A 121,896-nucleotide genomic window follows, 5' to 3' on the forward strand; every position below is an offset into this window, starting at 1 on the left:
AGAGGAAATTTCTTTAGGAAAGACAATGGGAAATGTGTTCTGGTTCAAGTCACTTGCTTTACTCTGTTGAGAGGTCTCTATTGTTTTGGGAGTTTTTAGCTCTTTTTTTCCTAATGGATGATTCATCTGAAATGTGAATTTTTCACCCTTTCATTCCCAAAATTTTTGTGACTATGACTAGCTCCCAAAGATACTAGTGTGGTAAGGGCTGTATGCATCTCAGCCACCATACAAAGCAACGGGAGCAAACAGGCTTTGGTTTCCTTGTCTGTGTGAGCTCTTTCTGTCCTGCTCCTCTTTTGAGTTTGTCTGCTTTCCTGGCACCAGAAACAATTGAGAACAGAGCTTGGCACATCTTCTGGCCTCCTTTTTTGGGACAGAGAATGAGTGGTGGGAGAACACAGAGAAGATCCACCTAGTGAGCATCCAGGTCAGTGACCATCCAGCTGCTGAGAGCTGGACTTGGAGGGATGAAAATCTGAATCCTGCCTCTGAATCTGGATTAGTATGTTGCTGAAGGGAATATATTAGATATGGACACTGAGTAACACCCGCAGGAAATGTATTAGATATGGACGTAACACCAAAGGAAGACTGGAAAAGTAGTCTCTTACTAGCCAGGCTGATTAATCACCACATAAACACTGTTAAAAGTGTGACTGAAATCTTCAAGTTGTCCTTGGTACTCTTTCTTCATGGCACTGCTCACTGTAAAACAAGTTCTTTGCCCACACCCAAGTTTTCTGGTCTGCCTGTGAAAATCTGTGGAAACGTTTTTGGTTTTAGAAATAATGCTGATGTCCACCAGATGTTCTCTAGCAGATGTCTGATCTAGACTGCTCAGTTTCTCAGATTTATCAGCTGGTGCAATGTTCAGGTGAATAGCAGCCCAGGGTCAGATCAAATGTTGGTGCAATGTGCAGCTCTGCACATGGGGTGGGAGGAGTTGCAAAGCTTTTGTTTGTAGATTTATATGGATTTACTGTATATTTACCTTTAGAAAACCTCAGTTATATTTTAGGCTGTGGAATCATCTAGATCCCCTTGACATACTTATGTGTCCAATCCCTCTAACTCTCTATTCTGCACTCCTAGGCTTGCCTTCTGGGCTATAGCATGGGGGTATACCATCACCTCAAGTGTAACCAGACACCATATAACAATCAGACTTTAATAGCCCCTTGGTCTTGGGTGAAGCAACAACCTACTCATGATCACCTGTGTAATTCCAGACAGAGGCAGTGCCAAAATGTTGACAGGAGTACCTTGCTATTTGTCCCACCTGCACATGAGACTCTTCTACCCCATTTGTCTTCCTGTACCTACATCCTTCATTTCCCTTGACCCTGAATAAAACAGGCTTTCAGAACCCTTTACACTGAATTGTTTCAGTGGCATGTGGATGAAGCAGTTTATACAGATGCAGCTCTTATGCCTTCTCACAGTTTTAAGTGGGATGCCATGCTTGTCTGAGCACTAGTACTGTGATAAAACAGCATCTATACTGGAAATTTTTGCCAGCATAGTTATGCAAGGCAAAAGGACCTCTCTGGTGCATGCTATAAATAAGACCCATATTATAAACAGATTGAGATCCACCACAGACTTCTCCCCTCCTGTGGATTTATTCATTGTTTCTCCATTACAATTGCCAAACCACTGACTGTAAAACTTCCTCCAGGGCCTGCTTTATTTTCATGGTGGGCCTCACAGCCTTATCAACATGTGTAATATGCACAATGGAAGTCAACACTGCTTTTTTTGCCATTCCCTCCTCTTCTGCTACTGAAATCCAACAGTATTTCCCTCTGTACAGGACCAGATCTGTATTTTTTTTCCAATCAGTGAAAAGCAAGGATTTTTAACAAGAAAAATCTGTGTGAGAAGGGAAGGGATGTGACACCTTATTAAGAAAAGAACTTGAGGTGAGGACGAAGGTCTCAAATTTCCATTATTCCTTAAATACATCCAGACTGTTGGCACTAGCTTTGTCAGCAGTGAAGCATCACTCATTATATTGGACTCCTCTGCAACAAATATGTTTTCTTTTTCCTTTAAAATGTTAATGTAACTGATGCTTTATTTTACAAGAGATAGAGTGGCATTGCTCTTTTGGAGCAACAAGCTGGGAAGTGCAATGTTGTGAAGCAGCAGTCAATCCCTCTGCTGTGGGGGCGGCTTGGATGGGGGTGTGATCACATCTGGTCTGCAGCTCCTCTCTGGGAACAGTTCTAGTCACACTTTTTACGCTTGGCCTGTGCTGACTTTGAAGCTCATTTGACATGCACATTTGAAAGGCAACACTGATGAAAAGGGTGGGGCACACTTTAAATTTAAAAAAAAAAACCAACCAAAAAACAGAAGGGAGTTTTTTTGCCTATTTTTTTCCAATACATTGTGAAAGAACATGTATGTTGGCTGATCAGTTTGAAATACAAGCATTAAGAAAGCTAATGCAGTTTAAATCAGTGAAGGCAATAGTGGAAGATCATACTCATGACTTTCCAAAATCAGCAAGGATGGGTGATACACTGTCAGAAAACAGGTCTATGATGTTCACAGCTCATTTTCCATATTTTCTTCCTTTGTCTTCTATAATTTCTGGCATTCTAGTTTTGACACCTCTTTAATTTCTTCCTACACACATCTGCTGCTTTCTATGCTTTTTTTGTAGCAAGTTTCCTACATGTATAGTTCTCATAAAATGAAAGTTTACTCTTTGGCATAGAGGAGCAGGCTTCCCTCAGTTATGAATTGCAATGTCCTCACTTCAATTGGTACTGAGAAAGTGTTTAAAGTTCCTGGTCTGTAATGTTAGAGACCGGCAAACCTATGTTCATCCAAATAACACCAGTGAAGGTGCAAGACTCTAATTTTACATATAAGCTTTATTTGATTCTCTCTGGCTTTTCTTTTTTTTAAATTATTATATTTTGGTTTGGTTTGGGTTTTTTGTTTTGTTTTGTTTTTTGCCTGGGGAAGAGTGATTTTTTAAAAAAATAAGTAGATTGGATGAGTAAGTTTGGGGAAAATTAATTACACAAAGTGCTGTTCTATTCCTCTCTCAAAAAGGAGGGAAACCTATTCCTTTCTCTCAAAGAAGAGGGACACAGACAAAATTCTAGGTGTTACAGTATGCGTGGTTATTGAGAAGCTGAATTTAAAAGCAAATACTGGGTTTGCACTGCCAAGTTCACTGTCAGCCTTTATTCACTGCAGCAAGTCCTAAGTCCTATACACCAAATAATCTTTCTGGCCTTGCTGACTGCTCACTCTGGACAGAGGCTACTTGCTACAGAGCCAGTGAATTACTACCATTTGTTTTACAAAGTATGTAAGAAGTGCTGAGTTCACACATGGCATTATTTTAGAGGACAGCACCTTTTCATGCGGTTAATTTTGCCCATACATCTGGTGGGGCATTGCAGCAAAGACTGCATAATGGAACTCTGAGGGTGGTTTCTGGCTTCTGACACTTTGAAGCTTCTTGGTCTCTCCCAAGAAATAATTCACTGTGATGGCCTGTCTTAGGTAAAAAGGAGGAAAGAATCTGCTGTACAAGTGCAGCTTTTTTTACTCCTTATACTATTCTTAGTATTTCCAGTGGTCTCTTTGGCATATTTCCCCGTGAACACTTGTGCTGAATACTGAGAGGATGAAAACAAGCTCTGAGTTTTGTCTGCTGGTTTAATTTTTGTCAAAATTCCTCTCTCCACCCCATTTGCCTTGTTCAGCTTCCAATGTCACGTCCAGTTCTTTATCCTCTCCTACACATGGGAGCTATTGTTGCAGCTTGTTTATTCTTTCTCTAGGGTGTGTGTGGGTGAGTGTGTGTATGTATGTGACGTGTTTCCTTTCAAGCCCACCTTCACTCTTTAAAACATAGATATTTGGTCTCCTCCCTCTTATCAGCAGCCATCCTTCCAAAACTTCATTTTTCCCACCCTAACACAAGAATGGTGAATTAGACTTTGCAGATAGATAGCCATTTGAATCCCACTTCACATGCCTCTGTTTGACCTTTGGCTTTGAATGTCGTGTGGTGGCCAACAATGCACTTTGCCTGGTCTGGCACTCTCCTGGCCAGCCCTTGCTCCTTTGTGACTCTGCTTCTGTAAAGTTCAGTTCTGTCTCCTTCTCATGTTGTCCATTTTTATTGGATTTGCATGGCAAAGTCTTGATAGCAGCGGGGTACAAGGGTAGCTTCTCTGGGAAACTGCCAGAAACTTCCCCCATGTCCAACAGACGCAATGCCTGAGGGCTCCAAGACAGACTTTCCAAGGCCAAGGCTGAGCCCATCAGTGATGGTAGTAGTGCCTCTGGGATAATATATTTAAGAAGGGGGAAAATGTTATTGTGCAGAAGGAATTGCGCCGGGGGAAGCAACTCTGCAGACACCAAGGTCAGTGCAGAAGGAGGGGCAGGAGGTGTTCCAGGTGCTAGAGCTGAGATTCCCCTGCAGACCATGGTGCAGACCATGGGGAGGGATCTGTGTCCCTGCAACACATAGAGGTCCATGGTAGAGTAGAGATTTGTCTGAAGACCCTGGAGGACCCCTACACCAGAGCAGGTGGATGCCCTGTGTAGACTGTGACTCTGTGGGAAGCCTGAGCTGGATCACCTTTGCTGGTAGGACTTGTGACACCATGGAGGGCCCGCATTGGTGCAGTCTGCTCCTGAAAGACTGCAGTCCATGGGAGGGCCCATGCCTGAGCAGTTCATGAAGAACTGTAGCCTGTGGGAAGGACCTACCACAACATCAAGTTCAGTCCTGTTCTCCCATGGACTTTGGGACACCTCTTCTCCTATCTCCATTTTTGGCTCTCTTCCATTTCCCCCAGAACTGCCTTTGCTCTTACTCACATGTGATCCTTTGCTTTGCCCAAACTGAGAATCATCCCATCTTCCACACAGTCCCAAATCTTCACAAAGTGGCTTCTGTCCTAGGAAGCCCATCCCCCTTTTGCTGCATATTATTCTCAACATATACTTTGTCCTGGCAGGTGCAGTATCATTAATTACTGTAAATATGTAGTTTGGGCATATGCTGAACCTGAGTCTGATTTTTAGTGGATTTGAATTTCGTCGTCGATTGTGATTTCAGTGGGATTATGCTAAGTCTGTAGCAGGAGCACACATCAGCACACTCCTATGGATCAAGACTTGAGGAACACTGCAACATGTTGAGAAAACTTCAGTCTGACTGAACAGAGACATCAGAAAACCCATAACGGTGAGAAATTGAAAGAGCTGGTTTCTCTGCTGATTTATAAGAATGATTCTCTAGCATTTTATAAAATGTAAACCCTGACTGAAGATGTTAGGAGTTAGACTGGTTGTAACAATTTTCTTGTTTTGAGATGCTCAGGTTATGTTGGAGGGTCATCCTTACACCATTCATTTTTCTCTCTGTGAGAGGTCAGAGAAGAATTTCATCTTATCATTGGCTTCCACCTCCAAAGAGCTACCAAAAACATAATTCTTGTACTGGCTAACAAGGTCAAATCTATTGGTATAAGGTAAGGTGGAAGGGTCATCTCATAGAAACAGACAGATAAATGAACAGAACAGGATTCCTTAGGAAACTAGGCTGAAAAAATAAGAATGACTTGGAATGACAATAAAGTGATCTATCTCCAGCACTTCGATTTGTGTACAACTATTTTGAGTGTTGCCTTCTTAGTATAAACTTCTTGGAACAGAAATGTCCACTTATAATTCCAAAGAGCATAGCAGAATCTTTGCGTTCATTAAACAAATGGAAATATAACAAAGTTAAATATTGGTCATTTTCAAGTATGAGGATTTCCAGTTAAATGAGAGACATCAAATATTTTAAGGTCAAAGCCACTATAAAATCTCTTTTTTCTTTAAGATTTGAAAATTCTTAAAACAATTATTGGTAGTTTAGAATTACATTTGTGTTGGATGTCAGTTTCTAATTCTGTGCCCCAGATCTTGGACTTGGAGCAACTCGCTTTGATCAGTCACCGATGTTATTTTGAAACATATTTTGTTGACTTTCTTCTCTGTCAATGTTATCAAGTCTTTGCATCTCATAAGTGCTGGGCTTGAGATCTTCAAATCAAAAATATTTTAAATACCTGGTATAGTAGCAAGAAACGCACAGCTATTCACCAGGTATGGTGAATATCGAATATTCAGAAAGTCTAACTTTCAATATTTGATAGCCTAAAAATATCTGCTTTGTTGAAATGATTGATGGCTCTAGCCTGAGAAGTGTATCATGTCTCACACCCACTGAGTTCAAAATATTACAGCCAGCTACCTCCCAGCTGGACAGGGCCTTGAGCAATAGTGGAATAAATCATGGGAAAAGCCCCGCTTTTCTGGAGGATTTTTTAAAGGTATTTTTCCTTGTGCAGCATTAAGAAGCAGGTTGTGGGGCCAGGATGTACTTGATCTCGTGGCAGGATTGCATCATCGGAAAAGAGAACTCCTTGTTAGAGCTTGGTTCTGTATGGGTTTCAAATGCACAATATAGCTGGTGGCAGAGGTTCCATCTGTAAAATATTTCTTTCTAAGGAACATTGGGAAAATAGGGGAAACAGTTTCCTAATGACTGTGTTAAGTCAAAGTAGAGCCTGGGTCCTGATGGAACAAAATCACAATTTAGGCATCAAAACTAATGGTCATTTTAGGAATTTACTGAAAAGAAAAGCCTTAAAAGTTTATGTCATAATGGTCATAATATATACTAACATTTCAGATGCTATTTTATATGATGGACAGAAACCTAGTCAAATTTTGCTTGCTTTGCAAGCAGTTTATACCTCTGGGATATAACCCAAGAGAAGCACAGGGGAAAACTGCCTTGCACCATAATTCATGTCTTAAAATTTTATTTGGGGGACTTTGCTTTTGACAGAAAGGAACAAAATTGTTTACTTTCACTTAAGAGGAGTTCTATACATAAATTACATAGATGGAGAATTGCAGTATATTTCTGCTTCCAAATTCTGATATAATCAGGGAGTAGCTGAACTTTTTTCAGGCTTGCACCAAGGTAAATGAGAATAGCATAATATCACTCTCCTGGTTGGTCATTGTTAGACATACAGTCATCTTTTTGTATTGATTTGTAATACATCCTTATATGCAACACTACTGCTGGCCTGAATCTAAGGGTTTGGATTCTTATTTCAGGTTTAAAGTATTGTTGTGTTAATCTAAGTTTACTACATTTATTGCCTGGGCTTTAAGCCTAAGGTTACTACAACTCTTTAAGGATCATGTAATTTTGAGAAAATCCATTAATAAAACAAGAGCTATTGATTAGACAATTGCAAATTAAAATGGTGAAATGAAAAGTCGTAATTACAACCTGAATCCTGTATCATTTGCAGATGCAAATGGTCCCCTTTTATTTTCACTCATTATCTTACCAAAACTACAGATGAAAATATATAAAACTTAAATAATAAAACTGTGAACCTTATACAACTAAGTCTACTTGGCATTATTACAATGCATCAAATTGCCTAAGTAAAACTACCAATAAAAAATCTGTGCCACTATAAACTACCACTATGGATATGTGCAAGCCTTCCCTTGCTTATAACAATCCAGGGGAAAAAGTATATGGGAGGTCAGACAGGTACACAAATGAGATTGCCTCTGAATTAGGCGATTAGTACTTATGTGAATAACTTTGCCTGCCCCAAAAAATCTGCCTGTCAGATCTTGTCTTTGAATTCTGTTCTGCAGGCACGAAATGGATACTTCCTCTCCAAATAAATCCTTTTATATTCAAACAAACCAGAGCCTGAATGAGGAGATACAATCAGGGCTCTTTTAACAATAAAACCATTAGTCCTGCCATATTTCTGCTGGCTCAACAAACAGCTGAGTGGGATTTATTTGCTGGCAGATGGAGGTGACTAATGATATAAGCAGAACTTTTTTGCATGGGCAAGTTCCAAATGTTTAGCTATATGGTGCCTAGCAGGAAAGGCAAGAAGAATCAGATCCACAGGTTAAAAAAGTACCATTGTTTCTAATTTAGTGCTTTGCTCAGTGGTTTGTTATTTTTCTTTACATTTTGTTTTAGTCTTTTTTTGTTATTGATTTTTTTGAGGGGGTTGGGTTTCTTTGTTTGGTTTTGTGTTGTTGTTTTGGGGGTTTTTTGTTTGTTTGTTTTAAATTTGTTTTGGGGTTTTTTGTTTGTTTGGGGTTTTTTTTTGGGGGGGGAGGGTAGGTTGACTGGGACCTAGACACATCCCTTTAGGCAGTGCCTGTTTAATACAAATTCAGGGACATGTATCCATCCCCAGTAAAGCTGCATGCAGTTACTCTGAGAACAAAAGAGAGAGTGTTCTGATGAAATAGCTCTTACTTGGTTTGGCTAAAAGATCCAGAATACATTACAGAGACCACCAACTTTTATTGACTATACTAATCCTGCTCAATTCAACCCCTCGCATAAGAGTGGCACCACAAAATTTGTGAATGTGTCAATTAAAACAGAACACAATGAGATTTCCTGTGGTGATCAGACATGTCCACACAGAACTTGAAACCTCTAAAATGAGTCAATCTCCATGAACTGTGCTGTTTGAACCCATTTTGAAGCCCCCACAGCCTTCTTATCTGGTATTTGATTCTGAGGCTTGAACTGACTCTGCTTACAATTATTTTTGGAGACTCCGGAAGCTTTTAGTCTTTTATCCAGAACCTTTATTCTTTCTGTCAGCAGATGCCAAGCACTTTCCTCAGGGATGTCCTATTTTCTCACATGATCAAACCACCCTTTCAATGTTCCCCAGGAGAAACCCATTCTCCTGAGATACTGCCCAGATCCTCTGGAAGAGTGTCTTGCTGCTCTTCAAAGGTGCAGTTGATTTGGGACTCTTCAAAGACCATGTCACTGAAATCATTCCCAGGGCATGCAGGGCTCCTCCGTGCTGGGGAGGCCGCCCCATCCCTGTCTGTGGGAATCCACAGCACTGGAACAGTGGGAATGAGAGAACCTGGAATCCAGCCCTGTGGTAGGATTGTGGCTCATCATTTTCTGGTAGGGAGCAGCCACCCTGCTCTGCACACTGACCAGTGTAATAATCCATAAACATTTACGGATTTTGGAAACAGAAAAATTGTTTCGAATCTGAGATGTAACTGTGTACCGTGGACTTGCTTACCATGGTGATTATAAGAACTGCAACTAATTTCACTAGGACTGAGGTTAATGGTGCACATGTACTTTATTTCTGCCCTCTTGAATGTGAGCATAATGTCTATTGCTGATGCTTCACAGACAGTTCAAACCATTGTTTTTCTTGGTTCTGACCTTCTTTAGTTCCCGCATTTTTGAGGTCTTGTTTCATGTGGTTTAAGACAACTGTAATCAGTTTGATTAACATGTTGGAAGCACTTACATTGCAATGAGTTTTGCTTTGTGGCTCAACTCCTGTGTGTCCTGAACTCACTTTTGTGCATTGCTGATATAACAGCTGCTCTGTGGGATGATCCCTGTATTTTCAGCACCTATGTGTGCAGCTGAAACTGTGCTTTGATATTCTTGAATATTGTGCTTTCAGTGTTTTCTTGATTAGGAGATTAGGGAACATAAATCTACAGGCATATTTGTATTTTCATCACATCTTTATGAAGGAAATAAATCCTCCTTGCACAAACTGATGATAGATTTTAAAAATATCCCTCTGTTCTTCCTCCTCCCACCATTTATCAGGGTGCCTGTCATCATAAAGTCTGTCATCATTAGACATTTTATTCTATCAATGTTAATTTATGATTTGGATTTTCTTTGAAGGATTATTTGGCAGATTATTTTTAACTGTTTCTTGTTCATTTTGAACTGGGATCCATATCAGCCTAATTTTTTGTGCCTAAATTGCACTTAAGTTTACCCAAATACCTTCCCTTCCTCTATTCTCCTTGGCAAATCATTTGTAGTGTCCCCTAATCATTGGCTAAAGAGTCTTACTTGAGATGAAACAGCATAAGATGTTTTATTTGGGGTTTTTTTGCTATATACTTTTCTGTTCTCAAGCTGTCTCTCAAGTTCTGCAGAAATTCTATCCTTAAGTGATGGAAGAACTTTGTTTGATTATACAAATTTACATTCCTATCTAGAGAAAAAATATACCAGTCTATATTGAAGCTTATTGAATTTTATAAGTATTTTTCCATTTCCATTGCATTTTTGATCCAGCTGTGAGATACAGATGGGAATTTTCAATTTCCCCATGTATCTGCACTTTCTTTTTAGGGTTATAAACCTATAGTCTTCCTGAGGAAAATAAGGTCTTATCTTGTGTATTTTTTAATTTGAGGAAATAATTGAAAACCTTTGACTTTTTTATAGCTTTTCCTCATAAACTGACTCTGTCATGTGTCATCTGAAAGTGAACCCTTCCTAAAGCAAATGACCCAAGTGACGACTTTGGAGAAATAAGCATATGGCAGCACAATGAGAATTCTGCAAATTTTATTTACCCTGGAAAGCAAGTCCTTAACGAGTCAGAGTCCTCCTTCCCAATTTATTTGTTTAGACATTTGTGGTATTCCTAGAATGACACTAATTGATAAACCCTTTAATTTCTTCCTCGAAGTCAGATCAATGGACTTAAATTAGAACAAAATCCAGGCTCTTTTAAGTGAGCACAGCCCAGCCAGCAGATACGACACACACCAGCCTTTTAGGGTAGCCCTGGGCTGTTACCTCTCTAGCTCTGGCTGTTATGAGATGAGAGCCCCTCAGTCTCCCATAGTAATGCTGTCTCAGGGAAGATTTCTTATTCACAAGGTAGAGGATGGCTCTGTGGCCTGTTCCAGGGAACACTGCAAATGGTGCTGTGCTCAGTGTCACTGATTAGGCAGTCAGGGCACTACACAAGGAGATAAAATACCCCATGAAATTTGTTGGAAGCATCATTTTACTGCACTACTAGACTTGTTGCCCTTTCTGTCTGATGTGAGTGCAGTATTTTCTTCTTTTGTTTCAAGGAAAGTGGAAAAGCTCCACTAGGCCAGTGCATGGTACTCTAATAATAGTAGAATTTCATTTTTATGTGAAATCTTCAGCTGATACTATTGTCTCCAGCCCTAAATTTCTGGTAAAAATTAAATGCAAAGAGAACAGTTCAAGCAGCCTCTCTTCCAGTGCAGAGCATCAAGTATCCTGAAGGTCCTGAGAGCATCAGGAATAACTCAGTGAGTAAGGCTGGAAGTACCATGGCAGACCTGATGTGTCTGGGGAAGAGCTCCATGGCTCCAGCACCTCTGAAACACAAAAATGCACATTTTGCTCTGTGTGGTGTTTTGGGGTAGAGAGATGGACCTGAATCTCTCGTGTGCCCCATGCTCTGGTTAATCTGCTTTGTCTCAGTCCTGTTTCAAATAAGTAACCCTGAAGGTACAGAAATACTTAAGGGCAGTTGGAATCTGTGTCTGCTGCTTGTTTGCAAATGCACAAAGGAAGGGCAGGGCTGCAACGAGGCCGACCAGAGCAGGAAGGGCAGGGGCCCTTTACAGCCCTGAAACTATTTTGTTAAGAGAGAAGAGTGACTCAGAGCCAAGTCCTCAGCTGGAGAAAGACTGTGAGATCCATGTTGTTGCAGGGAAGTGGAATGACCCTTGATGCCAACAAGGCTGCCTGTCCCAAATGGCATGTGTCCAGTTCTGCTGGTGTCTCTAGCCACAAGGCACACCTTTGATGAATGCCATGGGCCCCAGAATAATTTGCTTTGGTTCCGTATCGCTTAGAATCAGCCGTTTCTCATGCTCACTTGATTCTACAGAAAGGAGGTAAAAACAGTGAGTAGAATATATGGCTGAATGAAATAAGGATAAAATCTGCCTGACTTCGAGCCTCAGGTTTAAGACCCAAGAGCCCAACAAACAAACAAACAAACAGAGTTTCAGATATAGGTTTGCATGAGGCTTTAGAATCTTCAGAGTTAAAGTAGAAGACATCTGTGACAACAAAAAAGACTATCAACCCTTATCAGTGGATACCATATATACACATAAGGAATGATTCCTCAGCTTGTACTGATTGTACCTCTTTCCCATTGCAGATTGCAGATACAGGTCTACATGCCTTTGCTCTATCAGATATGCTCAACGTTCAGTTGTGCTGGGTTCTTGTGGTTGCTGCCCCAGTCACTGTATTGTCAGGTATTTCTAGATTTATTTGGCATGTTTTGCAGTTTGAGGAGCTTATACACACATGTGGGATTTAAGGGCTTTGTTTAAAACTTTCAATGTAATTTAAACAAAGGACTTATACACTAAAAAGTATAAACAGCATACTTTTTGGGCTCCAGGTGTTTCCTGAGGGAGGTAGTGAGAACCTAGCAATGTGAGATTGCACACAACCACACAACCCAGTATTGCACCTGGGCCTGGCTCCTACATGATGGTAGGTATATTTCAAATCTGTTTTAAAATCCATCCTTCACAGAGGCTTCTTATTCTGTACACATGCCTAGCCTTACAATTGAAAAGCAGTGCGGGGGTGATGCATAATAAACACACTAATTGTTGAAGTGAGGGTTCAATAACAGCGTTACAGAAATAGAGGTAGAGCTGATACAGATATAAGAAAAAAACCCCAACAATTATAGATCTCATCACAGAGTGTGTTAGAAGTCCCGAACCATCTTCATTTGGAACATTCATGCTATCAAAGACAATTAACAAAACTAAACCATCAAAAATAAAATTACTGAATTCACTGATTAAACCATATAAACCATAATATTGCAGTGTGTCTGCCTCATAAAATTGTTACAGATTCCTGCACAGGAGCTAGCTATTGGAAATCTTTGAACTTAGAGAAATGGTCGTCATTGTTTTCCTGCTGACTGTAGGCCCTTGCTCAATTTTCATGACTAAACTAAAGCTTTAGGGCAGAAATCTCAACGTGTCATGCCCAAAATCAGTATTTCCCCTTCTCAGCTGTGGGAAGTAGGACTGTGGAGGAGTTAGGTCACTTGGCCAAGATCTCAGAGGTCTCAATAGCATTGCTAGGAACAGAAATGAGATCTGATTCTACTCATTTTTATACGTTTCTATGTGACTGTTTTAGAAGAGGTTTAGAGACGTCTTCACTGTTTTTATAGCAGTGGAATGTGCTGCGAGAGCAGCCAAGGCAACTTCATCCCACAGCAGCTCTTAGCTTTGGTGCACCTGTGTTTAAGCCCATATAAACCTGAAAATAATAAAACCTAAATTTTGAGTGCTTGATCTGAGACATGTCAGTACTTTGCTATCTTTATGAGCCTCAAAGTGTCCCAGCTTGTGCACCCGAAGGGATAACTGAAAAGAGTTGGGGAAATGGTGCAGAATGAAGTCCTATCACCTGCAGCAAGAGCATTTACAAGCCAAATTTCATGACTGCTTTTTCACATTCAATGAATTGTAGCAATGTTGAATAGGATAACATAAGCTAATTGTAAGATACTAAGCTAGGAAAACTCCAGTGTGGCATGGAGTTGAAAATAATGGTATATATCAGCATTAAAGAATAAGGTTTATTAAAACCAATTTTTTATGCTAATCAGAGTTAAGTAGTGGATCTGCCACGTTTACTTATGTGTGACAAGCTGTAGCTGAGCTAAAGACTCTTGAGCACTGTACAAAAAAAAATTGATATTTTTGTTTAAAGAAAAATAGTCCAAACCTGAACTCTTTAGGAATCCAACATCTGTTTCAAAAAGGGGTTGAAGAGGTTGCCCCCCAACCTTGTCCCCCGCAGGCTGGGAGAGGAGAGGAAAACAGGAAGTTTTATTCATCTTACTTTCTCAGTTTTCCAAGTTATAGTCTCCAGCTGTTTCCATCAACTTTGTTTTCTGGAAAAAAAAAAAGAAGTAAGAGAGAGAAAAAATAGATCTATAGAGTTCTTTAGCTATCTTTAAGTGACTCTTTGTTGAAACTTGCATTGCATTTTTCAATAATTCCAGAGTAGTTTTCTTTCTTCTTTTCCCAAAACAAACGTCTCTTAGCCAGCTTCTCCTCAGCCTGAAAAAAAAAGAAATAAAAGCAGCAGGCTATGGGTGAAGGGAGAGGAATGGTGTCTAACAGCAAGAAACATGGCCACGCAATGTCAGACCTCGAGTGTGTCGCAAGTGGCAAGTGAAAGCCTACCTTGAGGCAAACAGCAAGGCTGCCTTCCACTTTGCCTCAAATCAACAACATTTTACATAACATTTCCAGATAAAGGTTGACCATAGCACTTAGCAGTTAGGGGCTGATGGGCTGGTGTTTTAAGTGGCACTCATCAGTACTCTGCAGGGCAAGTTCTCCCAAGTATCTCCATTCCCAGAAATGCATTAGCCCACATGGACTGTAACATGTAGAAAACTCTACATGTTTTCAAGCCATCCTTGATGAGGCGGTTGAAACAAATCACTGCTGTTCCTTTCCCTCTTTCTTTGCAGCTCAGGGAAGTGAAACTATTGGGTGTTTTTCAAACGGTGTCTGAAAGTAACTTTCTGAACTAGAGGGGTATACTCTGCAGAGGTGCCTTTCTGTTTTGCAAGTCCAGCACAGGTATTGGGGACATGTGGCAGGAGGTAAAGCAGCAAATCATATTTATAGGCAACTGATATTCCAGTGTTAAGATCAAATTATGAATAGCCTTGGATAAAGATTTTAATACAGTATTTAATGCTTTGTCTTGTGTTTTGTTGTTTTCTGTTTGTTTTTTAATGCTTTGTATTAGTGTGACTATCATCCATACAGGGTGTTTACACAGTTGGAGATACAATGCCAGGTTTTATACAACCAACTTTTATTCATATTGGAGATAGACCTATTCTTCTCGCCTGAAATATTTGCTGGCTTTCAGTCACTTAAAAATTTTTGAAACATTTACCATTTCAATGGTAAGCATTGCTTTAGACTGATTTCTCCTGGAAAATTTCTGTAAAATTTTTAGATGTTGCTGGGAATTAAATAATGGGAAAATAGTCTTTTGATGATTAAAGATTTTCTAAAGGAAAAGTGATGAGTTTCAAGTCAAGGTCCAGAACAGGGGCCTGATGGGAGAAACTATGTACAACTGAATGAGCAGCTATAGGTCTGCAAAGGGAACTATACCTGTATGAGAAGAAATGGGACTGGCCAAAGGAAAAGATAAGGAGTTAACAAGGCTGAGAGAATAAGGGGCTGGTGGAGAAATGAGCCAGGCTTCAACATGTGTGTTCCAGCTCCCTGGTAGCGGTATCTGACACCTATCATCATTTTCTGCCATGCCATTAGCCAAACTGCAGAGATCGGTGCAGTACCTTTTAAAGGCTCCATCTACCTCCTGGTAGCCCTTGTGAGTGGCAGGACAATGTCAAATATGGGGATTTGCTCCTGTTTTTGAAAAACAAGCAAAACACATGCCAATTGATTAAAGCATAATCAAGGATGAAAACTTTGGTACTTCTCATGTTTATGCAAGTTTTCTTTCATGACAAGGCTCATTCTGTAATCAGGACAGAGAGTTCCAGGAACTGAACATGGTTAAAAACACCATAAGACCTGTTCCCACTTCACTGGTCCCAGAAATGGGAAAGAGTATAGAGAATGAGACAGAATTTAGCAAGATAACATATGGCAAGGGGGTGATGTTCTACCCTGGAGAATTGGATACTCTCCCTTTTTCTGTCAAACAGCTCCCATGTGGTGATAGCTGAGTCACTCGAGCCAATCTTTTCAGAAGCTGTCAATAACTTTACATTGCTTTTATTCTTAGTGCAGGACTTGTAGGCATGCTGAACTTTCTCAGCTGCAGCTGAAGTCAGGGAAGCCATGCTCCAAACACAAAATAGTATACAAAAAAAATCTGGTTTGGGGAATTTAAAATCGTGTCCAACATGGTTATGCTTGGCCTTACTCTTCCTGGGACTCACCAGTTTTCAATATGAAGGGATACTGGCAAGCCCATCACTTTGAAGTGATACTGTGCAGGAAGTTCACTGTGAAGCTCTGTTATGGCAACCAGGGGTACTGTCTTCAGAGCAGGTTTTGAACATTGTGCAGGAAACAAGGCAAGCATGAGTTATGTTGAGCTGCAAGAAGAAAACAACCTGCTCATCTCACTAGCATGCCATCTTTTCTGCACAGTGTAGGTACACCAAAGACATGTCTGTATATAGGATTTGCTGAGTCCTGCACATGAGTCATAACACCCCCTGTCACACTACAGTCTTGGGGGAGTGTCTGGAAAGCTGCGCAGCAGAAAAAAACCTGAGGGTGCTGGTGACAGTGGCTGAACATGAGCCAGTGTGTGCCCAGGTGACCAAAAAGGCCAATGCTATCCTGGCCTGTACGAGCAATACCACGGCCAGCAGCGCCAGGGCCCCCTGTACTTGGCACTGGTGAGACCACACCTCAAGTTCTGTGTTCAGTTCTGGGCTCCTCACTGCAAGAAAGACATTGAGGTGCTGGAGTGAGTCTAGAGAAGGGCAATGAAAATGTGAGTAGTCTGGAGCAAAAGTTCTGTGAGGAATGGCTGAGGTAGCTGGGGTTGTTTAGCCTGGAGAAAAGAAGGCTCAGAGAAGACCTTACCATTTTCTACAACTGCCTGCAAGGAGGTTGCAGCCAGGTGGGAGTTGGCCTCTTCTCCTGGTTAACAAGTGACAGGATGAGAGGAAACCTTACGCCAGATTTGGATTGGATATTAGGAAAAATTTCTTCACCAAAAGGTTGTCAAGCATTGGAACAGGCTGTCCATCCAGGCAAGTGGTGGAGTCATCACCCCGGAGGTATTTAAATGATGTGCAGATATGGCACTTGAGCACATGGTTTAATGGTGAACATAATGGTGGTGATGGGTTGACGGTTGGAATTAATGATTTTAAAGGGCTTTTCCAATCTTACCAATTCAGTTGTTCTAAGATTGTCTGTCTGCCATCTACAAATTACCCCAAATTCTTATCTCACTAACTGTATTCCATGAACATCTAGTAGATCAGAAGGAGTATAAATGAGGAAATAGACAGTTTTCCCAGTTTAGTCAATTTCCTCAATGGGAAGACAGAACCTTTTTCACTTGCATTTCGAAAAATCAGACTGTCAGTATCAGGGCAAGTGGTCTCTGTCCCTTTCCGGGTCTGACAGTTCCAGCATTTTCTCAGGACCCATTTTGACAAAAAACAAGGGAAGTACAAGATGAGAAAGATGCCACTGAAAAACACACTCACCAGCACTCTGCCCTGCACTACCGACTCCAGTCCCATTACATGACCACTTCACCAGCTTGTCTGAAACCCTCTTGAACTGCAGCTCTTTCAGTGTAACAGCAATGGGCTTGTTAGAAACATAATTGACTGACTGCTGAGCTGGGTGTGCTCTTTTAGGGGTAAATAGAGCAATAATATTGCTTTTCAAGGTGACTGTGTGTAAACTTACGGGAGCTGGGTAAAAATTTAAATAAAACCCCTGGGTCATAGGGAGTTCCAGCCAGGAGAAATTTATGTTTTCTGAAATGAGGTTCCTCTGATGCAATCCCATTTAATTGCAAAGAAAGTACAAAGGCCTCTTTTTCTTCACACCGCAAGAATTGCAGAAAAGTCATGGCCTCTGTTTACAGCTCAAGTCTATTTTCCATTAAACACTCTAAAAGCTGTTTTTCCCTTTTTTTCTTAGCTTTTCTCAGAGGCACAGTCCTGGCCCTTGTTATGTCTGTGTTGTTGGCTTTTTCCTTGCCACCATCTGTCTCTTCTTTTGATCTCTTTGTCTCTCTCTCATAGACACCCAACTGATCACAAAACAATGGCCAGTAAAACCCTTCCACCCATGTGCCTTGCAGGTGCTCTTTTTTTGGACAGGGACGCGTGCTGGTGGTTGGAAGGAAAGCTATGGTACTTCCAGATATCTGCTCTCATAATAAACTTAAGTGTTTCTTACAACTGACCATTATATAGGTAACTTTCACCCTGATTTAGAGAGATTTTACCCTAAGGGATAATGAAACTGTTGAAGAGAAATCAGATTGTTTCTCAGCAGCATTGAGAAACATTGAAAGCGCAGCACTTAAGGCTGTACCAGAGAGAACAAAGGTTCTCTCATCTTCCTCTGGTTACAGTCTCTGTGCTTCATCTACTTATAAACTTGATGCTTTTTGTCAAAGCTGTTCTGACTTTGAAGAAATGCACTTTATGCATGTAAGCATTACCATACTTCTTTTACATTCATTGCAAAGTTAAATGTCACTTGTCTTTATTTGCCTGTGAGTTTTCTGAGAAAATAATATCTAGGTGTAATATATTGTTTCTCATCAGCACTACTTTTCCTAGTTGACTCCTGAACTTTCTCCAGTGAATTATGGAATCACAGAATTGCTGGCTAGAACTCCTTGTGGAGTTCTCTGGTTCAACCTCATACTCACAGCAGATGTATTGCTGAAGTGAAAGCAGATCAGCCACTGATTTGTCTACCGAGCTTTAAAAACTGTCAAGTATAGAGAATCCTTCGCTTCACTGGGCAGCCTTTTCCAGGCCTGCTCTGCCTTCCTTCTGGCAAAGCTTCTCCTAAGTTCCTGCCCGGTGCAGCAGGCCCCACGTTCCCAGGTGCCCTTGCACAGTAGGTGTGAGGCTCTGCAAGTGGGACTGAGCAATGACAAGGACAACGGTTCATACAGCATGGAGGTGTTGCTGAGGTTAAGGAGGTGTATGCCCTTCATCAAAACCACTTCCATAAAGAAAAAGACAGTCATTGTCAGAGGAGGTTCTCTTAAGGGAAACAGAAGGCAAAATATGCAGACCTGACCGACTTAATGAAGTCTGCTGCCCCTCTGGGGCCTGGGTTGAGGATGTGAAGAGAAAGCTTCCTACACTGGTATGGCCCTCAGATTACCCAAGTATGGCCCTCAGAAATTATTGATTTTTCAGGTAGGCAGCGCTGAAGCTGCAACAAGAAATCTGAGGGCAAACAAGAGAATCTTGAGAGCCCTGGGATGTCTAGAAGTATGTGACTGTTGTGTATAGGTAATGTTTGCAAAGTTTCTTGCTGGGCTCAGCAGGGAGTAACCAGCACGTGGCACTGTTTTAACTTTGACAACACAGACATGAAATGGTCAGCTCATTCTAGCAATGGTCATGAGTGAGGGCAAGTAAAGAATGAAGAGAAGTCTCGTCTAAATCTCACTACAGTATTTTGCTGAAACATTCTAGAGTTTTAAAAATTTTCTAAAATAAAAAAAAACATAGTGTTAGATCCTTTCAAAGATGAGATAGATAAAACTATTCTGTTGGGGCACCAGGACAAATTACTAACCTGAAAAGAAAGTCTCTACTCTCTGTTTGACGAGCATACAGCAATAACCCAAATTAAGACCTCTTCACCTCCTCAAAATAGAAAAGTCAGACTGTTAATAATCAGATTTTTCTTTGGACTAGCCTAGTATCCAATACTTTTATCTGAGTAGATTTAGCAGATTCTTTCTTTCCATTTAAGTTTGAAAGTTTCAGCAGGCTTAGGTTTTTTATTTGAGACAAAAGCACTCCTGGCATTCATTTGCTTATATAAGAATCTCATATTTGATTGAAAAGAGCAAAACAAAACATAGATGTGATGACAATTTCAAGACATCTCTTTCAAATAAGGGCTTTAATCCCACCAAGAGCCGATTCTTCGTGTACAAATAGAGTGAGAGTTCTCCAGTACCCTTCTGCAAACTCAGGGCTTAGGGTTCTGCTGGGTATTGGGCTTTTAGGCCAAACTCAGGATGTTTTAGGGCACAACTGGTTTTATCATTTTTCTAGTTTAGAAAATTCGACTTCTTCTGAAGTCTACACTTTTCAAAATGAACATTGTCAAACTGGAAGTTTCTTGGAAGAAAAATGCAATAATGATCCAGTCTGTAAAGTTTTCCTTACACTGAGGGATTGAAGAAAAAGTTAACAGATTTCCATCTTGGTCTCAAAATACTTACGTAAGTAAATTATTTGTTTCTGGGAATAGATGAAAAGTTATACAACAGCAGAAGGAGATTTCAGCTCTGGAATCTAATCCCAGAGAAGATTATGCTGGAAAAATGGTGCTCGTTTTTAATAGCAACATTCACATGCTGAATCCCTATTACTGGTGTCTTAGACATCAAGAGTTAATGTCTTTTCAATCACTGCACATTAGCAGCCATGGGTAGGGCCAGATGTAGGAATGACTAGTAGAGACTTTAGCCAGAAAATCAAAATAATAAGGTAGTTGCTTACAGCTTTTGCAGACTGACTTTCCTGCTGCTGCCTTGTCTTGTCCTTCTACTTACTTTCTACTGTCTCTTTTCTCTCCTGCCAGCTCCAGTTACTGCCTCTTGCACTGCTTCCTTGGCAACACCATCCTTCACTTCTGTTCTGGCTTTGCCTCCTCATTTCCCACACTCCCAGTAGCCCCATGGCTGCCTTTAAGTATTAGTTTGTGTGCTACTCTGTAATGCTCCTCGAGCTGCAGCACGAGATCTCCCTCCAGGCAGGCGCACACATTGCTGGCAGGAACAGGCAGCCCAGAGGACCTCAAACAAGCTCTTCCCTGTCCATCTGAAGGCACAGAACAGTCCTAATGGCAGGATTTAAACTACATCAGCACTTCCTGTAGCTCTCTTCTACCATCAGTTTCAGACTACATCTGAACAGTGTGCAGAAAAAACTCTTATTTGGTTCTGAGTTAGGTATGAACAGTTTATGGGCATGTGGATTTGATGGACAGATAGCAACAGCATCTGTGGCTGAAGATCAATGGAGGTGGCTTAAGGTTATGGCTATATTTTCCAGCTGTCCATTTAGAAAACACCACAAAATTACCCTTCAGAAATTTGTTTGTGGAAAATAGGAGGGGTATCCAGGCACAGAAGCATAAGATGTTCTGCGATACCTAGTTCAAAGTAAGATTTTCTTCCGCCTTTATTTTAAACAACGAAACACTGAAAACAAATGGATACATGAGATGAAAAAGTACCCTCTGTGAGGTTTCAGCTTTGATAAACCACATTACAGAATCCAGGTCTTTCACCATATGGTGAGACCCGATACACCTTCAACATTTTGACTGTTTGTTTAGACAAAAAAATCAAGAATTTAGGCCTTGACAATATAAATACAGGACTGAAAATGTGTCACGAGAGTGCATTTGGCAAGTCTGTTGTTAGTATGCCTGCTCTGGTATTTTATTGGCTCTCTGCTGCTGTGAACAAATCTGAAAAGGGAAAAAGATTTGGAAGCTAACTAATGAGCGTGAACGCTACAGAAAGGAAGTGAAGACAAAGGGCTATTGACCCTGTTCTCCCCTATTAGACAGCAATTAATTTTTCAGTTAATAAAACTGCTTCATCCTGTCTGATCCCTGTGGTGGAATTAGGCAGTCAATACTTGAGGGACCATGTTTCCAAATAACACCCATAGGGCAAGCCTTTTCTAGCCATCCTTGAGCCTTGTCTGGCTTTCCCCATCGTGGATTCCTTCATTCTGGTTTTAGGATTAGCCTTTGCCTAAATTGCCCATCTGGGTGACACTGAAGGATGTTGGCATTGTTGTAGGCTCTGTGCAATGCTGAGATAAAGTGGAAGGCTGTGTCTTGGAGCCAAAACTGTATGATGTGGATTTTCACCCCCAGAACAGCATTGCAACTGATTTCCACTATATAATGTAGTGTAATCACAATGTCGTGTATGCTTTGTCTGGAGTTGATTGTCCAGCTGTTGAAACAGTATCTTTTTTCACTAAATTAAACCAGACTGTAGCCAGCATCAACATCAACCTCCAAAAATGTAATGCTTAAGTCTTTTCGGCCAGATGCTGATCTCTGAAACACTGGTGTGAGTCTAGCGGAATTACAGTTTTACACTAATGTGAGATCAACAAGCTTATTTTGGGCCAGTGATCTGCTTTCACAGGTGTGCCTTATTTTAAGATGCCACCAAACTAGCTTCTCCCCATCATTCCAAAGCTGTTGAAGATTAAAGATAAGCTTTACTGGTAAACAGAGAAACAAAGAAAAAGATGTGGAACAAAGGTTTGCTTTCTGTCTCAGTTAAATGCTAGTTAAGGAAAAAACCATTTCTGGAACATTTCCTTTTTATCAATCATAGCAAAATAAAAATAAGCTGGCAGAGTACAACTAAAAATGCTGTTTCTTAAACAGAAAAACATTCACACAAGTTTAATGATAAAAACTTAAAGAACTGTGTTTTTTCAGTCTTTTTTTTTTTTTTGCCATTGTGTGCAAATCTTCAGGTTTTATTAAAGAGAATTGATATAAGATTTATTCCATTGCACTCCCTGTTATCTTAGCTTGACTTTGCCATGAGAAGTCCTTGGGGGACTTGGTGAGAAACTTTAGTTCTGATGGGTTTTTTTGTCACAGACACTCAGCAACTGACGGGAGACAAATGGAAATAAACTGAAAAAAAGTGCATATCTGCATGGGAGGAGTGAAGGGCTCTGTTTTACACTGCTGTACCTCAAAAATAGCTGAAGGGAGTTTTCCAACAATTTCCACATACCATGCACAGTTCATCCCTGGACTGGGACCAAACATATAAAGGATCATTCCCCAAAGGAGAATTGGGGAGGAGGGGGTGCCTTTAAATGAAACGTGAAAAAGGATAATGGAAATCTGCCCATAAACAGAACTTTTGCATCCTGTGTTGAAGGAAATCCTGCCTTAAGGAAGCCTTTTCTAGTATGCAATAGCATTTAAAGCAAAGTCACCAGGCAGCACTGTGCCTGCCTCACATCCTCTGTGTTTGCACTGAGCCCAAAGCTCCCACAGGCATGGGCTTGGCACATTTGAAACTGCACCAACCCAGTTGTGATTCCCAGGCATGTACTGGCTGCTGGAACCATCCTGGGGAGACACATCTGAAGCATGAAACAGCACCATGAAAAATATGTGTTACAGCCTTGGCTTGCATTCACCACCCAAGCTGGAGATCACTGGTCAAGAGTTTCACCTCTTCCTTGCTGTCCAAGATCATGCTCAGGCACTGCATGTGGGAACACTGATGCTCCCAGTGATCATCACCTTTTGCAACAGGCATTTCAAGCTTTATTGCCAGTTTACCAAAGCTTGAAGAAAATAGCATGAATCCCATGCACAAATTTTCTTAGCCAAGTACTGGGCTGAGAAAAGTATATTTGTGTGTCCGCAGTCTGAAAATAAATCGATTCACTTCAGTTGGGGGGGCTTGGGAAAAAAGAAAAATACCTTTCTATGTTCCTTATAGAAGAAAATCCCCCATTTTCCTACTAGATTTTTATCAATACAGTTACATAATATGATTATGTATTTATGCATCAGCTTTTCCATTTTCTGTCATTTCAATAAAAACAAGCAAACAATGGAATCACTTAAGCTGTTAGTATTTGTAATTTAGTAACTCTTCCAGACAGGTCCCAGCATATTGCAAGGCAACTTCATGTTTTGACTTGATGATTTCTTTTACTTCTAAAATGGTGTGAATTTTATCTGTTTCAGAACATGAGAAAAGGAGGAACTCATGTGCCTCCTCATTTCTGCCCACCCCAAAATCTTTTCTTACCTTTTAATTTAGCAACATGATATGAAATAAATTAGTCTTGAATCCAAAAGCACAGTCTCATTGCTTTTAGCATGAATTATGCATTGCAGGTTCATATGTATAAATAGCAACACTAAAACCAAATTGCTTTCTGAGCCAAAACCCTTTAAGCAACAGAATGGATATGGTAGTCATGAAACAGTCCAGAATAACATGATATTCGAAATTCAAGCTGAAATTCCCTTCCACGTACATTAAAATTTTTACTTGTTAAAGTAAATGACTCCCTGTGTCATCTTTATTCTGTTTTATTACCTTTCTAGTAATGCTGTAAATAGATACCTTGGCTAACCTCATTCCTGTTTCCTAGAGAGGCACATGCCAAGAAGACCTGGCTGACAGTAAATGCTGCGCAGCAACTTACCGTCATTGATGGGAATAGCTGGCCAGCTAGTGATCTCAATGATTCATGTGCAAATGTCAATGGCTCTGCCCAGGCCTAGTTTGCAGTATTCTTTTGTTGCATATTTTCATATAGAGTCCCTCTTGCCTGGGATAAACAAACAGAGCAGCACACTCCAAAAGCAATAGGGAACCCAGCCTAAAGAATGAGACTGCACATAAAACAAACTCTAATGAAAAGTAACATGTCAAGGTAGTATTTTTAATTCAAATATTTATTATGTATTTGTGTTGTAGCTTTGCTTAAAGGCCAGGGCTACTTTGTTCTAACCATTATTCAGGCTTAAAAAAAAGCCTAAGCTTCAAAGGCAGGCCTGTCTGTCTCTACATTTACATTTGCTGGTTTTATATCGCTCATTTGACTTCAGAATATCAAGTCTCATCCACCTCCCTTCCCTTCAGACCTAAAACGTCAAGAGCTCCAATTCAAATCTTCTCCTGGATATTTATAGCTTACTAAATGAGATGCAGGAAAGGATTATAACTCAGGCTGCAAAATTCTGCCTTCAAAAGTGAGGAAATGCCAGATTAAATACGTAATAACAATTCCGTTCTCTTAGGTATTATAAACATTATGATATAAGGTATAATTTTTCCTTTCCCCTGACAACCTTGCCTCATTCACTGCTGGCAAACGAAGCAATGAGCCATGGCTCAATATTGCCTTTGATTAAGGTGGCTGAGTGTATGTCATGTGCCTCCTTCACTGCATGCTAGTCAATGTCCTGGGTGAAAACTGGACATTTTTCTCAGTTTTCTGAGGTGCTTCTTGAACATTCCAAAGTTGTTCACGTTTTTGTTTTGTTTTGTTTTCAGAAAATCCCTTTTTACATTACAGGCAAATATGATATGTGGGCTGGAACACTTCTCTTGCCAGATGTGTAAATAGTGGTTACTTTCATCAGAGAAATAGAAATATCAGGGAAACTGAGGTAGCTTTCCAGAATCTGAAGGCAAGTATGCCCTCAGAGCACATGCTTCTTTCTCTTCCATGAAACTTCTGCACCAGTCTTCTTGAATTTCAGCTTTAACCCACCTTCCTCTATTTGTTTCCCTCATCTTCCTTCATCAGGCATTTCATGATGGTTCAAGCACCTTTGGTTTTTAAGTTTTCTTCTCTGAGCTCTCAGTCCAGGTGACAAATCATACTCCTCACCACCCAATCTCTCCCTCTGCCATTGTCATGGCTACAATTGACATCTGCAGGAAAAAAAATGTGAGTGGAATTTTGACAGGAGGGCTCCAGCGCCTTGAGGGCTGCACCCGATTTCCTGTGGTGCCCTTAAAACCAAGGTCTGGGATTGAAAGTGTAGTTTATTGGCATCCAACTAACACTCCAGTACAGGAGTGGCCTTCTTGCAGGTATTCTTTCCTCCTTGTAAAACTCCCACCTTTTCTGAGGAATACTTGACAACAAATTGTCAAAGAACAAGCTGTCAACACTCTCCAGTGTTGTAAAATAAGTATTTCCTTGCCCTAAACCACTTCACAGAATTATCAGGGCCTATTCCAAGATTTGAGAAAAAAAAAGACAGTTTTCTAGATTATTGCATAAGAGTTGGAGACTCGTCATCTGTGTTTGAGAGCATTTTACCATGTGGTGATCTGCAGGTGCTGCTGTAAGATACACTTATTTGCCAATGCTATTTTTACAGTAAAAAAACCCAATGAAGTAGCATATATAATAGAAGAACAGCAGTGGGAAGTCTTCCAGGGAGACTGTCCGCCTGGGCATGCCGCAGCTCTGCTTACAATCCACCACCACCATTTTTTAATCTAGAAAAACCTTGACACAATCAAGTTACAGATGAAAATAATGCTGCATTTAGAGCTGCAATTGCACCAAGACTTTCAGTGCTACCTGTATCTTCTGTAGGACAGGCTGGAAAAACAGTGCTTTGTAATACATGTAACAGAGCAGGTATCAAAGTGAGCATTTAAAGAAACAGAAATCTTGTGGAGTAACCCAGATCTCATGCAAGTCCTTGTTAAAGACGCATGAAGAAGAAGTGGCACCTGAAGCAAACGTGGGGGAATGAACCACCAGTGTGCTCTGGTTGTGATAGCCCTGAGGTGGTCTCTTCTGCATCTCAGTGTCTGCTGGGTGCACCTTGGTGATGTGACTCTAAGCAACATCATGGGCTGGCCAGAGGAGCAAGACAGCTCTCATTGGGTCCATAGGTGCTCAAACAGATAGTCTCTCAGTACATTCACACATTTGGAAAAGTGTTTGAGAAATATCACTGAAGTGTCACCTCTGCTCTAGCTAGTGGTTTGTTACTGCAGAAAGAGTGCATTTTTAGAAAGAGGCGGCTGACCCGAGAGGCACAGCACACTGAGTTAATGTAATAGTCAGATTGCCTTTGATTACTATTGCTAAAGATAAAAGTATTGTGAACTGAACTTATATTTGCTACGCTAAAAACATTTGAAACCATTGCAATTGTGACGTAGGTTTTTATATGAAAAGCCAAGACACGACAGGTCCCTTGGCTGCTGTGTGTTCTCCCTTTCCAGATCACTGCACAGGACCAAGCCAATGCACTGCACGTCACCCTGTTGCCCCTACCAAGCATGAGTAGATTCCCACACAGGAGAAACTTCCGAGTGGTTTCACAGCGATCAGGTTTACAAACTCTCTGGACGGTTTCCCCTACCTGCGTGGCTGCGCTTCAGCTGTCGGGCTGTTTCGCCCTGGCAGATCTTGGTGCTCCGCAGTGACCAGCCTTGCTGGGACTCCGCAGCCCTCTCCGAGCCACCCCGGCGTGTGACGGCAGAGGGCAGCAAGAGGCAAAGAAGATCCTTTCACAAATTGGGTCAAATTCCATTCTCTGATATTTGCTCTTTGAATGCAGCGCCTGCGCAGGCTGCCCGCGGTTCCTCGGCTGGATCCCCAGCTGGCGGGCGGCAGCGGGCTCGGGGCTCGGCTGCGCGGCCGTCCCGGGCGGGGCGATGTGCTCCACGGGGCCATCGCAAGCCCGGACGTGGCCTTGCACGTGTGCACCTCACCAGGTGGGTTAGAAAGGGAATCATGCTGGTTTTGGACACTTTGCCGAGTTACAAGAGTGCCATATGGCATTTTGTCATGCTCGTGTTGAAAAGCTATAAAAATCCGAAATTAGTTATGCTTAGCTTTCACCACACAGCAAAATGTAGCACTTACTTTAACTATGAATAAATAATTTCTTATATAATGATGAGGGCTGCTGGGCTGCATTCCTTTCCCCTGTACTCTGCAAATCTCTAAAGAGAGGTGTATGTTTGGAAAATGTTTTGTACTGAAGGCCAAAGCAAAAGGCTCATTGCTACTATGTGATTTTTAAGAAATGCTATTTTTTTCACTACAGGCTCATAGAAATGCACTTTTTTTTGCTTTCTCAGATAGTGTTTAGATGAAAAAACTCTGTAGTAATGCAGCTTTCCCTTCACTCTTCTGCCAGTATGTACCCAAACCAGGTGGTTTCCGTACAGGGTGGGAACCCAGCTGCAGGTGTCCTCTCAGGTGACAGCATGAGCAAATGTTGCAGCCAACTTCCCAGGAGATGAGAGTAGCTGCCCACAAATGTAGGAACTGAAACTGCTGCCACAGTTGGTCTTTGTGCCTACCTGTAAATCACCAGGTTGGTAACATGTAATCATAGTGTATATGACTTTAAGCAGGTACAAATGAGCTCTGTGATCTGGAATGAGCAAGGGCAGCAGGATGGTTCCTCTGCTTGCTTGCCCCTAGCACAACAGCAAGAATATCCAGCTTCTCAGAGTCACAGAATCACAGAATAAGGCAGAGTTGGAAGCGACCCTCAAAGATCATTGAGCCCAACTCCTGGCCCTGCACAGCACCACCCCCAGCTTGTATATTGTCTTCAGTAATGGTCTCATTAACTGAGAAGTGAGCGGCCTTAAGCTCTTCACATCATTAAGCTTCTCTGAACAGATGATTTATTTCCATGATGGACAAACATTTACAAAATTCAGCACAATCTGCTTGTTAGATAAACTTCTTACATGAACAGAATAATTGTGGAGGTTTCCTCCTACACAGTGAAAAGAGCAGTTGAGCTCACAGCCTTCAAAATTCTCTGTTTCTCCTATGTAGGGACAGAGATGTTAAAGAAACATGGCAAGTGGTTTGGGTGGATTTGAGAACTGTGCATGCGGGGTAATAGGAGACAGGATATAAAAAACAATCTGAAGGCAGCCTCACTTTTATTTAAAAATATGTTTCAGAATAAGCTAGCATTTTGATGTGGTTGTGGTTTTAATTTATTTTCAATATTATAAACTGAGACAGAGCACTGTCATGTAAGCATGTGACAGAGTGAAGCTGTCTGTTTTAGTTTCACTGAAACATCAAAAAGTTCATCCTAGCTGAGCTTCTCATTAATCTACTTCACTTTGTTCCCACTGAGTAATCATAAGTGTGCTATAGTACCCGTTTTACTTTTTACAGCTGCTGTCAGGAAGGGTGCACCTCTGCAAGCACGGGGCCAAACCCTGACAATTCCTCCTTGTTGTCACTGGCTGGCAAAGTGATAAGAGAGTACTCAGCATGGCAGAGCACATTTTGATATTGTATAGCAAATGAGACAGACCTCCAGATTCATGCAGTGAAACTATTCTTATCTTCTTATGTAATGTACTCCTCACACTTTTGTTTTGTTTTGTTTAAGCATCTTCTGTTTGGACCATTTTACATATTAATTCCAAAATCCAATGTTAAATTAAATTGTCTGATAAAATGAATTGTATTCAGTATTCAGCTGAATACCTGAGAGCAATATAAAAGAGGGGCAATTTCTGCCTAAAATAATACCTTTTTTTTTTTTTTTCATTCAGAAGGAGCAAGATTTGGGCCTAAAATTCAGGGCAGTCTCCATGTTGAAGTCAAAGCAGCCACAATCTTTTCATAAACAAGCCGTGGTTGCTTGTATTCCACAGTAAAGAACACTGTACAAAAATCACAGAGGGACACAACTTCAGGAGGCAAAAGTAATGAAATTCTATGTGACAAACATCACTCTGCTGTGCAGAGCAGCCCATTATTCCTCTCCAGGGGCTCTTCTTAACAAATTTTTACATAATGGTCTAAGAAATGCAATGTATGCTGATTTTTTTTGAGTTCAATGATGCTGTCAGCTGAGAACTTTTCAAGTGGATTTTAGAAGCACTCCATCATCTAAGAGAAAAAAACCCAATGTAGTGTTTTCTGACCAAAACCCCACATTGTGGAAGCACATTCCACTTTACATTATTCCATTTAGTTGTGATTTTTCAAAGACTTTTAGGATCTAAAATATACAGTTGAAATTGAATGTAGTTTTAAATTAGCAGGGAATTTCTAAATTTAAATGTTCTAACATAAAACAGGTAATAGTGGAAGTTGTATTCCTTTCTTTTTTGAAGTGGAAAGTGAATGCTTCTCATAAATTTGGAAAAAAGTTTGTGGGTTAAATTACATATCTGGTGAACAAAACACATTATAGAGTCTAAAGATGAAAATTTCATTCTTTGTCCCTGTCCTGCTATAGATTAGAAATCTGGCATTAAATGAATTTTCACATAATTTAAGCCACTCTAATATTTTGTAGAAATCCATGAAAAATACTGCAGAATATATTTTGCCAAAGTGACATATTTCTCTGTTGATATTTTCCTTGACTGTTTGCATCCCTGTTTCCTCCCTGGAGTACTGCTGCATAGTGAAGGCTCCTACATGCTTGGTAGTGAGCTGGAAGAAGTGCCGAGTACCTTTGCCTTTAGGCAAACACTGTAACGTCATCCCATAAAATTAACTGCTTATAAAATGTTTCTTTCTTTCACTGTTCACGGCACATATTATGGATTACTTGCTGAAATTTGTCTTCTCACCTAGGGCAGGAATCTGCTGCATGGCAAATTTCCAGAACGTGTCACCCAGGCATCCAGATAGACTTACGCTTCTTAGCATGAAAAATCCTTCTCCCCACCTGGAATTTCACAGTGTTTGATTTCCTGCAAAGCACCTCGCTCCAAAGTGGATTAAGGATTGGACTCACCTCCTTCCTGCTTCAGGAACCAGGAGCATTTCAATAGCCAAATTCTTGTGCTAAGCTAATTTCTCCCAGAAGTCTCGGGCTGAGTCCACTGGACATGGTGGCACTGGGAGGTGTGGCCATGAGTTCTAGTTTTAATCCTTTGCTCACTCTCACATTATGTGGGCTTGATCAAATAATTTAGGGCAACACTTTAAAACTTTCATTTGTTTTGACATTTCCCACAAATGACATTTACTTAGTAAACATTTTCTTCTTTGCTCCTGCTGCTCTGTACAGGGCTGTTTTCAGAAGTACTCAGTGAATCTTGTAGGTATTGACAAACAACTCTGTAAATGAGGTTGTAATTCACTGCTAATCCCCCATTCTAAGCAAGGCTGAAAGTCTCTTCCAATTTTCTAGCCTCACTGGCCCAATCAGTGGGTTTTTTTCCAGAGCAATAATCTGTCTCCCAGCAAGTTAAGTTGATTTCTACAACAAAACTGCCCAAATATTGGTTTTTTTCTGCAGTCTGTTAACATCATGAGAAGAAACACATCCAAACATTTGTTAGAGAAGCAAATTCTTCTTATAACTATTTAGCTAAGAAAAATGAATTGCCTCTCCTAGATTTATTTTGTTAATGATGCCTAGTTACAGAGCTGTTGGATACATTGGAAATTATCCTCAATAGAACTGGCCTGGAGAATTCATTTGGAAAAAACCTGAAATCTACTAAATGTTTTAGAGATGAAGGTGTCATCACAAACTCTTCTTATTTCAAGTATAAAGCATTTTACATCTGGCTTAATAGCTTTGTGTTGCATTTCAATCTGATTTTGTTAAAAAGCAAACAGAAAATGCTTGAATAAAACTTTACAGAGGAAATTATTTAATGCATTTATTTATTTTAGCAGGTAAAGGGGATTGGATGCCTAAGAACACACATGTAAATGGCATAGGAGGGGCAATTAATGTGACAGCACATGGGATAGGCATACAGTGTTTGAAAAGCATTCCCATCACTTCAGTATTATATTTTTTTTTTTTGACCCAAGTGCCTAACCAATAATACAAGTCCCATAAGATGTTCTTCTTGGCAGAGGAGAAGACAATGTGCGATCTAGACACTTTCTCTGATGCAGAATTTATGAACTGATCATGGGACAGATCAAATAGGGAAATACTTCTTTACAGAGAAAAGTTCCTGGCAAAAGAGTTCAAAGAGTGATAGAAACTCACCTGGTCAGCTGTGTCTGGGGCCTGAACTGTGGACCTATCCTTTACTATGCTACTTTTCTTTGTCCCAGCAGACACCAGTATGGGCTTCTTGCACCTTTCCGGTGGTCTCCCTGGTCATTCCTGTGTGGCCACTTTTGTCTACGCACTTGTCTATGATTTATAGCTTTTCTGACACAAATATTCCTAAATCAGGTTTTTATTTCAACAGCCTGAGGACAGTAAGAATCTAGACAAAATGTTTACCTGCAGGTCCCGCCCAATTTTTCTCAAAACAAGAGATTAAAGCTGTCCCCCTTAACCGTGGAAATCAGCTTCAGTAAAGGCCTTGTCTGGGTGATCTGGCAGACAGTCACCACCTTAGTAGGGCACAATTTTTTTCTTTCTGTCCTCCCTCTTTATTTCTTCCATGGGAACAGGAAATTGTCAGAATTTCTGTGTGTCTACAGTACTGATTCAGTACTGGGTTGTGTAATTTTTCTTCACATTTCTTTGGTGCTACAGAACAGCCTGGAGCTATTTCACAATCAGCATCTTTTAAAAAAACCTGACTGTAGAAATACATTGACATTCACAAATCAATCACAGCGAGCCCTTAATCCTAAAGCTTTCTGTCAGCATTTATACCTGATGACACACTACATCTGTTTGTATCTGGTGTGTTTTTTCTGCCTTCCTTCTCTGGTATTTCTGACTCTTATCATGCACACCTGAAACTGTTTAGAAGTAGAGCCATGAGTTTTCTTGGAAGACCTATGCCTGCTCTGTGCTTTTTGGGGAATGCTGATACATGTCTGGTTTTGGCAAAGTCCTATTGTTTCAGCTGCCTGGTTTTGAAATGGAGTTTCATGACACTCAGAAATTCTTGCATTTATTATTGTTATTATAGCACTAGTGCCTCCTATAATGAGACCTCTTTCCCTCTTGCCATATCCCATCTCCTCTTACATGAGCAGATTTGAGTCGAGGGGCTCATTGCTGAGGGTTACAAACATTGCTTTGTCTGTTTTACAGTCAGCAGCACACAGCTCAGCGTTGAGGCCGTCGTTTTTGGATATCTCCTCAACTGTATTGTTTAATCACTGCAGTGTGCCCTAAATTCCAGTGACACAAAATGGGACTGCAAGGTTTGCCATCTGTTGTTCTGTTAGCATCTCAAAGAAGCCAGAAACTAGAAAGAGAAAAGTAGTAAGACAACATACTTTCCCTGCATTAAAGCATAGGCAATTCCCATTGCATGTTGCATTAAAGAGCACTTTTTAATAAATATTTTGAAAAATCTAAAGATTAAGTATTGAATTATATATTGAATTTTCTCTTTCTTCCCTACCTCTGGGAATACGTATTGCATTCTACTTCATTCTACCAAAAAGTTCACAGAGCTGAGGATCAGTGTGCTCTTTGGGATGCAAGACCGTGTTTCGGGGAAATAAAACACTGGGGCAATTCACAAAGCATTTAAATGAAGCTCTTTGGCTCCTACATGGCATTCCAGTGCAGGCAGTGAGCTGTGGAGAACATACCAGGTAATTCATGCCCAAAAGGATTCAAAAGGGAGGCATAAAAATCTATTTTTCTGAAGAGCAGAAGTTTTAATCCTAAAATAAAAGAAGGAAATTATGCAAACAGGATTTGGCCATAAGAAAATCACATGCCTTGGGTGTGCTGAGGGGTTTGTCTCATGGCCCATCTGCATTACAAGGCTGTGTAATGCCCAGATTGTGGCATGCATTCACAGGCCTTTTCAAACCAAGTGTTCTTGATTCTGTAAAAATGAGACAATTGCACAGATATACCTCTCACTGTTCCATGCCTTTTAGGTGAAGCTAATCCTTTAACAGTCAGGACTGTAAATAGCTTCCAACCAAAAGCCTAATTTAGGTATCAACATTTCATTCTGTGTTTATATAGAGCCTGGTGCAACGAGATCTTAATTCATGACTGGGCTTCTTTAGCAATACTGCAATAAGATTAACAGATAATAAATACTGTGCCAAGAGTGCTATGAGGCCAAAAGAAAATGTCAGAATACAGGAAACAAAATGCCTACAGGGAAAAAAGAGGAATCCAGAGTATGCCTAGTCTTTGTGGTCTAGGGATTAGATTTCTACTGGTATCAGTGGTATTGAATTAAGCAGCTGGTGGTCAGTGGTCAACATAAAAAAGCACAGAGACATGGAAATAATTATTGTAAAATCCCAGATGGTCATGCTGCAAGGTGATTTCTCCGTATTTATGCATTTCTTAATACATGAAGGAAAGTTCTCCTTTCAGATATGAACTTCAAAAGCTTGGCACTTGGGCTGATGAAGCCTTGACTTCACATCTGCAGGTAAGTCCAACTGCACTGAGTGGATTCCCTTTTGAGTGTGGAGATAAATTGCGCTGGACTGTGTGAAAATATCTATTCTTAGTAAGTAGTGCTCCAGATTAACAATTGTTAATCTGTCCTTTTCACATCCAGGGTCATCTCTGCTGAAAATTCAGAAGTATTTATTAACTTGCTTTGAATCCTGAGTGCACACAAGGCTGATATTCTCTTTGTAGTTTTAGACTTCCAATTTCATTTTGCCTCTCCTGCCTTTCTTCAATCTCAATTCTCTTATGCTCCATAGAAATTACTTACTGATTCCATAGAGATTAAAGTGAAGAAGAAACAGTAGTTTAACAGTTTACTGTTCCCTTTATATAAGGAACTTCAAATTTTCACCTATTTGTTTTCATTTTAATCCAAAGACTTTGGACTGAAGATTTTAGACTGAATCTTTTAAGCTGTTATAGATGAAATCATATGCCCCAAGGTGAAAGCAGATGACATCTCTGATCCTTGTCAGTATAAGCTGAAGAAAATTAATTTTTGATCTCAAATCTAACACAACTGCACTCCGAGCAGATAAGTAAGACATACAGCAGGTTTTATCAACCAGTGGTGCTTTATCACAGCCATTGGAGTGAGGGGAGAAAGTCTGACACACTGAGCCATGTCCATGGCATTTTCAGTCCATGCTGTACCAAGTCCATTTTGGTGAGACCCTGGTCCACATCTGGGTCTCTTTATCAAGTGGCTTCAACATTGTGCACTACAAAATCACCTTTCTGAGCCCCACAGGAGGCCAGCAAGGCCCTGAACTTCGAGGTCCTGTTAGAGTATAGCGCTGGATATGACAGGAATACTGTGGGTATGTCCAAGATGGGTACAGGGAGGGGATCTGTAACAGCGAGAGTCCTGGCCACATGGAAGAGAGGTTGGACGAGTGCACTGACTGTCCAGCATTCAGCTCTGTCCACCGGCGTTTTCTCCTCAGAGCAGATTATCCTACTCCTCCAGAGCAGTGTCTGATCTCACGCTGTTTAGGTGAGGACCCATAGGAAGTGCCCTTGGGGATCTGGGACAGGCAGAGTCTTGGCTGATCTCTGATTGCTGTGGCTGCAGGGCATCTGAGTAGTCCATGCCATCTGGACACCTGGCTGAATGCCCTGGGGCATCTCAAGGTACTACTTGTTACCTGTGTTTGTGAATCTGATTTGTGCATTTGGTAATAAGTTCCTTCTTTCCCTTATAGGCTGTTTCCAAGTATAAATAGTCACATATATCTAAGCTTAACTCTCAAACCTTGTCTTTTCCAGCATGAATAAACCTGTACTCTGTTTCTCCCCAGACTATCATAAATCTTTTTTATTGTGTGTCATGTCTCTTTGAGAAGCTGGATAAGTTAAAAACACTTTCCGTGCTCCCTCTTGTATTCCCACATCCTCCTCAATGTATAAGCTCAGCAAAATAATGAATTTTAGCATAGCAGTTTTACCCAGGCTGTGGACAGGGCCAGGTTCCCTTTGCTACCTCTCTTTGTTATTTCTCTTCGTGTTTATTGAAGGCTTATGACAATCCTTAGTGGTAGTATTTACAGTTATTTTCAACAGTTGTGGCTGTTATCACAAGTCTGTGGCCATCACCTCTGTCCCTGACTCCCAGGTGCAGGTTGGATGGTGACCGACTTACCTTGTAATTCAGATAACTTAGCCTCTGCAGTCTTCCATGCAATTATTTTTATTTTGATCTACAGTGAATGCCACCATCAAATACTTCGTGTTCCTAAATGATTGAAAAACTGTCAGTGTTGGCTCAGGGACTGGTCCGTATGGACCAGGCTGGAATGACCTTGGTAACAGATACGTCTCCATTAAGACAGGAAGAGATTCACCAATGAGGCAGTTCTTAGTTATTTAAATATGTACTTTGTTATTCTCCTTAAAATATTTTTAAACCAAATATCACCTGCTCCTCAATCAAATCCCCTGCAGACATCAATATAGACCATATCAATACACATGACCTTGTCAACTGTGCCTGAGATTCCCTTGAAAAAAGGTATATTTAATGCCTTGATTTTCTGGTACATGGGACAGCATGAGTGCCATTTCATCAAGCATATGAAGTACAGCCTGAGGCACTCAGTTAATGGTGTGTGAAGCACTGCTCTTAAAACTTCTCTCTAACCCTTACTAAAGAGTAATATTAGTGCTTTGATGAATGACTAGAAGTAGCTGAATTTCTGAAATTATTTTTACATTTTGGAAGGCTGATATATGAAAAGAGGCCATTCATTTACAAATAATCTGGATTTTAAATCAAAAAACGCTAATCTTGTCACAAGACTAACATGTTTGTTCTGGCCAGCTTTGCTCAGACACTGTCAATCATTTGGTTTTAGGACCGGTTGTCATTTGTTCCCATTTTAAGTGATGGTGATCCAACAGTCAGAGAAAATAGAATTATTCTTCACTGTAATTTGTTTCTTCTACCTGATTTCTACTTTTATTGCTGTTACCTAAGAAAGCATCAGCTTGGAGGCAACTGGGCTGATGTTGGAGTTCTTTGGGTATAAATGCCCATATACGTCAATAAAGTATACAGAAGGTTTCAGTATAGATCAGTGAGCCAAATTCCACTTATATAACATTGTCTCCCGGAGACTTGCAGTCTGGACCATTACTCAACTGACAAATAAAATTCCAGTGAGGCAGTGGACCCTATTCTTAGGACTTTTCCTGTAATATATTATTGTGTATCTTCTTGAAGGCGATCTTTGAAATTAGAAGAAGCTTTATCCTAAGTAGATCTGAAGATTTTAGCCCAGGAGATATAAAACAGATGATGATATGTCTTGGTTTTTCTAATTCAATTACCATCTATTTTTATCTCAGACAGAATTTGCATAGAAACGATGTAAGTGAAGAAAAATGGTATAAAAGAATCAAATGGAAGGTGATCTAATTGGTGAGACCTCAAACCTATTTATCAACAGTTTGCACATTAAGCTAGAAATCTCTATCTCTAGATAGATTTACCTCTAAATAATATAACATTATAATAAAACCAAAATTACATTATCTCTAGAAAGCTTTTTGTTTCTTTCTTATACCTATTTCTGTAGGGTGGCATTTAATCAAGCACAGCAAAACATTTGGGTAGGCTTGATCCCATTTCTCTTCATCTCAGAGCTGGAGAAGCTCAGCCAAAAGAGCTAAAAATTGATACATCTCTCTCTTTTCAGATTGTGAATCTTTGCAATTTGTATTCCACAGAGAATCCTCCTCTCTGCTCATATTTCAGGGTCTTAAGAACACGGATATGTTGTGGCTGCAGGGAGTGACCACTGCAGATCCCTACGAGACAGGCTCTCGCCGTGGGGCACAGCAGCCGCCCAGGCTACGGAGTGCGGTGTCAGGGGAGCTGCCGAAGGACATCATGGGCACAGCTGCCCCGTAGTGCCTCTGCAGAGCTGGGGAGAGCTTGGTCTGACCACCTGTGCAGCACCATCGTGGTTATACTGTGGGGTAACAAGGAAGAGTTCTGCTGCCTAAGTGAAACTTCACTGGTCAGTGAGACCCAAGAGCCTGGGTTACAGCTGACGGTGCGACTTGGGAAATTGTGTCACCTGGCAGAAAAGCAGCCCACCCACCCCAGGGTACTCTACTCCAACCATCAAACACCGAGGAACTATTGTAAAGTTAGAGACTGAAATATAAGACTGAGAGGGGTTTTTTGCCTTTGTACACAATGCTATTAAAATAAATTGGCAGGTTAAGTTATTCTTGCAAAGAACAGTTAACAAAGACTTCAGACTCTGCAGAAAGCATTTATCAACACCTTTACTAAGTGGTTGTTTCCCCAATCTTTTGCTACATTTTGTTGCTGCATTATTTGCAGTCACTCAGTAGTGTCATAGCAATAAGCCACTGAATTGCTGCCTGTGAAGGCTAAGGCAGCACAAGGAATTTAGTGACAACTCTGTGCCTACAGACTGCACAGGGAATTTGGTTTTCTAAAGCTCCTATGAGGTCTGTGGAAAATCCCACATTCAGTATGCCAGCTTTTAAGTTTCGTGCTCTGATAGCTCTAAAGAGATTCCACTGCTTCCTCACCCATGGGACTTTTCATAATGCCAGCAGTGGCATCCCAGAGACATTTACTTGCCTAACTGGTAGTGGAACCATATGGGACTTAGAAATCAGAACAATTATGCTGCTTCCCCATCTGGAACAAAAAGGATTAACCAGAGAAATGCAGCAGACAGAATATTGAGCGAATGCAAAGAGCTCCTCTTGGCATTCTGGCTTGACCAGATCCAGTCTTGGCTAGCAGAAACAGTGTGTCAGATGACAAATGTGGCAAAACACAGTGCTGTTTGCTCTGGGATGTGTGTTTCTGCGATGTGATTACATGTCTGTGGGAAGCAGGTTCCTTCAGCCTTCCTGGCCAATTATGGCAGAACATGGGATATTGAATGTTATTTGTACTGTGAGGTTGCTGGTTCAAATATTGTCCCAAATGGCTTATAACTAAATATCATTACGATTTGATTAAAGCTCTGTCTTTAATATCAATTAGCCAGTGAAAAAGTAACTTATGGTTTTACCTTGATTCTTAGTAGGCAGATCCTCTCATATCAACTGAACCCCGTGCTGTTCACCTGGAGTGGAAAAGTGAGGCATTTGGGAAAGCAGCTGCCATAATCCTGGAGAAAGCCTTACATGATTATGGAGTGTTGCTGTACCCTCTGCGGTAGAATACTTGACTTTACAGTTCTTTTTGCTTTCACGTCTCCTAATCAAGTAATTAGGATCACGTCTCTTTAATTATTTCCTTCTAATTAAGAATGGAAAGAGAACACAGTTGTAGTTAGAGATTCATCCATCACACAGTTAAGGACAAATCCTTCTCCAGGATAAATTGACATTGCTCTGATGACTTAAGGGGAGCTTCAGTCAACTGAAAGTCTTCCCCATTAACTTGGACAAGTTAAGCCCATAAGCCTGTTGTGGTCCTCAGTAATGATTAGCATGCAAAAAATAATTGGCATTGGCCTCTTGGCAATGATGTTTGATTTAATTATTTGAAGACAAAAGTTCAGGGAATGAAGGTCAGTCATAAATGAGAACAAATGCAAATTCTGTTCTGAGTGTTTTCTTACATCTGTACCACAGCCTCCTACTGAGGAAAAAATATCACACCTCAACTTGGGTGATGAGATAATAATGTGAAGACTAATTCCTGAGAAGATTTTATCTTCTTTGCCTTGCCCCATATAATCCTCAAGTCCATAGCAGGAATGCAAGAATGCTGTGATTAGAGATCTACTGCCTGGAACCAAGTGCTATATAAATTGAGTTTAAAAGGAATACAAGGAAAATGGGAGCCTTCCCCCAAAATGTTAATCCATTATTTTCCCTTGCAAGTGGAGGGTGTTTCTTACCCTCACCTTGGGTATGAGACCACCTCCAAGCTGCTGAGTTGAAAAGTTGAACACAGCTCACTTCTTGAGCTGCAAACATCAAAGAACACAGTGGAAGTTTTTGAGTATTTACTCATATGTTTCAGATTCATGATGTAGACTAGAAGCTGACGGAAGGAAAAAAACCCCACAGAACCCAAACCACTTAGTAACTGGTTGCAGCAAAACCCATCAAGGTTTATTTTTATCCAGTCCCAAAATTTTCTTTAGTCAGAGTCCCTAAAGTCACTTTATATGCTGGAGAGAAATATGATTGTACAAACATGGGAAGAAATCTTTCTCTTCATAAGTAGAAAAATATGGCCTTTTATAAATGTTGGCTTTTCTTTAGGTAGTTGATAGTATTTTAGTGTTGATGACAAAAGTAACTGAAATCCAGTACAAATAGCAAGTGGGTGGTCTGGAAATAAAAGAAAAGCAATATGGATTGATTTACTTTTTTTGTGGAGTCTGTGATAGAGTGAGACTGTGAGACATTTTAGCTACAAAACAGTTTGACTTTTTTACCTCTCTGATTATTCAGTATGAGATAGTAATAATGGTTGCAATGTCTTTGAAAGCTTTGCTGCCTAGAAAGCTCTGAGACATCCCAATAAACTCAGTTTTCCCATGTTTATAAGGACACTAAACATATTTATGGAACTGGGCCAATTATAATACAGGAAAAGAATGTAGGAGGTTTTTGAAGACACGCTGAAGATTTTGCAGATAAAGTCTTACTATGGATTTCCATTTTGCGTATTTGTTAGTTGAAAACTCAGAAGAGCTTTCTTTAGTACTACTGTACTAATAGAAAAAGTGAAGTGTGAGTAAAACAAGATAGAAGTTAAAAGTAATTGCTTTGAATTGTTGATCTTGGTTAACAAAACTGGAGAAAGAAGGAAGGGAAAAATACCTTATCTGTGACTAGGTAATTCCAAGGGGTTAATCTTGCCAGAGGTGATAATGCTGCTGCTGGGAAAAGGACACTGGACAGCCTCACAGGGCCCCCTGAAGGGACTTGAGCAGCTTCTGTATCTCGGACCCTTCCCCGTGGCCCTGGTGGATGTTCATTAAAGAAAAAAGCAGCACTTGTTTGGGGTTTTTTTACCCCAGAGAAATGCTCAGGGAATTGCAGTGCATTCATAAGAGAAATAAAAAGGTAACTCTCACCCAACCTAGGAATATTCAAATAACAAAGGTTACATAATCTAGGTTTTCTTTCTTACAGCTCATTGAGGAACTGCCTGAACTTTTGGCTGCTGAACTTTACAGTGTAGGGAGTGGGAAGGAACAAAAAGTAGTGATATCTAGCTACTGCCTGTCCTATTAAAAAAGCATGTGCCAAAATACTCTCTGATAAACAAAACTGTTGATTGATTATTAAATATTAGACTGTTCAATAAAATGTTTGATATATAATTCAACGAAAGCCATAAAAAATCAAACCTCCTTTCCCTCTTCATTATTTATGCCCATTATAAGTGTTATTCGAATATGATAAAGCAATTTGATGAGTGATAGGTTTAGTGTTGACATTTCTTTGTTGGAGCTGGATCCACAAAGATAAACTCAACTAAGCATTAGTCAGAGTTTGCTGACATTAATGAACAGGGATGATCTAGACATGAATAAACTTGCGGACGCCTGCCTGATTAGTGACATGAGCCAAATTCATATGGAATCAGTCTGTGTGTTGTAAGGAACCTTGAAGCAGAAGATACATGTTCTTGGCCTACTGTGTATTATGGACATGGACTGAGCCTTACTAAATCTGAAGACTCCTGAGGAAAATGTTTTACTGTTTGAACACAGGCCTTCATGTAAATGTCATAGTTGGCCATGACACCTTGGTTACAGCTGGGACCAAAATCTTAATCCATCAGACTTCCCCAGAGGTGAAGAAGAAATTAAATTCCAGCTTGGCTTGTAAAGGTCAGGTTCATCTGAAAAATAAACACCAAGTATAACTTCAAAATGACAGCAGATCATGAAATCGCTGAGCAAACAAACGAGGTAGCACATCTAATGTTTAAAAGTCACTGTTTATTGACAGGTGTTGAAGACCACTGCAAAGCCAGGGTTATACCTGCAGGGGAGCACCTTACAACTCACCCCATTAATCACCTTCCCCCGATATTCAGATGCCAACAGACTAAACACGTTCTACAGACACATGAATGGCTGGAGATTACTCCATTTCTGATGTTCGGGTTTTTTTCTCTGTCCCAGCTCTTGCTAAACGACCCACATTTCCATACAGTTGTAAAGCAGTGATCAGGACATTCCCAGTTATATAGGTCCTCTTGATAAAATCTGCCATGACAAGAAAATGTGTGCATGGAGGCATGAGAGGCAGCACCTTTTTCCAAGTGGATGAGGAGGGAAGATTGACGTGGTAAGTGAATAATGGTGCCAAGTCCCCTCAAAACATGTGGGCACTGCGTGTCTCAGGGGCAGCTTTTATTGTAAGAAAATCTTCAGGGTTGGTGCACTGAATGTCCCTTGCACCACCCTCATATTTTCCAAAGGTGAACCAAGTTTTCAATATTTACTGTGATTCAACACCACCATTTAGTGAGAAGAAGAGACTCATCTATTCAACCCAAAATCTTCAGGCTTTAGTTCAGGAAGAAAATGTGAGGATTATCCAATAGCCCTTAATATTGTCCATGGTATAATAAAAAACTCCAGTAGAACCATGGGCATCAAAACTTAGTGCTCATTTTCACTTAATTTTATAGGGACACTGGGACGTGAGTTAGCTGGACAAAAATATAGACCTTGGAAAAAAGCAGGACAGTTACATAAATCCCCAGAATTTCAGTAATAAAATGAAGTTAGAGTGTTAGGCAGATACCATCAGCTCCCTTTTAAGGAAGCTTAACAGACCACATAGGTTTTTTTAACCCCTTTATGTTTTATTTGAGTGCTGAGTAAACACCTGAGCTCTACAACGAATGTAGGCTGTGTGAAAGATCGATGTGCAAAAAATAAGCCATGTTCAGTACATCTGGAAATAATTATTGCACAGTTAGCACAGGGTATAAATATTGTCATAATTCCAACCAGGAAGGCACAGGAGACATGGGAGCTCATCAGCTTTTCCTCTTTTTAGAGACAGGTTCAAAATTTGTTTTCTAGTAGGAATACAAAGAGGTCTGTTATTGTTTATGTAACATGTGCTTGAGTAGTCTCATAACCATGGGACCCAAGAGCATCTTATTCTGGTATTTTGGGAGATACATCCTGCCTCCTTTCCTGCAGTTTTCCCATCCACTCTTGCAGCCCTTCCATCCATCAGACCATTGTGCTGGCACCCTGCAGTCTGCAAGGGCAGAGTGTGCAGGCTGACTGACTGGCTGCACTTAGCTCAAAGCCACTGCAGGAGGCTTCTCTTAGAACTGGGACAATGTTCAGTGTCTGAAACAGTGGCCTGAGTGCTGTAATTCAGGCTTTCTGAGCAAAGCCTGCATCCACTGCCCTGCTGCCATCTGCCCCTGGGGAGCTGGCAGGGCAATGGTGGGAGGGATGTGCCACACCTTGGGGTGTGCCGTGGGGGCTGGCACTGACCTCAAGGTTTGCACGACAGCACTCAGAGAAGAGATCTGCGCAAGAGTCTAAACTGGGTTATCACAGAATCATAGAATGGTTGGATTGGAAGGGACCTTGAAGATCACCTAATTCCAACCCCCCTGCCACAGGCAGGGACACCTTTCACTAGACCAGGTTGCTCAAAGCCCCTTGAGTGTTTCCAGGGATGGGGCATCCACAACTTCTCTGTGCAACCTGTCCCAGTGCTTCACCACCCTCACAATAGAGATATTCTTCCTAATCTTATCTTAGCCTACCCTTTCATCATGCAAGTAGCAGGGGTAAAAAGAGCGGCTGCATTTTGAACAAGAGAGATTGACCACTCCATGGTATGCTCTTTTTGCATCCCACTAGTGATGAAGTAAGTGGACATGGGAACATCTGTAACGTTTCCAGTATTTTAGGACAGTGAAAGATAGTGCTGGCAGCAGATTTCAAAAACTGGTAAGAAAAGCACTGTTGACATAGTTAGAGCAGCACATGGTCTCCTTGTTATCCAGTCATTCCACCCCAAGTACACCCTTACGCACAAACAGTGCTGTAAATGAACACTTTGTAATGGTTACAGAGTAGGTGGCTTAGGACAAGTTGGTTCAAAGGGTGTGTTCTGTATTTAAGCTGCACTTGACATGACAAATCTTCCTCTTGTTTTCAAATGCAACACTAGCAAGGCCTCATTTATTTCCCTCAAGAAGCAAAAGCAAAATGTGGAAATTTCTTGATCCTGCTGCAATCCATCAAAAACAACAATTATGCCCATAGTCTTCCAGGAGGAGACATGAATGTTTTCCCCTTGAGGCATCTGAAATTGAAAATGAGAAGAATGTTACCTCACGAAATAAAATAAAACACCAGGAAAGACGCATGAAGGGGTTAAGTGGCAGGGTCAGAAGTAAAATGAGAGCAAATGTATTGATTTCATGACAATAAAATGATGGGTTTCACAGCAAGGATTTATTACTCTGCACTTCACAGTCTTGAACAATAAAGGCTTGGCTTTAATCACAGTTACAACATTAAGATATTAATTCATAGTTTCCCTCCCCTCTGCCACCAGAATTGTTTACTTTAGCCTGGATTTTGGTTTATCCTGTAAAGGAAATGGAATCTAACATTGAAATTTGGAACTTGACCCAAATGTACTACAGAACTGGGCCATATCGAAAAAAGATGAGATTGTGATACTCTGGCCTCATATTCTGGGGTCAGGTTTTCAATTACACATAAAAAGTGGGAACAGACCTTTCTGTATGCTGCTTTGTAATACCTCACAAGAGAAGAGAGTGGTCATTTGATCATGTACAGACAATCTCAAATGTCTAAACTGCAAAATCCCCACTCTGGCCTCACAGCCTACTGTACTTCATTACATTAAAGTTCACCTGGCCATATGTACAGAAAACTGCATGTACCAATAGGTCTAGTTTCTCATTTAGGAATGCTCATTATGCATATCTTCTGTGTTGTCATTTCCCCATTTTGTTCTTTCAGTTGTTTAAAACTGGAAAAAGGAAATGCCCTGGTCAAAAGAGAGCTCTGTCTGCATCGTAGAGTAACTTGACCCTGTCATGAGCCTAAACTGTATGTCCCACTCCTTCCCTTGCTGTGATGTGTACCAAACCAACCCCCCATCCTTCCCTTCCCTTCCCTTCCCTTCCCTTCCCTTCCCTTCCCTTCCCTTCCCTTCCCTTCCCTTCCCTTCCCTTCCCTTCCCTTCCCTTCCCTTCCCTTCCCTTCCCTTCCCTTCCCTTCCCTTCCCTTCCCTTCCCTTCCCTTCCCTTCCCTTCCCTTCCCTTCCCTTCCCTTCCCTTCCCTTCCCTTCCCTTCCCTTCCCTTCCCTTCCCTTCCCTTCCCTTCCCTTCCCTTCCCTTCCCTTCCCTTCCCTTCCCTTCCCTTCCCTTCCCTTCCCTTCCCTTCCCTTCCCTTCCCTTCCCTTCCCTTCCCTTCCCTTCCCTTCCCTTCCCTTCCCTTCCCTCTTTACCTCTTTTATTATTAAATTAAATTAAAAAAAAAAACAAACCTAATTTTTTTGGCACCAACATCTAACCTTGTTCGTTTTTAAACAAGTTTTGGGATGTATTTCAAACCTTTCTGGGTTCGATCCATGTTATCCATAGAGACTCAAGTTTTCTTTGCTCTTCTATGTTTAGACTGGATTGTAACAGTGACCGGTGACAGGACTGGAGGGAACAGCATGAAGCTGTGTCACGGTAGGTTTAGGTTGGATGTCAGGAAAAGGTTTTTCACCCAGAGGGTGGCTGAGCACTGGAAGAGGCTCCCCAGGGCAGTGGTCACAGCACCAACCTGACAGAGTTCAAGAAGCATTTGGACAACACTGTCAGGCACATGGTGTGACTCTTGGGGAGTCTTGCCTAGGGGCAGAAGTTGGACTTGATGATCCTGATGGGTCCTTTCCAACTCAACATATTGTATGATTCTATGTGTCTGTGATAGCTCCAGCTACTTCCCTCTTCGAATACACTCCTACTGGGCAAAGTTGTTTGCTAATGTAGATTTACAACCGAGGCCTGAGAAATGCAATTATTTGTAATTTCAGGGGTTGCCCAGGCAAGAAATCTGCTACAAAATCATATAATGGAACTGGGTGGTCTGATTACTCTTGCCCAAATACAGTGCATGGCAAATATTTTTCTTCATGTGTCTGTTCTTCTCTGGCCAAACTCTTGAGTACAGGGAGGACATGGTGGAGATACTAAAACGGGAGAAGAAAATATTTTTTTTGCAAAGGTGAGCACAGAGAGTGATCTGCATCTGTCTGCAAGGCAAAGAGATTAAATGCTCTGCAGGAGGCAGAGTGATGCAAAAGCAGACAGGTCACAAATAAAACTGTAGGATTTTTGGCTGGGTATTTCCTGAAACTGGTCTCTGTAAATTAAATTACGTTCTGAGGAGGAAGGTTACTGGCAAGGAAGGTGTTCTCACATCCAACAGGTTAGCAGAGGTTGGGATCCTCTGCTGCACTTGGCTCAAAATATGGCTACATGTATTTTCAGCAAGGACAAAAGCATGACATGAACATGCACATTTCAGGTATGTGAATAGACAAAGTTTAAGGCATCTTTTCCTTTTAGGGACTGAATAGATTTTCCAGCCTCCTCCTGTGGGGCTATACTTCACCACATCCCTGAAGTTACTCTGAGTGCTGTAATGATGCACACGCAACACAGAACAGCAAATAACCCGAAGCTTGATTTCAAGCTGTATCTGTCCTTAGCATGCAGGTTTCCAGTTCCTGGGATAAACATACCTTCAGAATTTTTATTATTTTTTTTTCAGTGCTTGGTGGATAAGACCATAAATGATAATTACAAGAGTAATTTGAAGCTTTTTCTTGTGATCAAAGAATGTACTAGGACTACAGTTTGCCTGTATAAAGAACATCCTTGATGGTCATTTAACAGAGGCAATTCATGTTAACTGTGTGGTTGTTTCTCTAGAAGGGAAATATTTTGCATTAAATATTTCTTCATAAATAACTATTTGTTCATAAAATGTATGTGTGTATGCACAAAGATGGTGTTTATTCATCTTCTTCAGCTATTTCAACTATTGCATATGGTGAAGAAATATCGCTTGAATTTTTCTTTGCTGAAATCTCAATTTTTCTCCTTTAATTTTTAGATTGAGAAGAGCTGGTAGCTGTGCCCTTGCCAATAAAAATAACTCCTGGTAACAACATGTATGAGGTGAATTATTTGTTAATCTTCTGAAAGAGCAAGGAGAACAAAGAGGGGATGAGATGGAGCTACAGAAAAAAGTGACATGAGGGCCAGGATTTCACCACTAGAGAGTGTAATTCTACTACATAATTTGACCTTTACTTGTCCTAGAGAGAAACTGATTCAAAGCAATTAACTTAGAAATACGTGATATGTTGACTAGGATTGCCTGAAGTACTTTCTTTAGGTCTTTTATCAAAATGAAAATCAAATGCTTGGAAGAAAAATGCATTACTTCCTCTGTGCATTACTTAGCATGAGTTTCAGGTGGCATTTTGCAAAGTAAGATGTATGTAAATTGGAATAAGAGCTTATATCAAACTTGTCCTTGAGGCAGATGGTTATGCATTCAAATTTAAATTTCAAGCATTTTAATAAATGAAGTCACCCGTAATGCATTTATATGTATTTTTAAATTTTGTTTTCAACTCTGTGTGTTCTATCACTATGCATTCCCCTTGGGCTGATATTGCAATTTTTACCTCAAAGACAGTTTTTAGAAAATTCTGCCTTTGCTTCTGCTGTGGAGAAGCAAAGCTGCACTGTGAAACTCACTGCTGTTCCATGGCTTAAGGAGAAGTAAACCAGGCATGTAATGGTTAGAGAAATAGTGGAAATGAACCTCTTACTTACACGTGATGCCACTTCCGTTTATGGATGTATAACTCTGTCATGAGGCTCACATGGAGATTCTTCACTTGACTGCTGCAGTCTGCCTGTGGCGGCACCCACACGCAGCTTCAGGTCTTTTTCAGTGGTCACACAGTCAGGCCTCAGGTCATATCTCACTTGATAATGACTGGGATTTCTCTGCCTTGCTGCAGCCTCATTCCTTCTCACTGAACTGAGAGATGAAGCCAGAAGCAAGAATTGGCACCTGCAGGACCTGCTGGAGGGCATGAGCTCTGAGGGAGCTCTGGAAGCCTGTGGTGTGGATCTAGTCACAGACTGGTGCTGGCAGAGAAAATGAGGGTTCCCAGGTCATCTCCTATGGCCACTGTTAGATGATGTGAGAAGCCTGTGAAATGCAGAGTCACAGATGTCCGGGCTATGGATGAGGAAAATGTGCAGCTTGGCATCAGGCCTATGGACAGCCTTAGTAGCCCTTGTTCAAACCAACCTCCAGCTTAGCTAGAATGACCACAGGATCACAGAACCTGAGCAAGAATAAGGCTACTGAGTGTACCCCAGCAATCCATGTTAAGGGATGATTAATGGCTCCTCTGGGTGTGCACAAGTGTGCATACAAAAGATACAGCACTTGTACCTGGAATCTGGCAGGTCTAAGAACAGTCTGACTGAGTTGTGCATCCATAGTATCTGTTCCTTACCACTCCTCTCCCAAGGAGTATATTGGGAAAGAGTTTATATGACAGGTTCCAGTAAGCACATAAATGCTGTGCTCGGGAACCTGGGAAGGGGTCATCATATACGCTGAGATCTGTGAATGTGGTTACACCTCTAACAACATCCTTGAAAATATGTCTTAGCCCTGAAGCTAGTGAAACCATTATTTTTGAGTGCAACTGCATTTATTTTAGCTGAGTTTGCTATAGGTTTGAATCTTACTAGGTTTTTCTCTGCTGGAATTTTTAAACTTTGCAGTGAATTGAGGTATATGTAACCTAGAATATCTATTAGTGTTTTAAAAGTTTTGCTCCATTCTCTTTTCAAAACAAAGCTGGTATAAACTTACATCTCACATACACTAAATCCAGCAATTAACTCAGTCATAGCATGTTCCAAAGGACATGCTGTTCTGTGACTGACCACTGAAATACCAAACCAATTATGTTCAATTCATGTATCATTTAGGCAACACAATGCATTTAAGAAAGAATGAGTATTTTAAGTGAGTTTTATATGGTTTCCATGGTGATTGTACTAAAATTAATAACAATAGTCTTAAATATGTTTTCATTTAGAATATCTTGAAAAGAATTTGTTTGGTTCCAACATGCTGTGTTTACACTATTATTTGTTCCAAATCACCGATTATTATAAAATGTAGATAAATTGGCGTGGCAGTATTGTTCAAACACTTTAACAGAGCACCAAAATAGTTCAAAGCTTGTTGCTCAATATTTTTATCCCAGCTGACATGCACATTAAATTGGGGAAATGTTCCAAAAAGGCAGTAACCGTATGATTTAAATTCGATGCCATAGTTTTGCATTAGGCCATCTTCCAGAGTACATTTTGCTCTTGCTGTTTTATTATAGAATTCAGGAGCTTATCAAGAGACAGCTAAACTTTGTTGGCAGCTTCTCAGGAACACACAGCAGTTAAAAACTGAGAGTATTTGCATAGCAGTGAGGGGTAGGGGCAACAATTGTTACACAGATTACACTGATAGCTCTTACTTTGGCTGTAACCACCACCCCTCCATCCACATATGCTTCAAACCCTATCCAGAGCTAAGTCTCTGGGCTTTAGATGAAGACGGGAACAGGATACCTCTGAAAAATGGATTGGGGTGAGTATTGAACAACCTAGTCTTGGCCTCTCAGCTGAGGAATGAGGTGGGTTTAGGCTTTTTGAAGCTTTGGCTTTCACTAACTAGTGTAAGGTGGCAGCATGCACGTAAAACCCTTGTAATACTTTTAAAAAGTCAGTCAAGACTAAGTTATGCTGTTCTTCTGTGAATTATAAATACTGCAGCCACAGTTAGCTTCCAAGACACGGGTCAAGCTGAATGACATCTGGACTCTGAGGTAACCCTAGATGAAAATGCTCCTCCTGTGTTCAACTCAGTCTTCTTGGAAGCTGCTCCTCTATAAATGTTTAATAATGCACAATAACTGCAGATACTGGCCAGCTGGGATATGGATGCTTTTGTTCATATGCAACTACTTTGAAAAACTGAGATAATGCTAGGAAGAAAACAGTGCTTGAACCGGGAAATATTCCTGGTTATTTCTTCTCAACTTCCCCTTCTATATTTGAATTTTGTCTGTCTTTCCTCAAGTCTGCATGGAAATCTGCACTTTCCAAAAGAGCTGAGTACAATCGTGTATAATCATGTGCAAATGCACAAGGATGATGGTTCAAGAAAATGTGTGCCTGAGTTCTGAGACAGCAGGAGAGGAAGCAGAAGCATCGCTGTTATTGCAGTACCAACTTCTTGCTGGAAGGAAGTTTATGTTTAGGGAAGGTAGGAATACAATACTGCTGTTACAAAGCTGTCTCTTCTTTAAAACACATTTGCTCAGGGTCATCCAGAGAGAAACATAAATTTACTTTTACAGGAGATGTTGGATTTTGGCTGATGTGCTTCAGCTGATCTTGATGGTGTTTTGTAAGCAAAGACTTCAGCTCATATAGGAGGCTTGCAACTTGCTGCAGAGAATGCACTGCTGTTACTGGGTGAAATTCTCCATCCAGCCTCGTAGAGGTCAAACAGCCATATCTGATGATTTTTGCCAAAATTTCCTTTCTTTTTTCTTTTTTTTTAAACTTGGAAAAAGGGAGCAATGATCACAGTGATTTCAGGCCCTTTCTAGTTTTCTCTAGCTCCCTGGCCTTGGCCACAGGCTCTGTGTAAAATACGGACATCTTGGCTCAGGTTTTCCAGGCAGTATGTTCTGCCTTTAGACAAGGTCCACCACTCTTTTTGCACCTAGGTCAAAGTAAGAATTTTAGCAAAATTACTGGAGGGAGCTGTTGAGGAAAAAAAACAGACTAGATTTTGTCTCTCTTAGAAGCATCTTATGTTTCCCTTTATCAGCCTGTGCATCAGGGAAAATGGCCACAGTTTGGGATAGATTTGACTCAGATCAACATTTATCTGCAGCTCTAGCAGTTAAACCTATGAGCAAAGCACAAATATCATCAAGAAAACAGTCTACTAAGTGTCAGAGGGTTGCAGTGATCCAAGTGAGAGCCCATACTACTAATAACTGGCTTAGCTGAGAAGTATCTGAGGACATAGCCTTTGTTTCTTTTATAGCAGGAGAAGAAAGGAAACCTGTTATTCTTCAAGGGCTGCTCTCTGTGTGTGGTCTTTTCCTCACACAAGCTTACCTGAAAAGTCAGCGTTATGTTCATAAGCATCCTGCAGTTATTTTAACTTCTTTTTCTTGGCTGTGGTTCTAATACAACTTCTGCTCAAGTATCAAAATGTGCCACACACAAGTAACTACTCAGACAGCAAAGTGGGTTATCTCAGACAACATAGCCAGCAACACACACGCTGTTTTGCACTCCTGTCTCTAATGTAAACGACCTTTACCTGGCATAATGCATTTCTGATGTAGAGAAAACTGACACACTTTTGATAACTGATGCTGATTTGCAATTAACTGTAAAGTGCAAAGCAACTGTCTTAATTTGAACACAGGGAAAAAGGGCTTTGGGATCTTTGAAACATCTAGCAAGAATCTGTCTGTCCATATATATTTCCTTTCCACGGGACTCCTGGTTTGATATATGCATGTTGCAGGATCCCCACTGCAACATAATGGTGGAGACTTGAGAGCAGAACATCCCCGATCCCTAAGCGACTGATTTGTGTGAGTAAACCCTGGAAACTTTGGATTCCTCTTCTTGGTTTTGCTTTGCTATTCCATATCTGAACTATGGAGGAACCGTGGGAAGACTCTTGGCTCTCAGAGCCGCATATGGACATTTATCTTAAACTTAAAATGATTCTTGAACAACGATTTGTGAATTTTAGCTTGATTCAAGCTCAAAAAGAACTGAAACACTTCCTGGCATGGTTGTTTAAGAACTTTTTCTATGTTTCTTGGGATTTAATTCTTACCAAGGGCTTTTGGAAAACCGTTTGGACACAGTTAATACTGGAGTCAAAATATATGCCAATGGAAGAATATTTTTGTGAATATTATTTAGTTACCGAGACTGTTGAGCAATGTCAGCTGTGTCCTGGTGAAGGGAAGCCTGGCGCAGGGACCGTGCGGCCCAGGCCACGTGCGCCGAGCGCTCTCCGAGCAGCAGCGAGGCAGTTCCCGCGCGTGGGCGGAGCCACGCGAGCCGCAGTGTCGGTGGCGGAGCGAGGCGCGGCGGGAGCAGCGGGACCCGGCGGTGCCCGCACGGCCCCGCACAGCGCGTGGTGGAGCGAGCCCCGGGAATGCCTGGCCGAGAGGGGCGGCGCGCGGGCAGCGGCTGGCGGCTGGCGGCGGTGGAGCGGAGCCGTGCCCAGCCGAGACGCGCGCTGGAGCCGGGCGCGGGGGGGTCATCGCTCGGGGGCCCGGCCGAGACGTGGGTGCAGCGCCCGGCATCGGCAGCGAAGCTGCGACCAGAGGAGGCGACGCACGGAGAACTGAGCGGCGCGGCCCGGCCCGGCCCGCGCAGCCCCGAACGCGACCCCGGGAAGAGCGCGCAGGCACGAGTAGCCCCGAGAATTCCAACACGGGAGCGACCGAAGGAGAGAGCAAAGACGCAGCGAGACAGAAAACAGCAGCCACTCGGAAAAAGGAAAAGATCATAGTAACTAAGATCTTAGGGATAGTAAAATGGTATAATGTTAAGCAAAATTATGGTTTTATAACAAGGTGTGACAACCAGCAAGACATATTCGTGCATAGAACTGCTATTAAAAAGAATAACCCTGAAAAATGGATCCCAAGCTTGGGAGATGGAGAGGTGGTGGAATTTAATATTGTACTAGGGAGAAAAGGGTTACAAGCATCGCAGGTCACTGGGCCTGATGGTGTTCCTGTAAAAGGCAGTATATATGCAAAAAATCGTAGTCATGTTAGACAATATCTCCATTGTAAGCCCTCCCTACAGTCTCCCTTTCCTAATCCCACCTTTCCCTTTTACCCTATGTCCTATTACCCCCAGTGTATTCCCAATCTGTTTTTTCATCCATGGTTTCCCTCACAAAACCATGCTTTTGCCAATTGTTTCCCCAAAAATCCCTTTCCAATGCCGAGTGGGGGATGAAAAGGGGGAGGGAAGAAGTTAAACCCTCTCCTGCCTCAGTTTCCCCACAAAGCATGCTCAGAGAGTTCTGTCTCCATTCTGTCAGCCCTAAGATGTTCCACAGAATCTGTTTGGACATTTAAAGACTCAGGAGGGTGGCTTGTTTTGTCTTGAAACTGTTCTTGTTATGTTTATCCAGTTGTTTTCATTCTCCTTTTATTAAAATAAAACCGGTGAGGTGTTGGGGTCCCTCCCCTGCCGTGTAGCCCTGGGAGAGGGGCCCTGAGGGCACAGACACGGGGCTTCCCTGCCCCTGCTCAGCCTCGTTCCCATTGGTTGGTTTGTGTTCCCTGCGCGGGCAGAAGGACCCTTGGTCCCGTGACTGGAACAGTTCCTCAGCAGAGCTCCGGCCATGCGGCTGGGGAAATAAACATCTCTGAAACAGCTATCAAGAATCTGTCTGTCCATATATATTTCCTTTCCACAGGACTCCTGGTTTGATATATGCGTGTTGCAGGATCCCCACTGCAACAGATCTTCACATAGCGTTGTACATACCCTGAAAGTCCTTGAATTACATATTCCTTGGGAATTACTTGCTGTCTAGTTACAATCTAGTTACAATTCCTGTAATGATACACCATTGTTTTCTTATCATATCTACGACTACATGATAATAGGTCTTTCTGTTCTGGTTCCAACAGCTTCATACACAGGTGATGCCAAGCTCTACTTTTTGTCTCCTTTCACAGAATCACAGAATGGGCAAGGTTGAAAAGAATTTCATTGGATCATCTTGTCCAACCTCACTGCTCAAGGAGGGGCATCCTAGAACACATTGCACAGGGTTGTGTCTAGATGGTTCTTGAATATTATAGCATAGCATCACAGTGTTGTGCTTTGTGCTAAATGCTGAAAGTAAACAGCAAGCGGATGAAAGTAACAAGCCAAAACATTAAAGCGCATTTTTGTCCCTTTCACTGTCTTTCAAAAATATTTTAAGTTTTACACTATAAAATACTGTCACTCTTTCTTTCTGTTTTACTTACGATTGTGGTGGGGTGAGAGGGCAGGTCAGACTCTGGATCAGACTTGAATTTTTTGCATTTGCCAAGAAGCCATTTTAATGATTGTAACAATTCAGGAAGACCCACTAGCCAGATAAACTAAAACCACCATCTGTGAGTTTCTGAGTGTACCCACCACTGTGCACATGTGCTTAGGGCTGTGTGTGTGTTTTGGGCTCTGTGTGTGCTTTGAGCTGTGTAGATACTTAGTTTAACCTGCCATTTGCAAGAAAAGAGCCTGTGATCAGATACATCTGGAAGCTTTTACCAGAGGTGTGAACCACTGTCAGTCCTGTTTCTCTTAAAAAGTGCTTGCAAGATAAATAAGCAAAATTATCATAGTACAGATAATATGGTGGTACAGAAGGGAAGGAAATGGACTTGTGGAGTCTGAGTGCCTGCACTTTAATTTGGTCACTTACCTTGATTTTCATTTCTGCCAGTACAGAAGAGGCGATACTGTGATACATGGAAAATAAGTTAACCTTTCATAAGGAAGCTTGGGTTCAATAAGAACACATTGATTCAGCCCGGCAGGGAATTTGATATATTTCTTCTCACTGATGCCATTATCAGTCCTCCAGAGCAGTGCATTGTTACTTTTTTGCAATATAGAGCACTGATTGTTTTTGAAATGTTGATGCAGTTTGTCAAAGCAATGAGGTTGTTCTCATTTATGAGAAGACTTCTTTCTACAACTAGATTAGTGCAGTAGTGCAGAGGAAGCTTTCAGAAAGCAATAACTGAAGCTCAGTGCCTTTAATGTGCCTGTATTTTTTAAGATTAGTACACATTACTGTCAGCAACTTTTATACCCGAGGAATCAGACAAAACAGTGCAGGTAAACACACTAAAGCCTTTAAGGAGAAAGGAATAAATGGAAACTGTGATGGTTATAGGCTTTTGGATGGTCTATCTTTAAGAAAATTCCTCTTTGTGACTACTCTATCCCTACCAATATTCTCCAGCAGGCAGACTATTTTTGTCTATTAATCATATATGTGCTATCAATATTGGCTCCTTTGATAACAAAGCAAAAATCAATGAAGATGAAGTCAGGGATAGTCTGGTTTCTATTAGCGTTTTAGCATGATGAAAGATGAGTTTTCTTTTACTGATTAACACATCTGAGTCTGAAATACTGCTGAGTTTTGTGAAGGGAGAATTTACTGCTTCAATAACCATACTAGTATTTAGTCTTCCTATGTCTCCATGTAAATTTCATGGGAAAAATGGCAAGATAGGAGATATGTGGCTGCCTAGTGCTGCAGGCAGGTGTGATTAGTCTTACACTTATTTTTCAAGTGGTACGTTGTGATATTAAACTTGATAAGCACCCTTGAGAGCAGGAGACAGGGCAAAAAAGGCTTGTAAATGCACTCACACACTTAAAATTGCATTGTCAAAATTTCCAGTCTTTGAAGTTCCTGAAAATTATACAATATTATTGGGAAATTATCTTAACTGTTCTACAGACCTTCAGATACTATCAATTACCATCTTGCTACAGCAGTAGCAGTTTATATCACTTGAGGATTTGTTTCCTGTGTTGTAAACCAAACCATCAGACTTCTCAAGCAGTTCAAGCAACTTGCTATTTAAAGGTTGGGCCTAAAGTCATGATCACAACATGAATAGTCCCTGTTAAATTCAAGCCCTGTATGTGTGCTCACTCATCAGAGAACCTGAAATCACTTAATGTTTGTTGTCTTTCTGACCAGTAACGCCACCAACTAATTATTCCTGAAGAGAGATCCCTCGAGAGAAGGCTGACATCTGTGTCACATTTTGACTGCTCTATTAGGAGCCTACTGTTATATGCAGTCCGTGTCTGATCAGATTTCATGTGCCCTGAAATCCAGACAACCTCGAATGGGATGCTCTTAGGCAGTTAAATTACATTAAATATTTAAACATAGAATTTGACAGCATCCATTAGGTTTATTAAGGAATCACTCTTCTTGCTACCGGAACCAGCCACACAGCTTACAAATTGTATGACTTTTAAAACGAATAACACTTTCTGCTTCCTATGTCCTCCAAGAATAATTTTTCGTGGTAGTTTCCAACATTTCCACAGTAGTGCCAGAAATTTCTATGAAAGTTTCTGATCCTATTTCCACTGAAGGCAATGTCACTAAAATTCGTTTTGAACTAATTGAAAGAGAAGAGAGAAAGGAGAAGGGAAATAATTATAGCACAGAAATTTATGAACAAACCTGGATGAAGCAAATAAAAAATTGTATCAATTTGTCAGTAAAATCTGAGTGCATCAAGCAAAATACTTCATTGTAAGACCTCTTTGGTCTAGTACCAAATCATGAAAGACCCCAGAAGGGAGGCTAGTAGTGCACCGCCGGCTCGTGGAATGAATTCCAGTACAAAGGAATTAAATAACTTTCTTGTGGCCATGACTGATTTCATTGGTAAAGCTGAGGGCTGCAGCAAGGTTTTATGATTGTCAGTGCTGTCTCTAAACTGGTAAAATTGTCTTCTATCTTTGGAAAGTGCCACAGTATCAGCATTGCTCTAGTTTGGCTCCAGTTGAAGTCAGTTAATATTAAGCCCATACTCCATATATAAAGTAATGATACCATTTTCAAATGGCATTTTACCTTCCTAGAAAGATTATCACCACTCTAATAATTATGAAAACCCTCTGCATTGTGTTTTGTCTGATTTCATAATCTTATATAAATATTTATCAAGATATATATGTATTCAAGTAAAAAGATTCCTTTATGCGCATGCCACTGTCTGTTTTTGAAAGCTATTCTCTTCTAAGGTTTTGCAAGGCTCTGAATAAACCCAACTTTCATAGTGTTTGCTACACATTGTTCTCACATTTAGTGTCTGCTCTAAATTAATGTCCTGATAAATTATTCTACTTCAGAAATTGTTCTGCTTTCTTTATTCTGCTATTATTTAGGACATTTTCACTTTGTGAATAGGATGGCAATTTAAGTAAGAAAGCAGAGCTAAATTGCATGGTATGATAATTTTTGCTGGATCTTCAGTAGTCTGTTGATGTGACATTGTGATAACTTTGAAGTAACATTCACACTGAAATTAAAAAATGCTGCTTTCAGGGGTTGTTGACATAGAACATTTGTATACAAAATGATGCTATACCAGAAAGTGTGCTGTTGTATGATGATAGCAAATAAAAGATGACAAATTACAGTAGAAACAGAAACGAGCTGGTTTTTTTTTTTAATGTGAGAAAAATTGGTATGTTGCATTTTTTAAGGAACATTTATCTTAAGAAATGTAGTTCTATGATTTTTTTCAAGTAGCTGGGGAGTACTGCTCTTATATGAATCACTGTCATGGTTCTAACTTCATTGATACTTCTAACATAAAGGTAACTTCAGCTGGCAATGCAATTTTAAGAGCAAGTGTAGGAGGAGAAAGGAGACAGAAGGGCATGAAAGTGATGACAGAGGGTATAATATCTGGCTAGTAAAAATAACCCACATCTTGATCTTGATCTACATAGTCTGACTGTAGGAACCACTTTGGACAGATCTCTGTGACTGTGCCAGCATATCCATGAGGTAGCAGAATGTATCTTAGCATATTCCTGCTTACCTGGGGTGAGATGCACCCTGCTAACTTCTCTTGAGTTTTGCTTTAAAGGACTGTAGGATCCATCCTCATGGAGGTTTGGAACTGGATGTGTGTGGCTGAGTAGCCTTAGAGGAAAAAAAGGACACAACAGGGGTGATGGCTGTGAACTCCTGCAAGAAACCTGGAATTCAGTGTGATGAATTACCAGTTCTTGGGGCTGCTTTAGAAGACACAACTGGTGATGGTCCATGAGCCTTCATGATAAACTGTTATCCCTGCTCTACAGAGTGATTTCTGTGAGAGCAGGAGACCTTCTGTACAACTCAGTTTAAAGGGTTACCTGCCTGTTTGTGCTTTAAGTTGAAATGAAATCAGATTTTTGCCTAATCATTGGTAAACTGCTTTTTTTTGCCTTTTTTTTACTCCAGCTAATACAAACTTGACTGATTTTCCCACCCAAGGGAAGATGTCTGTGGTTTCTTACATATGCAAAGCTGTGGATGATAAACAGAAAGATATATAGCACCAATGTATTTATTCAGGGGAAAAAACCCTTCAATTATACAAAATTGAACAATTGTTCAATTTGTGGAAACAAATACTTTAAAAAAGGGCCATGCTTAAGACCTTCTGAAGTTGGCATTTTCAAAGGTACAACACAGATTAGGGATAAATTACAAAGGTCATGTGGGGACAGAGAAATGTCTTTTGTCAGTATAGTCACCCCAAGGAAATCAACAGAACCAGGTTCCTTCCTTCTTCAGAATTTCATCTCTGCCCTCTTCATCTTGATCCTTTGCAGCTTTCTCACCTTTCCTCCACATCCACAGCTACACTCACATGTCTGCAAATCTCCCACCTTCCCCATCTGCACTTTCCTCTTCTCCTCAGCCTGGCTCAGTGTGTGCCACACTCCTATGGAGTCAGCACAAGGCATAATCTGCTTCTTTCCTCGCTCTCTAACACTGCTGTGGAGATGTAGTCTCCTCCTCACTTGTGATCTTTCACATGTTCTTGACTTGTCCAATACACCTCTAGGAAACAAATCTCCTGCTCTTGATACTGGAACTGGAATGTTGCTTTCTTGTCAACATACAAGTCTATTAAATCTTCTGACATGATTCTGAGTTTTATGACATGAAAGAAATCTCAGAATAACTGATCCCACTTTTACCACTCTACGAGTGCACTGTACAGTGTATGTTGTATCATCCTGTCTTCCCCCAGCTATAAGCCATTATTCACAAAAGTATTTCTGTCTTAGTTGCATTGCTGTGCACCATAATGTTTTTGTGGGTTTTTTTGTTTTTATCTGGTTTTGTCTGAAGTTTTCCAGACTCCAAGTTTTGCTGTGTTTTTGCTTCTCTGAGCAATTTGAATTTAGCTCCTCTTCACTTTTGAAGCTCTCCTGCTTCATGACCTGAACAACAATGACCTTTGTGAAAGTAAACAATTTTTCAGCCTTTACTCAGTAAAGAACAGATTGAAAAGCAGTATCCCATTTCCTCTGAAAATGTCTGGTTTCTTTCCCTGCTAAACTTTCATCAAAAGAAATGGAACACTTCTTTCATTTCCAGTTTCTCAATGTGTCTTAGTTTTCTGCCACTGCCATATGCAGCCTGAATTACTCTCCATTGCTGAGGGATTTCATATCATACACTAAAGAGAACCAGCAAATACAGCAACAGTTTCAAATGCATTGAAACACTGGAAAAGCACAGAAGAAAATAATTACCCCTTTATTCGTGTCATTAGGCCAGACTGACACAGTCCCTTTTGGCACACCATCTGTCTTAGATTAAAATGGAAAAATTTCTTATTAAATGATGCATTTGCAAGGGGTTCACAGCTGGAGAACCAGCCAAATCTTTTAACATCTGTTCAGTCCAAAGAGATCTGGCCCTAAGGTACCTTTGAAACAATATTCTTGAAATGGTGCTTTACTTCAATGCCAGAATGGATTGTTCATCACTGTTGTGCATTTGCTATTCTACATTTAACAATGGGGTTATCAAATGGGACTGTGAAAGGAGCACCCAGCGGACAGAGTGGGCTCCTATGACCTGAGAAGACCTGCAAACATCTCCACGATTTTTAACTTTCCAAGTACATTCCAGGTTTTCAAACCTACATGATGTGAGAGCTTGAAATTTTGACAGCTGTAAGAAGGCTGTGACTATGAAAAGAGAAGGATGCTATGAGATCACCAGCACTGCTTAGTCATGAATCTTGCTTTGCCACCAGGCAGTGATAAATGGTAGTAACAATTGCAGCATATGTTCAGCCAGTAATGAATGCATCTCAGACTACAACAGTTTTTGCTCTCATCAGGTTTCCACTGTGTTTGTTCACTGAAGAGAATGATGAGTTTACTCTTACTTGAGCATTCATCTCAAATGTGTTTGTGTTTAATAAACTCTTTGTTTGAAGCACAGGAAATGACTGTGTGCCGAAAAAAAAAGACTAAATATTTAGATAGCAGTCCGGAAAGGTCATGCTATTATGCACAAGGATAAAGATAATCCATCTGTGATCAGCTGTCTTATTTAAAAAGCAAATAAAATGGCCACCTCCAGATACAATTAATATGTCTGGTAACCAGATCATGCATGCATGGCTGCTCCAGAACTAGGACATAGCAAAGCTGCTGCTGTGCCACACAGACACAGTTAATCCAGTAGGGCCAGATTGACAGGGATGCACAGATTGATAATATGGACATGCATAATAGCACTGACATGTCTGGATCTGTGTCTGCTGCTAGACAAAAAGGCCTGGCTGCTCTTTACTGCATGTGTTAAGTCAGCAAGACGCACTTTGATATGAAGACACTGGAGGTGCAGGCAGCCAGCTGTTTTTGGCATCAGAAGGGTGGGAACTGCAGCAAAACCACCTCAGCCCCACAGAACTGAACCCAGATTGCATTGGAAGATGAGCCAAGAAGCATGGGGCAGCAGTGGAGTAGGAAAGTCCTACTGCCCAGTAGGAGAGGGGGTTTTCCTACACAGCCAAAGTCTCAGCAGCAGCAGAAATGGCCAGACCGTGTCTCCCAAGCTTTTTGTATCCTGCCTGTGTCTTTGTTCTTCCCCTTTCTTCTTTCCAGGGGATATCTCAAGGGAAGTTTGGCATTGGACCATCATGCTTGGGGAAGTACAACTAAATTTGTGCTATGATGATAGGAAGCAGTAAATTGGCTGGTACATCACATTCTTCTGCTGCAGAGGTCTGGTCTTTGGTCTGATGGAGAGAAGTGGGGATGGGGCTCATTCTTGCAAAGTATGACCAACTTGATGTATGTGAGCAGTACTGTTAAAACCAGCAGACCCACTCAGAGAGCAAAAATAAACACACGCAGGGTTTACCTAATCTGAGATTACCTTTCAAACAGCCATTTAATTTAAGGATTAAATAGCCAGTTTCTCTGGCTCCTCACAAGTGAAAACGTGGTGATAAATGAAACTTTGGCATTGGCTATCACTCAATCTGATGAGTCGGTGGACCACATAACTTGACTTAAATGGGCATTAAAATTTAATTGTCCTTAATCAAATTATCCTATCACAAATAAACGAACTTTCCCGAACTAATTTTCTTAGTGTGTTTTTATGGTGTATGCTTCTATATTTCTTTTTCCTTGTTCATTGTCAGAGAAAGGAGAATAAATGGAATATTCAAACAGTTTCTGCCAGCTTCCCCAATGGAACGCATTCACCATCACCCTGCCAATTAGTAGTCATATGAACATAAATAGCTAAAATCCAGCCTTTCTCTGTGTGTGATGTAGTGTTACCTGGGTTATTCTTTATTTTGATATGTGTATAATGCAACTAGAGGGAAAATCACCTTGGATCTTGTGTTTCTATTTCCTGGTAGCACATTTCCTAAAGATAAACGTATACTACATGTTAGCCATCCTTCTCCATTTAAATAATGAAAATTTGTTCTAGAACTCTGAAAATACCATCAGACTACTTTAATAGAGAAGTTGTGTCTGTTTCTTGTGTATTACTATCCATTATATAGGCACAGTGATTACCTCCTCCATTGCATTTTCTGACTGTAATGTTTTATTTTGCCAGATAGATTTTTCTTTTTAATTTTAATTTTTTTTATCCAGCTGGTTTTAAAGATCAAGTGTTACTTTCCTGATCCCATGTCAGAGAAAGAGTTCAACTTCAGAGAAAATTTCAGTAAAAATATATAAATGTTGTTAAGGTTCTTGTGTGGAAAAGCAATGCTAAGCATAGGAGATGTGATAAATTTATTAAACTGGGAGACAGCAAAACCCAGAGCAGGTTGTCAAGAATCAAGCATAGCCCTGAAATGGTTACTCTGAGTAGCAAAGGGAAGATGAGAAACAGATAAAAGTGGATTTGAAGGTGACACCAAACCATGACACCCCTGTTACAACATTTTCATGTTTCAGCCTGTGCTTTATGATTTGTTACAAATGTGGTACAAGGATCTGGATAAGACTGAATAAACAGAGGATGCTTCTCACTTCAGCACATGTCAGCACATATAGCCCAAAAAATAGCTTGACAGGGTGGGTGTTTTAGTTCAAAAACAAACACATGGTACAGTAAGAACAAGGATGTATATAAAGTTATTTTTGATTTGTAAAGTAATGTGGAAGATGCACTTTTCATATGGAGACAGATGAGTGTTTAAAAATGGGCCTAGTATTTGACATCTTTGGCCATAAGAGAAGTAACAAAGCGGGAAGATATAGTGTGTATGATATACAACACCTTTTTGCAGTGCACCTTGTTACCCTACCATTTGGGTCTCCTGATCATTAAACTCTTCACATAGTCCTGACCAGGCATCTGAAGCTTTTCATGAGAGCTCAGCTGTGGACTGCAGTTCCTGGCGTACAAAGGAGGAGGGTTTCTGTATTCTGCAAGGGAAACAAAGTTGAAAGGAAGAAGGAGTTCTTATTTAAGCTATGTTAGGTGTGGCATGCTTGCTCACCAAAGCGTGGAGCATGTTTTTATGCAGTCAAGCAACAGGCATGGGAAGTGGGATCCAAAAGTGTGAGCTGGATACAGCTCTACTCTTGTGATTTTTTTGTTGGGTTTTCTGTTTGGTTTTTTTCCCCATGAACAAAGGTTAGGATTCTAACATCAAAGCACTGGCACAAAATGGATAATCATGATGACACTGAAAGCTGTTAAATGTCTCTAACCACTGTCTGAAGGAACCGAAGCATACTATGAGACACTGAATAAAATGTAATTCATGATAAGACTAAGAGTGGTGCTTGAGGCCACTCGCATCAGAGAGTGCATTCCTCCAAATAAAAAAGCTTGATATACCTTTTGACCTTATCCTGCCATCAGTCACAGACACTTTTGCAACATAACAAACGGTGAAAATTTGAAAAATTAAAGAGTGATCAAAAGTCCAAATTTAGGCACCTGGAAATAAAAATGTCACAGCACATGAACCGTGGCTTAACACTGAATTGATTCCAGGTGTCCTGTAACATGCCTTATGTGGCATGCACTAATCTACACTTTCAGTTAACTATTGCTCAATTGCCCTTGTGGTACAGAACCTTAAGTGAAATCGCAGAGCCTGGTTTGGACTCTCAATGAACACCTCCCACCCCAACTGTATTGCCATTTCAGTTGTTTCATGGAAAAGGACATTTTCTTGGTCAGTGCAGAGGAAACAACCACTACCAAGGTGTTAACAGCCCCCATTGCTCTCTGCCTGCTTCCTGAACTGCATTGTTTGCTCATTGACTCCAGCTAAAATTTGCATTATTCATTATGCTCTTATTTAATTTTCATATTTGCAGAAACCTGGCAAGAGATTTTTTTTCCCCAGCTGCCATCTCCCCAGAGTAGCCCAGGCTGGGAAGGAAAATGACTCCAGTAGAAAATAAAAGGACAGAAGGTGCAGATGATGCCTGCATGAAGACTGCACAGCCCAACTACCAGCGATGGCAGAACAAAACAGACTTTGTCTCAGGGGAATGTTTCTAATGCAGCACATTGCTTACGGGAAGAGGATGGAAGAGAGTCACCTCCCAGCCTCAGGGATTCTTTGCTGTGGTTAGAAAATGCAGCAGTTTATATAGATTCCACTAAGCAGGAGAGAGGATATTGTGGCACTTTTTTGTGAACATGGAATGGCTACTTTGGCTTGAGCAAAATTTGCGCCTTAAGAATGAAGCAGTCACAACTGAAGTTCCTTAGTAAAACTGCCACTGGCTTAATTACTCAGGTATTTGAAATCTGCTCTGTACTTAAAGGCTAGAAGATGACTAATAGTAATAGGCTGGTTTATTTAAATTTCATCATTCCACAGTTTATAATACTTTTAAATTATAACAATCAAGAAAAATTTTAATGAATATCTTTAGAATAAAATCTAGCAATAACTTACAAGAAACTAGATCTTTTGATAAAACCCCCTTTTTTTAAAAAAAAAATCACAGTGCATTACAAAGCTACTTTTATAGCCCACAAAATCCTTTAGCATCTAAAATAGTGATCTGGAAACATCGTGATAAAGTAGTGGTGACTGGGAACAAAAGGCAAAGTGGTCTGTCTTTTCTTTGAGAAATTTCCAGACACAAACCAGAATGATCAGATTTTGTAACTAGATTAATCCTTGTGCAGCACTTACCATCCAGCATGACTTAAACCTGTTACTTGACAGTGCACAGTGAACAGTGAAGAGCCTTATTTATAAAAATTTGGTCGCCAATACTACATTTGAGACTTCCTATAGTGGACACTTCTTTTAAAGAAAGCAACTGGGGGTGTTGCTCTACTTGCTCTACATAGTTTTCTTTCAGAAAGGTCAATGGACATGACCATGAAAAAACCCAGGCAAGACCTGCCTGCCAAATGCAAAAAAAACCTTAGAAAAAGCTGAATCAAGAACCAGAGCAGCAAGCTCAGAATCTTGAAACCCTCCTCAGACCAGCACTCTTTCTGTAAAAGCCTTCTCTGTTAATGTCTCTGGTTCTAAATTATGTTTCGAGGGGACCTACTCACAGAAGCACATCATCAGCACTCTTTTTGAAGTGGAACAAAAAATTTCTGCCATAGCATTTGGCAATCAGAAAATACTGCTTCATAATTAGGCTTTTTTTTGTGGGTTTGGTGGGTTTGTTTGTTTGTTTTTTTAATGCCTGTTATGTGAAATATCACTTTAAAATAAGTCAGTGAGATATTCCAATAATGGTGAACTTTTCCTTTCTTGACTTCCCAAATGTAACTTTTGTGTTTACTATTTAGAACTGACACTCCTTCTAACAGTTTTAATTTTCTAAATATTTAAAATTTTAATCTTTTAAAGTCAAGGTAAAAAGCTCTCATTCATATAAATAATGTGATAAATATAATTAATATAAAAAATCTACACAGTCCAAAAAAAATCCTTAAAATACTTTCAAAACATGATGAACATACTTTGTTTCAAACTTTGATTGACAGCAAGAATTAACTTGCAATATCAGAACCTCCTTATAGCACAGAAATTCTGAATTTCAATCAGCTCTATTAATTCAAAAATCCTGGGCTGATGTCTCATTAGATGTGCTGTTATACTCTAGGGTGCACGTTAGGAGGAACTGAAGAGGAGAAGGTCACAAGGACGGATGCTGTGGTCAGCAGGCTCCTGAATTGGCCATGACTGAAGTAGCTTTCAGTGTCATCATGATTATCCATTTTGTGCCAGTGCTTTGATGTTAGAATCCTAACCTTTGTTCATGGGAAAAAAAGCCAAACAGAAAACCCAACAAAAAAATCACAAGAGTAGAGCTGTATCCAGCTCACACTTTTGGATCCCACTTCCCATGCCTGTTGCTTGACTGCTGGCTCATCTGGATGTAGGACTTCTGGCTCATCTGGATTTAGCACCCACTATAGATGTCTGAACACAGTACAACACTGTCCTTATTTTGGTCAGAGCCACTGACATACCCAAAGTAGAACCTAAATCCATGATGTGTGGCACTTGGGAGCCAGTCTGGGTTTCCACTCCCAGGTGTTACCCAGACAAACACGCCTCATCTGACCCCATACACTGAAAAGAAGGGCCTCTGTGGAGAAATGGGCTCCCACTGGCCATTGGAGTTAGCAGGCCCTTTTTTGGTTGGCAGGTAAGGAAGTTACTCATCACATTTTAAAACTGAAAAAGTCTAAGTATTTATAGGCCAACAAAGAAGGAAATTGGTCAAAGGAATAATACCTGGGAAGATGGTTAATCCTTTACATGCCTGAGAGCCCCTGTTTTTGAAGGGGCTGTAACCCGGTTTCCATGACATGTCCTAGTAGTCGGAAATACCCTGCTCTCACCCGTGTTGGGCTTGGAAACACCTCACAGACACCCTGAAGCTTTTGGAGTCACTTTGAATCATATGAGTCAGAAACAGCTGGTTTTGTATCACATCTCACTGTAACCCTGAGCTTGATTAAACTGAACATAAACACACTCTTGCTTCCAATTCAAGCTGATCTTTAAGCTCTGGCTGTGAAGTCTCATCCTGGAAGAAGGCAAGAACAAACAGGAGAAAATTTCTTGAGAAGCTTTTAATTGCTTTTCATTCCTCAATTTGCTTTCTCCTTCCTTCCCACTTAGAAATAATAATTGCTTGTTTTTTCTTTTTAACTAAAAACAAGCTATGAGAAAAGCAGGTATTATCCTACTCCAACAGCTGTATGCGATTTACAGCACACATTGAGAATGTCTTTTCATTTTCATCACTTGTCTCAGAGCAAACATAGCAGCCTGCAAGTGTGATCATAAGAAACACCACAGCACAAAAGCACTGGCATTATTGCACATTTGACACAAGTCAGGCTAGGAACTTGCTCTGTTATCTTGCTCACTGCTTGTGAGACCTGTCTGAGAAACTGTTAGCTTTGTGGCTGGTGGATAATAGCAGAGCTCTGTTGTTAGCTGTAGGCTAAAGCTTCCTGCTTATGGAAACAACCACTACTTGTCTTATTTTGATCTGATCAGATGTCTGTGGCTGCTAGTCAGTGCATTTCCAGTGGAGAAGAAAGTCTGAATGATTAACATCTGCTCTCAATTTACACTGGGTTATTGCTGGGACTTGACTGTCTCAGCTCTTCCATCTATGCAGATCTGGACCAGGACTTTGTGACTGTTTAAGTGTGCCCCTGGATAGAACAATTATATGACTCAAGGAACCTTTTCTCATTTTATTCCCAACTCTATCTTTTCATTTTTCTTACCTAGCAGGGTTGACCTGCAGTCATTCCATTTACAGTGGAAGGTATTGATGTTTCATAGCCTAATCAGGCAGCAACTCTTGGTAATACATTGCCTGTTTGGGACTTAGAAACAGAAGATTATTTTTCCTTACCCTAGCACTTATGTGGCATCAGTACTGCAATGCTGTATTTTATGAGGCTAATAATTTAAAACTTTCTTTCCATGTTCTGTGAAAAGACAAGAAGTTGCTATTTTTCTTACAAAACCACATTAAAGAGAAAGCAACAGCAACTGGAGTATTGCTGTCATGGCTTAATGAAAAACAGAGCATTGCAGTGGAAAACACGCTGGGAAGGACAGCTTCAATTAGAGGAAAGGGGAGATTAAAGACCTCTCTTTTATACAGCCTAGGGAAGGAATGTGAAAGAATGGGTTTGAAGAAGGCTCTAATTGAAGGATAAAATGGAAATGGTAAATGGCTTATGATAAGATCAGTAAGCAGAGACAGTGAAGCCAGTATTGCTAGGAATAGGTGTAGAAGTTCATAAAACCCCCAAAAGCCAGTTCAGTCTGGAACAGGCAGATACAGAGGAAATATCCCAGGAATTGAGAGTACAAAGAAATCCTACTGGACAAGGACTAAAGGTTTGAAAGGGAAGAATGTAAATAGTTTGAAAAACAATCAAGTATTGTTTGCATTTAAAAAATATTCATTGAAATAAGAGGAGAGTTAGGAAGAGAAAGGTCTTTTCCTGAAGGAGGAGTGAATGAAATTTGATTACAATTACATGCTGAAGGTATCCCTGCAAGCACAGAAAATCAGTCTTCTCAACCGGGAAGATCTGCATAGTCGGAAAGGTAAAATCTCTTAAACTTGAAACTAATACAACAATGTAATATTTCTTCTTAACACATTGTATAAAAGAGCTTTTACTCAGACAAGTATGTTTTTAATTAATTTAAGTAATTAATTCAGCCAGGATGAGAACAAGGTCAGGGGGAGAGGAAAGCTGGATGAAGGAAATTATTTCAACTTCAAAGAATGTTTAGCTGCATTAACAAGAGCAAGAGAAATGGGATACCAAGAAGAGGAGATTTTTTGCAAAGAAGTCCTCATTCTCCCTAGCTTTCCTGTGACAGCTAAAAATTTTAGCCTGTTTGTTTGCTGCTTCTCTGATTTTGAGGCAAGGCTAACCAATCTTGTTTTCACTCCCCTATTGATCATTTGGAGAGCAGCTCCATCTGAGCAATCTCCCACTTGTCTGTGCAGTCCGTTTTTTCATCAATCCCCAGCTGGCGCCACAGGTTAAGTGCTGTTATATCTTGTAGTTGGCATTGCCATCTGATACCACTGACCATTTCATTTATTCCATGAAGTGTCTGAATGTGTCTGTCCTCTTGAGAGGCCACAGATGTCTCATTTCTTTCTGCTCTTAACTGCTGTCTGCCCTGGCTTCATACCACACACTTGATTTTGTCACGTGGTCCTTTCCACAGTCTGTGCCTGTTCCACCAAGTTTCTTTCTCTCTCAGCTATTAAAAGCCGTGAGGCTAGCCCAGTATGTGTGCATAGGTAGGTATGTATATGCACATAGCATGTATTTCATTTATCCAGGCCATGCCACCTCCCTGCTCCTTTTTTGATGGCAGGTGTTTTGGGGATGATGTTTTGGGGACAGTTGCCTGGCACATGCAGACATCTGCCATGGTGAAAGGAAAGAAACCAGCCCTTGAGAAAAATGGTTGCTGCAGGTCAGGCCTTAGAGACATAACTATGTGAGGAAACTTGGCTGTTCCTTGCCTGTACCATATCTAGCTCTTTCCAATGCCCTGGGTCCATTTATTTCATCAGTACTTAAAACCTCTTTGAAGTATTTATAATTTTTTATTGGGTGTTTCTAAGAGACGCACATAATACAGTTGGTCCAACAGTAAATCTGCTATGATGTGTTTATAAGGAAGGTTTTAGAGTCTCTGGAAAGTTTAGTGTTGAATGATGCAAGTTTAGACTGAGCTAGAAATGTGAACCAGAAAATCTAGGTCATTGTGGGAGAGTTTCTATTTTTACCTGAAGTAGATGAACATTGACTGACATCCTTATGAAAGGACGACACTGTTTCCTTATTGACTTACCGTCATTGTGTTTCCCCTTTAGTTTAAATTCTGCCCTGGTGAAGCACTAGGGAATGTTCCTGCTGCAGCACTAGAGCTATGTACAGATGTCCCAGTTTGTCCTGTTATTGAACAAGGTGTATTATCTCAGGCTCAACAGTATGCTGATGGAATTTTCAACTCAGCTGCTTTGCCTCCTGGGCACAGGTCTGTGCTATGTAGACAGGTTTGCATTGACAAACGTGATATGCTTGGTGACTGGTACAATTTTTCCCCAGTTAGAAGTGATCATCAGGAGTTCACAGTTGGAACTTGTGATCCTGGCCATGAAGGAGAACAGGACCTGGAGCAGCTCTTTATCAACAGCTACCTCTGGTCAACTCTAACTACCTAACAGGGCATGCCATCCCTTACACCCACTCCAGGCAGGTGACTTTTACCTCCTTTTTTATTCAGCACATACAGATTTGTTAATGTTCAGAAAGGAAAGTATTGCACTGGATAAAGATGACCGAAATGTAAAATTGCTGCAGCTTCTGCAGTCAGTCTCTGTTCAAGTAGACAGGTCCATCTGCCACCAAGAAACAGGAATGGGCAAAGGTTGGACCCTTCGTCCACTGCTACGGCTGAGCAAGCCCAGGGAGGTGAGCAGTATGTCAGTATGGACACTAGTGGTAAGACAGGTTATTAGTCGTCCCAAAAACACCTTTTGTACTTTTGTGACCGCATTACAAGCTAGAAAATCTTCAAAAGTTATTTGTCAAGGAACAGGACAATGTCTCCAATTTAAATTTTCATGGGCTGGAGAAAGCCATTTTGCAGGCAGTTCTGATCAGGTGGATGCCACTGTGGCCTTTCCACATGCCACACCATGCTGCAGATTCTAGAGAAGGATGGGTCCATGATGCAAGATCCTGTGTGGGCAAGCATTGTTACTCACGTAACCTGTTATTCTTGGGACTGGGTTTAGGGCCACAAAGTAGTTGCTTAGTGGTGTTATAATGCCAGCTGCCTGAACAACTGTGTGGCAATTTGGAAGGCCACTGCCTTGTGTCCACACTTCTCTGAGAGCTTTTTCCTTTTTGATAACCTTCAATCACATCCTGCACTTTTCTTGCGTATTTTATGCCAAATTGTCCTCAGGTCAAATAAATCTCAAAAATTAAATTGGGCTGAAAGAGAGTTCATCTATTCTTCTCTGCTCCTCAATCACTCAGAAGGTGCAAGTCCTGCAGAAGAGAGACAATAACTACTATTTCATATAATAATATGTGTATATATCTGTGCTTACTAATTTAAAAGGACTGCTCTATCTACTGTGAGGAGAGGCTTCATTGTGATAAGTGTATTATATATGCCCTTTAGAAATCACAGTCTGAACACCTGACTTCAAAACTACAGTGAACCAGATTCTGTGCCTATTTTATTAGATGATCCTTCAGCTTTGACTTATTTAGACAAGACACTGCTGAAAGTGCCTTTTAACATACAGCAAAGGTAGTGGAAATGAACTGCTACTTCAAATGCACCATCTTCCCAAAGGAAAAAAAGGGGTTTTGGGTAAGGTATCTATCAATATGAATAAGGCTGAACTGGCCTGAGGCAGGTATATTTGCTCATGTGGGCAGCATAGCATTTGAAGTCATTAGCATCACAATAGTTTTAGTATTTCCTATTTTAAATTATTTTGACATATATTTAAATATAACTGAAATTTTAAAAACTTCGTGTATTGTTCATAATGTTATAAATAGTCTGAAATTTTAATAGAGAATAATTTCTGCTTGAGATGAAAACTAGATAGAAACCAAGGAAATAAGGTGTAATAAGGTGCTAAGAAACGGACGATAATGATTTGTGACGTATTTTGAGCAAAATTGGTGGATTAGGGTAAAGATGACAGTGGCATGTGTGGGTAGTTTATTCCCTAGTGGGGGCAGAATAGCAAAGACAATAAAATCCTAGACTAGTGCAACTCTGGGCCTTCCTCAGAGAACCACAGTCCTGCTTTTGAGGAATGAGCAGAAATAAAATCCTGTGAAGCACTATGGCAGCTATCACCAGGGAGACCATCACAGATCTCAAACATGTTTATCCAGAAGAATTACAAGTCACAGAGTGAGATGATATACTTGGAAATGGTATTTTAAAAGTAAAAACACTGTTACCTGGTAATTGCAGTGGTATGGAAATGTGACACTTTGAGTTCTTAATAAAACAAATCTGTTTTTAAGAGAAACTGCTAAAGACTTGTACTTGCAAAATATCTGTACGTGAGAGAACTGGTCATTGTGCAAGAAGGGAAACCAGACCAAAAATGTCACCATGGTAGAACTCCGGAAAGATCTTTAAACAAACAGATGTTAAAAAAATAAATTAAACAAATAATCAAAAAATAGCTTATGGTCCTATATAAGACAAATACATACTGACATCCACAGGTGATCATGTTTGTGGGTGAAACAAATCCCACTGCGTACAATGTGGTCCTCATGGATAGGATTCAGATGAACTTGTGCTCAAGTTTGGCAGAGATGGAAAGCCCAAACAATTGTGTGCTCTGCTTTGTTTTAGACAGAGAAATGGGAATTGTTGCATTCTGGTCCTGGTTATACCACTGATCTATCATACTGGGCAATTCATCTGCTTGTTTCAAGGTTATATCCTACAAAGGAAGATAGAAGCTTGCTAGAGTGCTATGAAGATCAGCTAGTTACCATTTATGCAGAGGTTTACATGTGTGAAGTGTTGGTTTACAAAATGCTGTATGATGCACTTGGTTGGCATTCTTCACAATTGGCCTTTTCTCTCACGTGTCTTAAAAGCTTTTCTGTTCCGCCTGTACTGCCCATGGGTCACCTTGTTTCTCCAGGAGTTTTTCAATGTCACATAGCTCTTGTTGGCTCTGTCCACTCACATCTGCAGAGGTATAGAAAATGACAGTGTTATCCATTACTACTGCTGAATTATGACTAATCCTGTAAGAACAGTAACTAATAGCAGCAGTCTGTGTAAACACATGTTTCTGAACAAGAATTTCTTGCTGTCAGGCTTGCTTTGAATGTGAAGTTGAACTTGCTGGTAGTTGGATGGTTCCAGTCTCCTGTCCCATATCTCTGGGTGTATAAATATCCACAAACCTTTGCAAATGATTCAGTTAATAAAAAAAAAAGATTTAAAAAATCCAGTATCCCACAAGTCCCTCAGTCTAAACCAGGAATTCCAGCTGGTGCTGCTTGATTATCTCATGGAGGAGGCTGGGGTCCAGGAGCAAGTCTGGGTTCCCTGATATGGCATCTCCATGTCTACTTTTACCCTTTGCCCCTTGAGAGAGAAAATTATCAAGACTGAAATCATCATCACTGATTATCCAGCAAGTACAAAGCATCCTAAATCAGAAAAATATTTTTAATGTTTAAGATTTGAAAGAAACAAGTAATGTTCTTGTAGCAGGAGCCTGATTCTGATTTTGAATAACAAAAAACTTTTTCTGAGTAACATGAAGGACAAAAGGAAAAGACAAGAAAAATTACCAGAGACATATTCCTTCTTAGTTTCAAAAATACCATCATCTCTGTATTTCATTGTGCACTTTTTTGACGCTGATATTGTCTGTGCAATGTTTACCTCCCAGTATGACATCAAACCATTTCTCAATGCTTACGTCTTGGCTTATGTCTTAAGAAACGAGCACTTTGTTCTTCTGCATTCTTTAATATTATTCTTCACTATTATTGGCAGAAATACGTTACTGTCACTCACACACTGACACAAATTCAATCATTCTTTCAGTGAACGTCTTACTCTGGTTAAATTGATCAGTGTGCACTTTGTAAAAACATTTCAAGATAAAATGAATCAAGTCAGTCAAATAACCAGGAAGTCCAATGATTCATTACAGCTGATATCTTTAGTTATATTAGTATTGCATCTTTAACTTCTTTTAAAGGCAATTAATTATTTGCAGCCCTGATTTTCTTACTGCTAAACACTTAGACCTTTATGACTGAATTTTCTTGGAGTGGGGAGCTGTATGACTTTTTTGCCATCTAACTTTTTGTCCTGTTTCCAAGGGTGGAAGAATAGTTGCTTGGTCTGATGAAGGCTGCAGCCACTGTGTGGGTCACAAAAGCACTCTGCATGGCACCCACGTGCTTCCCACTGAGGCAATTGTTTCCTTTCCACTTGTGTCAGCATTTTGCCCACACTTTTCAAACCAAAGGCCACATCCTTATGGATCATTTTATTCTGAGTGATGAGCCAGTCAGGTGTTTTTTTCCCCTGGCATATGAAGAGTGAGAAAGATAGCATAGAGTCCCCTAATGATTCAGTGTAAAAAGTCAGGGCTTATTTCTAGATGGATGTGGTCATAGTTTTCCCTTTATAAGTGCATATGCCAATTGCAACTCGACTGTACTGCCATATGAATCAGAAGTGCCTATGTAGAAAGCCTGCTGATGTGGGAGTTTCAAGCATGCTTCAGTGAAGAGAAGCTGTAACTCTACCCCAAGTGCATTTTGGAAGCCAATTTCATGCTCTGTTACAAATAGGAAAAAAACCTACCTGCGCTAGGTACACAGCACAGATACTCTTGGCTTTATCTAATCATGAAGATGGGTAAGACAGAATGTTATTTCACTTTGTATGAGTTCTTGTGGGGAAACCACAGAGCTACAGCTGCAGGCTTGGTTGCAAAAGTATAGTTTAGATACTTGGAGCTATCTCTTCTTGGCAATTATATAATCCATTTTTATAGCAAACTATATAGGAAGGAGATAGATGACTTTACCATGCTATTATGTATCAAAAATTCTAGGGCTAAGAGTTTCATATAGCAGCTCCCCCGTGCCCCCAAGTCTACACATATGAAATCAGAACAATGTGGTTGAGAAAACACAGTAACAATTAAGGATGAAGGGTGTTTCCATGTGGTCAGAATCAGTAAGTTTTCACAGCTCTCAGTAGACCTGAACCGCCTATTTCAGCAGAGAACTTGGCTCCTTAGATTCCTACACGTCTTTTTGCCACAGACGACTCTGCTCTTGGAGATGCATGCCAGAGTCAGCGAGCTGCTGAGAAGCCCCAGAGCAAAAGACACAAGACTAAAAAAGCTGGACTCAACACATGTTAATACTGGGGAAAAATCACGGGTTTTTAAGTGCCTTCTTCCTTACTCTAAGAACTAGATAGCACTGATGAAATGCCTTGATGGAAATTTTCCGTATCAGTTTTCAAGTAGGAATTTGTGAGTGTATTCAGTGTCAGACATTTCTGAATTTAGAAGTGTATAATGGAATATAAGGGACATAAATTGTCCCACCTTTTTAAATAGGCTTCAAACAGTGCAATCTACATGCAATCTTATAGCTGTCTGATTATTTCATCTCACTATTTGATTTGACATATTTCCTTTATGATGAGTCTGCCAGCTAAAGTACAATGGGACTGGACTGTTTAATTTAATGGCTTCCATTAGATTATAAAGTTCTCACTTGAATGAATGAGGAATTATAAGCAATTTAATTCATGAAGAGCAGCATTGAGCACAGACTGAATTTGAGCTTATGGAGGGGACACGAGGAGCAAGAAATATTTTTATTAACTTTAAACTGCTGTTAAAATCCTCATGATCTCTATGGTTAGAAAAGAAATATAGAATCTGAATACCTTGATTTTTTTAAACTATAAATGCTTATTAATCAATCATAATATTCTCAGATTTAGATAAACAGCTATATTGAAACATAGTGTTTGAGTAAAGCAACTTGTGGCTAGTACTTTAAATTTAGAGTTATTTTCATTGAAATAAACTGATGTGTAGGACCAAATGAGCATCTCTTCCATTTTCCCATCTCCAGCACTGACCAGGTCCAAATCCTCAGCTTTATTAAAGCAGCCCTAATTCAAAATCTATTGCATTCAAAGGATTTAGATTTCAAAAGAAGCAGAAGCAAACCATATAAGTGGAAGTTATATACTCTTTGCCTATTTTCAAGCCAAAAATTGGAACAGAATATTTTGAATACCCACAAAATAGTTGAAGTATATTACATTATTCTAAGTTAATAAAAAAAATAGCCAAAAGTTGAAAGAATTATAGAAGGGATAGTCTCATTTTTGCTTGTAAAATCATTTATACTTAGTACCATGATATTTGTCTTCCCACTGCTGTGCTTCCCAGGAGTCACTTTGGTGATGTTAGTGGTGTTAATTAGTGGAACTCCAGCCCTTCTTAGAACCAAGTGACTTCCTGCTCTTTACTGTAACAAGAGCAGATAGTTTAGTGTTTGGTGAAACAACCAGTCTGGGTAAATATCTCAGGGTACAGTGGGCATGGGAAAAAGGACAAATGGTGTGGGTGTGGATGGGTGCCAAGGGGACCCTGAGAAGGCCGGGGAGATGTAGGAATTATGAGCTCTGGGCTTTGTTGCCTGCATGTCACTGATGTGTTGTGCTACTCCAGTCAAGGACTTTACCTGGATGAACACCTGTAAAGGGCTTTACAGACTTGCTCCCTCTCCTGTTCTAAAAGGTATAGCAGCCTTTTTGAAGGGAAAAAAATAGAGTTAATTAAGTAAAGAATGACTACATATTATGTCAGCATCTGTAAAACATAGGTTTATAACTTAGGTACACAGTAAACCAAAAATTTTGCTTCTTCATGTGTTGCCATAGCAAATCTTTGTAGGAGAGATTTTAGGCAGCTTAAATGCAAGTGATTTATGTGAAAAGAATAATAAAATAATTAAAGAATAAAAAATATTAAATAATAATTTTCAATTTAACTTCTGTTTTCTCTGATATTGGAGACTGGAAATCTACTTCCACAGAGAGAAAATGCATACTGATCAGGCAGCAAAGAATCAAAAGAAATGTAGCATGAGAATATTTTTGGGTATTTTTTTAAGGTATACCACATACCTTTTCTAAATTCTCTTTGCTTCCAACACCAGAAGGAGCCCTCTGCCAAACAAACTCCTGATCAAACAACCTAGAAGTTATTTTCATTCAAGCTCCTTGTTTACAGGTTGCTCTTATACAAGTCCTCAGTTTACAGCCAGGTACTAAAAGAGAGGAAAAAAACCTACTGACCTCCAAACCCTGCTGTTCCATGATGAACCACTCTCCTCAAGCTGGTATCTTCTCCAGAAACACAGCTCTTTTTTGTTTTTTCTGACTCAGTTTTTTTGGAAATTGTCCTAGAAAGCACAGGCAAAACTGTCAGAGAGCTTATAACAGCAGGAAATTCATCACTGGCTGCCAAGGTCCAAGATCTCCATGCTATATTTGCAAGTGCAGCAACATGCACCTAGTTGAGAGCATTATTATGTACTTTCAATTAACAGACACCTGGTTACTGGCTGTCCTAAACAGCTTTCCAACACAACACAATAAAAACTGCTCACATTGGCTTTAGTGAATGCTCCAAAGCACATTGAGTTGTAGCATGCAAAAGGCAGGATTTCTTTCCCATCTGTTCATGTGTATCAAATATTGCATGAATGTAATGATGATAATTCATGCCAGTTGGGGGTTATTTAGATGAGGCTCTTTGTTTTGAGCTTATCTTTCATCAGACCATGTTCACCAGTGCCTGGGTCCATTTTGTCCATCAGCAGTTGGGGTTTTTTTGAGATACAGGGAAGTTGCTTTGTTAGGCTTTAAATTAAGTTCCTGTTATGGAAGGATGGCAGGTAGGATTTGGGAAAAAGAAAAGCATTTTCACAGAAGGAGGAAAATACAGTTCCAGTGTGAATGATTTCAGTGTCAGAATTCATCTGCTGTTAAGGAAATAAATTTTATTTGAGAAATAAAGTCATCGTTTTCTCCTACTGCAACTTCTTTATTTTAATTAATATCTATGTTACAGTCCAGAGGAAACAGCAATGGGAAGAGAAGTTTCTGTTGCAAAACAATTGGGTGGGAACACATAGTATTAAGAATAATGTGTTTTAAAAAGTAACAGTGGGATGATATTTGGTGTTCTCATTAGCACTGCAGGACACCATGGAGCATAAGGATGCCCATGCCCTGAAGCTCATGCCTGAGGCAGTCATTCATCTCTTCTCCCAACACTCTCTCAAACAGATTTCCAACCTGAGTGCACGATGTCCTTTGTGTGTGAAATTGTGTATTGACCGAGAAGCAAGTAAAAGGGGGTGATGTTTTAACTGTTTTGAAAAAATCCTTGCCACTTGCAAGTTCCTGTGTTACACACTTATATTACTTATCTAATCCGCTGTATCACCCAGCAGGAAAGTGGGCACAAGCTGTCCAGCCTTCACCCCACATAAACGGATTTGAACCACATGGCTCGCAAAACCCAGAACAGTCCTAACAGTGAGGTTAGTTGGGTGTGCTGCTTCTAAAAACAAGGATTACTTATTTTTTTACATCAAACTAATAAAACTTGGAAATGGTTTTAGGTCTGGATTTGGTAGATCTTTGGACTTCCCAAAGTTTGGGAATGCTGAGGTTGTTGGAGAACGTTAAGTAGAAACCAAAGAGTAAAGGCAACACTTGGTAAATGTCCCCAAATGAAAGGACTAAGAAGAACAAAACATTTTCCTTTCACATAGATAATATGGCTGAAATCAAGGGACAGTGACCTTGTGGTGCAAAGTCCTTGACTTCACTTTTTTGTTGTGTGAAGTGTCTCTTAGTTAAGCAGAAAAGCCACCCAGTGACATAGCTTTGCTTACTTGTTCAAAGAAGTTGAGAAGGTTTTGTAGAGTCCCTTCCTGGCTGGGTGTGTGCAGAGTGTGGGGAGCAAGCAAAAGCAAATTATTCTGCTATAGCTGGACAGCAATATAAAATTAATATTCAGCTAAATGAAACTTTTCCTCTAGGAAAGATCTTATAAACTTTTGCCTTTTCTTTGTTCAGGTACCAGTTGAAAAGGTCTGATAAAAATGGACATCGGAAATGAACAGCAGCTTTTTAAGCCACCAGTCCATCACAGCGACAGCTGAGGATGGTTCAATTCTGCATATTGCTTATTGTTTGTTCCAGACTCAAAACGTGGGTTATTTGGAAACCTGATCCATATGAGCTGCAAATGCCCATGTGGGTGAGGAATTGCCCTTTATAAAGGGAACACAGCATTTCTTACTCCTCTTCATGGATATTAACCGCTTCCTTCCCAGAATGTTGCCATGACTTAGCTGACTTCTCTGCTTTGCAGGTATGAAAAATAAGATTAAAATGAAGAGTACAAAACCCAAGAATGAAATAATTTAAGGACAGAGTTCTGGAAAAAAATGTTTCCAGAAAAATCCTTACCTTTTTGCTATTTGACTATATAAAGCCATTGAAGGGCTGCTTCTTTTTTGCTTGTTTTTGTTTGTTGGCTTTTTTGGTTGGTTGGTTGGTTGTTTTTTTGATATTATCTTATGCTTTTTAGGTCAGTTTTGTTGATATTCACGTATTCACATAATCATGCCAAGGGCCCAAGAAAAGTAGTAACAAGTAATTCTGTAAATAATATGATAACATCTTATTATCTAAGGCATACATGGAAAATTATTATGGATGACAAAATATTTTTAGGGGGAAATTAGCTAAGCAAATACATGAAGAATGAGGCAGTAGACAGTGCATAACCCATTAGCTTAATTCCTATCTGTATAAAAAGCAACCATAAACTGAGTAAGCTTGGTTAGAAAGTTTCTTTCCCTTGTAAACTTTAATTTCTTTCTAAGGAAGTGATCTTTAAAGGGTCATTTATTTCATAACCTGTCTGCAATAGCGTTTTCTCCCTTTCCTTTGAAATCGCTAGATATAGTCATGGTGAGTCAGTGAAAGCAACAGCTCCCTTGTTAGATCACTCTGGACCTGATTTTTTTCCACTTACTTTGGTTGAGGTTATGAGGAGATATGTTGCTTGGAAATAAAATTCAATAGTAATGACCTTTTAGGACAAACTTCAGGCACATTTGTATCACAGCATTAGTTCCTGCTGCCTCTGGACAGTTGTTTGTTGTCTTTGTAAAGATATTCTGTCAAATAGTAGTTAACTACTCTTGATGCCTGCAAATCTCCCTCCCTGAAAGGAGTGCTGCAATTATTAACTGATGACTGCCTGAAAAGTAAAAAACAATAATATAATAACCTAATTATTGTACATGTAAGAGTAATTCAGGTTGCAGCCTCTACTGCTCTGATCTAAGCTCCATAGTTGTCTGATATATACAAATATTGGCTTACTCATTTTCTAGTTGAGAAATAGAGGAAGAGAGAGATTGCATTATTTGTCCCGTGCAATACAATGAGTTCTTGACAGGGATGAGAATAGAAAGCACAGATTTGCCTATCCAGTCTTCAGCCCTTCCTGCTTTCCTGAACATCCTTTCCCAAAGGATGAGTCCTATGAATGTGTCCAATAATATTGGCTAATAAATGGCTGCAAAATTCACTGAAGTTGGTGGACTGATATTGCAATCCCTTGGAGAAAGAGAAGCTAAATACTCTTCCATTCAAGAGCTGGAATAGTAGATGATACTGTCCAAAATCACAGGAGTAATAGGAAAAATAAAGAAGCCCATACGTAATGGCTAATAGGAAAAAACCCCAACACCCCAACACATAAAGGGTATGGAATGTCACTAGAGGACTGCCACTGGAGGAGGACCTGCATCTAGGTTTTTTTTTCATTAAGAAATGGTATAATTAATTCAAATTTAGCAGAGTTTCATGGAAAAAAAAAGTTTCACATGGGAAATATGACTCATTTTCATATTACTGGGATTTTGATAAATAAAGTTCAATTATATAGAGCATGGTGAAGGAAGTGGTTTGTTTTATCTGGGGTGGGGCCTGGCTGCACAAGAGTGAGAACGAGAGATTGACTATATTAAGGAAACACGTTGTCCAGGTACATTTCTTTTACAAGTGTCATGACAACTAAACAGAGGCACAAAACAGTGAGCATTTCTTCACAGCCGTTACCACACCAAACACTGGCTGGGCACAGTCTGTGCTCTGCAGTACCACTTATTTTAGGATAGACTGATTGCCTTTCCTCATCCTCTGTAACTGCATTTGGGAACAATAAATAAGTATGAATGTGTAACATTACCATAAAATAAAGCTTTTAGATATCAAGCACTGTGTTCTTTAAGTCATGGTAAAAACACAATTTAATGTAAGTATTGAATAATACTCTGAAGCATGTTAATACAAAAGTTTGGTTGATTCAATGTTGGTTGAAACATCATGACAGGATAGTGATGCAGTATGCCCAGAAATAACCCATAAATGTCAACAGTAGAATTAGCAACCTGTGCTTGAGCATTTAAAAATATCACAGTTGTAAAGGTTAGGGGGAAGAATTCTGCTTATATATTGGGCTTTATGTTGTCCTCAAAGTCATATTCTGATGCTGTCTTAGTCAACACTGGCCTCTGCCTGAAATACTCATCTTGCAGAATTAAAAGTCTGTGACCTCACCTCAGAATACTTTTGTTCATCTGAAAATGTGCATCCAGAATGAAGAAAGAGAAATAAACCATAAATCAATTACATCATCCTTGCTTTACCTAATATTTTCTGCTAGTGTGTAATAATTAACAATTACTAAGGGACAAAAGAAAACTAATCCATTCCTTGGAAAGTGAAGTGCTGTAATGACAAACTTTCTGAGCAACCTCGGCTGTCCCAGCGCATTCCAGGCAAGATGAACAGTTCCAGAGACATCAAGGGATCAGGTTATACTGGAACAATGTGCTACAAGATCTGCACACAACAATGTGCTACAAGATCTGCACCCATTCCCTCCTGGATGCAGTGCATCCAGGAGGGAATGGGTCATCAAGGTAGCTGCTGAGGAGCTGATGAAAATGTTCCTACCAGTTCAACTGTTCTAGCTGGGAGGTGGCCAGATTCAGCTCAAGTTGAAGTTATCTAAAATATATAAGGATTTTGGTACGCATTACCCAATTTCTACCATTTTCACCAAATTAAGAGTCGGAAAGTTATTTATCAGGTAAACTACCCTGAGGATGAAAAATACTTCATAAATGACAGGGAGAATTACATGACTAATGAATAAATAAGATTTTATTTGTGCTCCTGAAGCTTGTTTTCAAAGAGCAGAGATAATCACACCTGTAGTTCTTCTCCAGTATTCTGTGTTCCACACATTACCGTGTCTTACATCTGCACAGAAAAACACAGCTCTGCACACCAGAATTTTTATGAGGATGCTGTAAGAAACTTTATTCCAGATGCTGTTATTACCAATCCCACTGTAAAGCTGCAAACCCACCTGGAGCTTCTTTACTCTTAGCTATAGTGAAGTGATTGATGGTAAAATTTGCTCTCTAAGCATTTGTGATGGCTAGTTTGCAATATTGGGTGACATCTGTATCTTTTTTCAACATTTTTGCTTCTGTTCTGTACCTGACTTGAATATTTTTTCTCATATGTGTGTCAAATGAAATCCAAAGGATGTTTCAGTCTGTCTTATTCCAAATTTCATTCAGCACTCACCCCTCTATTTTACCCTCGCAGGGATTTGGGAAAGTGTTTAACAGCCTCCACCTTTTGACTTTTATTTGACCCTGGTAGGTCTCTCCATGCAGCCCGGGACAACCTGCAAACTCCAGGGTGTTGACTCCTCTGCTGTTTCTGTAGTCATGTTAATTTCACTATTAGCACCAGGTGAAATGTTTGTGACTGGTTCAACTCTGCATTGTGCAGTGAGGGTGAGTGAAATCTAACAAGGCAATGGATTGATCCATTTGAAAAAATTAATAAGAGGAAGATTTTTTCAGAGCAGATAATTAAAATGTTCTGTTGCCACATATATATATATATATATATATGTATATGTATTAAAAATGATTGTCCTATTTTTCTTCTTTAAGAATTTTTACTGGATTTTTAAGTTGCACACAAGCATTCAAAGAAATTAAAATCTCCAGAAATGTGATTTTCCATGTCATGTATTTAGTCATGTCTAATAAATAGTGTTTGAAGTCATGAGAACATTTAAATGAGTAACTTTATAATTTTCTCCTACCATATCTGACTTTTCAATTGAGATTAAATTATATTTTTAGCATTTCTACCGTTATCTGGTGCACAGAACATAACCCAGTCTAATGTAAAACAACAAATCTAATTCATAAAAAAGAATAAAGAACAAAGACATAGGTAAACATCATTCAGCTTCTGGGAAAGTGCATTTCTGAAGTGAGAGAAATTCTAGCAGAGCCCATGTACAGTGATTGTGAATCCTGCGGCTGGAAACTTCTCCTTGGTTTCTTTATTTGTACGCCATAAATTCTATTTCTTCAAGATATTTTAAAAGAATGGATTGGTGATTATTTATTTCAGTCATCTCCCATGTTTTAAATTTCTGTCTCCATCCTGCAGTTAAATGCTTATGTCCTAAGAACCCAGGAATAAGTTTGAAGGTACTTCAAATATTTTTAATTTGAGAGGAAATATGTACTGTAAGACATGAAGTGTTTTTCAACCTAGTCCTTTGATAGTCTGATGTGCCATAAATCATAGAGTGTGTTAGCTATAAATATAATATGCAGTTTGACAGCTTTGTTTGATTTTGGTTCCCTAAATGATTCTGAAGGAATAAAAAGAATACATTTAGACAGGAGCAAGAAACTCCAGCCTTTTATTTGCCACACTTTTGAGAATGTAAATTGTGTTTGTTAATGAACAACATTAGGAAAATCAGCAATGAGGAACCTTTCAACTCTCTGACAAAATTTTAGACCTCATTAGCAAAATCCTTTCCCACTCCTTTAGTCACAGGTAAAATTCCAGGATAAAAGGGCTCATTGTTCCCTGATGTAAAAGGTAGTTCAGTTCTGACTGATTTTTATTGTCTTCAGTTTTAGCTGAAACACTGAAGCTCAGAAACATTGACAAGGTCAGTGGTGTGCTTTAACTGGGTACAGCTCAGCCATGCAATTGTATGTATATTCCACCAAGACAACTCACAAACTACTTGCAAAACTTGTTCTCCTAAGACTCTTCAGAGGCAGTCATCCCACATGGTGAAATATTCTCTGAAGTCACTTAAAAAGTGATGATCACATTAAATGAAATAAAAAGCAAGCATCAGCAGTCTTGTCATCTGTAAGAACACAGGTCTCTGACATTCAGAAGCATGTTGTGTAACAACCAGCATCAATGCTCAGCCTTAGTATGGCTCCAGCTGAAGTCAAAGCAAATTGAATGGAAGCGAGATCAGCTAGGGAGTTTATTTTATGTAAAATATAAACATGTTAACAGGAGAAAATACTGTCTTCTTATGTTACAACCTTAATAACCAACATGATTTTTATCTTACAGTTGTGCAGGTGGTGCAGGGTTCAATTACATGTACATGATGATTAAAAAGAGCAGATATTCATCTGTACACATACACTATTGTGCGCTGTACTAGAAATCCAGTATTTTTATATGTCCCCAATTGTGTACCTCATAATTTTACTATCTCTTATTCCATTTAAAAAACTAGCACAAAATTTAAAGTAGTTTTATTATGATTGCATCATTTTGACAAGGTAGAGAGGGACTATATATTTACAAACAGATACACATATTCAGAGCCTCTGAAAAAAACCAATCCTTTCCATATTTCATCCTCTTCTCTTTCTTCTTCCTCCTACCCTACAGTCATACAGGATGTGGTGGCTTTACTCCTAAAGCATCGTGATAAGTTACGGAGTTTGTGTTAGGTGTTTTCCAATGAAAGCCACTGAGACTAGAAAATTGTCTCCAGGAAAAGCAGTGGAACCTATAACATGGTTGCCCTGATGTTGCTCCTGCTGTTAGAATGAGAGTTGAGAGAGGACTAGGAAACAATTTAGCATGTGGACAGAGTCTGGCATGGGACATTTCAAACATGAACACCATTGCAAATACAAAGCTGAGGTTTAAGCTCAGCCTCTTCAAGGAATGTATACCTATTAATAAGATTTTGGGGAACAGGGACAGAGGGGTTGCAAATACTCATTAATATCTACTGCAGCAAGCAACACGTTTTGGTGAACTGCAAGATGTCTTCACAAAGGGTTTACTCTTGCCACTTTGGAACCCTACAAGAAGGGTCAGGATTATCTAGAGGATGGAGGTTAGGAAGCTGCATGTCAGTCCAGCTTCTCCCACAGACCCACTGTGCTATTGCAGAAAAGTTACTTACTCTTTCATATTCTTACATACAGTGAAGTTGCCACCTGCAACAGCCTTCACCAGAAGCATTAGGCTGTTTGTTAAATTGACTGCTGTGAATGGTACACAGAAGTTAATTTATTTTACATAGTACAACAGTCCCAGTCTTGATAACCAAGTGAAACAGAATTTATTAAAGAATTATAGCAACTTTGAGACCATGAATAAAGGGAATTATTTGCAGTTTCATAATAAATCAGTCAGGCAAAGCCAGCAAGCAAACCTCCTAGAGGGTAAAGAATCATTAGTATGTAAAATGGTGTGGGTTTAGCAAGATGGTCCCATCAGGTGGGCACATACCTCCCAATAGGTGTTATTTGACCTTGTATGCAAAAGAAGTGTGTTATCTGAATAAATCTTGTAGACAGGCTCAAGCAATCTCTTTGAAGTAATGCCTATTAACTGGAAAGAAATTAAATGGGTGTCTATCGAGGCGAGGCTTGCCAAGGGCTATTTACATAGTAAGGACCATGTTGAATTGAGAAGAAACACCTCAGTATCAGAACAGATGCAACAGGAAAAAGTCCTGGTCTTTTCATTGATCAAAGAAAATACAATATCTAAAGCACTAGGAATAACCCTTGCATTAACAACACAGAAACCCAGTGACTTTCTGATATGGACACCACAGACGCTGTCCTCTAAAAACCATAATTTTACACCAGCACTTATCTTCCTTCATTATCTCTTTGCTTTATATTGGCCCAAGTGCAGAGAAAAAAGATGCAAAGATTTGCTCTCCTTGCCAGCATGCACACAGTGGCCAAGAATAAATGTGGTTCTTCAGATTATTCACACTTGAGACTGAGCAGAGCACTGATAAAATGGCAAAGAGAGCAATACCTGTAGTATTGGCTGATTGACAGTTGACTCTGTGTTTGGTAAAAGAGAATTCTCCTGTAAGAACTGGAACTTTTCTAAATTTTAGTTATTGATAACTGTGTCAGAGATTGAAGTATTACAGTCATCCTCAGATGGGTTAGCAGGCAGAGAGTAAAAAAGAGACTGTGAAATGTGCACTGAGAGCGCAGTTCATCAGGTACCGATGTGTGTAGCAGACACAAAGTAAATGCTGCTTCCTTTTTAGATATGAACAAACATGTATGAAAATGCTTGGGCTTTCCAAATTTACAAGCCAACTAGGACTACAAGACTAAAAATGGAAATTGAGTTGTAACTAGAGATTTTGGATCACAAGCAAACAGCTGCAAAAGCAGTCAGACAAAGGTAAAATGTTAAGCTGATCGGAATTTCACAAGATTGACGTTGTTTAAAGTGCTTGGGTTGATTACATTAAAAAAAAAAGTATATAAAAATTAAAGCAAAACAATATTACCACATAAGTTATTATACAAGTACAGTAACAGACCAACAAAAGAAAAATAAATTAAAACAAACCCTTCTAAAAGACACTAGCAAGGAACAGGTACACAGACAAAACTTGTTAAAATTTCTAGTATTCATTCAGCTGTAAGACACTGCTCACAACTATCAGCCACATGCAGCAAAAAAGAGATAAAACAAGAAATGTCTGCTGCTGAGAGGCATCAAATCCCTGGCAGCTGCAAGCTGTCAGCTCAGGTACCAACTACATGATGCTGGAACAGATGAGTGACAGAAATGTAATGTCTGAAGACAAAAGACAGGTTGTGGTATCACTTTAGGACCCATCATGTAAGGTGAACTTCAGTTTAATTTTGTTAGGTCTTTAATATCTTTATTAAACCTGATATGAAGGAAATTCCTACTGCTTAATTTTCTTTACTCCGACGGCTAAAGAAACAAGACTTTTCATACATTATCAGGTACTCTGAGGTAACTAAATTGTTAAAGTAGAATTGACAGGAGTAATTTTGGGACTTGATTTCAAAAAGGTGCTCTGTTTCATTGGTATGGCTTTTCCATTACTCTGCTATTCTGCCTCCCTCTGCTGTGTCCCCTAATTACAAATTCCATAAAATCCCAACAGCCTATTCTGGGAAACATAAAATTTGAGTTCTGAGCTCATCCTCTAAGATATCTGATTCATCAGCACTGCAGTGCTGTGAAAACACAGCACAAGACAAAAATGTTCATTTTTCTAAGTAGAGAACTTAGTAATAGGATTTATAAATGGACAATGCATCTCAGCAACAGTGTGGGAAACAATTGGAAAACTTCAATTGTTGTTAGACCTAATATACATAGAACCCGACACCATAAAATACAGTCATTTTAGGGAAGTACAGAATATTATTAGACACCTGTGCTAGTATTTTGTTTTCTAGATGGTAGCTGAAAAGCTTTTATTATCTTAGGTATTTTTCCATTCTTTCATAGGGGACTATGCATATCCATGCAAATCTATGCATAAGTGTAAGAGAAAAGGGATTATGCTTTATTTAATCAACTAAAATACTTTATACCATATGATTGCTCCTGTGGGGATCCCAATCCTGCAAAACTTGTGTGAATGTGCTTAATTTGACAAAGAAGAGTTCCTCTGCCTAGACTGGCACTATTCATACAGCTGTGACTGACAGCTTTTGGACTGAAGTCAAGACATTCAGCACACTGGAGGCTAGATCCAATTTATAGAATTGTGACCACAATTTTTTTAATTAAAAAAAAATGCTCCCTAGTTTAGCTAGTGTTAGTATAAAGTATGTATTCCATAATTTTTCAGAGCTGATGTCAGACTACTGATGTTGGACTTGTATGATACTAGTGCTGTGATCTTTTCATGGGCCAGCATGAATTAAAAATGCTTTTTCATACTTTATGAAATGGCTTATTCTAGTAATTTTACTCTCAATAACTTACTGCAATGATCTGTATGTTTTACAATCTAAGGCTGTCTTGCAGTGGAGAAAACCAGAGATTATTATCCTGTTCGTTAGCATTTAAATATTAATTCATACTATTAACATTTTAAAAACCAATTTTCATGTAAGTCAATTGAAATAGGGAAAATGTTTCCTAAAACTGAACTGATTTAAAAATTATTTTTATGAGAAATTACTTTTCATATAAACATGAGTCCTGAAGATTCAAATGATACCTTAAGAATATCTGTTTTGTTGAATCTTTTAAAAACCACAGAATACCATAAGAACGTTCAGCAGTAAACAGCGAAATACAGACTTTTGGACCAGCGCTGGTTAATGCTGATCTACAAAGTGATTTCATTCACAGTGAGGAAACCTTACCCATTTAAAAAGGCCAGTAATTATTGTATTTTTATACTGAAATTCTGAATGCTTATAAATAAATCAATTAAAGAAGGATTTGCAGGTTTAGCTTTTCAGTGGAAAAGATCCTGGGTCTCAGTGGGAGTTGAAGTCTCCAGTAAGATGTCTATCTTCTGTATTAGAGACAAAACATTTCATTCTAACATCTATAAAAGAACAAGAGCTGCATCCTAATTATGCTTCTCTTGAGCCTGCATACCAGCCTTCATTCATGTGAGTGATCTCTGTAGACCACTGCTATCATTCACTTAAGTAAGTCCTCCAAGGTTACATTCTATGTCTGTTTTCTTGCATCAGTATAATAACATGATAAATCACAAATAATCTTAGCTGAAAAGCCCACTTCTGTTTCTCATTCAGTGTAAAGTGCTACATTGCCTTAGTTTACAAAATGGCCATTGGTAAATCCAACTGAACTTCAGACGATGTTACAGTAGAAGCTACTTCATTTTCACCATTATTTCACAAAAGATATTTCACATTCACAGTAGAGTACAATGAAAACATTATTCTCTTTCCTACAGAAGACTAAAATATGAGATGTAGATGCACTTCAAAAGCCATTTCTTGAAATGGAGTGTTGGCCATAAAGTGTCAGGCAGGCTTCTTAAAGAAAAGGACCAAAACCAACATTGTCTAATAAATACATAATGAGCGAATAAAATATAACAGGTAGAAATAAATTTTGTGAGATGAGAAAATTTCCTTACTAGAACCAACTGTCAGCCCCCATGAAGACAAGAAGAGTGTTTTTGCTGCTGATGTCATTGGAATAGGACTTTGGCTACTGAAGTTCAAGAACTGTATAATGGAATGAAAGTGTCACACTGAACAAGGTAGTTACCCAGCATTACCACTGACTATCAAGCCACTATCAATCCCTTCTCATACCCTATTGATACCTTCTTCTACATTTATTCTTCGCCAAATTCGGGTATTCCGGTGAATTTGGAAATTTTATTAGCCAGTGCATGACAAGTGCCAGCCAAATTCACCCAGGAGAATCACAAACTAAGACTTCTGTACTAGTTTTGAAATCAAGCACTCCAGATCCCTTTCTGTTTCTGTGGTGACACAACTCTGTCAAATATGACCAAAATGTTAAGGATGATATATACATGATAGCATGTAAATTAGTGGTTGCTATGTATTATATTTCTAAGAAATGGACTCTGTCTTGAGAAAAGAAAATGGGAACTACAGATACTTAGAAAATTGCAGGACCAAGCTGTGTTTTTTATGTACAAACAACAGTTATTTAAATGACTGGATAATTTCGGTCCTGATGGATATGTTGCATGTGAGCAGTGTTGCAATCTTTGCAAACTCAATCAAAGTAAACAATCTATGATATCATTTTAACAAAAAGGTAAGATCAATCTTTATAAACGTAATTTATCTCTGTATCATATGTGTCATCTTACTCTCTTTATTCCAGTGCTCTGTAAATTCTGAAATCTCACCTCATCTGTATTACCTCATGATGAAGTGACTGAACATACAGAACTACTTAGTTCCAGTGTAATTTAAATCCCTCTATGTGAATTTTAGGTCTGTGGTTATACACTGAAAGTTTTTAACAACCAAAATTGAAATTATTTTGGAAGAATATCTTTTCTGCAGCAGAGTAACAAGTAAAAAGATCCCCTATACAACCACAACTCGAATCATCACGGAATTGATTTTTTTCCTTACACTTAAAAGGGGTAAGTATATGTCAGGATGTATTTAAAGGAATGCTTTGTAAATCAACACACTCCAAAACCATTTAGAAAGTTTTAAATAATTTTGCCCTAAATGTAATGAACACTTTCATATAAAATACTACTCTAGCTGGATTGGGTTTAACAGTTGACATCCAAACCTTATGGTCTGTAAATGTTAGTCCATATAAATTCCACTAAAATCTGACTTCAATTAGCTCTTCAATCAGACTTAAAAACTACAAACAAACCCCCCTCTCTAAAACAAAGTTCTGAATGTCAAAAATGGACGGTTATAGTCAACATCACATAGACCATTGAATAGGAGACAGAGTGTATCGTTGTTCAACCTTCCGAGCTGTGGTCTGTGTAAAAGTCAGTTCAGGGGAGCCATCACCTTCTTTTACGTGCAGCATCATTGTGCGCAATTATCACAGTTTGCCAAGTCACTCTCTTGACTGATAGAATAAAATATAGCCAGACTCTGAATTTTTTGATATATCAGAGGTCAGACCATAGAATTCTTCAATAGCTTGAGCATCTATTTTCTGCAAAATAAATATTTTTTTTAATATGCTGTTAGATAAAACAAATACCAAACACAGATTAAATGACTGTATGAACAGAAATGACAAATTCAATTATTTGTTTAGAGGTAGCAATTAGCAAATTCTGTTTGCAGTTTAAGCAGTGAAAGGGTAATATTTAGGGGCTGAACCTTGCTGATCTCACTCATGAAAGTCATAGGCATGTTTCTGTCACTGAACCTAACTGAATTAGGCTTTTTCCAATAACAAAGAGACTCCTTGGAATGCAGTAATGAACACTGTTAAAACACATAAATGTGACCATGTGATCCCATCTTTCTCAAATTTCCAGAAACCTTCTTCAAGACATGCCCCATCCAGCATCTCAGTGCTTACTTTCCTTACCTCTTCGGAAATCAGACTCAAGACCTCAGTTTTGCCAATGACATAAAGGGTTTGCATAAGAATGCATTTCAGAATCCTTAGACAGAATCTGTAATAGCTGTGGGACAGATTCTACTCTAATCTGCATTCAGGCAATCCCAGATCAACAGCACAATTCAGACTTTCTTGTAACTTCCCTAATTTTCAAAATTGAAAACTCCATAGCAATGCTAGATTTACCTAGTTCAATTTTGCCAAGTGATAAGGTTTTAATGAATTAAATTGATTTTATTAGATATAGAAAACATTCAAAATTAAACACTTAAAGTCTGGTATTAAAAATATTTGAAGTTGCTATGAAATAAAAAAAACCCTCTGACATTTACAGAGCACAAACTACAGGATTAATAATTTTGTTTACAATCTTTCTTCCTAACAGAGTTGAGCTAAATATTACATTATAACCGAACTGTGGCTTTGCAGTTCTACCCATCTCTGCCCAGTTCCTGATCAGAATCTTAACCCCAAGTAGAGAAGCAAACATAAACACAAAAGTTGTGCTCATGACCTTCAGCATACTGACCTCTACAATGTCATCATCAAACAAGAGCCAAAATCCATGACTTTTCACAATAGTAATGTAATGCCCCCGATTCGGTCCACTAGAGAGCAAAACAAAAACCCAAACCACAAAATATTAGAAAATGCTACTGAGTCCATTTTGATAAGTCACATTTCTTTATGAATTCATAATTATAATTAAATCTTATGAAAAACATAGTAAACCCAGCTGTGGTGGTACTCTAGACATTTAGTTGTTTCACCTTTTCATTAACTTGTTTCAAGGCTCATCAGCTGAAAGCTAAAGGCGGTGTTTTCACCTGTGCCAGGACCATGTGCAAATTAACCTATAGAACACTTAACAAGTTGCTCATGGTAGGCAAAAAATATTTTTAAAACTTTATGGATTAAATATAGGGGGGAAAATTGACTAAGGTGATCTGTTGTGGGGCCTACATGCTGACAGCCTCTGGCCCTCACAGAGTCCTGGCTCTCAACTTTTTTAAGTGGTCTCATGAGGAAGAAGATAGTTTCATCAATTTAAACTAAACTTTTGACTTTTGGAGACCTGAGACATTATTTCTTAAACAAGTACAGATTTACTATTAGGGAGGTTGGCCCAAGACACATGCAAGTCAGTGCAGCAGCAGGGTTTAAGCCCTGCCTCCCACTCTCCCCACATTTGGTCAGGGATGCCCGCCCCTACCCTTGGAGTATCTGGCAATAGCTCGTGATACACATGAAAGTACATTACCTTCCACAGTGAACAACAACAGCTACCAAGTCGTACATCCGATCTAAGTTGACGGCATCGCCAGATGTGTTGAAGAGACGTAACTCCAGAGGAAATACTACACGGTAAGACAGCTTAGTATACCTGTGCAATTGCTCCATATACTTGAATCTCTTGAGGTGTAAGGCAAGAATCATTGGCAGTTTTTTTACTCTCATCCTGTGAAACCATTATGAATGCATATGATTAACACCTGACCAGTTCAAAGCCATTCTCTCTTCCCTTAATAAGCTAACGTCCACATTACAAAAGCACTTTGTAAGTAACAGTAGTCAACTAGCAGTAGCTTCAAGACTAAGACACATGCCTTTAAATCTGTCTGTAGGTTCTCTGGTCCACACAGAGAATGCATTTGGGATGTAAGGCTTCTAGGTATCTAAACAAAATAAATATCAAGAAGGAAGTTTGTCAGAGCCCAGAAGGGACATGGTGAAACAGTCTGCTCTTTGCTTACCTCTTTTGGGCCTCTTGTTTACTGCAGCAAGTTTCACAGTAGTATTTCTGTTCACTACATAGTGTCTCTGTGTTACTGAAGTCTCTGTAAATAAATATAGTCATCAGTTCTTTAAGGATATACATTTGCCCCACTTGAGCTGATGAACTGGAACCCAAGAGACACACAGGATCAAATCTTCACCCATTCCAGTTTTCTAAAGCATCTGAAGCAACTGTACTAGAGTTTGCAAATGGACTTAGGGTATCTGGCTGCTATGACAAGTTGTATTAGGAGCTGAGGCCCTCTATATGATACAAATGGAGGGTCAGGTATGTCAAAAGGGGACCTATATCTGGTCTCTCACACATAAAGGAGCTGCCCAGACGTGGGTATAGTCACTCAATCCATTCAGTTTCTTTTAAAATTATTTGCAGAATTAAACAACTTCACGTGCACTTCTGTCATCCCCAAATATTTCACATTTTATGGAGTTCTTCTGTAAGATAGGTTTGAATTGTCTTACACAGAAGAAATAAATTGAGTTTCCTGCATCCTCCAACCTTTAGAGCAGTCATCCAGATGTTTTTAGATTATACCTTTTCATTTTCTAAAAAAGGAAAGAGACAGCTGGTATAGAAAATTTTGTAAATCCTGATCAAGTAAATACACTCGGAGATATTTCTGGATTGAGCTTTTGAAGTGATGAAGGCAAAGGAAGGCTGGTTTGATAGCATCTTTCAGTTCACACAAAAGATTTGTTGGAAGCCACAGGGCTGATATACTTTGGAGCGGAATTTTAGGTACCTAAAAACATTTAATTGTAAAAAAAAAAACAAACCTAATTATTTTTGTCACCTCTTGTGTTACATTGCAGCTGAGCAGGTGTTTTGAGAACTCTAAATGCAGATATAAGCACCTATCTTCCATTTTAAACACATGGGTTTTCTTGTGACTTTGGGCCTTAAATAGATATATCAGAATTCCAGAACTGTCTTATTGATTGCCCCTACCTTGTACCTGACAGGCTTCTGAACTTCAGGCAAATTCAGACCCATTCAGACCCAACAAAATTCCATTCTACCACTGCAGTTCACATTAATGGAGGCTGAAGCAATACTGCCTGCAACTTCAGCCTGCTCTCGCAGTAGGCAGCACCAGAATTGTCTTACAGGGCAAAGGGAGGACTCTGGATGATTATTTCTTCCTGACATCATCACTACAGGGGTAGATGGGATATAGTTTGTTACAGCATAGATATTAGGAGTTAATTACATAACTTCATAAAAGTTTAAGGTTGACAGAGCATGATGAAGCACTTCATATGACTGCATAATATTTTTAATAACTCAGAATACTTTTACTGATTTATTTTCTTTATATGGTCTTAACACTAACGAGAAAGTGCTGAAATTTAGGAAAAATACATCTTTTGAAAGATTAGTTACAGCTAAACTTTGATCACAAGTATAATATTTTTATCTAAAAGAAAAATAAGGCATTATCACTGGGAAGGATTTGCTTCAGTGGTAAACACTGATCTCAAATATCTGATTTCACATTTGAATTTGAACACAAAATTAACTGAATTTAGCCAATTCCTCTGAAAAACATGGTAACCTTTCAGGGAATTGTAAGTGAAGAGCTGACACTTTAGAAAACATCAGAGATGAGTTATATGTGCAGGGAAGACTCAGTAGAATATGCCTGTGAAAGTTTTAGGTCTGCTGTTAGAGAAAGAGTTTGATGTTCATTTTCAAAGCCTAAAGTCTCAATTTTAAAATAAGCAAACAAATCTGGGGAATTTATTAGTTTTCTTTCCACCTCAAAGTGAAGCAACGGAAATAATATTTTTCTAACATGAAGAAACATGTGCAGATGGCAGAAATTTGATAGATATTGATTTGTTCTATGCCAAGTCTCCCATGAAAGTTAATTAAACTCAAAGAGGTTCTGAATTCCTTTTAAAATGTACTAGTTATCCTGATGCTATTAATATCTATTATTAGTATTACTTAGTAGAAGTAGTAGTAGCATTTATTTATTTATTAGTAGCGTTATGGTATCTATTAGTAGTAGTATTAGAAAAAAATATTTCACTGAAAGAATGGTTAGGCATTGAAATAATTGCAAAGTCAGTAACTCTTTCAGCAATCGAGAATTTCCAGCATGGCACTTTAACAGATGTTGAACAGTTAAAAACAACAGATCATTGACTGGAGTTCACAAAGTCTGCATGGGCCAGAGCCACAGCCTTGCAGAACTCTTCTCTAGACAGGCAAAACTAGTTTCAAGATGTGTCTAACTCTCTCCTATTCCATTAATAGTCCAATCTGCATTCTGCTTATAGGTTATTTTAGCAAGGCAAAGAAATTTTTAAATACAACTGCTCAAGATGTACTAACTTGTCATTGACCTTGTGCTTCTACAGCCTCTCTGCTGCAGTGTGTGAAAGATGTTTTCTATTGTTTATATGCATAAATAACATTAATTTTGTGTTTTAAGATATGAGAGAATTCTTAGTGTAACATAAATGCACACAAGTCAGGATCAAACTGGTAAAATTTGCAACTCCTAGTGGAAATAAAAACAATGGATATGTATTATATTTGTTATTGGACTTTTATTGTTTCAGGCCCAACTGTCTACCCTGTGGATTTAGACTATGCCAGAGGCTTGTATTCTTTCTATTCTTTGGACATCTTGAGCACACAAGGACATTTTGAAAAACTACAGAAATAAAAGAACATTCATCTGTAGTGGAAAAGAGATTCATTATACTCAAATGTTATCTTGCACAGCTTTTCTGTATTTTACCTTTTAAATGCAGCAGCACTTAAAGCTATTAAGACACAGCAAAGCAGTTGTTAAAAAAAGGGAAACAGTAAAGATTCCAAAAAGAGTAATAACTTGGATGTTCCTATTGAAAGAAGCCACAAAAGAACTTATATTTTGCGTAATAATGCATAATACCAGACAGCAATGAGAGGAAATCCATATTCTAACTGAATATATGTTTTCTAAGCAGAGGTAGAAATGCTGCTAATGTAAAACACAATCAGAATAGATGAGAGGTGATGACTCTCCTCCTGTTCAATCTGTAAATAGTGGCCTGTACCTCCCACTCCACAAAAAGAAAAATTGGGATTTTGCTTTATTTTATTTCCAAAAGGAGAAATGGGTGAACTTCAAAATGCATGTCATACTGTTGGAGTAAAGGCAGATACTACATTGGAATGAACAAATAAACTTAGGGCATCCATTCTTCTCAGGACTGTATAGATCCCTGCTGGAATATTATGCCTCGTTCTAGACAGTGGCACTTCAAGATTGAGTTCAAGAGAGAGGTTCAGTTGGAGAAGAGGCTGAAGAGTAATGAACATGTGTAGAGATCCAGAGAAGAGAGCTGGAGGAGAGGTTCAATGATCTTAGGCTGTTTAAATTTTTAAAAAGTGATTACATTCTTCCTGTACGTAAAATGCTACTGCTCAGGGGAATGGGGGCAACCCCTGGTTTATGTCCAGAGTACCCAGAGCAAGTAGAAATAGGCTTGGTCTGAAACACCAAAGATTCACATTACACAGCAGGAAAAAACTTATTAGTAGTAAGAACAGGAAGGACTGGGATAGACAATCAAGATACTACTGCTAAAAAATCTTCTGGAACAGGTTGGATAAGCATCCTGTCTGACACGGAGATAGGGGCTAACCTTTTTGGAGTCTCTTTCAACTCCACCATTCACTTGTTGGTTGCAGTTGTGCAGATGCAGTTCTTCCACATCTTAAGCTACAGACACTGTCAGTTCAGTAAAAGAAATGCTATTGGTATTTTTACTGAAATACTTACTCTGCCTTTACATAAAATGACCATTCCTAACGAAACATTTCCAAGAAGCTAAAAGATCAAGAAATTAAATAAAAAACTGGAGAAAGCTGAAGGACAGATGGTGACTTATATACAGCAGCAGTTTCTAACAAGTTCACCAGACTCAGCTGTAAGAAAAAGTCAGAGCTCTGTCTCCAGTACCACGAAATCAAATAACAACTCAGATTAGAAAGGACCTCAAAAGGCACTGCAGCATCCTTGCAGCTCAGTAGGATTTCAAATTGACTTTGAAGACCATAGGGAAAAGTAAGTAAATGGCTACAGTGAAGAACTCAAAAGTGTGCAAACAAAAGCCTCTAGTACCAATAATGATTCAACTACTGGTTAGTATGAAGAGGAAAAGAGACTACAGGAGAAAAAGAGAATGCACTGCTTTCCAAAGCCTCTCTTTGGTTTACTCATGTTTTACAGAGAGGCTGGTTAGTGCAGTGTGGACTACTTGAGGGCTAAGGACTGCTACAGCATCCAGTGGAAGACTGAACAGAAGCTGAGAAGGAAAAACTTCCTAGCACTTTAAATTAGAACAGAAATTACGTAGTACAGTTGTGGTATTCACAGAGAAGTCACTGCTTTCTGACTCAGGAAATAGTACCTCACATTCTTTCTGTAACTCTCACCTTGGGATGAGGCAGCAGGAAATCCCTCCTAGGCATTCCAGAATAACTGATAAATGCAGTTTCAACTTTGATAGCAATTTTGGAATTTGAAGGAGTTTAACTAATTGATAATCATTACCTTAGGACAGCAACATATTTTCTTAAAGATGGGTAGTGGGTTATTGCATTAATGTCAAAACTCTGGACATTTTACATCTCAGAATAATCATGCATGCAAGACTGAAAATTGTTTTGATCTCTTAAGCAGAGATTGCTAGAATTTTTAACAATTAAGAATATACTAGGAGCAGAACTGAAATTTAGAATAAAAGACTTCACATGATTTTAGGTTGAAACATAGAATAAGAAATTTCTGATAGAAAAATAGACTTTTGAAATCTTTTGCCCTCTAGGAAATCTAGCACTCATTCTGCAAAACACACACTTAACTTTTAATATGCACATAAGTTCTAATCAACAAAGCACTTGTGTAGAAGCTTAAAGATATGCACAGTTAAATCTCTTTGAATCCAATTATTATTCTGCACCAATTCTTCCAGATGACAATGCAATCAGTTATTTTCCCTGAAAATTTATTTATTTTCCTCTTTCAAATACATACATTGAAAGAGAAAGTGAGTAAAGCAAAGTACGTTAATGTATATTTTGTCATTAGAAGAAACATCCAGTTTAAAGTCTTTTTCTCTTGCTTAGGATAAGTTCAAATCCAAGTGTTATTCTACTTTTCTTTTCTAAAACTACTAGACCTGAAAAATTTAGCAGTTAGACCTATCTGCCAAAAAGATGCATTCATTTACCTTAGACAGTGTGTAATCGACGTGTTCTGCTCCACATCAACAGAAAGGTCAAGAAAATCTTCATCTTTGCTACTAACCTGTTGCAAAAAACATAGTTGTGAAACAGAGATGCCATACATCTAAATGCTGTTTATACCTTCAGTAAATGCTAAAGATATTTATTTCTGTAGAAATTTGCTCTTACACAAAAATAATTAATTTCAATGCTTTTAATTTTTTCTAGTTCAGTGTGACTAATGTTCACTGTGATATTTATTAGTAATTCTGCCAACCCATCTTTCATATAATTTAACTTCTGCCTATCCACTTATCCAATCCCACCAACCATGGGGCACTAAAGACAGCCTACTGTTCAGTAAAGGTGGACCATCATCCCCTATATTATCTGGGATTGGTGCATTACATATGTTTCCTTGTGTAACACAGTCTACTTTCTTATTTTACCAGAAATTTTTTTACCATTTGTATAGCATACTACAATATATATTCACATTTTATTTTTACATAATTATTTCCACTATTAAGGATGTAATGAAGATAATTTCCTAGAATGTTTCTGTCACAAAAGTCATACTTAACCATGTTGTCCTTTCTCTCAAGTGAGTATTCAAAAGGCTGGGTTTATATTTCTGGTTGACATAGCTACATTTCCCCATTGGATATTGTTTCTGGCCAATATTTTGATTAAAAAATTAAAAGATTAAAGGTAAAAATGGCTCAGTGATAATACTTTGCAAAATCATTTTGGTATTGCCAATCTTTTTTTGAGACAGAACAAGAGGAGAAGAATTATAATAAAGAGTTTTTATTTAAAAAATTTAAGTCCAAGTATTTTCAGAATGATAGATCCTGATTTTTGCATTGAAAATTATTTTTCACTAAGAGTGTTTATCTCAAAAGTGAAGTAATGTTAACAAAAACCCCCATCCAAATGGCTAATTCTTGTAATACTTTGACTGAGTCAAAAGACTGCAAAATTACTTGCTGCATATGAATTCAGTTATATTCATAGCAACCAATTTTTTAATAAAATGTTGCATAGACACCCCATATTTTGCCTCCTATGCTGGCATTTCCTTGGAATAACTAAATCAGATGGGAGGATAGTGAAGCCCAAACCAAGAACTTCTGTGAGGAGATGAATCCATTGTTCTGGCAGAAGTCCCTTATGCTCAGATTTTTGCAATTATGTGGATGTAATAGTTATGTACCACCATGAGGACGTATTTATGTTATGTCAGGGATCCTATACACTTGGTAAAGGCAGCCCATATCAGACCTGAATGCAGGGAAACGCCTTTAGCCAGATTAATTTCGATATTACCAAATATGTACAGAGGCATAAGGGACACCCAACTGAAATGAATGGCAGTTCTTCAAACAAAAATCCTCTCTGAGACATGATTTGACCCACAGAGGACAGGAAACCACAAAACTGGCAGCAATCAACTGCAGAATAAATAAACAGCTAAAATTTGAAAGATAAAGCAACAAAGCTTCAGAGAACATTGTGTCTCTAGAGCTGGAACTAAGGTTCTGTCAGGCACACTGAGTAGCATGAGAAATTAAACACTTGAAAAAGTCCTTGGTGAGTATAGAGCTTCACCTGAATGCCTCAAAGAGGCTAGGAATTCTGTTCTTGATTTCTGCACATCAAATATTTACTGGAAGGGAAAATGGGCTACTTAGAGCTAGAATAATACAGACTAAAACTAAAGCTAGCTGGAAAACCAGATTCAAATCGCATTCTTTGTAAGTAAGAAAAAGAACTGCTGAAATTTGAATGATTCTTCATGTACTACTTATTAATATTTCAGCAAAGCAATATCTTTCAATGTTTTACTATTTTCCTAAGATTTCAAGTTACACTAATCCAAGAAAAACAAACTGGAAAAATATCCTGAGTAGTATACAGTATTTCTGCATTCAGAGGAAGCTCCAGACAAGCTGTATTTTCCATAAAGCTTCATCACTTTGAATTACAAGTCGGGAATTGTGCAGTTATGCTGTTACCCAGGGACACATCCCCACTTCACTAACATTTCTCTGAGTAAACACCAGATATGGATTTAGAATTAGGCCACAACTATTTAGAGAAGATTGTCAGTTAAAAAATAATTCTAACCTTTCATTTATTTTAACTTGCTATTACCTGAGGTTTTATAATTGAAAAATATTAAATAATTAATTTTCAGTATCTCTCTCATGTGTTCTCTTATACAAGCTTGTTCCAAACTTGCTCCAACATCTTTTTTCATGTTGACTATCATTGCATCTCTTCTGCTCACCACCCTCCTCTGACCAAGTCCCTGGAAAAGCCATATTTATTTTCTTGGAAAACAGAGCTATTATTTATGATTAGAAACATCAGACTATGTTCTTCTGCATGTCTGGTAGGACCTGGGTAGAGTTTATCTCACCTAACTTCAGTCATCTGAAGATATTTAACCTCAGCTTGCTGTCTGAAGATACCTTCTCCCATCTTAATGCAGCTAGTTGTGTTTTCTTTAGAGGAAACCCATAGTAGCAGCACTGATCTGAGTAAAAGTACATCATTCTTAGGCCAGATCAGTTTGTTGGCCCAGTTCTCAGCATTGCTGCACCAACAATTGCAACAGCTTAGTAACACCATGGAGCCAGGACAAGCTATATGGAACAAAAGACCAGATACTGCTGAAAACTTTGTTTCATGAAACAGCCTCAAGACAGATGGAGAGAGTTTCCTGCAAAAGCGCCTTCATAATCTCCATCATCTGCGGAAGGAATTGAGAAAACGAATTCATCCTTGATGCCTATCACCTACCTTTGCTTTACCAAAGCAAAGGTTAGGTGATGTTCATTCCAACCTTTGTGGAAGGTCAGTGTCACTGTTCTCCCCAAAGGAGATTTTTTTTCTGTCTGTGTTACTCTTTCATGCAACCTCACAGGAACAATTTTAGAAAATGTTTCTTTTCTCTTTCAATAGGAGCATGTGTTTGAAAAAGACAGTAATCAATAGGAGACTTGCAATCAGGTTTCCCAACTGACTGTAATTTACAAAAGTAAAATTTATTTTTACTTATAGTTCAAAAATAAGAGATTTCAAACTGACATCATCCTCTAGAAAATATTCAGGAGATAAAAGAAAATGGTTTGTTAATAATAAACCCTCTGTATACCTGTCAGACTCTTAAGAATGAATTAACACAAATTCATCTTAATGTTTCACTTATTATATGAATATGATGTGAATACCTTCTCTTAAAGTTACAGTGGTAAGGAAAGGTATTGATTCACTAGTAAGGATTTTAACTGTAGAGGTATGTGTTAGGACAGCAAAACCTGGCATAGATTAGCCAAGCAATGCTTAGAAGTATAAATTTTTAGAAAAGAATATACTCACTTCAAGAAGTAAATTCTACAGGAATATCCACAATTCTCAGATGTCTGAAAAGATTCATATATTTTTATATATAAAATGTATCTATCTATTAATGGGCAACAACCAAAAAAAAAAATCTATCCCAGTGCTTACCGTTTCACAGTTCAAACATCTAGTTTCATTAGTCAGTGTTCCCTGAAAAATCTCATGCACCCAGGTGAGTTCTTGTTTATTGTTCTCTTCAGCTTCATTCATGTTGCCATTTTTCAGTTTCCCATTTTGCTTTTCCTGTTTCTTCTCCTCCTGCAAAATGTCTGCAATGGTGTTGAGTAGGTAATTTAAGAACTCATGTGCATCCTGCTGCATGTAGTTGTCAAAGAGATCTGTGAAGAAGAGAGTCAAGATTTGTACAGCTGAATATCCTTTCCTCCAAGAAACAATTTTTTTTCCCCAAATACTTGTACTGGCCCTTGCTCAGCAAAGTATCTAGAATCATGTCAAAGAACAGTTTTGCAGCCAGTCACCCAGGCTTCAGTGAAGCAACTTTGGGGGAAAGCTTCATCTCACGTAACTTCAGCTGTCTATAAAGTTACACTTATTGGAGTTGGTTGTGTAGGCTCCCATTACAGTCAATGAAGAAAGCAGAGTGTGACTCATCCTAAATTATTTCCTTACAAGAGACACTTACTGCCTAACTTTAGTCAGCACTGACTTCCATCCACATATTCCAAGTCCCTCAGACACCTAGGAACATCACAGAGTTTTGACAGTAAGCCACATGGCTGGGAAAACCAAAGCCATTGGATGCTGACACAAATTTGTGCACTGTGTCCAGGATGGAGTTACTTTTCCTCTCAGTAGCCCACAGGGTGCTGTGCTTTGTAGGTGTGGCTTAAATGATGTTGATGAGGTACCAATGTTTCAGCGGATGCTGAGCAGCACTCACACAGCATCAAGGTTGTTCCTCCAACTCCCACCCTGCCCAAAGGCTGGTAGGCTGGGTGCGAAAGAGGTTGGGAAGGGGACATAGCTGAGGCAGCTGACCCAAACTGGCCAAAGTCATATTCTATGCCATGTGACCTCATGTTTGTCACTAAAATCTAAGAGAAAGATGGGCGGGTTTTCATTATTAAGATATATCTCTTCCAAACAAACTCCTACACATGCCAAGGCCCTACTTCCCCGGGAGTAGCTGGAAATCATCTGCTGATGGGAGGTAGAGAATAAATCTCCTTTGGTTTTCCTTTGTTTCTATATGTAATCTCTGCTTTTCTTTCTTTCTTTTTTTTTTTTTTAATTAAACTGCTTTGATTTCAGCTCATGAGTTTTTTTCCTCTTGTTTTCTCCCCCTCCCCTGCTGAGACAAGGAGAGAGACAGGCTTAGTGAGCATCTGGCAGCCAATCAAGGTCAACTCACCTCAAGTAGTAATAATAACACCATCTAACAAAGCTCATTTTTCACACACAAGTCTGATGAGAAGAGACTTGTCCTATTCAATATAAAATGCTTGCTGGAAGAGGGGAAAATATCCCAGTGGTGATTTAGTACAGACTTCTCCAGTAAAGGCTTAACTTGCCCAGCATGTCAAAGAAAAAAGAATCTGTGTTCCCAGAAATGTGTGGTTTTTATCCCCTCCTCCTGAAAAAGTTCATGTGGATTTCCTCAGAAAATATTGTACAGATCCTTTGGCTTTGTAGCATCTAGCCTGAACATACAAGCAGGGTAATACACACTGAGTCTGGCCCTAATTTAAAAAAGCTGAAAACATAAGATCCAGTCTTTACAAGTGATCCCCAACAGTTATCACTAGATGACTCACAGTGAACTTTTTCATGATTTCAAACGTCTGCTCTGAAATGAACAGTCTGCTCATGTATATGCTGTCACCAGTAAGCAATTTCTTCCAGGTGTTTGACTCATACTTTGTCTCTTCATTCAAAGCCTCTCTGTTTCTAAGCATACCACCCACACTGATATGAATCCAGGCCAAAATGGAGCTCTGACAGACTCCTTTTTCTCAAGGTGTTCCTTCCTCATATCCCTTAGACAGAACTACTACAAGATTAGGTATATGCTGTTGCCAGCTTAATGGTCCAAAGGGGTCTGATGCTTCACAAAGTAAGACTGTGTCCACCACTTCCAAGAACCAGAGCACCAGCTGATGTGTAGCCGATTGACCACCCCACATGTACCCGGTTCCTTATTCTCCAGAGTGTTCTGGAGCTGGTGGTGCCTGTAGCCTTCCTAGGTCACACAGTTTCTATACTGCCAGCTGCCCTCAATGTTTCTCTCTGCCATATTCCACAAAAAAATAATTAAAAAACCACAGCAGTGTCACCCCACTCCCAGCCCTAGCTCACTCTACAGTAAGGTCTGCCCCACCATGCTGTGAAAACATCATTAATTCACACACTTCTGGGAGCATATGAAATCTGGTATGGCTATTTCAAGCATGATATCGCACCCACAGATCCTAAAATAATAATACACCACACAAAGTACTAAAAGCAATTTACAAATCTAACCTGTATTTCTGATTAATATGATCAGATTGCCCAATATTTATTTATACTTTTTTGATCAATGCATAAATACCTTAGAGGATTTCAGTTTTACACTTACCATTCTCTTTTCGTAACCTTGATATGAACTTCTTTGGTGGAATAACTCCAACTTTTTTCTTCTGAGTAGCAATACTGTGGAAAAGATCTGCCAGGCAAGTCAAGAGGTTTTCCTTCTTTTTCTGTTGGGCCTTGTATGATAATACATTTTCCCGAAATGGCCGGCAAAAATACAATGCCTGCAGCACGGAGTTACAGTAGCAGGTGTTCCCAAACTGCCATGCAAGATTAAAAACAAGCTTAATCCTTGTGCATCACAACAAAACTAGCTGCTCATTCAAATTCTTACTCCTGTCACTGTCACAAACCAGCCATTTTGCCATGTAGCTGCAGTAGAAATATATTTTCACAGCCACCATGACACTTCATGGGAAAAACTGTTGTGTTCTAAATTAACTAGGATACGAACTAAAGGTTTACATTTGTAAGAGAAATATTTATTGTAGTGGATTTCATTAAATTCTTACTTAAGGGGCTCTATCTTACTGTTCAGTAGCAGAATGTCTAACATTTTCAGTGGAAAAAATTACTATATCTGTATCATTTCTATGGGAATAAACAAATGATTAAGCACTCTTCTCACTCATTCTTTCCTTGGTCAGATAAAAAAGCTTCTCCTAAGAGTCCCCAGTGCAGAATGCTCTACATAAACTTGTACATACTTTCATCACTTTCTCCCTCCCATTTCACAGCTAAAATAGACTTTTAACTTTATTGAAGCGTATGTTCTAATCCCTGGAAATATTCATAGAACAGTAAACTGTTCTCTCTGGGGGTGTATGAAGACATCTTCAAACATCTGATACAGTTTTGCAACCCACTTTGCCTAAAATTGCAACACGAGCAGCATTTAAAGAAAAAAAGACAATCTTGCATTAGGATAAGATTGATAAGAGCAGGGGATAGAGGAAAACAAAATAAAACAAAACCAAGGAACAAAGCAAATTTCAAGTTATATCAAAATGGTACTTACATTGACCAATCCAAAGTAGTGTTCATTGATTGGAAACTGCTCTGGGCCAATGTCTTTTTCCAGAGCAGAGGCATTGGTGCCCTATACAAAAAAAAAGAAAAAAAAAGTCAAAACCCAAACCAAACAAATTTAAAAGGAAGAAATTATTTAGAATATTAACATTCTAAAATAAAATTATGGACAGTATCAAGACAGAAAATAGTTCTTTCCTTTCAGCTATGATTAGCCAAGCTAACTCTGTCTTACTAACAGGCAAGCACAGCAGTGTCATGAGCCACTAAAAATATTTGCAAATCTGGGTAGTGGAGCTGGCCTGGAATGGACTCTCTAGTAATGGCTGATTAGAAGTGAACAGGTCACAACAGTGGTTCTTCCCATACCCACCTCCCCCTTATTTTTACTGTGTACATGGACATCTGGATCCCATCACTCTCTTGCCTCATAAAGATCATAGTTGATCTTAAGCACAACCCTAAAAAGCTGTTCCTAGATGGAAGGTAGGTTTTCTAAGCATTACTGAAGCTCCTCTGAATCCTTCTGAATTAATCATCAGCCTGTAACAATACTTGGGCTTCAGACTGGCACCCAGTTCTAGTAACATCACAAATGCTAAAAGCAAGTGTAATATACCTGTCATTTTGTCCTATCTAATATTAGAGAGCACATAAATCCATGCACTGTTAGATCTCTTAGTCTCTGCCCTGGTGGGGCAAGTTATGTTCAGCTGTATCTTCACTCCAACAGCAAAGTTGTTTAGGTAATGGCTGGTCTGTAAGTACAACCACTAATTTGGTACGTTACCTGTCATTTTGCTATATTAAAATGCCCATTTTTAAACAATCTTAAATTACCAAGCAAGTAAGGTAGACTGCTGCCAAAGGAAACGTCATCACTCCTATACACATTATAATCTTGGCTCCATCTTCTGACACCCTCACTTCAGATACTTATAGACATTGATGCGTTCCCCCCTCAGCTGTCTCTTGAGGCTGAACAGCCCCAGCTCCCTCAGCCTTTCCTCACAAGAGAGATGCTCCAGTCCCTAATCATCTTTGCTGCCCTCCACTGGACCTGCTCCAGGAGCTCCATGTCTCTCATGTCCTGAGGAACCCAGAGCTGGACACAGCACTCCTGATGTGCCCCACCAGGGCTGAGTAGAGGGGCAGGATCAGCCCCCTTGACCTGCTGGCAATGCCCTTCCTAACACAGCCTAGGATACCATCAGCCTTCTCATCCCCATGGGCACATTGCTGGCTCATGGACAGCTTGTTGTCCACCAGGACCCCCAGGTCCCTCTCCACAGAGCTGCTTCCCAGCAGGTCAATCCCCAGCCTGTGCTGGTGCACAGGGTTACTCCTCCCTGGGTGCAGGACCTTGCACTTGCCTTCACTGAATTTCCTTTCTGCCCATCTCTCCAGCCTGTCGAGGCCCTTCTGAAGGGCTGCACAGCACTCTGGGGTATGGACTGCTCCTCCCAGCTTTGTGTCATCAGTGAACTTGCTGAGGAGGCATCTGCCCCTTCATCCAAGTCATTAATGAGTAAGTTAAACAATTCCCAGTATTGAATCTTGGGGGACACCACTAGTGTCAGGCCTCCAACTAGACCCCGTGTCACTGATAGCGACTCTCTGGGGTCAGCCAGTTCTCAATCCACCTCACGGTCCACTCATCCAGTCCACACTTCCTGAATTTGCCTATGAGGACATTGTGAGAGACTGTGTTGAAAGCCTTGATGAAGTCAAGGCAGACATTTGCTCAGACTTAATCAGCTAAAATTTTTGAAGTAACAGGTAATCAGATTCAGAATTCTCATGTCCCTTCCCCATCTTCTCCCCAAGGCCTGATTTCTGTTTCTTCACTGCACCTACCATCACCACTGCTTGCCAAATTAGATTATTATTTCATGCCAGTTCATTAAAAGAAGATTTAGTCAACAGAATTAGCAGTGTGAAACTCAGCACAGGTGCTCTTTGAGAATTTGCAAGCCTTGAAAGTAAAACATCTCCTTTAAGTTGGAAGGTTCCAGAAAAGCTCCAAAGATTTTGTATTTCACATCCCCTTCTCCGATCTTTTTCCGTTCTCTCTCTTTCTCTCACATACACAGAGTTCATTGCTCAGACCAAGTGTATGTTGATTCCCAGAAAATCACTTTGAGACTGAAGTACTTTACAAGCACAAGGCTTCATGAAAAGTTTCATAAGGGATATATGATCTCACCAGACTCTGCTACGCCTTGGTGAGAAACTTGGAAAAAAAGATTGATCAATACAAAGCAATTATTGGCTACCGTTCAACAGAGATGATAGTGTGATAATTATGTAAATCTCATATGAAGATTAGTTTCATTGTTTGGAAAGTCAGCCTTGCCAAAGATGCACATACTTGGCGAAGCATCCTATGTTCCAAGAGGGAGAAAACTGATAGACATTTGCCTATCTGACATTAGCAGTGAAGCAAACAGCCAGTTACCCTCAAAACCTTGCCTGATATATGAGAAACATGACTACAGAAGATTAATGCAGCTTCTGGGGAAAAACATCTTCATATTAATACTCATTGTACAGCATTCAGATCAAAGCAAAGGTTTTCTTTGATTACAGTTTTAACATTACAATCAAATTCTGTAATACAAGAATAAAATGGGTATTTTTCCATTTTTGTAAGAAGCATTCTCCACACTGAAAGAAATTCTTCCTCTAGAGTTCATGGAAAATACTATCTTTAAAAGTAACCTACTCTTTGTAAACTACAGGTTTGTGTATTCTGTTAGACAAATACAATACGAGTGCTCTGCTAACTAGTTGCTCCTACATTACTCATTTGCTTTCCTCCAGGTCCAGGGTTTCTAACTTCAGAGGATGCCAGATGGTCGGACAAACCTTTTCTAGCATTTAAATTTTCTTGTAAATATTGTGAGCAAGAGCAAGAATCGGGATTTACTAAACTAAATTATCACTGAAAACCAAAAAAATCCATCTTCATATAAAAACTCTACATTGCATGGAAACTTCCAAAGTATTTGCTGTTGAAAAAAACACATGCTTAGTAACATCTCATCACAGAGCTTTACCTCTCCAAAACCAGGCCTTAGCTGTTGCAAATATAAAATAAAATACTGTGTGACAGTGACCCAACAAAACAGTGAGGCTAAACTCAATCTTTGGGTAAACTGACATAACTGCTCAGACTTCATGAGGAGTTGTGCCTTCTTGTATCAAATGCAATTTCAGTCTGGTTTATTCTGAGGTCTCCAAAAAGATACTGTTAAATCCATTGAAAAAGAAGTCTAGGAACACAGGTAAGAAGCACAGAGACCTGATGCTTCAAAGAAGGATATATTTCTTATATGGAGAAAAAAAATGTAGACAGGCTACTTAGTAAAACTCGAACCATGTCACATTGCATATAAATTACTTGTTTTGCATATGAAGTCTCCTCAATAAGTAGTTGACATGAGGACAGAAGAAGGAAATTTTTCCAACAAAGTATACCTGAAACTGTACACCCAATCCAGGTTTAAACTGGAAAAAATGTGTTATAGAAATGTGTTAAAGGTGGTTCAGAATTCAGTTTAAATCAACCATATCAAGTATAGAAAACATGTTAGTTTACTGAGGTTAATCTACAGCAAAAGTCAGCCATGACTATTTAACATGGTTTTCAGCATGTTTGTTCTCACTCCCAGCAAGTAATTTTGGTTACTTCTACAGTGAAAACCTGCTATGATATTTTAATGCAACCACTCTCTATGGTTTTATAAATGCTTCAGCTAGGAGAAATATCCTACCACAGCTGAATCTACTGTAGTTTCATAAATGTAAGCAGGAGCCTCAGTGTAGCTACAGAGCCTGAAATGAGGAGAGGCTGGATAAGTCAATGAAGTGGGATTTGGGAGTATTAAATAAAATCATATCCGAGTATAGAGACAGTAAAGGAGACTGGCTCCTTCTTAAGAGAATACACTAGTGAAGGAAATGTGAAGTGACGGTGGTAGCCAGACCTTATGAGAATGAGAACTAGGTCAATGTGGAAACTCCTGCTATGTATTCTGTGGTGTTAGAACCTTGATTTCCCAGAAGTTTTACCACTTAATTCAACAATCAGCATTCAGCCCTCATAAAATGGCAAAGACATACAGCTAGAGACATAGCCAAGCACAGGTCAATTCAGGCCAAGATTTCTGCTACAGCATCACTCCAAAAACATTCTGCCCATACGACCTATATTTTTTTCCTCTTGTTATTTTGCCCTAGACCTTCCAAAGGATAAGACTGCTGGTTTTCTTTTCAGCTGAAATTTCTGATAATGCTGCAAAGATTTTCATTTGTGCTTTGCATCACATGGGACAGCTTAAGTAAAAAAAAAATCCCTGCTGTTCCTTTACACTTCAGCATGTTAAAAAAAAAACTTCAGGGGAAAAAAAAGGTATCAGATCAGTTCATTAAATCACGTGTAGCAAAGTAATCTAAATACAATTATTCTATGGAGGATGAGAAATGGACAAGAGCTAATATGAAAGATAGTGTCAACAGAAGATGGCAAATCAGATTAAACTTTGTACTGTGACAGAGCTATAAAAATGGCACTAACTTTCTAGAAATAAGCATGCGTTTAATTTAAAGTAAATGAATACAGTAAAGAAATTAGGACTTTTCATAAGCCACCTATTAAGTGGGTATCACAAAACAAACAGAAACATGGTGTGAAAAACATAATATTAATTAAATTTTTCTTTATACAGAAAAATATATCTGTACATAGACAAAATAAGAAATAAGAAGAAATATCTTGTTCACAAGAAAATCTAAATAATATAAGGGAAAAAACCACATAAAAATTGAATAATTGAAACAGAAATTTAATAACTATATAAAGAGCAAGAGATCAATGAAGGAAGATGGCTGGTACATGACAAATGGTTTTGGATCATATACATTTATAGACTAGATTTCCTTTTTCTTAGTATTCAGGGAAAGTGAGAGCAACACGATAGAAACAGAGTTCTTTCCTGAAGGGAGAAACTGAAGACTTAAGACAAACTAATGGTGATGTTTGGGCTGGTAGAGGAGAAATTAGAGTAAAAATAGAAATGGCTTCAGGGCTAGGCAGCCTGAGTTTCAGGATTTTGGAAGGCACAGCACATGGGAGGGAAGGAAAAAGAAGATAAAGAAAGATGGAGAAGGCCTCCTGACCAAAAAATGGCAGTGATGGATAACTCAGAAGAGAGGAGGCAACTGTAAATAAAACCCAAAATTAGCTCCAGAAGCAACACAAAGTATCAAAAGGATAGCTAGCAATAGCACAGCATGCAACACACATCCAGCAGCTTTCAATAGATGCATCACCTGTCCCTAGTGCTGGACTTTGGCTATCCTCGGGAACAATCTCAACTTTCAGAGAGATATGGTGAGTAACTGAAATAGCTGAACCAGCCTTCTTAAAAACTCATAGATATTAAATGCCAAACCTGAAACCTTTCTGTATTTTTTAAAGTGTAAGTTGCACAAGATGGTTGAGTTTAACCAGATTAGCTCTCTCTTCATTCTGTGAAGAAATGCTTTTTGTTCTTCCAGCAAAGCTATCTTGGGTCTTTGTCGCCACAAGAAGAAAGAGGAAAGAGGGGATTCTATGAAAACACATAGGGGATCACAGTAAACAGCAAAAGGACCTTGACTGACCGAAAAACCACTGTGTATTCAAATTTTTGTAGGAAAGATGATTTAGCAAAATGTATCTAAATAAATTATTTTTGTGCATTTTTTCTTAAGTCTTCTGATCATTAAAGCAAATTATAAGAGCTTGAAAGGAGAGGTCTAACCTATTTTTTCTTGCGGGTACACTAAACTATCTCTATTTAAGTATTGCTTAGATATTAACAATAACAAATAACTTCAGCTCTTTATGGTGTGGTTTCCAAGAAACAGACAAAAATTGCAAGGCCTGAAATCCTGAACCACTTAAAATCTTGGACAAAGCTTTTAAGGTACTCAGTCTTACATAGCTGATAAACTTGGTTTTCTCAAAGCACAAAGCACCAAGTACTGGAAGTGAGGTTCTAGTGAAGTGTTGCAAGTTCAGTGTCTATATCCATAAGTAATTTTAAAAAAAAATATTAATCCTTAAATTTTCCAGGATTAGACAGTTTTTACCAAACTGAAACTCAATATTCTCTTATGAATCCATCTGTATCCTCACCTTAATTGTTCTTGGATTAGTGGCACTCAGGCTTTTGCTGGAAGAAATAGCAAAACCATTGGTTTTGTCTAGTTTCCTTCTTCAGAACACATAGCATCAAGATGGCCTCATGAGTCAAAATGAAACTGAGATTTGCTTACAGACTACTAATTTCTTCAATAACATTTTTGTCTAGGCCACCTAGACTGCATATGTGGTGCCTCACAGCATTCTAAAAGCAAGGGACCTTCTAAATTCCATCACAGCTGCACCATCTGGAATACTCTGATAGCCTGGATACAGAAGTAAGAATATCTTCATTAAATCTCCATACAAGATGAGTAATGAGGGCTGCAGTTATGTTGCAGGACAGGTTTAGAATTAAACATTATTTTTTGACAGTATTTTTCTTTTAGAGAAATTCTCTAAGGAGCTGAGACAAGTGCAAGATTCTGCACATGAAGAGAAGAATCACCATGTACAAAATGGAAAACAGCTGACTAAGGCAGTAGTGTTTTAGAAAAAAAAGATAGAAAAGAGAAGTCTCTGTGTACTGTAAGTTAAATAAGCCACAGGTATGCAGTGTTATTTAAAAAAATCCCCAAAAGCACAACAAATGTTGACAACATAATGAATTCCTACAGGTAGCAGTCTACCAAGTTCTTAAAGTAACTTTCCTGTTTAACTTGTCAGTGCTAAGACGTCTTACATCCAGGTTTGGGTGCCTGGTTTCAAAGAAGATAAAGGTAACTGGGAAGAATCCAAAAGAAACCAGTCAAAATGGAAGACAACTCTAGAGAAAAGTGACCTGTGAAAAAGGGTTGAACGGGATTGTGTTGCATAAGACAGAAAAAGCTGCATAAGGCAGAAAAGGGCATGACAATATTTTCAAGTCTACAGTTTGTTACAGAAAGGACATAGTCTGTTCTTGGTCTCAGCAATGGACAGGATGAGAAGTACCAAGCTCAAGTTACTGTAATGTAGATTCCGGTAAGACATTAGGAAATGTGATGTAGTTCCTATCATCGGATATCTCAAACTTTGGCTGACCTACATCAGAAATAACACAGGTTTATCATAATCAGTGGACAGTTGGAGGCCTTATTATCCTAGGATACTTCAAATACAGCTGTTAGGAGGCCATTAGTTGTGAAATCAAAAAATCAAATTAAATAACTGAAACATGCAACATCCAGTCATGGCTGGTTTGAAACCCTTAGCACAACAGCCTTTTCTGCAAGGGTTGAGCATACCCAAGAACATGCTTACAGTGGAGTCCTGACAGTGGAAATGCTTCTTCCCCAGAAGCACTGATTCACTGTGGTGTTAAGTATGTAATGTACACAAATATATATCAGTGTATCCACCAAACAGCCAACCAAGGACAGTTTCTGAGGCTAAAAGATGGTCAGCAGAAGAGAGTTGGCTGACTGCTTCTCTGACAGGCTTACACTCCACAGACTGTGGCTCTTCAAATCCATCAGAGCCTCATCTCCTGTGTGGCACTTGCCCACCACACACAGTTAATCAGGGTCCAGAGTCTGCTTTTATTGTCATCTCTTCCACAATTCAGATTCACTCAGCCTTGCTGAGCTATAGCTAAGAGGTTCCTTTATTGAGGTATTTAGCATAACCACTGGTTTACTCTTAATTTAGCAACATGAAGCCAAAGACTACATGCATCTAAAAGAAATACACTGAAAACCACACATTGTGTTCATGAATTGTCCTTTTGTGCTTATTTTCTAAACAGCTAGTAAGTACATAATAACCACTTTAGCCATTAAAAGGTACTCATGCAAGACAAGCCTCAGCCGTTACTCGAGGTTATACTTTGGGAATAATATATTAGGATGTTTCTCATTTTGCATATACTTCTCTATCCAATAAAAAATCTTGTGGACTTCTGTTCATCTTCTGATGGAATGCACACTTTCTGTTAGTCCAGTACTCATTTGTCAGCCATACTCTCAAAAACTCTCATTACTTCAGAAAGTTATTACAATGATTAGACTTCATATTCTCCATACTTTTCATATTTTTGTTTCTATATTTCATGTCATACTGAAATTGTGCACACTTGAGACTATGCTTCTAAAACTGCATTCTTGAACTAACTAATCTTATCAGATGTAAAAGTTTATTTTCTTTATCAATCTAAATATATCTTTAGATAACCGTTTTATTGTCTGGCATGTATTATTTTGCCTTTATCTCTATGGAGAGATGTAAAAGACATGAAGAAATATACACTGCAGGTTGTCCAAATGAATAAATCCAGTTGAAAGTCATAGTGATCAATTCTGTTACTGAGTAATATTCTTATTGTATGAAGCAGGATTTTATTATTTTCGCATCATTAAAATTGTAATTTTTTTTTTTTGTATCAAGCGTTTTCCAAATCTGTTTGTAGTTCCAGCCTTGATTCTGCCAATGCCCTATATTCAAACAAATCCTGCAATGAGTCTCTAAAATCATGCTATTAAAAACAAATACGCAAAAGAAATCCAACATTTATTCTTATTTGTTTCCTGAATGTAGAGATTCCTAGGCTTGTATGTTTTTTCTCTACAGACAGTTTCTGGGATGGTTAGAAACTGTTTGTTTGTTTGCATGTTTGTTTGAAAATGAAAGCTGAAATTTCACAGGTATTCACATAATTCCTGATGAATTGTATGAATGTTTTCATGCAGAAAACCAGCTATTTTTATGAAACTCATAATGATGAGACTATGAGAAGAAAGAGTAACATGAAACACCAATAAAACCCCAAAGTTAATCCAAGGAACTGCAACTTTATATATATATATAGGATATATATACAACAACTACCAGGAGTAACTGTGAGGCATCTCAGATGATACCTTGTATCAGAGAAATTTGAATGTGTTTAGAGTGTTCTGTTTATTAGATTGTCAGAACACTATGAAGTGCTAATTGGAATATTTGAAATACTGTTAGAAAATTATGAAAGGGCAGGAACTAATACCTGTTCTCAACAGAATTCCAAAAGAGAGAAACATGGTCCCCAGAGCTTGTTAGCCAGATCAGTATAAATGTATGTCAATACATTCTGAAGTGGTTAGATGTCCTTCACTGCACATAACAGTAATATCCCTAGGCCACAGCTGCAGTATGAGCTTAACTCAGAACTCAAGGCTGTACCTAAAGCTCATCAACAGAGAAACATACTGCAGAGGATTTCAGTAAGCATGAAATGCCAGCATGCCTGTCTATCTTTGAACCAGCATTTGGTACTTGAGCCATTGGGTTATTTCACAGAAACAATAACCAAAGAGAATTACAGCATTGTAGGAGCTACATCACATCCCTAGTTGGTGTCTGCAGTCTACCAGTGTTACAAGGCTCTGGCTGCTGGTATGCCCTCATATAGAGCTTTTCAGTGTATCTTATGCTTCTTCACATGTATTGTACCTGTCCTACATAAAAGATGACAGTTGCCTATTGCATACATCCCTCAGTGGTGAACATGGTGTGCAGACAGAGTGATTGAGCTTTTACAGTGTCCTGAAGGGCAGGTAAGTTGAATATCTTGGGGACTAGACCTCCCTTTGCAGTGAATGTGGCCATCATGCCCACATAAGAGTCCCACCGATTCCTTCAGGCACGGTTGCCTTCATCCCCTCTACCCCTTCAGAACAAGTTTAGCTCTTAGTTCTCATTAGGCAAATCGGTGAATAATTGCTATTATTATAACTTAGGGGACAAAACCGGTAAAAGACAATAGAGGAATTTTGTTTAATTCTAGAAAGTTGTGCATTTAAATATTTACTACAAGTAAATGTTCCAAGAGGAAATTTCCCCTGCCAAATATTTCTTTCTTACTGGCTAGCTCCTACTGTGTCTGTCTCAGCATGTGAGAGCTTATCCAGTGAATATATAGTACTAAGTATCTTTTGCAAGTAAGTTAAATACTGTCCCTGTCTTGCTTGTTTCACTACACTTGTTTTGATCCTTCCTGAAAAGACTAACAATCTCTACCATCTTTAGGAGATCAAAATTACAACCCAAGATATCAAACATCAGGCAGTCAACAGCATACATCAAAAAATGCTGGCTACCAGGTTCTCTTAAGCTAAATTAATTCAGCCAAATTTCAGTAATTTTTTTCCCTTCAGGACATGTGAGCACTTGGACAAACACACAAAAAACTTTGTCAAGGACGGACTACCACTGAAAACATAATCTAAGCTGCTTTCAGGGAGGGACAAGTATTTCAGGACCAATTGCTACCTCTGACTCTCTTCCCCTACTCCCCCCACCACCCCTGAAAATCAACAAGACATCATCATTTGGATTCTGGGGGGGCTTTTTTTTTTTTCTAAAAACCAAAAACCCCTCTCAAGTGGAATGGGAAAAAATAAAGACTGGAACACCTTTTTTTTTTAATTACTGAGTTCAACCAGGTTAAAAAACTTAGAAACCTATTATGTAGCATTACGTAGAAAAACATATTATAATACCTAAGAATTACACAGCTACTTCGTAGTCCACAAATTATCAGTAGCTCAGTTTTTCAAGTACTGTATTATAGTGTAGGAACAAGGTCTGAGAATCAGCATCTCAGCGTGTTTGTCTGATAGATTTCTACAGATGTCCTAAATCAAAGTAGCACTGCAAATATTTAGGTTTTATAAAGGCAAGTTTTATACCTCTAGCCTTCTAGAAGGTTGTCATAGCTTCTTCTCCAGATCACTGAGTTCAAGTCCACCACCTCATCAGAGTGGACACATTTTTGGAGGAGCCATAATGCAGTGTTGCCAACACTTGTAAGAATCTGTATTTCTCTTACAGCCCCAAATTCCTGTAGCTGTCTTGAAAACTCCATTGTTTTGGCCTAAAAGAACTTCCAGTCCCTGTGGGTTATCCAGAAAAGACTAAATATGACCAACACAACATAGCATCTCTAAAAGCTAAGTACACAGACCTCAAGGAATATGTAGCCTTAAAATATTATCATTAAATCAACTGCACCTTCTGCCACAGTACCATGAACTAGAACTGCCTTGAAGTACAAATCCTTGTATGCCTTTTCTGCTTGAGGCTCTCCTTCTTCCCTTCTGTCTCTCCATCTCTCAGATGCTACTTTTGCAGGATATACTGGCAATGACAGCTAAGCAGCACACCATTACAACAACCTCATCAGTTCTGCTGTGAATCTGTTCAGGCTTTGGGAGAAGCGTGCTGCATACAAGTGCATCTGTCTGAAGCACACAAAGAAATCAGAGTTCCTAGTACTTTATGCCAAGGTCTTACATCCACCTATGAGTCTCCAGCTCCCCTTCATGCGGTGCTCTTTTATCCAGTTTGCAAGGCTTCACATCCACCATTAATCAGCAGATAAAACTGGAGCCTGCCTCAGAGAGAAGGTAGGAGTACCCAGGTTTTCTCCTCAGTCCTGTACTGTTTCCTGAATCTCTCTTCGCAGTATTTGTGGCCCATTGGACTGGAAATCATTAAGAACAATGAAAAGTTCAGAAAACTACTGTTGGTGAAGAAATTTGAGCACTCAGGTTATTATACCTCAAATCTGGATTTTGTATTAATTCTTTTAACCCCAGAAACAACTCACCTTCTCTGCATTTCAGAGCAGGCATTTTAAAGGGAGGACTGAGGTTTAAATCAAAACTATGCATGGGACTACCCAGGCATCTCATTTGCAACAAAAGACCAATCCCACTTAAGTGGAAGTGTGGACACGTGGAAGGGGAGCAGGCTTGCAATCTGCACTCCCTCACCCAGACCCCGCAGGAGCCGTGCCTCTGGGGCTGTGCCCGTTGCCTTACCCTAGAGACAGGCTCCATTCTCCAGGGCAGATGAATGGTATGTGTGGCATCAGCAGCACAAGGCATGCTGGGGCAACACATGGAGGGAAGCTGGCAACTGTGTGTAGCTGCTCTTGAAGAACCTGGAAATAAGGGTGGAAAATACAGACTAAAAAACCAAAATGTACAGAAATAGGATTCTCTTCTGTTTGTATAGGGATGCTTAGTATGCAACCATTTCTTTGGCAAGTTTGCTGCACTGCATTAATAATTCTTTGACAAAGTTTGAGCTTTCCCTCCTCCCACCAAGAAGTTTCAAAAACCTAAACCAAATTAGGCGCTCCAAGTTTGTTAGAATTTAAATTAAATCCAAACACAATGCAGAAAGCATCCTTTCAACTGTTCCATGGGGAGAAAAGTAGCAAAGTGAACGTAAAAACCAAAAATATTAATGTTTCCTTATTCCCTACTAATTGCCTAGTCTGGTTTAGAGAAAACTAAGTGATTCAAGAGTACTTTACAAACACCAGTCCTCTTTGAGCAGCATGTAGTGCAAGTTAAACCCTGTTAGCTCTAAAGCCAAGACCTCCTAGAACAGGTACCTAGCACGGGGATCCAAAAGAGTGTTATTAGGCATCTAAAGATCCTCCTTTTCTGCGTAATCTGGGGAGCTCCTGGCCCTAGGAGACCACAGGGTGCCTGCCTGAGGGAGTTAAACAGGGTCACCGATTTAATGTGGATTCGGAACCCGACTTTGGTCCTTTCGCAGGATTATTAGGGCAGGAGGAAGGGCAAGAGGAGGAAGGGCGGACCACGGCTCCGTCTGCAACGCACCTCGGCCGGGATCAGACCCGCTCCGGGGGGCCCCGCACCGGTTCTGCATCTCCGTCCCTCCCCGGCCCACGCCCGGGCTGCTCCAGGAAAACTCCTCGGGACATCGTCACTCTCCGTCGGCCAACTCCATCCCAGGCATTTCCCGGCTAAGCGTGCCCGGCTCCCCCGCCACCGGGGCAGGGGACGGAGTCCCGCGGTTGGGCTGCGCCCCTGGGGCAGCCCCCCAGCCGGCCCCCGCAGGGGCTGCCGTGCCGCCCGTCCCCTGCCAGCACTCACCATATTACAGATGGAGGCGATGTTTCTGACAGTCATTAGTCTAAAGGTTGCAGCGATCCCACACCGCCATCTTTATAAGGTGAAAACAGCCCCGCTCATGGTGGGAAGAGCGCAGGAAGGGATAGGGGGCGGCGGCGGCTCCTGCTCCGGGGCTGGGATAAAAGCAAGAGGAGGGGACTGCACAGGCACCCTTCGCGCCCGCAGAGCAGCGAGAAGGACGGACCCTCCCGGCCTCCCTCCTCCGGGCGAGTGACCAGGGGCTTCAGCAGAGCGGGGAGAGCGGCCGCATCTCCGCTCCTTCCGCCTCTGCCTCTCGCACGGTCCGCAGGGCCCCGGGCTCCCGCTGGAGCGCTCAGCCGCGCCTCTGCGCCAGCCGGCACCGCGCTAATCTCTCCCTTCCTCCTCCTCCTCCTCCTCCTCTTCCTCCTCTCCTGGCGGCTGCCGTCGCCGCTCGCCGCTCCATCGCAGCGCCGCGCCCGCTGATCCGCTCTGACAGCGCCGGGGAAGGGAAGGGAAGGTCAGACGCAGTGCCCGGCACGGGGCACCCCAGCGGGCCCGGCGGGGCGGCCGCCGCCGCAGCCAATGCGCTGCGGGACCGAGGGGGCGCGGGGGGGCTGCGCCCGCCGCCCCTCCGGACGGGCCCTCCGAGACGGGCCGTGGTGCTTTAGTCTCTGGGCCTGGAACGGCCACGGGGCTGCGAAACCCGGCCTCAATGCGTACAAAACCATACCAGCAGGCAGTAGGGTGAAGGACAGGGAGGCAGAGTGCAGGCAGGAGGACGTGGATGTGTGGCAGTGACGGCAGCACTGTGCTTTGGGACATGCTCAACCCACCTAATTAGAGGTACACAGGAGCCCAGGTACTGGCAAAACCCAGAACAGTAGGCTGGAATGTAATTTACTGCGCACAGTCGGTGCTTTATATTGCCATTCATGCAGATAACATCTTCACAAGTGCTGTGTTAGGGCTGTGTCTGCACCACACGTGCAAGTGTTCACTCACAAATTCCCAACATGTGGCATTTATACAACACGGTTAATGTAATAATTTCAGTTTCTCTTCAAATACAAGCAAGTCGAGGCCCATGCCTTTCTCCAAGGTAGAGCAGTGTGAGTATATTAAATTTACACAGATGATAATAGGCACAAGGTTGTTAAATAGCTAACACAGCAAATCTCTGAGAGAAGAAAGAACAGAGTTCAGGTAGGGCAATCCTCATCTTAGAATTCCCCTTTCCTTAGCAGAGGTTGCTTCTTTTCAGCAGGAGCTTAAGGCCCATTTATTGTTCCTTGGATATACTGAGATCTTTCAAATGAAGAGAGAGAACTACTAACATTACAGACATCTCTGCTCCTAACAGCACCTGAAGTGTGGCACGCTAGCACTTCATGATGCTAGAATAAAATAATTTCAGCCTATAGAGCCTGGATCCACAGGCTTTATTTACAGGAAACACTCTGAAGTCAGTATTTTTTTAAATTATTATTTCCAAAGAAGGTCTATGATTACTAGTAAAAATCTGGCATCACCAGTAGCATCTAAAGATAAATTCTTGCCCTGACAATACTGTTAGGTAAGTGGCCTCAATCCAGCTCATTGTGGACAAGTGCCCACGTTACACAAATGGTATCAAATTTGGCATTAGTTGGCATCCTGTTGACAGCTTCAGCAAAGAAACTCAAAATAGATTTGTCACAGAGACAGAACTTTGTTTCCTCAGTAAGTTGGATAAGTTATATTAAATCATTGCAGACATTCAAAATACAGGATGGAGAAAGATTTTTGGACATAATGGAGTGAAGTCCTCAAGGCCACTAAACTGCTTCATAAATCCACAGATCACTATGCAAAAGAGCCATCAAATAACATCACTGAGAAAAAAAATAATCTTTGGTATAATTCTATTAAATTCATGGTCTTACATTATGTGTGAATTTGATCCCAAGTGTTTAATTTGCTTAAACTCAGAGGACTGGATTACACATAATATGACAGGTTCTCTTGACATAGCCAGGGAAAATGGGAGTTAAGCTGACATGTCAGGACTGAAGCAATCAAGGTCTGATTAGTTTCCAGTGCATTTCTAAGTAGCCTGCAGAGACTGGACAGTACTGCACTGTACCTGGTTTTTAAACTCTGATTCCTGTTATTGCAGAAGCCTAATCATGTATTCTTTGCTGCAGCCTGCTTATTCCAATATACTGTGGAGAATCATACTTGCTCTCAGTGAAAAGTTATGGAGCAAATGAATGGGTTTGAAAGGTGATTAAAAATTTAAATGAAACAAAATGCAGTATCTAATAAAGCCATTTGCTTCACATATATTTTCATGTCAATAACATTATTTCTGTAATACAAACCCTGGAGAAATCATAGAAGGTGTGAAAAGAAAAAAGAAAAAAGTGGTATTTTCATAATTTTGTTTTTGTCAAATGCCAATTACTTGATTTCAGGGTAAGTTTTCAGTTGTTTCTGTTCATTAAACTTTTTTTTTTTTGATATAAAATTAAATTGCTAGTAATTAAGCACTTACTGGTTGTTCAAGGAAATATTTGTAAATATGCACACGCATCATTCTGTAAAGAATTCAGTATCATATTCCTTAATGCTAATATAAATACTTTCATTTAAAGGTGGACACATTTCTTGTCTTATTTCTGAAGATTAATAATAAAAATAGGGAATAATATACAAGTGTTTATGTGTCAGTTCGACAATAGTCTAGCACTGTCTTTTTTGCTCTTCAGACATATCAAAACAGGAAAGAGGAAAGAAACTTTCATACTTGAAATGGACTGGTGCGTGTTTTTGTTTTCTTCTGCTGTTGTCATTTTCTGGAATAGAAACTTTATTTCTGCAGCTGTTTGAAGATAAAAAAGTGCTAAGCAATGCAACAAATGTGAGTTACAAACTTTATAGGAACTGTATAAATAAAGAACAGTGCACAATTGTTTCCACTCTAAAGCATTGCCCTATCTCTTTACAACAAACAACTAACCCTGTGTTTCTTCTGAGTGTTAGACAAAGAGAAGGAAAACAAAGGACTATTTATAACCTAAGAGTGCTTATATAATTTCTGCTGAAAGGTCAAAAAATACCTCCTGCATTTAATTTTAGATCCGTCTTGGTCTCATCTGGTTTTACACTTGAACATTTTTATTTCACTACATAAAATATGGACTTATTGTAAATATCCTCTTTGGCTAGCAGAGGCGTGGACTTCCATAACATTTTCCATCTGACTTTTTCAGAGTGTTTTGCAAACATTCACTCAGACTTGTCAAATTATTGGGTGGGAAGTTAATATTAGCTTATTTTACAAAGCAAGAAAATCACTGGCAGAAATTTAGTGACTTGTCCACAGTTACACAGGAAAGTTGGTAGCAAATCTGATACTGGAATATCTGCTCATTCCGTGCTACAAAGAGGATATTGCATTTCCTCTCCAGAAATCTTGGAAAATTCCACAGAGGGTTCATTTATGTTTTTCTTGTAATAAACTTGGGTCCAGAAGTGGGTAATCATCAGTCAGTTTTGCTGAACAAATGTTTGGAACAGATCAAATTGAGGATATATTTCCAGCCAATTAAAAGGTCATTTTAATGGAAAAGGCAGTTAAAACAATACTAAGGTTTTCTGGAAGCATGGAAAATATGTAAGAATTATAAGAGAATTCAGATTTCTGAAATACTTGCGGTGCTGACAATGTAGGTTTAAAATTTTACAATGTTTTTAATATGTTCTGTATCTCATATTAAATTATGTTCTACCAAAAAATAGCAAAATGGCAAATGTGCAGACACAAGAATGAGAAATCAGGATTTTCCATGAAGCTTGGCCTCACTTCGGAACAGACTGGCGGCTTCAGTACAATGCCAAATGCCAGCTTGCAGCCTATGGATTGAATCTGTGGCACATGGCTCATAGCAGGTCCATGGAAACCATTCCATCTGCACCTGAAATTCTAATGGTAAGAGTAAGTTGTAGTCCATGAAAAATTCATAGAAATCCATAGAAAATGTGGAGAGTCTAAAACCAAAAAAACAACCCAGCTTTGGAACAACTAGCCCTCCTTAAGACTGTCATCTTCAAAGCAACCCCTACCCAACATTTTCAAATTATCTGAGAAATTATTTCTCTTGATTCAAAATACTGTAAAACTTCATATTTTGGCAACAGTATGACTTGTCATTCTAAAGATAAAGCATGGAAAATAAAACTGCACTAAATTGATCCCCGAATCTTGCCTACTTTTTGCTAGTATAAGCATTTTACTAGTTGGCAAGTAGAGAATAAAATATCTTCATTTTTCTCAGAAAATGCTACTTTACAGAAGAAAACAAAACACATTTACAGCATCTGACATCATCATTTTTGGCCAGACATCAGATCTGAAAGCCCAAAGACAGCAGAGTAAGATAGATGCAAATACATTGATGTCAATGTACCAAAAGTTGACTGTGTAGATACAAGGGGTCTAATAGATCTCTAGTGAAAGCCATTAAATTCTATTCTATGAAGAGGCTATTAAAGCCTCTGCAGTCAGTTCAATGTTGATAATGGCCTAGAGGTGTGATTATCTCATAATGTCTTACTTGTGCCCTCTTCCTCCTGCTTAAATGTGTTTCAAATACACTGTGTTAAGAGCTTGGAACAGTGACAATAAGAGAACTTCACTGTATTGCTTGATCAGTTTAAACAATATTAACCTTCCCCACACTCACTACTCAAATAAAAACATTCCTGCCTTTCCAGGAGGTAGAAGCTTGAAGAATGGCCTCTTTATCAGGTATATTATTCAGCAAGGGAGCTCACTAGCAAACTTTACTGGCATTTTTCTTACCTACACAAAACGTGCTTTAAGGTGGAAAAATACTATTTAAATTCTAATCATACATACTGGCTGGGCAGAGATAACAAAAATTTTAACCATGGAAGTAATTTATCAAACAAAAAGAGACGTGCTGAGCAAAAAATAACAGAAAACTGAAGTTTCTGACAGAAATGTATTGCTATTTCTTCCTCGGGAAAGGAAATAATAACTATGACTTGCCTTCCTCCTTCCCAAATATTTTATTTTTTATTTTTATTCTATTTTACAGGCTCCAATTTTAACTCACAAACATTCTGAGGACAAAAAACCACAAAGGACAGATAAGCCGCAAGTGGCATTTAGTGTATTTTCAGCATGAATTTAAAATAGCCTTTTCATTTTATTGAATTGTGCATAAATTAATTAAATTACATCTTTATTACATTACCATATCAAAGTTTTAACCAAATTACATATATATATATACATATATATATATATATATGTATAAAGCACTGTTATATTCCAAACCTGACAATTATTTAATGCCACTTAGTACTGTAATCCACCTGCAAAAACTGATGGTCACAATGAGGTTTTACTTGATTGATTTTCCTTCATATCAGTGTGGAGAAAGACAGTAAAATTGAAATGAAACGTTTATGACAATTGCAAATTGTGGTAAACTCATTATGTTGTTAAACAAGTGGTTTTCAAGAGTCTTTCTTCTGAGAGATGTGTCAAACCAGTGACTTTGAGACTTAATTCTTGCATCTGACAG

General features: G+C 39.5%; 1 protein-coding gene and 1 long non-coding RNA gene across 8 annotated transcripts; both read right to left on the bottom strand.

The window, feature by feature from the left end:
- Positions 1-42,724: 42,724 nt before the first annotated feature.
- Positions 42,725-79,878, bottom strand: LOC125325640. 6 transcript variants are annotated; one of them, XR_007203457.1, is made up of 5 exons: positions 75,238-79,878; positions 70,863-71,064; positions 61,612-69,374; positions 46,943-49,928; positions 42,725-43,371 (listed from the first exon to the last, which is right to left on the bottom strand). It is a non-coding gene; the product is annotated as an uncharacterized LOC125325640 (long non-coding RNA). The 6 variants fall into 6 exon arrangements; XR_007203459.1 differs by lacking the exon at positions 42,725-43,371 and having other exon boundaries at positions 44,922-49,928; positions 75,238-75,344; positions 77,428-79,878; XR_007203461.1 differs by lacking the exon at positions 42,725-43,371 and having other exon boundaries at positions 44,922-49,928; positions 61,612-61,732.
- A 2,481-nt stretch (positions 79,879-82,359) lies between these two features.
- USP46 (ubiquitin specific peptidase 46) lies at positions 82,360-116,864 on the bottom strand. Of its 2 annotated transcripts, none has more exons than XM_048302789.1 (9): positions 116,303-116,864; positions 103,233-103,313; positions 102,261-102,474; positions 99,791-100,020; positions 96,277-96,353; positions 90,999-91,082; positions 90,506-90,703; positions 89,774-89,852; positions 82,360-88,827 (listed from the first exon to the last, which is right to left on the bottom strand). In XM_048302789.1, exons 1-9 carry the CDS (start codon positions 116,336-116,338, stop codon positions 88,726-88,728), a joined length of 1,101 nt encoding a protein of 366 aa, XP_048158746.1. In that variant the 5' UTR covers positions 116,339-116,864; the 3' UTR covers positions 82,360-88,725. The 2 variants fall into 2 exon arrangements, with proteins under 2 accessions (XP_048158746.1, XP_048158747.1); XM_048302790.1 differs by lacking the exon at positions 116,303-116,864 and adding an exon at positions 115,214-115,330.
- Positions 116,865-121,896: the final 5,032 nt, after the last annotated feature.

The sequence above is a fragment of the Corvus hawaiiensis genome, chromosome 5, assembly GCF_020740725.1.
Source record: "Corvus hawaiiensis isolate bCorHaw1 chromosome 5, bCorHaw1.pri.cur, whole genome shotgun sequence".
In the NCBI taxonomy this organism is placed as follows: Eukaryota; Metazoa; Chordata; class Aves; order Passeriformes; family Corvidae; genus Corvus; species Corvus hawaiiensis.

Bases quoted from the DNA above. Each gene is read 5' to 3' on its own strand.
- USP46 (XM_048302790.1), bottom strand. From the start codon at position 115,294: ATGTGTTGCCCCAGCATGCCTTGTGCTGCTGATGCCACACATACCATT. The intron at 103,314-115,213 runs GTAAGGCAACGG...TTTTTTGTATAG, and splicing joins GAATGGAGCCTGTCTCTAGG to GGCACCAATGCCTCTGCTCT. The intron at 88,828-89,773 runs GTCAGTATGCTG...TTTATTTTGCAG, and splicing joins TTGATGATGACATTGTAGAG to AAAATAGATGCTCAAGCTAT.